We start from the raw sequence: 140,132 nt of genomic DNA on the forward strand, positions 1-140,132 counted from the left end.
ACAGTAGCACCATGGATGGAACAAAGCAGATCAGGAAACTACACCTTGAGAAATGCTACTCATGCAGCCTCCAGATATATGAAGAGAAAGCTTTCTGAGCGCTGTGCTGCTTAGAAGTGTGCTTTGGAATTCAGAAATGGAAATTGCCTCTTGGAAATTGTTCTTAGTATGGCTGTGGAAAGAGGCCTTTGAATATGCATTTTGTAAATTAAAAAAGCTGTTCTTTAAACAGTTTTCATGTACACAGTCTGCTTCTGTCTTGATACAGACACATGCCACATCATCCAAAGTACTGACTTAGCACTTGGGTTAAGAGAAGTAGAAATATTTTACAAGGTACTGAGAAAAAGTATGTGACCCCTGTTTAAACACTGACCTTGTGCTGAAAAGTCACATAGGAAACTGATTTCTGGGGCTTCACCTGCCTGTGTTAGTGCACTGTTCTGTGCACAGTCTGGGCTCAGTCCCGTACTACCATTCCACCTTGCAAACATCTGTTTTTCTGGAAAAACTAAAATTAGTGACAGAATGAGCTTTTTTTTTTAAAAAATAACCAGGTTATTATTTATTGTTAATACGTTTTTGTGGGACTGAAGATCTCAAGTCAAAGAGTTGAGAAAGGCTTCACAAGCAATAAAGAGACAATTCGCTGTTCCAGGGAACAGCTAAGTAGTCCAGCTGACTGGCATGAATCTGGCAGGATAACCATCTCAGGTGCATCTACAAAAAATAAGGTTATATGGCTTTCCAGTGTGGCTCCGTGGGCAGTCCAGTCATGTTCTGGATGGCACAGAGGTTCATGAGGGAAGTATTCAAAAACAGCAGCACTTTTGTGTCTCTGAAGGTGCTCTGTACCAAACAATACCAAAACTGCGAAGCAGCAATACTATCGGTGATACTAATCTTTCGTCCTGCCCCCATCAACTTATCCCGGCCCCGTGCCTTGCCCTAATTTTGTCCCTGTGCTCCTCCCCACTGGCAGAGCCATACTTGCTGCATGCTGTTTCTGCTTCAGCAGCTGTGACAGGTCACGTGCACCACAGAGACATCCCAGCTAGGTGGGAGAAGAGCACTACCTCTTCTTGGTGCTCTTCCATCAAGGCTCGGTTCAATAAGCCCGCTCTGAGGCTGCAGGATCACGTTCAGTTCAGTTTCCTTTCATGGGTGAGCTCGCCCCACCTAAGGAGTTGCCATCTTGGCTGTTTGCACACTCTCCTCCATGTCTACATAACAATAATAAACCAGGGCAATGAACTAAATATAACCCAGCAAGAACGGAGTAACACGTTGTGACTGAGGCAATCTGACAGCCCGTTGGTACCATTGCACTCCTCTGCTCCTTCTCCACACACCTGGCTGTCTACTTTACTCCAACCCTGGTCTTCAGCAGGCCCTGACTCCAGCCTACCTGTCTCACCAGCAGAAAAATTACGTGGGATAAAAGAAGGAAAAGTGTTTTGATGAGTGAGTTGCATTGACTCTGATAACCTGTATGGATGGCCCAGAGGAGGATGCAGGAGTTTGAAGCCAGAAGAAAGGAAAGGTTTGGGGCTCTTGACATCTTCAGAAATTATTCCTCTTACCAACAACATCTCACTTTTGCTCCAGGACACGCTCTGACTCACTCAGCTACTCATTTTTTGTCTAATTTTTTCCTCCCTTTTTTCATCATTTTTTCTTTTCAGCTACCGTGTTTTATTTTGTCTCATTTTTAGCTGCTAAACTCTTGAGGCAAAGATTATCATTATTCTGAGTTTTCAGAGCCATATAGAAAGAGGGACCGATCCTGCGCCAATTAGGGGAAAACTGCTGCACTGTTGTCACCCGTAGGTCTTCAGATTTTTTAGGAGCATTCCCCTGCAGAGACTCATAAAGTCAGTAGATGGTGCTATATACATATTTTTAGGAATGCTTTTCGGCCGAGCCTTACTCAACGAGTAACATTTCCTTTGTGTTTGAGTATGATATCCCTAGAAATCTAGAAGCCACGCAATTTAAGAAATATTTGGCTTTTATCAGGGAATCGCTGCAGAGATCTAAAGGCTTTTCACTCCATGGCATCATTTCATAGAGTACTACCTGTACTCCAAGAGTAATCATGGAGTGATTCAGTGAATGCAAGCTCTGATATTTCATTAGCTGATACATATTTTTAAAAAGTGTGAGGCAGTATTCTTCATGCACTTTTCTCTTTTGAGAAGTCCTTCAGCTTCCCTCTCTAAACCTAATTACTCTCAGTTTCCTTCAAACAACCTCACGTATTGTTCACGTGGAGCTCAGATACAATATCTTGCAGGCAAACTGTGGTCATCAGGACCAGCTTTCCTGTATCTCAGTGCCAGATTGATTCCTCCTTTCATTTCATCTTTGAGATGAAACTATTTTATTCCCTCACTTCATTTTAATTTTTTCTACTGCTGCTAAGTGAAACTGTATTAAGGAACCATATCATTAAAGCTATATTGCAAGGCTTTTTTTGTGGCAGAGCAGATAATTACATTCTAAAAAGATGAATCAATATTTACCTTTTATTTCTGTGGAAAACTAGAGCTTTTAAGCGTAATGTTTTCAGAAGATTAAGGCTGAAGGAGAAAAAGGCTTCAAAATCTTATTACAAAACCAGTCTAAAAAACTCAGTGAGCAATAAAGGCTTTTTACCTGTTACGGAGATAGATCACTTTACAGCAAAAAATGACTATCAAACCAATTATATTCCTTTAGAAGCACAAAGAGGATGTGAGCTGTAGGATTAGAAGAACAGAGAGGGAAAAAAATGTATAATATTCTAGCGAAGAAAGTGAAATACAGCTTAGTACAATACGTGCCTAGTAACTTCTAGCCACTCTGAAGAACAATAATTTCCATAAGAATAAAAAATATCTGTTTCTCAGTGTGGAACAGACTTCTGTGAATTCCAAAGCATGATGGGGCCATATGCAAATAATACAGATGTGTGGGTTTCTATTCAGACTGCAGGGACCCTGAAAAGGCTCGCTCTGCAGTTTTAAAATCCTGGCCTCCTTGTGCTGGATGGTGACTATACATATGCATATACATTGTAATGCAATTCAGCACACTTTTTCCCTAGGAAAGAATCAGATTTTTTTTCTTTTTGCCTTTTTAAAATTAATTTACATGGCATTATCGACGCATTCTGTCTTTGTTTGCCATGAATGACCGCCCATGTACAGCTACACGAATGCAGAAAGTCGAACTATCTAAAGCATCATTTTTCACCAGTGCCATGAACTAATGCCAAGAAGCTGTACAGGGAAGAATACTTTATCCCATGAACAGAGGTAAAAATCACTTATTGTGAGCTCTGAACATTTTGAAGGTTTTTTTCCTCTTTGAATTACATACTGTTATTACCCTAATTGCTATATTTCTATAACAGATTGTAGGCAATGAAGTATTGATCTACACAAATACTTCATTGCAAATGGGTGCACAAGGAAACTGCATCTCCCATAGCTCCTATAGGATTGTCTAGGAAAGAGCCTATAAAGAAGCTCTCTCCTTCCCTGGCACACCAGGATGCATAAAAACGTTTATAATCACAGACTGATGAGTGTTTCAGCTGCCTACTCTGGATTTAAAGCCATTGAAGTCATCTCTTTTCCTAAACTCCAGTCCCTTCTCCTTTATAAACCAGCTGAAATATGGAGCACTTCAGAAAATATTCTGGGAGAGTACGATTTTATCACTCTTCCCGATTCTTAATGCATCTTTCTTTAAGAGAAAGCCAGAATTTCTGGTGTGACCTTTGCTTCAGACTAAGGGGCTTACTTACACAAAGTACTGGCACAAAATTCTTCTAATTATTGTAACAGAATTTATTATCAGAACAGAAACACCTTTTTGTTGACATCCCAGCTGAAACTAGAGATCCTTTTGCTTCTCAGGTTTTTAATTTTAGAGCTGCCTGGTTTAATCCCTGGGTCGTGGAAGGCTATAGGAATGCTTTGGGATATCAGCCTCCCAGTAGAGTCTTAACTCTATCAGTCAGTAACTGCAATGGTGGGAGCATTATGGGAGGCTTCTCCGAAGCAGTTTTATTACTCTTTTCACGTCACATGTTGACGAGTCTGAGGTAAAAGTATCAGAAAGCCATTTACAGTAGTGCTTTCATCAGGGCTAGCATTGATGACTCCTGTCAGGGCTAGGCAATAGTAAAATAGATTCAGAAAAAAAACCCTCAGTATAAATAAGGCCTTGTTGGTGAAAGTGTGACCAAGAAGGATAAAAAGCAGATTCGCTAACACTGACCTCATACGCGTCATTCCTCAAAGGCCAGCTCTGCCCCAGCAGGGCAGCGCCAGGCAGGGCAGACAAAGAGGCTCTTGTCGTGGCGTCTCTCTGGTACAATAATGGGTATCAGGAAGGACCGCACAATGATGCTTATTTTGCCAGAACAGACTGAATGACACTTTCTGCCTAATTCGGTAGATACGTATTGTTAGGGACTATTAGTCATTATTCTTTGTCTTTTGCTCCCTGTTACCTTATTTCCTTTTCTCCTAATACTTTTTTTTTTGTTTGCTTTTCAATTATTTTTCCCTCTTTTTCAATATTTTCCTTCCTAATCTCTCATTTCCCATCTAACCTGTCTCTTCCTTTCTCTTTGTTAGACCACCCAGTTCCATGCCCTGATTTCCTCTGGTCTTGTCTGAAGGCAACTGTCTGTCCTCTCCAGCTCATTGCAAAATGACACCTCTCCCCTCACTCCCAAGCCTTCAATAGTCAGTAATCTCTGTAATCAGTCCCAGCTCATTCTATTTTTGTCTCTTCTTACTCACAGTCTTGCATTCAGTCTTCTATTCTCCTTCCTCACTGGCTTCTTGCTCACTTAAATTCCATTGTCGCCTCTTTCATGTCTCTCCTGAAAACCTTGGATGTCTCCTAGCACGTCCTACGAATGCCAGTAGTGTTAGAGCATCACTTGCAGCATGAGAGAACATGATGACCACTAACCTGGTCTGCTTGAGGCAACATTCACAAGCTTGCCGAACAGTAACCAGGTGTCCTTTGTTTTCCTACACATATCAGGTGAGCCTTACCTGAGCAGCATCCTAAAGACTTTCTGACCACAAGGGTCTTATTCAAAATAGTCAAAGATAAGCCAAGGAAAAACAAACCAACACATTATTTCTGATATATGTTTACCAAAGAAAAAGCCGAGTTTGACAGATGCCATCAATCAGCACTAAAACAACAATCAGCTGAAGCATTATTTAATGGCCAGGGACAGCTCTTCAAACATGATGATGTCTGACTCAAAACCAAAGCTGCTTCCATCTCTAGGTGAATGAGTTTTAACACTCACATTACAGCATAGCCGCATGGGAGCAGCCACCTTAAGACACATCCTGTGCTTCCTTAACAGTCTTAAATACCTGCTTGCCCAGTGGACAAGCCCCCCCAAAAATAAAATTCTATTCTGCATCTAAATGTGTTCCTTTCTATATAGTGTCTTCAGAGCCAGAGGCCTTAGGACTGACTTGAGAGGCAGTCAGAAAAAAAAATAAATCAGGCCAAACATATCACCCTTTGAGTTCTCTTTTCTTGACTTAACAGCTATGGAGATGCAGATGCTTGTTAATTTTAAATTTAAACTGTGTGGGATAGCCAGTTGCAATAGGAGGCATGGGTTAACACGCAACTGCACAGAGCTCTCACTGTTAGGCTTCGCTGTAGTTTTACTTCCAGCTATCTGCTTTTGAGTTAACAGCTCCTGAGACAGCTTGACTTGACTGATGGTGCTCACATTGCAAAACAGCCAAGATGTGCAGGGCGATTTTAATAGCTGCACTGAATAACTGATTCCACAGTGTGACCACTAGCGCTTGATCTGCAGTCCACGCTTCCAGACAGGCCACTTCTGTCTGGTTCATCACACCATCTCTCTGGATCTGAAAATGCTGATCTGAAACAACCATAGAGTGCAGTAAGCCCATCAAAAGCCATGCTGCTGCAGGAGGGGAAGTCTCGCCTCCCCCTGTGCCCCTACTCCCTCAGCACAGCCCCAGGGGCTGGCCCAATTTACCTGCTTTTCTTGCAGGATCAGTTTCCAGCCATCTCACTTGAGCCAGCATTATAGGAACATTATAGATGAATGTGAAGGGTGGCACCCAGCTTTTCAGCAGCACAGCAGTTTTAGATTGGCTTAAACCAATCAGGAAACCTCCTGGGGCATTACTAATTGATTATTTCAACCTGCACTTCAGTGAAGATGAGCCCACAGGTACATTACAATCAAGCACTCTGCTGTGAAAACCTGGTAGGCACATCAGGAAAAACTCATGTGGCTCCTGCTATGGCATTTTAGAGTAGTGTGGTGGTTTCACTGATGGACAGGACGTGCCATTGGGAAAACTCACTGAGCGTGACTCAGAGGTCTGCACAAAGTATGCCTGACTACAGATAACAAAAGCATTTGTCCATCAGCCTCTAGCCAGCGCAAGTTTATGATGTTGACCGGGCCAGGCTAGAATCTGGAATGAAGGCTAATGGAATCGCATTTGGATCTCCATTAGCACTTTATTGAGTTGCAATAGTCCTGTGGTTAAAGCAAAGATAATATGATACTATGAGAGGTTGTATCTTTGTAGGCAGAAATTAGAACTGTAATTCTGTATTTGGGAGCAAACAAGTCTTGTGTTGCAATGTGGGGAACTGAAGCATTCGGTATTTGAGACACTGACCTGTACTGCATGTGGTCAGAAAGAGAGATACTTGTAATATTCGTGAGCAGGACCAGGAACAACTGTTCAGAGAAGACCTGAGCACTGTTACAGGATCAGGTCTTCAGAGAAGAACCGAGCAGTATTACAGATGTTTTTTGTCCCAGCTGGTCAATGTATGGTGGAAGGAAGAAAGGAAAGTACTGGTGCTTTGACTTTGTTTTTTCTTTTTCCACACCTATGCCTTTTGACTTCGGGATTTTTGCATCTGAGTGGGTGGATCTGATGGTGAACAGATGAACCATCCTCGGTGAGAATTTTACATGTGGCCAAAGGGAATGCTGGGCCTCATGGGTGGCTCTGCAAATGGGAACTGAGTGATAGGAACTAGCCTAGGAAATGCTTCGAGTCCTCCTGCTGGGATCAAGCTCTGTCTTTCCCAAGGTACATAAGCAAATTCGGAACATTAGTTTGGGTTTGGGAAGGTCAGCTGTGTTATTGTAACTGTTGCATTCAGAGCTATCCACAATTATCACAGCAATCGTGACATGTAGGGCCAAATCCTGCTGAAACACAGAATAACATGGGCACCAAAAATTGTTCTATCAGGGCAGCGTTTGACTCCATGCAAGAGACAGGGGATTCAGTGTCCTATTCATGGCTGCTGAGTTCCCAGGCCATGCCTCTCCCTGTTAGCTCTCTGCCTCTGTGGTAGACACTATACAAGTTCACAAAGCAATACATACCAGGAGTCGAGCAGGGAGCTGTGCCTCAGGACTGGTGAGGCATCCTCATTCAGGCCAGGGGAAAAAGGGAATAAATTCAGACCCTCCTCTGGAATGGGTTCCTTGCACTTTGTGCACTAGAGTTGCTAAAGACAGCTTTGGCACTGAAAGTATAAGGATCTGCAGAATGGAGCTGCAAAAGAAACACAGACCCTTAATAATCTTTATTTTTGAGAATTATTTCAGGGAGATTACCCACATGAGCAAGACAGTCAGGAATGCACCTCCTTCCACTCAGCTCTTCTGCTAGTACAAATCAATGTTATTCCATTGAAGTCAATGGAGCTTTGCTGATTACATGAAGTCAAAATCATTATGTACAATTTACTGGCTCTAGTCATTTGATAATTATCTGCAGTGGGAAATCTTTTTACCTCTGCTTCTTTTATACAACAAGAAGGACCCATACAGTTTCAGATCATTATATTTTGCTCTAGTCCCACCTTCTCAAAAAAATTCCTTTTGTTATTTCTCACTTGAGGGGGCAGCTATGACTAAGTGGCTGAACAAAACCTTCAGATTTACCAAACCTGCAATGCAGCTCATTTCCCACCATTTAAGGCAATGCTGTTCTTGGAATTTGCACTTTGAAATCTCCCTACCCAGACAATCAGTGCTTTAGGACAAAGGTAGGCACCAGTGTAAAGCCCAATTGCAAATGCATCAAATAAAAGTTTTATGTTATTTTTTTTACTTTCACATCTTACAGAAAAAGAGTCTCTTTGCTATATTTCTTATTTTACAGCTCCATATAATCACCCAGCTGTACCACTGAAAATCAAGGAGTTCCAGTAATACGTCCTGGCAATGGATTCCCCCTCCAGTCTGGGCTGACCTTTCTTAGCTCTAGGCTTCATGTAATCCTGTCTCCCAGTCATACAGTCACAAAATCAGCTCTGAGCCACAACCAGCTAAAACTTTTGCTTAATCATGACTACTATATCTTAGAATGTACATTAATTTCTGCTCCATAAAACACGCCAGCGTGCTGTAGTAGTACAACACTGTATCAAATCCTGCAAGCACAACAGAATCGAGTTACATCCAGTTGGTAGCTCTGGGACAAGCTTATGGGAAAGGACAGCAAAAAGTGTCATATTGGTGATTCCTTAGGTGATGCTCTTCCCTCTGCAAGGATTCTGAACCAATGCCCTAAGGTACACAGGGCTCTGGCTTCTACATGAATCATAAAATGTTTTGGCTGCTTGAGATGTGATTGTGTGAGACGTGTAATCTTTGTGATGAGATAAAGCAAATAACAAGAGTGAATAAGGTTCAATCAGGTTCAGTGAGGCTCTTCGTTAAATATGAACATTTTCAGCTCAAGTCCCCTCCTAGTGTTCTAGTAATTCTTCTAATCCCCTCCTCTTCAAGTCACCTGCAGTTCACATCTGGTTCTGAATCTAAAACACATCGATGCTGAACTTTATTTTAAGGATGTGCAACGTCACAGCTTAATCTGAAGTGCTGCCAGCTATTGATTCCTATCAGGCAACAAGGCTATCATTGGGCTCCACAGTAAGACAGAATCATAGAATCACAGAATGGTTTGGGTTGGAAGGAACCTCAAGGATCATCTAGTTCCAACTCTCCTACTATGGGCAGGGACACCCTCCACTACACCAGGTTGCCCAAAGACTCATCCAGCCTGACCTTGAACACTTCCAGGGACGGGACATCTACAACTTCCCTGGGCAACCTGTTCCAGTGCCTCACCACCCTCTGAGTGAAAAATTTCTTCCTTAGATCTAATCTAAATCTCCCCTCTTTCAGTTTAAAGCCATTGCCCCTTGTCTAATCGCTACACACCCTTGTAAAAAGTCCCTCTCCAGCTTTCCTGCAGGCCCCCTTTAAGTACTGGAAGGCTGCAATAAGATCACCCCGGAGCCTTCTCTTCTCCAGGCTGAACAGCCCCAACTCTCTCAGCCTGTCTTCATAGCAGAGGTGCTCCAGGCCTCACATCATCTATGTGGCCCTCCTCTGGACCCGCTCCAGCAGCTCCATGTCCGTTCTGTGTTGGGAAGAGCTGAATGCTGTATTCCAGTTGGGGTCTCACGATAGCAGAGTAGAGGGGCAGAATAACATAAGATAACACATGACCCGTAGTGGAAAGTTGGCTAAATGATGCTTATATAATTTGTGAATGCCACCCACAATAAAGTTGATAGCTGTTTCATTGTTTTCATATTTCCCCTCTTTTGTACATTTCTGAGAGACTGTTTTATAATTATTAATAGAATATTAGAAAATAACTTAATTAGTTCCAATTCTTAGCATTTTTATCTTGAGTGAAGTACCAAATATTTGAGGCTTAATTTATTAGCAATAAAAGTGAGATACCAATCTCTTACTATTAATTTTAGACATATTCAAGAAAGGGAATAAGTGAACTAGGCAGCTGCCAAAGCATGTACATCTGAGCTGAATAATGATCAGGATTTTATGACACATTTGGAAGGGAAATGCAATAAAAGATAAAGACGGATATGGAAGTGGGATAAAAATACACACTTATAATTGATAAATTATTCTACACTCGTCTGATATATTTATTTGATAAAATTATTGCCTGTTCTTTACAGAGATAGACACCAGACTTAATCTTGCTGGAGTCCTGAATGCTTTTTGTGTAACATTAAGATGAAAATCTTAATATGAACTGTAAAGCGTATAAGAAACTGACTGAAGAGGAGTCTTCTGTCAGGAGAAAGGGGAATTAATACTGGAGTTTCCTAAATTCACTCTAGGAACAATCTTATTTAATCTTCTCATTAATGACCTTGGCACAAAAAAATAGGAAGTAAATGAGCTAATGAAATCTGCTGACAATATAAAACTGGAAGGTACTACTGATACAGAAGAGGACTGGAGGATCATGCAGGAAGACCTTCATGACCTTGAGGTCTGTAGTAACAGAAATAGGACAGAATTTCATTGTGAAAAATGCAAAGTGATGATCTTAGGGGCCAAAAGAAATTTCTATAAGCATAAGGAAAGAGCAGAGAAGGCGAAGGACGTATGTACCGTCAGTCACATGACATATACCAGACTTTAATGGAAGAAGGCATAAGATCCTGCAAGGCAGAGAAAGCAATGCACTAATATCTTCACAGCATATAGTGATAAGGCCTGGTCAAACATGTTTAGGAAAGATAGATTCAAACTGAACCAGGTACCAAGAGGTGCTGCTAGGACAATTAAGGGGATGAGGAACACTATCTTACTAGAAATCATAGAATCATAGAATGGTTTGGGTTGGAAGGGACCTTAAAGATCATCTAGTTCCAACTCCCCTGCCACAGGCAGGGACACCTTCCACTACACCAGGTTGCTTAAAGTCTCATCCAACCTGGCCTTGAGGTGTCACCTCAAATATCACAAATATCACCAAATATCTTAATGTGAAAAAAATAAAAGAAGAGCATATAACATCAACATAATAAAAGGGGAAAGGGAAGGCTATTCAAACTAGAGAACAATATAGGTATAAAATAAAATGTCCAAGAATATATTTAGGCTGGAATTAAAATAATTTCAAAACATCAATCAGGATTCTGGAACATTATCTCCATCATAGTACTAGAAAGAAAAAAATTAACTAATTTTAAGGTGAACTTGCTAAATCTGAGCAGGGGAAAGGGGTAGGAGGCTATATGGCATGATAGCTGGCAATAGCAGGTGCCATTGGGTGGCATCAGGTTCTCCATTTCCTGTCAGCCAGATTTGCATAGAAAAATGATGTGCAAACTTTCCCATTCACATCATGGAGTCCTGACCTGTACCACGTCTGCTTACTGCAGGACCGGAGCTCTGTGATGAGACTCGCAGACATTTCAGGTGTTGTGGAACATCAGATGGCCAGAATATGGGTGGGGAAAGTCTGTGTTCCTTTGGCTGTGGCAGCCCTATGCTTCAGCAGTGCACAAGACCAAATGATTCCCACGTGGGAAAAATTGAACAAAATAGCTTTGACCTGTTCAGTGAATCTACTGTGCAAGCCCTGGCAACATGGATAGTGCAGGAATTTATTTTTACGGAAGTTGCTTACAGGGACGCCTCTCTCACTTACCAGAATGTGAGTGTGTGGAAATATTTCTTGGCATCTCATCATGGGAGCTTAGGCTGAGAAAAACACATTCACCTCTGATCAAAGACAGTGATGGAGAAATGATTTCTGGAGGAAGTAAGTTAAACACAGAGTGATGTTATGCCATAAAAATAAAGAATTCTTCTGACAACTGAATCTGATTCCTCAAAAAACCCACCAGGCTTATTAAAGAGAAGTACTAAACAGACGAATAACATGAGTAAAGCATGTGTTAGATGTGGAGATATTCATGTTATAATCTCTAAGAGCTGAACCTACAAAGAGCAAAGTGAGTGGATGTGATGATACATCATAACCATGATGATACAGACATCACCATGTGTGAGTTCTAGATGTCTGCTCCCTAATCATTAACTAGTGACTTCTTCATACAAAACATTTGTACAGATCTGGAGGCAGAAACCAGGCAAACAAGACCCTAAGCAGTACCCAGTGTCCTTCAAGATGTAAAGTTCTGCTGCATTCAGCGTGAGGGTGACTGTGTGGTAAAGCACTTGAGAGAGTGACATTTGTACCTTGGCAGTATCACAGGATGAGTCGTGGCCATCAGGTCAGGCTGACACACGGGGATACCAGTGAAACCCCTAACCCGCAGTCCAAACAGAGACAGGAGTCCACAGACCTGGTTGGGGCACTAACGTGAATTAGAACCATAACTAGTTGAGAGAGAGGTGAATACAGGCTTCTTCCATAATGGGTGTATTTTCTAATGGTTTTTCTTATGGTTTGTATAAAAAATGGAGGAGACTCACTCATTTTCTAATTAGTATGGCGGTAAGACTGGGCTGTGCAAAGTTTGTGCTGAATCCAGTGCTGCCTGTGAATGCTAGTCACATTTAAAGTACCATTGCTACACTGGGCACCCAGGGAAGCTTGGACAGGGGAGCCCAGCTTCTGCCTTACAAATGGGCCTTCTGTGTCAGTGCTACCTTCTGAACTTAAATTCACAAAAACGAGGTGCACTTCTGTGCAAATACAGAACACAAGGAGACAGCACATGGCTGTTGATCCGAAAAGATCATAATGGATATAAATGGCCATGTGATAAAACAATAGCATTTATCATTGAATTTTGTACATTTAAACTGAAAGAGGGCAGATTTCTATTAGATCTAAGGAAGAAATTCTTCACTCAGAGGGTGGTGAGGCACTGGAACAGGTTGCCCAGAGAAGTTGTGGATGCCCCATCCCTGCAAGTGTTCAAGGCCTGGTTGGATAAGGCTTTGAGCAACCTGATCTAGTGGAAAGTGTCTCTGCCCATGGAAAGGAGGTTGGATGGATGATCTCTAAGGTTCCTTCCAACCCAAACCATTCTATGAATCTATGATTTAAAAAGTGAGCACTGTTAGGTTAAATTAATAATGCATATTTAAAGCAGCCTTTTGATTAAAAGAATCATGGCTGAATTTCTTGTACGTATTGAGACCCATCACATTTCAGTCTGGACTATATTATCTTTGTTGTCTCAAGCTGCAAATCTGTGATGCATGCTCTGAAATCCATGTAATGCTGGTAAAACATTTGTCTTCATCTACTGCACACCTAGAGCATTCCCCTGCTGCCATCAACATCACACCATACTGTTCTAATGATTTCAGACACTAAAGAATTTGTATTAAGCATTTCTAACTTCCACTGGTCTTAATGGAGCTACACTTGATTATGCCTGGATTACATCAACCCTGACAAAAAAACCCAGACAACTTCATATATACTTAGCACATGCGTGCACCAGTTGAATTCCAAATACACATCAGGTGAGCTATTTTGCCTATTACTCTTGGTTTCTAACTAGTCTGTAATAAACTCATAATTTACTTTTCCACTCAAAACACCACAAGATACAATTCACCTGGAATACTAACAGAAAGCTAACATTGAGGAAACGCAGTTTGTCTCACTAACTAAACGAACAAAGCAAAACCCAATCTCTGTAGAAGTGCTGGTCCTTGGATATTCGAAGCTCTGCGACATGCTGTACGGAGAACATGCTTGCCTACACCCTTAGGAATACTATGGCATGGCAGGACTCCCAGTCTCTGAAAAGCTTGTAGTCAGGACTTCAGAATGTGAGGAATTCAGTTAATTCATATCACGGATCTTCATGGGTGGAGGGTGGCCAGAACACTGTTAAAAGGAGTGAAGCGAGGAAGCAAGAGCTGGAGTCAGGCACGCACACGTCTGATGTAGCGTAACTCCAGGTTTCACCTTAAGTTAAACATCAAAATGCCTTTACATGTCTTGTGCAGCACTATCAGCAGCTGAGATTTGATGGAATGAATTTCACCACTGCTGTAGACATGTACAGGAGTCAGAGTACTGAAGAATATGCAGTTTAAAGTATGTACATGACAAGAAACTGAGATGCAAGTGATTATCAGGCTTTCCAGATTTTTGCCTGAGATTTGCCAGCAGAGACATGTACATCTGTGTCAGAATCATTCACTGCCTACCAGAGACACAAATATCCGATGCTTCTGATCTATGTTAAATATACTGTTAAGTGTACATATCTGCTGTGTAATATACAGGCAGAGAATGTCCAATTCTTCCTGGAAGAGCTGGACTTACTGTACCAAGATGTATGTAATGCAATAGCCCGGCATCGCCTGGCAATGCCCAGAGCACCGCGCAGGAGGACAGTGGCTGCCACGAACACAAAGTTGTGCTCCTCCACAGATGTCCTGCATACCAGACACTGAACCACCAAGACAATTCTCAGAAACGTCTGAAACATTTCAGGCATTGTGCCTTCCTAAAAAAGCAAAAAAACAACCTTTCCAAAGTAAGTGAGAAGTGTAGATTCCTAAATTCGCTGCCTGGTCAGGCAAGTATAAGCACCACTGGAAAAGGGGGAGCATTTAGCCCAGCTTTTGCAGGAATCCCTCTCTCATCCCACACGTGTCATTGGATCGCCCTCACTATGCTGTCGAACAGCACCCTCAGATGGCCCTACTTCATATATCTCTTCGTGAGACTTTTTTTCTGTTCTTTTTAAGATCAGGAAAAGGAAATAAATCTGCACTGCAATGCTGTCAGTTCCTAGTGCTTGTGACAGCAGAGAAAAGCCCAAGGAGATGAATAAGCATAATACAAAGTTTCGGAAAAAGAAGCAGATGAAAACTCTTAGAAGATATTATATTAATAGAACTTCTGATTATACAAAAGGCTACTTCATGATTTATTGAACCTTTTAAATTTTTTGAACAAGTAAGGTTGTAATATGGCCTTTAATCCTTGTAGCAGTTTTCTATACATTTTATAATACTGAGATTTTTTTGAGTTGACTATGAAGTAGTGCATTTGACTATGAACCAATGAGCCTTGCAATTAACTTTCAGGTTTTTATGTTTACTTCACACTACTTCTACAGCTTCAGTTTTCAACATACTATAAGTTTATGCATCCATAGCATCTTCCCACACGGTAAGTACTTACCACTTTCGTGGAAGTTAACAGCTGAAAAAGATGCTTTAATGATCGCAAAAAAGGATAGTTCAGGTTCTGGCACTGAGGAAAGCATAAAATAACCTAATAGGGCAATTCCCCATCTAAATGATGGAGTCTGGATTTCACAGTTAAATCCCGTGGACAGAATGGAACTGTTCAAACATCTCAAGAGACTATTTCAAACTGTTTGCCACTTCAGTAAACTGTAGCCAAGTTTACTCTTTGAACAACTTCTTTATAAGGTTAAAATTTTTAACAAGAGAAACCAGTAAATGGATCAAAAGTGGTTAGGGTTTTTTTCTTGTTTGCTCTATGTTTATGATAAGGACTAAAGCACACTGCTAATATGAGGGAACAAGACCACAGGAGAATCGGAGCTAGCAGGGAGCAAAAAGGGTGGTGATGAGAGGAGGTAAAACTGAGGTAACTGAGATAAATGGGAGGATCAGAGGGAGCAGGTGAGCAATTTCTGTGTGGAGGCCACAGTGGGGGAAAATGCTTTGGAGGAGAAGGGACACAGAAAGCAAGTCAAAGGAAGAGGAAAGGCTCAATTTTGTCATTTTCCTCTGTAAAGAAACAAAGGCAGAGCAGGACACTTATACCTGTTCAAAGGGAACAATATATTACTGTCTATGAAAATGACAAATTCTGATCTGAGAATATTTTTTATTCCTTTTGCATATAGCATGACTTGTAACTTCACTACCATGAAATGCATTTAGTATCAGTGATAACAAATACTATGTCACCACAACACCCTTTCACACTGTGCCCAACAGATGGAAAAGTGATTCCAACATTATAGTGATTCCCAAAAATAGATTAAGTGAACGGGTTGCTTCTATAATCTTCACTTTAATTTTCAGCCCCTCAAAGATGTTGAAAAACTACATTTTCCACTAGTTACAAAACATCTTTTAAAAAACATAACATATGTGAAAACATCGAAACATTCATCACAGGTATAAATAGTCTATTCTATATTTATCTGGAGACATCCAAGTTTATAACAATGGAAAATGATCTCAGACTAATATCATAAAGTAGCTAGAATATTCATCTCTCTCAAATGCTGGTGCAAGGTTGATGAGATGGTCTATGATTATTTCAGGATTAAGCACTGCAATAATAATCTCATTCCCACTGAGTGCTCCTAAATACTCTCAGCAGATCCATTCGTCCCTTTTCCTTAACTGTGATCCCATCCTTGTGGAAAGAAATAGCTACATAAAACTGGGTCAAGCAAACAGTTTACTCTTTCCTACAGTAACTGTATATTTTACATACATAATACTGCCTTCCTTTGATAACAATTTAATCCAGTCCATATTAGACTGAAACACGATGTACTGTAGGGAAAGTGAGAACACCAGAACCAAGTAACTAACAAAACAGAACGAATGTAACTTCATGGGCAACTTACAGCACAAAAAACTTGTTAGCAGAGAAAAAGATAAGCTATAAAAAGTTACTATTTTTTTCCCCCCAAATATGCCCATTGGTAATTGAAAGTTTTCATCTCATAGTTCAAAAAACGTGTGCGTGTTCATATTAAGAGTGTAAAATGTGACTTACAAAATTCCTATATTCTTGTCTGTTAACCACTGAATGTGATCCAAACACTATTTTAAGAAGAAAACAAGAGGATATGTATTTGCACACAACGTAAGAAATAACTCTTCTCATCTTCCCACAGTTTGCTATTACAATGAAAAGTCTGGTTCTTAACAGCATTTCTTAAAAAAAAAAAAAAAAAGAAAAGGTAAAAGCAGGAAATTCCAGGTTCCTTAAATATCTAGACAAAGGATATTTAAAGCACAAACATGAAAATATGTTATTCTGTTTCCTGGATATTAATTAGTAAACCTTTGGAAAAATCTTATCCTCACTATTTTCCAGAGAAAACAGCTGTGAGATTGAAGCAAGATTCTGAATTGCTATTGGTGTTGAATACATTTTTATGTATCATGACTTTGTGCAAAGGATAACTGCAGATAAACACAGAGCCAGGAGCTTCTTGAATATGATGTGCACGAAGCTATTTCTGGAAATATCTCGACTTTGTATTTCACTATTAGAACAATAGCAGTCCTGGTGTTCCTGACGATGTTTTGAGCTACCAGTCACTCTGACTTCTGAAGTGGGGTAGCGCAGCAATGTGCAATTACTGAAAGAGAAATTCTAGAGCAGGCATAGCCTCGTGATGTTAACGGAGATATTGCAGGGATAGAGAGCTACAGTGCCAGATACTCAGACTCACCACAGCTATCTTCTGGAGATCGTGTTTTGTACCTGCTAGAACAGCCACAATAGCTGAAAACAATTACATGCACACACCTGCATGTAGTTCTGGTGCTTTATTTTGGCCTTATGCTATGAGAAGCATTCTTTTCTCCCTTCAGGGAATCAGGAAAAATAAAATTCATAGCTGAGATGGTTGACTGTATTACCATAAGAAAAAGCTATAATTGCAGTCTGTCCCTTCTATTCAGAATGAAAAAGGAGGTGAAACGCTTTAGACATTGATGCCACAGTAACCTCACATATCCCAGAATAGGAAATTTATCCAGCTTTGCAAGAAAGCAAAGCAAACTGCTCTATATGAGTGCTCCAACGCTGCTTCAAAACTATCATGGAGATCTATGGCAGATGTTTGGTCAGGAGCGCACTGGAAGACCACTTGACTTTTAAGAGTCATCATCCTCTTTGCAAAACTGAGATCAGGCTATAGAAATAAAATTGATTTAAATTACTACTGATTTCAACCATGATGACTTTTAAATGTTGTTTATGCTGTGTTGTGAGCATTATATTGGCAATGCTGAACTCCAGGCGGTTAAAATTGTAATGGAGTTGAAGTTACTGAATTAAAATAATAATGAGACCGAAACAACTAATAGAATTATCAAAAGGTTATATATCTAAATATAGCTTGTCCTGAAGATACTTTCAACCATTGCACCTGTCAAAGTAAATCTGTAAAACTGGCTAGAATCATAGCCAGGTGTTGTTGTCAGAATAGGTAAAAAAATTTTTATTTTAAAAGCAATTACTGTGACCCTGACAGCTGTTTCACTCAGCCTTACCAGTGAACAAGGCATTCAGCCAGCTCGTGAAGTATTTATCTGAGAAAAAAAATTAAGAATTTATTTTCTGTTTCCACAAATTTTCTGGGTTGGGTTGTTGCACACAAACCTGAACGGGCTGACGTTCTCATCAGAATAACCCAACAGGCAGAGATGGCATGCAGGGCCAAACATGTTCAGTGGCCACGTAGGCTAATGCCATGCATTTGTTTCCTACGGGCATTCTACAAGATGCCTTTCTACTTTAGTCACGCAGAATAAATATTGTTTAGGAATTCTGGTTACTTGGAAAGAGAGTTCTGGGAACTGATTTTGAAGTGTGGATGCAGAGAAATAATGCAGCACTACAAAGGGTAGAAGAATAAAACCAACGCAGAAGAATAAAAACCTTCAGGTGACAGATTCTGCCTCAGTATAGCCAGCAAAGAGCTAAAATTATGCTACTGCTTCTTAAAAGAATTTATGCAGGCAATGAATTCTGTGGACCAGGAAGTGTTTAATTTCTAAGTCATGCTTAAATAACAGGGCTAAAATATGACCATAAATTATATTTGTCACTTGCAATCACCTAATTGAGGACTACACCAGAACATCCTCACTCCCAATGTAATAGCTTAATTATTGTATTTGGTATAATAAAAACATATACATTTTTAAAGAGTTGTTCAACTGCAGCTTAGGTGCACCACCTACATGGTTTGGTATCGCTAACCAAAAGCCTCATTATGGCATGGCTTCACATTTATAGGAGCAAAACAAGTTTCACCGATACAGAGCTCTATGTTCACATTTCATTGTTTAAAAGCATGGAGACAGTGGAGACTCTGGAATCAGTATGTTCAGGCAGAGTAAAAGATAACATAAGGTCAGTCTTTACAGTTGCAAGCTCATGCTGAAATTAAAAGGAAACAAATCCTGTGCTGTAAGCCTTTCCACCCCCTCAGATCTACAGGTCTCCATGAAAAACTCCTTCTTCTAAACCTTCCTCTGCTTCTCTGCACCTTGTTTGCTACATGCACGTTCAATTTTCTGTTGAAACAGCTAAAATGGAAGAAAAGCTTAGCTCTCACATTAGCCTTAATAGAAGGTCACAGATGAAAGCAGTGCTGCCACTAAGAGGAAGCAGACACAAATAAGGCTCTCTAAACCGGTTCTCAAAATCACATCTCTTTTTTTTCAAGCCCATGTATACCCTTGCAGCTGTGCTCACCAGAGGCTAACTGATGCTTTTAACTTTCGGCATAATAGAAAAGCTTTTGAGGAGCATAATATTACAGCGTTTAGTTTTTCTAAATCAAATCCCTACAATCACAAACAAGAGAGGGGAAAAATAGATACTAAAAGGTACAAGTGGAGATTGTCCGTAAAGCTTTACAGAAGATGGTGGGCAGATGGTAGGGATTTGCAGTGACACAGCTGTTTTTAAAAATAAAGAGGTGGAAGAGGAGAAGGCATGATTACAGCTACACACACATTCCGAAGCCTGTTCACACTAGAATGAAAATTAAGCTAACAGCGAGAAATTGAAGTTGGTATATTCTTTTTATCATCTGAATTGACATTTAGAAACTTCTTAAAATAATCAGCAGCACATTCAAGTTTCTTTTCCAATCATTAGTTTTCTAAGTAACTACAAAGTAAAGCTGACAACAGAAATATTTAACTTACAATGAGATATTAAAGACAATGTCAAAATTACTTTCAGTGCCTCCAAATAGCACACATTTTTGCTGCAAGCCATACAATATAAAAATTCTATCTTATCATCAAATAAACAACATAATCTATGTTACTGGTTTGAATTTTCTATGAAAGGCTTTAATTTTTCACTTTGGTGGGTTTTTTCAAATATCTTTAGTAGATGGCAGGGATAAGCAGTAAGATGCATGGGAGTTATTGTGTATTAACAGCACGGGGGACGAGGCAGGGAAATGCCCAAATTAAATAGGATATCAAGCACTGGATGTGAATACAGAAAGAATAGAACATTTTTTAACTAAGCAGTAATTTGTATAAAAAAACTTCACAAAGAGACCTTTCACTCATTTTTAATGCGTATTGTCATATATGTCCCCTACAGCCACACAGAAAGCTTACGTTAGGTAAACACTAAAAAAATTGTTCATCTACAGCGTAAAAGCCTGTCTTCTCCAGAGAATCCAATGAAACCATTTCTTGACAGTTCTGTTTACAAAATTAACTCTCTTCCAGCTAAGCTATTACTAGGTTCGAGAAATTTTACATTAACAGGAGAGACACCACTGATACCAAAAGGATAATCTTTTGATCGTTCTTCATGGTGTTACCTTTCTCACACTGCATCCGCTCACTTTCTTCCAAGTTATTTACTTGTCGGTGTAAACATACTTTTTGCTACCTTTTTTTAAAAAAAAAAAAAACAACTAACCCAAAACCATCCAATTTTCTGAACATATGAGCTGGGACCCAACACGAGAGAAAAGTTATCCAGCACCAACCCACTAAAAACTTCTTTACACCCATCTCCAGAGGCACCAGTGCTGCCTTTTACCACAGCTGGGTATTGAACTGAATGGGCTGTAGGTGAAACCCATTACAAAAATGCACATATTCCACATGTTTACTCCACAATCTTAGGATCCTTTCACAGTGTCTGGGCTGCTCCCAGTCCAAAGACAACAGGAAAGCGATTAGCGTAGGTGCTGCCTAGCACACAAACATACTCAACATCTGAAGACATTTAAATTAATTTTATTTATACCAGGTTTTCAAAATCAGAAATATTTCAAAGAAATTCAATACTTATAGACAGGTGCTACATTGATGATCTTTCATCCACCATTAGTGCCGTGTTTTCACTCTACAGTCATTAATTCGTCACCACAAACTAAAGGGAACTTACATAAGTTTATAAAAAATAGGCAGACATGAAAATTTGGTTTATACTGGAATTGGCATAAGAGAGTAAAGCTTATTATCAAATTGTGGCAATTGCTGTATTCCGTCACTCGTTCTGAGGGAATGGCGCAGCAGAAGGAGACTCTTCCACTTAGAGAAACACTCTGGGTGTTTCAAATTGCTCAAAATCCATTTCATTATCTGACTAGGAGCAATTCTTACACTCCAGTCTGTATAAATTTAAGCTTTGCATTTCTCAAAAAACGCCACAAGCATAAACCTCACCTACTCACACTAGTCTTGGACCGATTTCCCTTTTCAGAGAAATCAAACCCGTATGTCTATACCTCTTCCAGGATTTACCAAATCAAACAAAACAACTGCTGGTTTTTAAGTCTTTTTTTAGAAGAAAAATGCCATTTCTGCACAAGCTACTCTCATGAAAATTTTATTTAACATTTCTTTATCGATAAAACAACTGAAGCCAAGATACTCAAAAGTCATGTCTACACGGAGATACACAGAAGATATTCAACTTGAGAGGATTTTCCTCCACTCCTCGATCACAATGAGGCCCTCACCATTTTGCATAATGACAGAAAACAACAGCTGACAAACCATTTTGGAACAGATGCCAGCTGTCTCTCGTTTGTTTTATAATTCAAACAGTAACAGTTCTGTAGCACTTTATTGAGTTGTGGGGTTTTTTTATTTTTTAAAAGCAAGCCATCTGAATTGGACCTCGCATCAGTCAGTCAGTCATTTCAAGAACAAACCGAAGGCAGGCTGATCCTTTTGGATCCAAAACTTGTTTTGGTAGGAATCTTAACATAAATACAGTTTGTGCTTCAATTTCATATCTACTTGGACTGAGTGAATACACACCTAAGCTAGTTTAAAAAATAAAAAAAAAAAAGCAACCTTTAATATTCAACTTAGAAGCCACAGACATCTTTTCAGACTGTTTGCAGCAGAGACAAACAATAAATTTAAACAGAGTACGGCTTAAAAAAGTTTACTGTCTAAAATGAAATTCAAATTTATTAAACATTTTCAGTTTTGGCTTTTTCTAAAGAAACAATTTATACCTTGTGAAAATCAGTTAAAAGATAATTTCATTACACTGTACTGAACTCAAGTCAAACATAAAGCACAAAGTAGATCTTTACATTAAACTGGGCTTCGCACACATGAATAATCAGAAATAAAGAGACTATTTTGAGGAATAAAAAGTGGTTTTTTTTTTTAATCTAGACAACATGCATACCGTCAGTTACGTCTCAACCTTAAAAGGTACCTGAAAGGAGCGTTTTGTAGAACAAAACCAAGACTCATTAATACGCTTAGTAAGCCAGTGGTCATCATGCCTTTTTAGTTAAATTCTAGTAAAGCTTAGTCTACATAGAACAGCTAACACAATGAGGTGTGCAAGTCATAGGGATAGCCAGAAGCCTGAAACAACCAGGACACAAAGTCTTAAAGTTCTACAGGACAAGAGAGCCTAAACACAGTACCGCTAGGTTATTTAAACTATGAAAAAAAAAAAAAAAGGGAAGAAAAAAAAAGATTATGGTGATTATCCGCTTGCTTGTTGAAAAAGGGCTATGGACTGAACATAAAGGGCCTGTATTTAAAAGCTCCACGGTTCTACTCTACCAACTTTTTAAAATAACGATGAAGAGCATTCCTTCTAGCAGCATGTACAGTTCAGCTGCGAGCAGCTGCCTAACAGCGCTCCTTTATGCATACCAGGAGAATCATGTCCAGTTTTGCCATTTGTGGATAACGATGACAAGATACAAAAGCATGTGTTTGCCATAAATAGCTCTGGCTAACGGAGGATTGCTCACACAGAGCAGATCAAATTCTCTATAAGGAGAGCATTACTTGGCCCCCAGCCAAACCATGTCCCCGGTGCAAGCCTCGGTAGTGGCAAATGCTTTCCAGTTCTATTTACATAGAAGCTAACAAGTAGAAGGGTTCACTTAGGCTACTTCTTGTACCAAATCCGTTTTAACTGCAACACTCAAGAAACAAAAGTTATTTACCAGATTCGTATTTGCATATCATGTAATGTCATTACACATCACCTTACCAAAAAAGACGGCGAGCTGTTAAGATTTTTGTGCAAGGTTTCACTCTGACATGTAGAACTTTAAGAACATTCAGGTACAAAACACACTGCGTGGTTAATTACTTTGTATTTTTACATTTCTGACACGAGTGTTTCATGGTACTAATGGTCTCTAGTAGTGCTAGCTTCTTTAACAGTAAACTAGGATGAGGTCCTTTATCGAATGACCAGAACAGAGCCACAAAGTATTGTAAAGCAGTGCCTAAATCATGATCAGGAATGAAAAACTTCCATTATTTAAGATGAGATTAACGACTGTTTACCTTTACAATACTTTCCACAGAAGTTATTTGAAATACGCTTAAATTAAACATACTTAAAAACTATATTTTCCAATGAAAACAAGGCAACGTTCTGTAATAAGCCACAAGTTTTATTGCAACGTGGCCAGTTTTTGATCTCAAAAAACAATGTTCCATTTAAGGCTCTTTTTAATACAGAAATTGCCACCATGACTGATGTTTTACAAAACTTTAGTGTATCAAGACTCACATGGTAAACAGATAACTTCTACTCCTGTTCAGTAGTGTACATTCAATGGAAAACAAAAGGCATCGTAACAGCTACTTCATTTATAAAGATATGCATGTAACAGGAATGAAACTGAGGTACTACAATAATTTGATGACACAGTTACAGCAACTTAATTGGCAATCCTTTTTTTGGGGGGGGGGGGGGGGTAGGGGGGCGGGTCAAACATATTACAAAAAAGTGCTTTAAATGCATAGTGTTGTGTGCTGCCATGTCACAAAAATAGGCTTGTCAAGGCAGGTGAGGTGTATGAATGCACAAGAGCCTCATGGAACTGCAATCAAGTGCAACTGTAAGTAATACTGTATAGAGTCTACCACCCGACCAGTGGACAATACTTTCAAGGCATTCAATTAGCTTACCCTTTGCTGTCTGCTAGACTATTCACATTAACTATCACATTCATTGTACATGTTGCAAGGAATGCCTGCAACGTCAGTTTTGGCTAAGAGTATGACGTGAAAGCATTCCTTGGATCCTACATAAAACTACCAGGATTAAACAGTCTAATGGCAATCACTGGTAGGCTGCTTAACAATGACATCTCCTTCAGGGGCATTAGGGAAGGGACTTATTTTTTGAGGAGGGAAGGGGACGGGGAGACTAATACTATTCCAATTGAACGAACGAGCTGCAAAAATGGAAGCTCCTTAGATCCAGATGGCACTTGTCTGTCTCTTTATAAGGGTTTTCCTTCAAGTGAAACTACCACGTTGCCTCCCAATTTCTCTCCAAGTGTTGAACGGTCCTTAATATCATCCAAACCATTTACTTGCCACTCATGTTTAATACCTGAAAGACAGACGGACAACAACGTACTTGTGAGAAACTCAACATCTAAACAGCATTGCAATTAATGAGTGAAACATTTTTAGGTCTGTACCTGTAAATTTCTTTTTAATGGCATCTTTAGAGCTTGCGTAGATCATCTTGCTTTTTAAAGGTGCACTTTCAGGAGCCCTTCAAAGGAAAGAAGAAAACCACAACAAAACAGTTATTCAGTCATCCAGTGTTAACTCCAGAATTTTCAATTTTAACAGCAAGCTTTGCTTTCACACACCAGAATATAAATACCAGGTCTTCTTTCTTAGATTCCTTTGTCTCATATGTGGCATCATACAAAGCGTATCGGCAATCATTCAACGGTAGCAACTTCACAAAGGCTGTATAGGGGTCCTCCACAGTATCTCCAATGTCACCAACCAATATCTGCTTTGACTCCTCTACAATTATTTGTTTTTTGTCATCACTTAAGCAGAAGAGAACGGCTTTCTTTCTTTTTTTAATCTCTTCTGGAGTTGAAGATTTCCTTACTTTCATGTCATTAAAAACCTTTATGACTTCATCATTCACTGTTACTCCAGAAGCCTGTAAAATGAGATCAAAGGAATAATTTAAGCAGCAAAAATTAACACTCACTAGAAAAGACGAGAGCCCACATTGCTAGATAAAGAAGTCTGCCTGCCCCTGTAAGAATAAAAATACTATACTCAACCTGAACACACCATCAATTTAGCAATCCTTGCAGGACTGAAGATATAAAGAAGGTGTAAATTCTGTACTCTCTTGTTGCAGATCTCAGCATCTTCAGCTGTGATTCTGGATAGCAGTTTTATACAATTAGGCGCACAATTGTACTACTCAAGCAGTTTTCCACTACCTTATCGTGGATTTGGCTTATTTGGGGGAGGAGGAGAACACGGACAATGGGGGAACTGAAGATAGGAGAGGAGTATAGTTTTTGGTTGGGATGGGGGGTGGTATTTTTCTTTGTTCGTTTTTGGTGGGTTTTTTTAGCAGAACAAACACTGCAGCAGCAGCTCACATCCAGCACTGTCATGACTCTCATTTTGTTGGGTGATGTAAGGCTCCACAAACAGCAGAAATGTTTTCTGCATTGTGTCAGCTTCAACACCGCGCTTCAAAAACTCCTGAATTTTACTTTGCACTGCTGCACGAGTATTATTTGATTGCTCTTCCTTCGCACAAAAATACCAGTTACACCCTGTACAGCTCCCCACACGGCTCGCAAGCCATTCAAAACCCGAGCCTAAACCTGCAAGGCGACAGAACACTGACAGGGCAAACGGGGAGCTCACAGCAAAAAGAAAACCATTTAGCAAAGCCCGTTGCGAGCGAGCGAGCTAAACGCATCCGCAGCGCCCTTGCTCTCGGTCCAACAATTACACATCCGAAGAGGCGGGCGCTGCCCGAGCGGGCTGTCTGGGGAAGGCAGGTGCACGGCTCGCTGGGAGCCGCCGGCTTTGTCCCCGAGGGAGCCCGCCTGCCCCCTTTCCCTGCTTTGTTCGCGGGGACGGCGTTCGCCTCGGGGGAACGGCCGCCCCGCCGTCCCGCGTCCTCCGGCCCTGCTCTCGGCCCCCCGCGCTACGGCCACAGCGGCACTGGCGCTTCCAGACGATCGCTCCCGGCCGCCCCGCTCCCCCGCCGGCCGGGGAGACCCCTCGGGCTCGGGCGGGCCGCCGCAGCGGCTCTGTCCCGGAAGGGCGCCGGGAGCCCCTCTCTCGCCCCTCTCCCGCCCCGCACTCGCACAGCCCGGCACTCGCACGCCCGGGCGATGCCGCAGGGAGCGCTGCGCCGCGCCGTGCCGTGCCGCCCGGCCCCGACCGCCGGCCTCCGGCCCCGCCGCGGCCCAGCCCGCCCCACCGCCCGCTCCTGCCCCGCGGCCGCTCCCACCGCCCCTGCCCCCCGCACCCGGCTAAAATTAGACTAAAATGGCCGCCAGAGGCCGCGGGGCCGGGCCGGGCCGCGCCGGGCCTGCTCGGCTCAGCCCCGCGCCCCGCCGGGCCGCGCTGCCCCTGCCCCCGCCCCCGCGCGCCTCCTCTGCCGCCCTCCCCGCTCGGCCGCGCCGCGCTGCCCTTACCATGGCGCCGGGTCCCGGGGCGGCGGCTGCCTGCGGTGCGGGGCTGCTGCACGCAGGAGAGCGCTGCGCTGGGGGCGAGGCGGGCGGGGACTCGGGCCGGGCGGGGGATGAGCCGCGGCGGCCGGGGAGGGCCGGTCACATGGGCCGCGCCGCCACCACGTGCCGCCGGGCCGGGCCGCGCCGCGCCGGGCCGCCCCCCGCGGGGCAGGGCAGGGCCGGGCCGGGCCGGGCTCGGCTCGGCTCGGGCTCGGCTCGGCTCGGCTCGGCGGGGCGCCCGCCCGCTCGGCTCTGCGAGGCGGTGCTGGTGCTCCGCGGGTGCGGCTGGCAGCGGCCGCCTCGGCCTCGCAGCCTCCGGCGTCCTTCTGTGGCCGGCCCTAGGCCCACACCAGCGGGTCGCTGGCTGCGGGGGAGGCGGTGCAGCTCTGCAGCCCGGCGTGGGGCACAAGCAGCCGGTAACCGCGGCAGGTCGGGGCGCGATAGCGGCACCGCAGATTCTGGAGCCAGCCGCGAGTGCCCGGAGTGCGGCTGCTGCCCGCCCTGTCCCGCACCGCCCCTCCTGCCCGGCGCTGCTCCCCTGCCGAGGTGCTCTCTGCTGCTTTAAAGTCACGATTTTGGTGTTTCCCTCCCCTCCGCTCACACTCCATGGTCTGTCCGCCCGCACACGGCTGACGGGCCGGCGCAGGGGGCATTCTGTGGGTGCGCTGCGCCGCGGCTCCCGTCCCTCCTTGAACTGGAGCTGTGCTGCCCGCGGGCTCTGCAGGGAAGGGCCCGGAGGTCCTGGAGCAGAGATGGCACCGTCTGTACTCGGGCGATGTAAGCTGGAAGGAGCAGCGTTAAAAGACAGGAGGATGACTTACAGGAAAACAAAGAAGGATAACCCTTCCCAGCTCCATGTGGAGCTGGACGAGGCTTCAAGCAGAGGACACCAAACACGGAGCATTTCTCTCTAGCTCATCCAAGTTGACAAGAGGATTGCCACTACAGTGGTCCCCGAACTGGTGTATCTGAAAACCAGGAGACCCTGAACATGCAGGATCTCAAACGGCTGTATGCGAGAGCACCCAGCCTGTGTTGTGGCCTGTCAGCTGTCTGCCCAAAAGATCCGAGTTGCTAATGGTACGTTGGTGGAAACCAGCAAACTAGTGTTTGTCAGCACGCATGTGCGTATATACACTTACAGACGTATACATTCATACTACATTGTAGAGGAATGTGGGATTTTTTTCCCCTTTCTCCATTACTATACACCGCCATGTTGACCAGATGAGCCACTATGATTCCAATCTCCTTTTTGAGTTACATCCTGCCCTCTCTGTATGCAGAATTCAAGACTGAATGGCATTCATTAATATTCAAAATTTGGCTTATCAGCCTTGAAATCACTAACCTGGAGCTATATTACCCTCAGTTCATTACAGCCACACATTCAGGACTCCCCACTTCCACTGAGCTGAAAATGGCTGATGGCCACTCGTTTACTCTTACTGCCTTTTCAGTGCCAGCAATGTGGGACCCAGGAAGGAATACCTCTATTGCATATCTGCATTTAAAGAGTCAGCCATTAACCAATTCTGTTTTCAAATACAATATATGCTGCTTTTTGATCAAACGAGTAACTAGTTAGGACAGGTGAAAATTGTTATGGGAATTAATAGCACAAATACTAAACCTAATAACTCAAGGCATGTTTTTCTGGTTGGCTTAAACCAGCGTAAGTCCACGAGAATGTCTTGACAGCCCCATTTCTGGGCATCTGCTGCTTTGCACAGCTTCACGGACTGGGGTGGATTTAAGTGGTTTCAGATCCTCATTGTCAGGATGATTTCAAGCAGCTCAAAACAGCCTTCACGACACTGCAGCATGTCATGGCATGCTGTGTGTGACACGTACCCTTCTCAGTGTCCCAAACGAAGGTCTGCACCCTTGCAGCCGTACACAATGTCAGGAGGCCACTGTGGCAAATAGCAGCATGGGGGTTCCTTTACTGTTGTAGGCAGAGGTAGCCGTGCACGTGCGCAGTACATCCAGCAGTGCCGGTGACCACAGTCACTGCCATGGGCTCAGCAGGCTTCTAACGCTCCTACGCTACCATGAGACTGCTGTGTGTGAGTGCCCTAATCTCGTGCCCTTGCAGAGCACCCTCAGCCGCCCATGCAGGGGCACATCCCAGCCTCGTAAAACGAAAGGTGGAGAAAGAGTTACCAGCTCCAGAGTTGCATGGCTGGGTAGATGCTCCAGGGATGACAACTACAAAACTGTGCATGACTCACCCTCCGTCTTTACTACCATGGAAACTGAATAATGAATCAGAAGCGTTTGTTGTTTTCTTCACCTTTCAAGGTGCGTACCTGAGGCACCCTGGCATGCAGGGCTGCTGCTGCACATCACTGGCCCCTACCTGGCATTCGTCAGGGTATAGAGGAAGCAAGGGCTGAAGGAGGAGTATTTTATGACTTTATCGATATCTCGGAGAAAGAAATGAATTTGCCAGAATGAGAGAACATTTCTCAGGGGTGACACACAGGTCACAGGTAAACAGGAAGAGGCTTCTCATTTTCAAGAAACTGAGCTATAGACTCCTGGTGACTGCAGCGGTCAGAGAAGGAACTTGTGATAGAGCCCAGTGGTGACCTTGGAGGCCACAGAAGTGGCCAGTATCCAGCCAAGAGCAACAGTGGCCAAGCAAATCGTATTGCTGGAGCACACTCAGACAAAGCTGGTTCCCCACCTTGGCATCTCGCTGCACTCAGGAAGCATCGAGTTTCACTACCCTTGTGCCACAAGATCTGCATCCCACCAGGCACCACCGAAATAGCCTTATGATTCAGAGAGCCCAGCAGCAGCAGCACTAAAAGCTTTGTGAATGATACCCTATGCGGAGCGCATGCCTCTAAGGAAGCCCTCCAAGCCCTCGCCTCACCCTCCATGGATGGAAGAAATGACTCACCGTGAAGCAGAAGGCACTGTTCGTTTGGATTCAACTCCTGGATGCTCATTAGTGCAAAGTGATTATAATGGACTAAGTTGCCTTACGCATTGAAGCTCTCTGAAATTGTAGTCCTTTCCTTTTGTGCACTGTCCCTCCTCTTTGCTTCTCTGTCAACATCGATAAACTCAACGTTACCGCTTCAGCCTCATTTCCTGTGGAAGCAAGGCCTCTGCTTGGCCTCCTCGGGCATCCCCTCTCTCACTTGGGCTAGTCCTTGTTCCAGTGACTTTTTAACTTGTTAGCTTATTTGAGTTAAATCTGGCAGAAGGATAGAGGTCACAAAAGTAATTAAGATCCTTAATTAAGTAATTAAGTTTCATAAAATAATTCATTTGAGATAGAAGAAAGTGGGGCTGTATGTCTACCAGTTCAACTCAGGAACTTGTTGGTTTTGGCTAGGAGACATCAGATCTCTTGTGATGTAGCCAGGTTACCTTCAGGAAGAGAACTACAAGGGGAAAGCAGAGGAACTTGCGTAGGTGTATACTGAAATAACAGAAAGTCTTAATACTGTTAAAAATATTGATCAGTCGAGAGAGAGAAATCCATAGGAATCCATGTTTGATAAAATCTGTTGCTCAGGGCACATCCTTTCCCGCTTTGCTCTCCTGTTTACCTCTGGAAAATGTCCAGTTTCCCTCCAACAATTCTATATTTTCAGTGGGAGTGCAAAGAATGTAGGATAAAATCTAACTTCTCGTAGCATAAGAGAGTATTAGAGAAAACCCCAGTGAAAGGCAAAGACTGAGTTTTTGTCTTTCCTTACACTGTGGATACATTAATTCTAAAAAATGATACGGTAAATATGTGTGACTGTAAGTGGTGGATCCTAGCACAACTTTGCTGCAAGTTAGCAAGACTTGCCATGTCTCCCATGTGCGCCGATGCCGAGAGCCCGCAGTGAGGGGCAGGGTGCGTGGGCTGGTGCGGAGCATGGGTCCCCAGCAAGCCCCGCTGTTGGGTCGGACCACGAGGCTGGATTTCCCCCTAAGGGAAAGCTCCAGCTCCACGTTCCTTGGCAGGGTCACTTCTGCTGGTTTGAGCAGCCTCTTCCACTAGTGTGGTCCCCAAATCCCTCTTGGGCTCTGAGCTATTAGTCAGCTTCTCAATGGCTTGGGCAGGGGTGAGGAGGAGCGAGGCGCCGGTCGCCGCTCCCTGAGGACTCGGGCCATGCCTGCTGGCCTCTGCCCACCACCGAGACGGGAGCAAGCTGGGCCCATTGCGTCACCCTCACCGAGTGCCCCGGCCTCCCGTGCCAAGACATTCCTCCAGCTGAGTCACGATCGATCCAGGCTGCCGCTCCGCTCCCGCCACGCTCAGCGTGGTCCCGAGGGTGCTGCCGCCTGCCAGCTGCCACCCGGCGTGGGAGGGCTGCCTGCCTTCCCCACTGCCTTCCCCGGCCACCACCCGGGGCTCCAGGAGTCCGACGCTCTCGCTGCAGCAAGGAGATACGGCTGTAAGAGCCGGGGTAGGATTTCCTTGGGCTTCGATGCCGGCTTGAGCGCTGTGATACTTCGATGGGTTTAAGCAGCCCCTTTCCCTGCCAAGTGGAGCTGCTTTTCTGACCGTGCAGCGATGTGGCTGAAGAAAAGCCTTTTATTTATTTTTTTTTTTTGCCTTGAAAAACTCTTCAACAGTCTGCCTTCCCTGGCTGAGTTCTCAGGGCCGTACGCCAGGAGAGCAGGCAGAGGGAGGCAGGAGGAAGCAGCAGCAGCAGCAGCAGCAATAGCCCGGCACGGCCAGCGCGGATGCTCGAGGAGCAGCAGCCACATGCTTTTCGGGGCAGGGTGGAATTCCCCCCTCTCCTCCCGTGACTCTCAGCGCCGTGGTGCTGGTAAGTCACACGTGCCAGTGAATCATAACGCCGGGCAGCCACAGGCCTGTCAGTGGTCAATGGACAATAAAAGGGAGATTTAATTAAAATGTTATGTCTTGTAATGACATCATTTTAGGGATGGTATTTAAACATTACAAAAAAGGAAATAAAAACTCCTCCTATGAGAGAAGCGTGGAAACTAATGGCAGAAAAATGGCTAAATGGAGCTGAAAAATTCCCCTGAAGTCTAAAATATGGAGAAACTTTGGTCAGTCTTATGAGTAAAAACAGAAGATAAAAATTACTTTTAAGTAATTCGCAGATATTCAACATTCACAAATGCCTGCACATTTATAGCACTAGAAAAAGTAACTACTATTTACCCTGCCAGCTCTCATAAATTCCTGTATGCCCTGCAAAATGCATTTTCCCCAGGAACAGTTTCTTCCCAAGTCTCTCTTCTTGCTGCCATTTGTTCACAGCTGAGATAAATTTACAGCATAACCTCAGGTATGGAAGGATTTATAAGATGACCCACTGACTGTATCAATTATTCAATTTATTCACTTTTTTCCCCAACTTTCACTTCCACGGTAAATACAGTTGTTTGGTTTTTTCCACCTCTACTTGTAGCATTTTTATTCCAAGGTCTCAAAGCTCTTTATTAAAATTATTAATGAAGTATCGCTGCCTGATGAGTATTATTTATCCTGTTTGATGGGTTGCCTTGGATCACCCAGGAAGGCTGTGGCAAGCCGAGGGGCAGGGCAGGGAGGCTTGTATGTCCCCAGACCATCCCTCCTCCTGAGGCAGGAAATGTAGGTCAGGCAGAAAAATTATTTTCTTGAAACCTCTGTTTCAAGCAAACAGCAAAGTCAGACTTTCCTTCTCAGTAAGCATCCTCTGACAACAGTAGGTCTGAGGAGTTTGATGTTGGCTGTTATCTCCAACCACCGATGTGTCAGAGACACACATATATCTGTACATACAGTGAAGCAGAACCCCGGTTATATAGGAGACAGGGATGTGGTATGCTAAATCCTCTCTAAAGACAGGAAATGTAAAAAGCAGCATCGTTTTCTGGGAGGCACGGTGGTTGCTGTGGATCACAGAATAGTGCTTCTTACAGTGAAATGGCAAGAAGGGAGTGAAAGTGACCTTTAGAAAACCAGGCGTATATAGCTGACTTACACGCTGGGTAAGTGGATTAGGGGAAAAGCTGCCTGAGCACTTTGGAAGAACAGGCTGTAACACTAAACAAGATATAGACTTTAATTATTCTAATAAATATAAAAGTCTATAAATTCTAACAAAATAAATGTCCAGAAATGTTCTTCAAGCAACCAAAAAACAATGGCATAATTTGCTAGTTGTATCAGTCTCCTGGAAAAAACTTCCATTCCCTTTGTCTGCTTGTTTCATGTATGTAACTTTTTCCTATAAAACGAGCCAATGGCACAGTCCCCTAAAAAGTGTAAATCTCGCACTCCAAAAGCACGCCAGCTGTGAAAGCAGTAGGAGGAAAAACCAAAATGTTTTCTGGTACTGCCAGCTTGTTTTCAGCTGAAGAACACAGCTTTTAGTTTGAAATATGTTACTCTTGCTCTCTGTGTCTGCAGCAGAGGAGCTGCTGCACCGAGGAGAGTAACACACGGGAAGTCACACCTGGGAGCTCCTATTTAAGGGCCTTTCCCCAGCCCACGGCATCCTCTCGTGGCTGCGGACAAATCCAACAGCCTCATACTCCTTCCTGGCACTATTCAAGGACACGCATACGAGTAACGCAGAGGAGATGCCATTGATGGTTTTGCTGGTTTCTGTCAGGAATTTCTAGCGGAGCTATAAAACTGGGATGCCTGAGGTTAGTGGGGATATTAATCAACGCAATGGTCCCCGGAGGTGCTTCTTTAGCAGCAGTTTCACACCCCGCTAACCTCTTCGAGTTTATGGCAAAAGATCCCTGCTTTGCCACCAGAAGGAAGCTGTCAGTTATTAACAGTGGGTGTTCAGCACTGTCGTACACCTCGCTCGAGCCGTGTCTTCTACTGCTGCACAGTCCTTTTGCTATGTACGTGCCTCAGCAGCATTCGGTAATTTTGGCTCTTTCTCCCATGTTTTACAAACTGAGTGACAGTCCTTATGCTGGCAGTCTCCAAGTTTCTCCCTCCAAGCTTAGGAAGTCAAATCCTCTTACACTAGGATTTCAATAGACTTGCCACAGCACAGAAGCAGAATTTTTTGTTTCTTTTTAAAATCAGAATGGAGATAAAAACATGGTCTGTTTTCTTACTCTGTGCTCTGGCTCAACAGTTGGTTCTTCGCTTGCTCGCAGTATGTATAATTTAGTACATAAATATAATGAAACTTACACAAAGAAGGAGTGAGGACAACAGTAGCGTCACCAAAATTTCCTAAGAGTAGTTTCGTCTTGTTTGGTTTTCTGAAAACTTATTCAGTCACAGAACAGTGACTCTTCTCAGCGGAGGAGCAGAATGGCTGGACAGGGTAATGTCTTGAACAGCTTCAGCCTGGTCACAGGAGGACAACTGCCAAAAGTTAGGATGCGGTCAGACATCTCAGCAGATGACACAATTTAAACTGGTGCACCTCCAGGAAAAGGTGGCGATAATTTCAGACAGCTCTTTGCCTTCTGGATAGATGCATGCAGACCTTCAAGATGCAGGGGCTGGTTGGCACGTAAGGAATAGAATGATTGAACTTTGTTATGCTCTTCTTTATGGAAGAACCCCCCCAAAGTAGGCCTCCTGAGACCACTGGGGTTCCTGGTGGGACAAGGAATCCTTGTTTTCCTGTGGCTGGACAAGTGCGGAGCAGCACCGTACACAGATTGCACACACATTTCAGGCACTAATCCCAAGTCTTGCAGCCTTGGTCTGATTCTGCTACTAACCTTCGTTGCTCCGTGCTTCCCCTCTTACTGGGGTTATGTCATCGTGTTGGAATAAGGTCCTTGGAAAATGGACTGTTTCTAATTACGATTAACACTTCTATGGCATTGTAGGTCTGATTTAAGGAGACATCTTTGCAATACAAAAGCAATCTCCAGGAAAGGATTAAATCCTCTCCAGGAGATGGAGGGAGCCATGACAAAAGTGCCAAGACAGGAGAGATTAATTCATATGGTCTGTTTAGACTGGAAGTTGTGAAGGCCAGACAGAGAACAGACACTTTTGGTTTTGGAGTTTTAATACTATTAAAATTGCTCCAGACAGACCTAGGACTCAGTTTGCAGCATTGCATCTGAATGGAAAGAAATTATGTTTGATGAAGGTTCAACCCAAGGATTGGTTCTAAGAAACCTCTTAGAAGCAAAGATGAACAACTATGCAACTATGGAAACAAAATATGCACAGATTAAACCCACTCCAGCATTTGACACTGTCCCACACGACATCCTTGTCTCTAAACTGGAGAGACATGGATTTGATGGATGGACCACTCAGTAGATAAGGAATTGGCTTGATGGTCACACTCAAAGAGTTATGGTCAATGGCTTGATGCCCAGTGGAGGCCAGTGACGAGTGGTGTTCCTCAGGGGTCAGTACTGGGGCCAGTGCTATTTAACATCTTTGTTGGTGACATGGACAGTGGGATCAAGTGCACCCTCAGCAAGTTTGCTGATGACACCAAGCTGTGTGGTGTTGTGGACATGCTGGAGGGAAGGGATGCCATCCAGAGGGACCTTGACAGGCTGGAGAGATGGGCCTGTGAGAACCTCATGAAGTTCAATAAAGCCAAGTGCAAGGTCCTGCACATGGGTTGGGGCAATCCCAAGCACAAGTACAGGCTGGGCAGAGAATGGATTGAGAGCCCTGAGGAGGACTTGGGGGTGTTGATTGATGAGAAGCTCAATATGAGCCGGCAATGTGCACTTGCAACCCAGAAAGCCAACCGTATCCTGGGCTGCATCAAAAGAAGTGTGGCCAGCAGATCAAGAGAGTTGATTCTGCCCCTCTACTCTGCTCTCGTGAGACTCCACCTGCAGTACTGTGTTCAGCTCTGGGGCCCCCAATATAAGAAGGACATGGAGCTGTTGGAGCAGGTCCAAAGCAGGGCCACAAAGATGATCATGGAGCACTTGTCCTGTGAAGACAGGCTGAGAGAGTTCGGACTGTTCAGCCTGGAGAAGAGAAGGCTCCGAGGAAACCTTCTAGCAGCCTTCCAGTCCCTAGAAGGGGGCCTACAAGAAAGCTGGAGAGGGACTTTTTACAAGGGCATGTAGTGATAGGACAAGGGGCAATGGATTTAAACTGCAAGAACGTAGATTTCTATTAGATCTAAGGAAGAAATTTTTCACTCAGAGGATGGTGAGGCACTGGAACAGGATGCCCAGAGAAGCTGTGGCTGCCCCATCCCTGGAAGTGTTCAAGGCCAGGTTGGATGAGGCTTTGAGCAACCTGATCTAGTGGAAGGTGCCCCTGCCCGTGGCAGGGGGGTTGGAACTAGATGATCTTTAAGGTTCCTTCCATCCCAAACCATTCTATGAATCTATGATTGCAAAGCCCTCTCACAAATTATGTTGCTTAAAAAGTTGATCTTGCCTTTTAAAACCATTCAGTTTTTCTTTCTCAGATAGCAATCTAAAAATAAAACATTAGTTAAGCCTAACATGCTAAATACACGAGCTGAGATCACTTTCCGGTGGTTGAGGATGGGCTTTAGGATGACTGGGGCACAGGAATATTTATAACTGTTGCTGGATCGCAGGACCCGTTGGTCAGTGTGAAAGTGTCCTCCCGTGACAGCAGCGCTCTTGAGCGGTGCCAGGACTGCAGAGCCCAGCATGTGACCCTGACGGTGGGATCTGCACAGGAATGCTCGCGAAAGGCAGCTATGAAGCCCTGATCCCACAGGCAAATCCCCATCCTGCCCCGAACCAAATGCGGAACTGCCATCCAAAACCCAAACGTTTCAGCATCCTGGCTCACATTTCTGCCATTTCAAACACGTGATTCACAGCGGCCGAGCCACAGCACAGCCCGGCTCTTCAAAGCCCTTTCCTCTCCAAGCTCATTTGAGCTGTAAGGTGCTTGGAGATGAAAAATAGGAAAGCACATAGATTATTATATACGTTCTTATAGGACTGTTGATCTAGGAAATAGTTATATAAAGCCTAAATAGATCGGTAAGCTAAGAATAGCACGTGGGCAAAACTCAAGTGGAACTGTGCGCTACCCTCCCAGAGCAGGATGATCTTCTACGAGACAACCTTGTTACAAGGGAAATTATGACACCAGCTCACCGTTTTCAGTTCCTCCACACGGCACCATTAAACCAGGGTGCGTGTGGCACCCGAGTAATGCTGCGCTGCGACACAATGCCATACCAGCGCGGCGGCACTCCGTTACTAGGACAGAGACCCCTTTCTTTCCTGGTTCATTGAAACAAACCAAAGGAAGGCACAGCGGATGACTGCAGAGAAGAATAGGTGAAAGCTGATCTTCCGTGGGCAGCAGCCAGCGCTATGGAGAGCGCACTGTCACCTAACATCCTTGTAGGAAACTTGGCCCGGTCAAACATTTCTCTCATCAAAAGCGAGTGACCTGAACAGCTGGACACACACCATGAGCCCGGCGCAGGCGGAGCGCTGGCCCTTCCTGGGCAGAGGGTGAGGGACTCTCGCTCGGGGCCGAACACCTCCGGCCATACCCACAGCCTCTTGCAAGGCAACAGCTGGTACACTCCTGCATTTGGAGGCCCAGAAAACATTTTTTTTTTCCCCTTCTTCTTGCATACGTTAAAAATTCTAAAGATGGAGTGGCACCTAAAAGAAAGTAATTTAAAACTAGTTTCAGTGATTTCCCAGAACAGAAGCACTACAAACCCAGGAAATGGATACATTACGGAAGAGAAACAAACCCAAAGTTGGCCTCAGTGCACTTTTTGGAAAACATAGGCAGCCTGTGGCCTTCTCCCACTGACAACATTTCAGGTGTAGTTCATATCGATGTTTTTAGCATTTTAACGCACTCCAAATATTAAAAAGCATTGGTCCGGAAAAGTATCTGTTTGCCAGAATGCAGCTGCAGGTGCGTGGCCGAGGGTGGAGTGTTTCACCACCAGCAGATCAGCTTTGTCTGATTACTTAAAAATAAAACTGAGTTTAAACACAGATCCAGCCGCACCTTGCCACTGAAGCTCAGGCTAGTGGGGAGCGGGGGGAGGCAGGAGGAAGCCGGGCTTTGCTCCCAGCACCACCCATAGTCCGAGTAAATCACAGTTTTACCAGTGCTTTCCTAGGTACTGGAGATGAACCCTATAAAGAAGTGCAACACTCACGAATGATAACCATTATTTAAATAGTCAGTGGCTTACAGCAATTAAAAGTAGAAAACTTTGCACAAGTATACACACGTACATCCTCAAACACACAGAAACAGTTTAGGGATGGTGCTATCCCAGCATCCCTATTAGGAAGCAGATGGGAAACAAGGTGATGGCTTTACTTATCTGTCTTCATAATTCTTTTCTTTTGCAGCACAAGTCATTTTCCCTTTTGCATCAGCCTTAATCCAAACATCCTCAAACCTGAGTGTGCCTAAATGAGAAACTTTCTTATCAGTAGTAACTGGAGATTCTCCAAGAGGCATTGTTATACAGGCCTGATGCAGGACATACATACAATCAAGCACTTCAAGGCAAAGTTTTAATAGAGCGCTGTTTAAAGAAGCACCAAATTAAGGGAAGTAGGTTGCTGATGAGGGATGGGAGGAAGAAGACATTGCTTGGTTCAATGGCAGCAGGCTGAGAAATCTCAGAATATCCCCTTACAGCAAGCTGGGTAAAGCACAAGGAGCACCTCTGCAGAACGAGACCGGGAAGTCACCACTGTGAAGATCAAGGTGGCAGTCTGGCAGTGCAGGGGAGAGATCTCTGAAGTTACAGCAGGTGAGCCACATGCCCTACAGACAACTTCCTGCAGCTATCTGGACACTTGTAATTTTTTTTTAAAGTGAGAAGACTCTTGCAGGGTAGAAAGAGTCCTTGGTAGCCTCAAGAAAGGTTAGCTGGAATTGTTGCAACCGGTTCTGACAGTGATGCCCTAAGCAACATGATCGGTGTTAGATATTATTTATTTGAATACAAACAGATAAAGCTTGGAAGATATGAGATTGTTGCAGGGTGAGGCTTAATTCAGTGGTTACATCAATGATTCTAAAATCATAAACCACACATGTAATCTCCTAAATCCTAAAGTACTGGATTACCAGTCCAGCAGCAACGTGATATTGGGCAGGACTCTGACATGGTCTGGTGTCCTCAGGGATCTGCTCCCTGTACACGTCCATAGCAGAATCTCCACTTCTGGACTGTGATAGTTGCAGAGATGGCTGGTGGTGAGGCAGCTGGTCCAGCAGCCTCTGCCTCCCTATGATTATACATGGAAGTTCAGGCTGGTTTTCAGCTGCTGCTTGGTGGTTTCTAATGCCCATATTTGCTAAGATTATGCTAAGGTCATGTTCCTTTACTGTTAATACTAACATTTATGTGCTCTCTCCTGCAATGCTTAAAACTTCATTGTCCACAGAAGAGCCATGCAACACTGGGTGCAGAGGTGGTAGCCCCAGCCCAAATCCTTCACAAAGGAGTGCTGGCTCACAGCTGTCACACAGTCTGCCAGACCAAGGCGACTCAAGCTTTCCAGCATTCATTAAAGGTTTCCAGAAGTTAAAGCTTCCAGCAGGGGAATCCAACACTGTATATGCCAGTCAACGCAATCACCTGCCTCCTCATCCAGGTGAAGGGACATGACACAACTTCGTTACACTCACGCCATGGTCGGCCAACATCAGCTTGACTGCAACTATCACGCAAGGCTACATCCAGCTTTTGAACAGGCCTTCTCCTTCTGACCTGGTCCTGCTTGGATAGCAAGGGCAGCTTCCAATAACAGCAACCACTGTAGGGATTTGTCTTTTGCATCTTCAGCAGCCTGTGGTGGCCGGGAGGTGAGCAAGTTGTCTTGGAAGAAATGCTGAGATTTCCTGGAAGAGAGTCCTTTGGGTTGGAGCCCAACTCCTCCAAAGGAACTGGCCTCATGGTTATGAGAGCTATGTACAAAAAGCATCAGAAGAAATTGCCTAGGGTATTTAGTGAGTAATTCCTAGCCCTGACATGAATTAAAGGGGCAGAATTTGCGCAGCAGGAAAAACAGCTGGTAAAGCAGTAATCTCTGGACATGTGCCAGGGCTAAGATATACTGGAGATACCAAGAAGGGAAAGATACTCACTGTTGGATCTTGTCAAAATGCTGCTTGGAGGACAGATGCTAGACTTGGAGTTGAAGAAAGATTCCTGAAGAGTCTGGTACAGCCCCATTAGTCAGGGCCTCTGAATCTGAGACGGAGCCATTGACCCTACCAGTTTCTCCACCTTTGTGAAACTTTGGCATGGAGCCCTCCGCAGATACAGCACATCCCTCACCCTGGTGGTAACAGCACATGGGATGGGTGATCATCTAAGACACAGGTTGGTTTGGAGGAAAGGTGGACAAGGAGCACGAATATCTTGGCCCTTGAGACAAGAGGGGAGATATGAAGCAATTCCTCTTTTTTCAAATGGGTAAGTGTGGGGGAAATAAACAGCCATAAGAAAACATCTTGACCTAACTCTGGAAAAGCAGAGCTGAAGTTTGAAAAAGCTGCAACAAAAGTACCAACTCAGGCAGCCTGCTGCCAGAATAGAGGGCTTGGTTCATGCCCCGTGAGCACCGCGAAAGCCAAGGACAGTCAGATCTGCGTTGCGTGTGCAGCATATATGAGTATTTTAAGCACAGCTGCTCAAAGGAGAAGTGGGCACTTTCCCACAATTCACCTTCAGCATGTATAAGTAAGGCCTCAAGTCTTGCAAACTTACTGACAAATTGGTAACTTGGCTCATAGCACAAGCACACAAATACCACTGTCACAAGCGGAGATTTGGGTTAAACTGTTCCCACCTGCTCTACCGAAACTCAAAATTCTAGTTATGTTACTGAAGGGAAGTTATTGAAGGAAACAACCTTGGAGAAAGAGCGACAGGAATGAACAGCTGGCAGTAGGTTGGGGACAGTAATAATTTAAATTGCATCTGCCACAGACAGACTCATTCAGCTCACTGTGGGCCTGCCTCCTCCCTGCCTCCTCCAAATAAACATTCACATTTAAGTCAATGGGGACTATTCATGTGAACAAGAACTTGCACAACTGTTTGTGCAACCTGCTAGTCAGGATGTTCACGTCCTCTTGGGACTAGACAGATGCAGGGATATCATGTACAACCTACACCCTGCAAAGAAGTCTTCTGCTCCTCATATCCCTTACGGGATTCAGTGTACTTTGTGGTGGCAACAAGAAATTTGTCTTTGATCTGGACAGGAGAGAGATGTCGGCTCTGAACAAGGAAAAGCTTGCACAGAAACTCTGAAGTATTAACAGACATTTCTAAACAATATCCCCCCACTTCTCTTTTTCTTTTTTTTTTTTTTTTTTTTTTAAGGAAAAAACCCCCAGAAATCCAACACTTCAAACTGATCAGTCTCCTGTCTATCACCTTCCCCAGGCTCAAGGGAACGCCCGTTCTTGCCACCTCTAAGGCAAGGTAAGCACTACAGCAGCAAAGCAAACCCCAACTACACAGCAAGTAATTGGTTGGGTCTGTGGCACACAGGGGTCTTAATGCTATGACGTCAGCTAGCACAAACGCAGGGAGAAAAGTTGCTGCAGCAGCTAGCCTCCCGTTTCAGCTTTTCCTACCCTCTTCACTCCTACCTCCAAATTTCCACTCCATGCTGTTTCCTCGGAGTACGGCATACCCCCAGGTGCACAAAATGGTTTTAAAGCTATTGACTCAAACTGAGTTTAATAAATTTAAATTAAACTAAAAGTAAAACTATCGAGGATAGTAAGGATAGTTTAAAGAAGCTGCTGGTCAGATAAATGAAGCTATGAGGTTTGACACTGTTAGGATAAAGATCCTAATTTAACAACCGTACAACTTATACACATACTTCTTACATTACTCCTTACACACTGATGAACATTTGCATCACTTAGAGACCAGGTATCACCCTGGCTGCAGCTGCCAAAAATGCTGGTTGGGGTACTTGCATTGAAACCAAATTCTGCTGTGCTCTCTCCAGCAACCTGTCCCAGTAAATTAACAGGAAAGATGGTGTAGCAGTTAACTCAAAAGGAAATGCCAGAAGCTCAAAATACTTTGAAAAATGTGTCATTTTATTTGTACGCTTCCAAAGCTGTACGTAGAAACTTATAGTACAGTCCTGTAAATTTACTCATTGCTAGAAGAACTGCCAAGGACAGGGGAAGGTATTTATTGATTGATCATCAAGTTAGAGGGGAATAAACAAACAAAAAAACTCACCAGCAAAAAATTAAAAAAAGTTATGGAACTCTCTTTTTTTTTGTTTTTAATCCCCCCAAGTACAAATTTTATAAATACAAAACAAATTCACAAATTACTTTGAATGCTAAATAAATATCTACTTAATAAACTCAGACTGAATACCTCCAGCCAGCACTGGTACAGTACTTAAAAGATATGCAGTTGTACTCATTCATGTGTAGTGTTGAGAAGATACACTCAAACAAGTTTCAAACATACACACAGTTTCTTCAACTGTGCTACAGCAGAAGATTTTATCTGAGTTGATAAAGCCCTCAATACCACAGCTCCTACAAAAATCTAGAGGATGAAACAAGGTCATTTGGTGCAGGTAAAAACCATGTACTTCTGGAAGATATTTGGACACATGAATGTATTAAAAATGTACAAAACCTCTGTAAACCAGTACTGTATCCAGTACATCTATCAAAATTATTAGACACTGAATAAAACTGTAGCAAAGGTAATCTTTCCTACGTTCTCCTGAGTGCTTAATATTACATTGAGAATATAGTGCAGGCCACACTTCAAGGTGGTTAAACAGTTGTTATTGCTTTAGACAGATATGACGACTGCGTGGTTTAACATTTCATTTTAATGAACATAACAGATTCCCTCAAAAAAATCCTTTGGAAGGCAGAGGTTAGATTCGTGACTTCTTTGCCACAGGAGTGGCGTGGTCCACATTACCAGATGTGATTGGAAGTCCAAGCTTTTGAGCCTGAATGTGGAAGAAAGCTTGAAGTCTAGTTCCAGCTTTTGCTTCACTCGTGTTACGAGGGTTGTATTCAAAGCAGTTCGAAAACATCAGCTCAATGTCTTCAATGAATTCCGCTAGTAAATGAAAAGTGAGTAAATTAATTTAGCATGTCTCAAGCCATCAAAGAGCTACTGTATGATAAGGCAGTATGACACCATGGGATTAGTACAGTGATCCTACACAGAGTTGCAACAAAAAAAGTGTCTTTACATATGTATCAAGTTTCCATCATTGTATTAGTGAAGTGCCATGCACACATTCTTAAATTTCTCTGATTATCAATAAAAGAAATACAAATCAAGCTGTAACAACTGTACCTTTTTTAAATATTTCATCAGCATCACTCACTGACATAAAAGGCTTGAGAAATTACCAGCAGTTTCTCAGCTGCTCATTTCTTAGCTATCTGTACATCACATATTTTGGTAGTAAAAGAATTGTGTTCAATAGATCTTATTTTAAAAATACTAGTAAATGCTCTTTTAAACAAAACAAAACCCAACCCACCACACGACCTCAAACGAAACAATTTCAGCTTTCTAATCCTCTGACACAGCTCTATTTCAGGATGACTTAAAGAGAGAGAAAAGGGTTCATTATATCTTTCAATAAATAATACTTACATGCTAACTTATATTCACATTTATTCACTTTTTCACGGATTATATTTAAGGCAATAGGTTTTTTGATGATATCATAGTAGTCTGGTACCTTTAAAAAAAAAAAGAATGATTCATAGACAAACAAATAGAAGCTTAAAATTCTACCTATGTAAAAAATGAAGCAAATCAAGCATTAGCAAAAAATATTTTGGTTTTGTTTTTAAATAAACAGAGGAGTCCCAATCAACCATCTCCATTTCCTGAACTGATATTAGTTTTCAGGTATTGCTTTTCCAATTTTTTATGTCATTGAAGTAGCAGACCACAACAAACATTACCCAGCAATTCAATGAATAAATTTAATCCTAAATACCCTGCGAACAACTAAGAAAATTGCATGAGCAGACAAGCATTACAGTGTTCCAGCTATTCCCATCTGTCAAAGGCAAAAATTATTTCCAAGACTTTAAAACTTTTCATTTTCCTGTAACATATTACAATATTAAAAGCTCCTTAATCACAAATAATGACCATTTTTACTCCACTACTATTCACCGTCTTGCAAGAGAAATTAAATCCTGAGATTCCATTTAGTTGTGTTGAAGAGAAGGTAGTGAACCTTTGTGTAGTGAGCAGGACACAGTATGCACATACCAGAGATAAACAGCCGCTCAGAACAGTGTTTATGTGATAAAAGTGAAGGGAGGAAAAGGATTGCCTAACCCTTAAAGGCACTGATCATTTGGATCACAGATTTTGAATTCCAGCAAAGCACCAAGCTTAGGGTGACTGTCTCACTCAGAAAACAGGGCAGGGGGATGAAAGGGAAAAAGATACCTGATCCAAATTTGACTTTTTTATTTTTTATTTCCCCTCTTTCTTCCCCCCGTCCCCCCTCCCCCCCAAGAACAGATACCCATATGCACCATCATGTATGATGTAAAACCAATTTCTTGGTTATGATCTGTAACTTTACTATATCAAGTGCAACTTGCAAACAAACCTAGAGATATAGAATTAGATTGACACGTTTTTCATTCCCTTCCCTTTAGGAGTGCTGTTTACATAAGTACTAAAAAGAAAGGTAATTTTCTAGCTTGCTATGCACTGATCATTCAACATATTCTTCACATTGTCTTAAAGGCAGCAAAAAGTTTAACCTAAAATTTCTCTCGTGATGAAGAAAATTTGGGTCACTCAAGTATGGATTTTTCTCTCCAAACTATACAGAGACTATCCCTTAGTGACTGATTCAGGCAAACCGGAACGCACTGAGTTCTAGCATCAAAATTAAGTTGAATTCTCCATCCGTCCTTAAGAAGTTTCCTTGCATTCACCAGATTCTTGCACTTTCTAGTGTAATTCCTGTAGGCAGACACTAGTCTCTGTTTCATTCAAAATTCCTCTCCTCCTCCTCTGTGCTTAACATCTTTCATTCACATTTGTACACCATTCTTTTTGTCCAGATACATTAATCCTTCCAGCTATCTATGACTCTGAGTTCAGAGTTTCAAGTCCTCATTTAACAGCTATCACTGTTAATTTTAATAGAGCACTTAAACACCGAGCTCTAGATCCTGCAAGAAAGTCTGTGCAGAGTTGCTCCAGAGGGCTCAGAGAGGACAGGCACTTTCTTAGGGGTAGGATAGTTCCAGCAGCGCCTTACAACTGACAAGCTAGTGCAGCCTGCAGAAAAGCAGACGAGCTTTGGGAACTTTTATTGTAATGCAAACCTCTAAAGCAGCGCTTACTTTGGGTACCTACTTTACCAGCAAGTATTTTAAAATTTAAATAGCAGGGAAATTAAATGAAGAACTAAGCTAAGAAATCATCTTTTTACTGCATTATAGTTAACATCGGAGTGAAGTTGTTCCTACGTTGTTATTTTATTGCAGGTCTGTTCTTAAAATACCTTTGCACAAATTGAAGATTAATTCAACTAATAAATAACCATAAGCTTACCTTTAGCAGTCCTGCGCTCTATTTGTTTGTTTTCCAAATCAAAGCATTTCACATTTTCAAATGCCTGATGGCAAGCATATTTAAAATCTTCCCAATAACATGTCAATTGGAAAAGTTGTTTCTGGCACTGAATATTTGTGCTGAAATATTAGAGTTCTCCTCACTCTATCCCCCTATGGGCAATGCTATAAAATCCCAGCAAACAGGATTCTCAACCATTATAATTCCCCCTACAGTTCTATCAGTTACCTGGATTTTGGAAACCAGTTTCATGAAAGGCCAGCTGTCATCATGTCGTACCAGTTCCACTACAAGTTGTTCAAAAGCTGAGAGTTCATGGACTCCTCCTTGACGTCCTGAACTTCTCCTGTTCAATGAGGTCTGAGGAGATGATTCTGGAAAAAGAACAACACCCCACCACATAAAAATAAAAACCTGACAAGTAAGATTTTAAAAAAAAAGCGAACACCATTATTCTTGGGTAAAACTAGTTTCACAGCACAACTCATGTAGGTTGGCTTCTGGTATTAACTATACTACAGCCTTGTTATTAACCACTAAATGTCTCTCTTGCCATACAAAATGCTAAGTACCAGGACTTAGCTGGGTTCCTCCTTCATCACATTAATTTTGGAAAGGAATTTTTCCACTGATTTCAATTTTAAAACAATTTGTTAAACACTTAAAGAAAAGCCCTATTAGGGAAAAACAGAATAAGCTGCCTGTTCATAACTTTTACTTCCACAAAACCTCTATTCAGAGTGGTTTTATCTGCTTTCAAGAATAGTCAGCAGGGTGGTTAGAGGATAAGCCCAGAAACTCCCAATGAGGAAGGACAGAAATGGTGCAGAATACAAGGCTGCCACACTGGAGTGCAAGCTCTTTTACCCTCTTCAGTCTCACACTGGGTCCTTTTTGTTTTTAAAAGCTTATTGTAGCTTTCCAAGTATTTCCCTACCATCAAATACTTGGTATTAACTTAACAAGCAAGGACACTGTTAGGCCTATATCAGACAGACGACATTTTTCTTCTGTTATCAATTTCTTGACGTACATATATATTCTCAATTTCTCTACCTTGCCTACATCTGTGTTCTTCACCGTTTACCTCTTTAATAAAATAAACGATAAAAGCTGTAAGTAAACATTTGAATTTGCATGGGTTAAGGCATAAATATCACTTTCACATTTTCTATCCGCTTATTAGCAATTCATCCATATTGTGTGCAAAGATGAAATTTCAAATACAGATATGATAAATCTCCCTGGCAAATTAAGTATTTCTTCTTTAGATGATTGAAAATTTTTTTAACGTTCACTTCTGCCACAGCAAAAATAAGGGAACTCTCTCGTTGGAAGTGGTAAAAATGCCTTCGACCACTACTTCTAATCTCCCTGTTCTACCACACAAATATTTTAGCAAGGAACAGAGCGCGGTTTTCGTTCTGGACAAATACATTTCTCTAACCTGTGGATTGTCGTTTCCTGCCTCTTCTCTTGGGTTCAGTAACAGGAAGAGAAAGCTTTGAAGCAGAAACTGGATACTTCCTAAGCCGTTCATTTGAGTCTGCAGTATCAACAATTCGAAATCCAAGAGAATTGGAAGGGCTGTTTTCCAGTGTGCTATCAGCACTCTTTCTTCCTCTTCGTCTTCTTCGAGGACCGAGTAATTCCACGAATACATCTGCTTGTAATGAATTTTGGCTCTGACGAGTGGTCCGGCTATTAAGTCTTAAAGACGGCTTTGTCACTGATGAAGGGGCTGATTTTACCTTTCTTAGGCCCCTTCTGGTAACTTTAGATGAAGGTTCAGTTTGCTTAGGTGTATTTTGCTGACTCCGAGACGCAGATCTGGGCTGACGCTGGCTGTTCCGACTTGAGAACGGATTGTTGAGTTTGGCTGCTCTCATTTTTAATGGAAACTTGACCTGGGGTCTTCCTTGCTTTGATGGGCTACAAAAAGTGAACAATTATGTTTATTTATCCCAAAACTCCATTCCATTCTTTTCCCTCAGTTTTCTAATTCAGCTTTTAAAAAAACCAAACCATTCAAGGTTGGGCTGGTAAGCAGCTGTCTCTCAAGCCGATGCAGTGATCCAATTGCTGTTATCTTAAACACTTCTCTGAAGTCTCTTAAGTACTACGTGGAGCCCATACGTTAAAGAAATGCTCAGAATTCTAATCACTCTTGCAGCTTGTGCAATACGAATGCATTAACTGGAACATCAGCTATCAATTTCTTTAAATCACTTATTTCTCACAACAACTGTAAATACTAGGATTTTTGGACAATATTATCAGCTACATAAATAAACTGCAGTTCTAAAACACTAAGTATAGAAGTTCTGCTCTAGTCAGGGTTTATAACTAATACTCAAAACTCTCTTTCCATTACAGGAGAGAAGGAAGATGCCAGAGAGAAACTTACTTCTCAAGGAGATCATAGAATCATAGAATCATAGAATGGTTAGGGCTGGAAGGGACCTTCAACGGTCATCTAAGTCCAACCCCCCTGCAAGGAACAGGGATATCTCCAACTAGATCAGGTTGCTCAGGGCCTCATCCAACCTGGCCTTGAACGTCTCCAGGGATGGAGCATCCACCACCTCTCTGGGCAACCTGTTCCAGTGTTCTACAACCCTCATGGTAAAAAATTTTTTCCTAATATCCAACCTGAATCTACCTCCCTCTATTTTAAAACCATTACCCCTTGTCCTATCACAACTGGCCCTCCTGAATAGCCTCTCCCCATCTTTCCTGTAGGCCCCCTTGAGGTACTGGAAGACCGCTATAAGGTCACCCCGGAGCCTCCTCTTCTCCAGGCTGAACAGCCCCAACTCTTTCAGCCTGTTCTCTCCAAATATTGAAACCCAACTGTCAGAGCAGCAAATAATCTTGCTTCAGTCAGTTCAAAAGACAGTACCAAAAAGAAGAAAAATACTCTGAGATCAGGAAAGTTTTCAACTTTTACACTCCTGACATGTGTATGAAATCCATCACTATTGAAATTGTCACACTGGATTAGATAGTTGTTCAGGGTTTTTGTTGGTTAGTTGGTTTTGATGGGGGGTTTCTTGGTGGGGTTTTTTGTTTATTTGTTTTTGTGGGGTTGTTTGGGTTTTTTTTGAACAGTTACTGCAGAAGTCCTTATGTCCTCCCAATGTGTAACATAGCCTCCTATAGATGACCTTGTCTTCCCTAATGTTCCAATACTTACTGTATGCATCTAGTCCCCCAAAAGTCAAAACTGGATAAAAACTGCTCCAGGTTTTCTCCAAGAAATCTTTACTGTTTGAAACTCTTTTCACTTTATATTCAAACAGTGGCTGTACAGAACTGCAACTCTGATGGCCATCTCTCACCCATACAACCAGGGCTGAAATTTTCATCCTGAAAAGTGAGTCCAAGTCCAGTGGATCTAACTTGCTAATATTAAATCCATCTGTAAGAGCCGAACTCCTAACAAGCTGCTGCTTTTATTAATAAACGTCTTTTTCAGACTGGATTTTCAAGATATGTGCTTATGTGAATAGTTACTACCTTAATAATCAAGATGATATTTCAGTAGAAAACCACTTTAATGGATGTCTATTTACCTTATCTCTTCTTCCTCTTGAGATTCATCCTCCTCATCTGGCTCTTCTTCATAATGCTCTTCTTCACTTTGTCCCATATCATCATAGTTTGCCTCTTTTTCCCCCTCTCCTAGTCGTTCAGCAGTCTCTTCATCACTTTCCACAGAAGGTCTCTGTCTGGAGGAGAGACGTCTAGAGCGCTGTTTTGGTCGGCACTCTGGACAAAACCAGTCTCCTTCAGGAATGACCTAGAAACAAAAGAAAAAAACGCAAGCATTAGTAACATGCAATTAAGTCGTAAGAACTACTGAAGTTTTGTGTGAAAAGGAAGCACTTATTTTTCTTAGATACCTTCAGCTTGGGTCTGATACAGTAAGTATGATAGCCTCGATCGCAGCCATCGCACAGCACCATGCTCTCTGCATCACCTTTCTTTCGACACACTTTACAGCGAGCATTGAGGATGGACTTTGACCAGATGACACTTCGATCCAGTGTAGACAGATGAAGGAAGACTTGGGACAAGCTAGTGGAAGAAAGAAGTGACTCCCTCCAGCGATCCAAAACTGTTTTATAGGATCGTCCACCATCGCTGGCATCTTCCATTAAAGAAGGGCGTTAAAAAAAAGAAAAAGAAAAGAAAAAGCAAAATGATCAAAATTCTGTTTCAAATATCCAAGTTAGACTTCTAGACATTCTAGACTATGAGGTAAGGCTCTGACTTTCAAATAGATAGCAGCAGTAAACTTGGATAATATCAAAACTTTTGTCTTATCTCTTCAATACTTGAGTATTTTCTCCTTAGTTTCCAAGCTGTTGAAGCCATAGGATTTTACTCTTCAATACCAATTCAGCTTAGAACTTGCACATATGCAGGACAAGAGTAAGACATAAAAGTCTTACTCAGGTGTCAACCTGAAAACCTAACAGTTTGATTCAATTTATAAAGTATAAATGAAGATTACTTAAGATTAAAATAAATAAATAAATCACACTCCCAATTTACTTTCCCTGGTAGGTACATTCTGAAATCCCAAAATATTTATCTTTGAAGGAAGTGCCTGGTATTAAACAGAGACTGCACTGGCAAAAGACAGCTTAAAGGGCTCCTCTCACCTGCACTTGTCCCTGTCCCGGTATAGTCTAGCAGACAACCTTTCAGCTCCCTCCCCACACCTCCATGCCTTTATTCCTGCCCTGCGCTCTGCCTTCACAAGAACCTGCACGTCTATGTGGTTAACCAGATTTGGTGACTGGTCTGGTTGAAATATAAAGGTGTCCTTGATATCTTATAAGCAATGTAGCAAGCACATGTGAATCTGTAGTACACACTTAGTGGCAAAACAAGTAAGACCTGGGATCCTAATTAAGGTAGAAATAAAGGTGAGGGAGGCAGGGGTGAGAAATTATATTGTATTTTCAGACAGGTTTGGTTTGCAATCCAGGCCACTGAAGCAGCCAAAACACACGGAGAACAGTGAGGGGGGCAGTACCAAACAGGAACGACTAGCTGGAATTATGGAAGCAAATGCGCTGTTTGAGGAACTAGAGAAAACGAGAAGGTACAAATGACACTCCGCACTGCTGCTGAGCAGAAACAGAATTTCTTTATGAATGTTGAAAGCTATTTCTTGCGTTTTAAAGCAAGAAAGTTTAAGGAGAAGAAGACACAACATAGCAGTACTTTTGATTATAGAAATGCCCAAGATTTCCCTTCTGAAAGTCCAGTTATTGCTGTATGATCTCTAGCTGATTAATGATGCACTCCAGTGTAAAATGCCACCTTGCCTGCTGCACTAGTCACAGTTGGCACAGGAACAGCCTACGATCCACCTGTCTGCCAAATGTCTCTCTAATAACAAATAAAATGAGAGGAACAAATAAATATCTAATAACAAATATCTAATAACAAATAAAATATCTAATAACAAATAAAATATCTAATAACAAATAAATATCTAATAACAAATAAATATCTAATAACAAATAAATATCTAATAACAAATAAATATCTAATAACAAATAAAATGAGAGGAACAAAAAGGACACTAATTGCTCTCCTGGCAAGGCTTTTCTGCCTTCTCATCAACTGGCTACCAGGATTTGCCTAATCTTGCATACATTTGCATTAGCAGCAAGCAGCACAAGGGAAGCGATGGGAGAAGGCAACACAGCTTCATAAATAAAATATAGCCGCTCCCGAACTGCTAATACAAACTGGATTTCCTAAAATTTTGTATTTCTTCATCCTTAGGTCCTTTTCACAGCACTGCTGTATATTTCTCATTGTAGTTCTTTTAAATTCAGTAAGAAGAAAATTAAAACCGCTTGTCAGGACACCAGACTCTAACGTGACACCCACTTCAGTTCTGCTGCAGATTTCTACTATAACTCTGGCAAACACATTTTATCTTAAGTGTATACATAGTTTGGCGAGCATTTCTTTTGCCGACAATGGCAGCTGGAGCATTATTACTTTTTTTGGCAGTTATTTCTAGACTGGATTGGTTCACTGATAATGTTCATCACACAACACATCACACATTTGCACTGCAAAACTGCAGTTGCAATATAGAGATAAAAATTACTGCCCACGACCTGCTTCAGCAGGTCCTGCTGAAAGAAACACGCTAAACGACACCTGCTGTTTCAGATCCCAATTTGTAAAATAAGAACAACACTTTTTTCTTCCATCCATCATCTTTCTCATCTATATTGTTAATTTGGAAGGAGAAACAGCCTCTTCCTTTGTGTCTGAGCAGCTCTACATTGCGCAGTGGGATACTCCTCTGTCGGCTAAGCCCTCCAAGCCTTGCTACAATGCAAATGAAGTTGTTTGACAGATCTATGCACTCATCTATCAATAGCTAATTGAGTTCAGGGAAGGGTTTTCTATTTTAGTATTTCTAGAAAGGATATGCGGTTGCACAATGCTGCAAAGTTTTTTTTTAAAAAAAACACAACAGGAGCATTAAAAGGAAGGGGGAAGGGGGGGGAAAGGATTATGTGAACATGCAGATTTCTGTCCCAAAGTGATAAAAAGAAAATACAGATCTTTATCTCTGGTTGCAGAAAACTTAATAAAAAGAGAAAGATACTTTTTGTTTGTAAAAATCTTTGAGCTGTATTTGTTTTACTAGCTATGTTTAAACCTTCGTTTTCAATACCACAATCCTTTCAATGTAAGGAACTGGCTATAAAATTACTAAACTTCAAAAAAAACAACCAACAAAAAAACATCAAAACCTGGTAAATATTCAATACTTTCTAATTCTTAGCAATATAAGTAACATTTAAAATTTAACATCTCTCTGACTAGTCTTGTCTTCCACTCTCTTCCTCTTTTTATCCCCTCAGTGGTTTCTTTTATCATCTTCTGCATTACCTAACATTAAATTCATAAAGTTATTTCAAATACCTTTTTGAAGCGTGGTGGACTATTTCTTAATTAATTTTTATAATCCATACTTGCGTAGTCTAAAAGTGTAACTAGAACAGTGGTTCCCAACATGTGCACATGGAAAAAGGTAGGCAAGGAAGGGTAAGAGAATAATGTGCATGGAGGAACTGCACATCTCAGAATTTACTTTGACTCCCTCTACTAACGGAAGGCTTAAACTGGAAGCTCAGACCTACCCTCCCTTACCTTTCTGTCCATCTCCAGTACAAATGGCTATAGAAGCAGCTTACTGACCGCAGGTTTCTCTCTCAGCAAACTTGTCTGGTTTATGCTACCGCAAACCTCCTAACATCTCAAAAATATAGCCAGTTTATGGGCACAATCCTCAAGGACCAAGAGAACTGGCTCATCTGTCCATGTGAAATGACATACTTGAGATATTTTTCTTCAGGAGCGTTCCTGAGTATTAAAATGATGAAATTACTCTCCCAGGGAGTAAAAGCCATAGTAAACCTTATCGGCTCCCAATGCAAGGTCCCTTCTTTGACTACCTTCTCTGAGGGTAAGCAAAAATTCTTCATCAGAAAAGACGACCACTTCTACCTTTGCTGCCTCTGCTCATGAAATTCCACAAGGAATTCGGCACAAATTCAGCACTGGTGAGGCCGCACCTGGAATATTGTGTCCAGTTTTGGGCCCCTCGCTTTAAGAGAGATATTGAGCTCCTGGAGCGAGTCCAAAGAAGGGCGACTAAACTGGTGAAGGGGCTGAAAAATAAAACTTATGAGAAGTGGCTGAGGGAGTTGGGGCTGTTTAGCCTGGAGAAGAGGAGGCTGAGGGGGGACCTGATTACGGCCTATAAATACTTGAGAAAAGATGGTGGGGAGGTAGGGGAAGGGCTCTTTACATTAGTGATGGGTGATAGAACAAGAGGAAATGGACATAAGCTTAGTCAGGGGAGATTCAGGTTGGATGTTAGGAAGTATTTCTTCTCTGAAAGGGTTGTCAGCCACTGGAATAGGCTGCCCAGGGAGGTGGTTGAGTCCCCATCCCTGGATGTGTTTAAGAATAGGGTGGATGATCTACTTGAGGATATGGTTTAATGGGGATTAGAGATGGTTGGACTCGATGATCTCTAAGGTCTTTTCCAACCTAGAAATCTATGAAATCTATGAAGTAATGAAATCAGGAGAACAAAGCATGCATATATATACTAATCCTATCCCAGTTCACTGCTGGAAGATGACTGATGCTATTATGATGAGGATAATTACAAATAGAAAAGGAAACAACTTTGGGAGCAGGGGGAACAAAAAGAATCAGAATCTAGAAAGAAAGGAATGGAATGAAGACAAGCAAAAAGGAGTGAAAAAGCTGTATTTTTTTTTTTTTTGTCCTGCAAGAAGTACATGGCACAAATTAAAAAGGAGGTAAAGGGTTCCCAATATCAGTTACAAAGGTGCTCCCATGAATTAGAATCCAACTTTTCGTATGGAAATCTGAAGGATGCTTAATGACTCGAGTCCTGCACTAGTGCAGAAGGCAGTTGGTTGTTTTTTTTTTCCGATGGCTGCCTCACTGGACTCCAGGGCAACCAAATCACTTCATCATTTTATACCTCAATTGTCACATATATGTAACTGGAATGACAAGACCTACGTCTCCGCTGCAAAGTATTTTGAAATGTAAGGAAAAGTAATTTATACTCAAAAAGAAGCGAAATCCACAACAAAAATTGCTTGTATTTTTTCCCTCTCAAAAATACTTTATCTGCAAAGTAGCACTTCAGAGTTTCCATCAAACAGCTATTAAAAAAAAAAAAGAGAGGGCTTTTTTACATCATAACTCAGCATTTTTGCAGCAAAAACGTGCTGCAAGCTGCACCCACACCCCCACACCCCCACACCCCCTCCCGCCTTTTGCCATTGTCCCGAAACACTACCTTGGGCTGGACGGAAGGAAGGAAAAACATTTTTTTATAGCTTATGTGCAATGAAATGCATTCTAAACCACAATTCCTAATTAAGAAATGCATCCAATTCAAGTCATGTCACATTTAATCACCAGACAACAGAAGATCAGCACCCATCTAGCAGCTCTGCAAGGCAGAGGGTGCTGTTCCTGGGGTTTCTAGATCTCCTTTTGCATGACTATCTTCCGTGTCAGCCTTTGCTTGCCCTTCTACTTGAACATTTGGTATGCACCTCAACTCTAAACTTATCAGAATCACCAGCGAGGCTCTTGGCAGCCCGATAGAGCCTCAGAACAAAAACAGAGCAGAGAGGAGCAGCTGGTCCTTTTATTGCTGTGCTGGGTCCCTTTGTCTGCTCCGCACTCTGGAGGCCACCGGCATAAACCCGCCAGTGACTGCAGTGAATTTCACTGCGCTGTCTTTAGTACTACAAGCTGCAAATAGAGTGAAAAACTCAAATTTGGTACGTATGGCTCCGTTCCCTAATAGCAACGGAGCACAGTGAAAGGGGGGCAGACAGAGAAAAGCAACTCTGCAGCCAAGGCAGTGACTGAGATAATGACAAAGACAAAGCACCTTTGGTTTGGTTTAAAGCAGAAACACTAGGGTAGTCTTTTACCAAAACAGTTCCCCTGTACTGCTACCAAAACTAGAACTCCTAACACTTGCTTGACTTCCGATGTTTTCACTTCAGTGGCAATTAAATCAGCCTGAAAAGTTGCAGTTGTCAGGTTTAACATTAGAAAGAGATATGCGGGCATTTTGTCTAGGGGACAGTTCCATTAAATAATTGGAACAATTATTAAAAAAAACCTCCTGTTAGAAAACAATGAGTGTACAGATACAATGATCTATACAAGAACAGGCAAACAAAACCAAAAACACCCACAAACCAAAACCCAGTGGTTACAAACTAGAAGCTAATTTCTATCGTCAGAGTACTGCTGGCCACTTTCTAGAGGGGTCAATGAAAGAGGGCATCACAGTTCTGAGCACAAGGCAGTCCCCAAGCAAGAAGCTATGTCCATTTTTTTTTTAAAAAAAAAAAGCCACTAACACCTCCTTGTCAAGCTAAGTAAACAACTTGTCTTTGCTTGTTATACATATGCAAGTTGAAACCAAGAAACAGAACTTGCTGCAGTAGCATGCAAAGACATTGTTTCCAACTGAGGAGCTTAAGTTGAATATAAGATTCTGTAAATTTTACACTCTTGTTTTTTTTAAACGTATCTGAACCACTGAAGAGTTATATCCAGAAAGGGTTGCATTTGGAACCACTGCTTGACCTCTGAAGTGCCTAAGTTCACCAAATGCCTCTCTAACACACAGGTTTCCTTGACACTTTGCAGTTGCACCTTCTGGTCACGTGCAGAAGTTCCCAAGTCAGAGCACCTTTCATATAACTAACTGCCTAGCAGCCACAAAATTCAGTAGTGAATAGGTGCGCGTTTTAAGCTCCCTTTACTACAGAGCCACTCAAAGCCACTGCTCCTCCAAGAGCTGTCTAGTGACAAAACTCAAGTCTTGCCTTCATTCAGACTCATCTCCTGCTAAAAGCGGCCCATTACGCAACTGAAAACACGAGACGCTTGGCACCAAAGGTAAAGCAAGGAAGAGGGAACCTGACACTGTCGATTAATGGTTAGGGCAGTAAGCCACAGCAGGAGACTGGGGATCCTTCCTGCTCCCTCAGCTATGTAGGTTACTCTATATATTACAGTCCTCTTAGAGCGGTACCATTTTTCAGAGCAGAAGAGATGCACCAGCTCAGTACGGTAAATGAACATGAGAGATTTAAGACACGCAAATCACATAAGATTGCTTTCCTTATACACCTTCTTTGTCCATGGTATAAAGTATCTAAAGGAAGACAGGACGCCCGAGTTAAAAATCGAACAAGAAACCTCACCATCATTCAAAAGGTCGAGCAAAAACATGAACCATCATTAGACAATGGCAGAGCTTGGACCACTGAAAAAAAGACACAGGAGATTGCTAAAAAACTTTCTCTCCAAAACTTCAGGAACACTTTTTTTCTTTTAGTGTTTTTCCTCCTAACTCCGAATGCCTGGATCTATGGCCATAGCCTACTAATAGTCAAGTTTTTCCCCTAAAGGACACACTATAGTAAACTTACAGCTGTCAGCAAGATGCTGTTGCCACAATACTCTCAGAGTCTGGAAATGGAAGCACATACAGCACAATGTATTTACAACCTGAACATGCAGAGTAAATACAACAAACGCTAGACGTACTGCCAATTAACTGTCCCACGCACATGTTGTAAATCTAGTTATATAGCAGGAAATAAGCCATATCATGCCTGGCTTGGAAAGGGCAGACATGCTTGAGTTGACCAAACACTTAGCCAAGTAAAGCTTTTAAACAGCTGCCGTTTAAACTACTCCTGCACTCACCCCTTTCATCTCAATCATTTGCTGCGTTTCCCTCTTCTAGAGGTCACCACACTGATAACGAAAGCCTGTGGAAGGGAACCTATGCCTGCGTGTCAGAGCCTCTGGCACAAATCTAGCTCACACTCATCTTCAGTGGCAACAGATATCCAGACACCAGACTCCACGCAGGAGCAGCCCAGATGCAGAAACAGTTTTAGGTCAACGGTGCCACGGGGCACTAACGTCTACTGTCAATACACCAAAACGTGCATTTTCATCTTAAACCACTGCAGCAAAATCTGCCAGAGCCTAAGGATTTTGTATGCAGTCATTATCAGAGGAGAGCGTCAATTTAAGAGGACATGTAGGGGTTCGTGGAGAAGCCCTGGTACGTGCTGCTCTGGCAAACCACGCTGTGCTCCCGCGGGTGAGAAGTAAAGCAGTCCAGCCAAGCGGAGTACAGCTCGTCCTCGGCACAGCATCCAGAAGGGAAGGCTGGTTGAGACAGCTGCCTCAGGAAGGACAAACCACCATTACATGCTTCTCCAAGACAGAACCCCAGTTTTGAATTGCAAAAGGATCCTAAGGAATCCAGACCTGAGAGATCACTGGAACACAAAGTTACTTCATGCACTTTGCATCCCCTCTCTCTCCCCACCAAGAGCACAGTCAGAGGAATTCCAAGGGAGGGATATGTGTTAAAGTCAAGCTATAATTGTGCTTTGGTTTGAATTTGTCTTGCAACCTTTTATTTGCAAGTTTTACAGCATAAACACAAAACTTGAGGATCTGAAAGGTTGCTATGTAAGTCTTTACTACGTTTTACTGTAAATATTCTGTTATTGCTGAGCAAGGTGATCCAGATAAACCAGGCCTATATTGCTTTCACAGAAACAGTATAAAAAGGAGTACATATTTTTACAATCTAAAAAACACACAGAAGAAACTCAGGGTATAGTTACATGATACATTGGCCTCAATGGTAATGCTGAATTACAGAGCATTCCCTCAGAAAGCTAAGGGTACAATTTCTACCTAAGGGTATGATTTGCGTCCCAATGCATCAGTATAATTGTAGGGCCATATAAACAAGATTACTGAAATGATCCAAGTTAAATAGACATGTATTTAAGAGTTAAATAAATCGTTACTTAATTAATACATGTAATTCAGCACATGCAGAATAGTTAGAAAAAATATTAATATTTCCTCATGATCCGTGGCCTTGTAAACCACCAATCTAACGTTTAATAATTTTACAATGGTATATAGCAATAGATTAGTTATTTGTTCTTTTACCAAACACATCCATCTAAAGCATCCAGCCTTACAAAAGCAGCAAGTGGGTTGGTTTTTTTTGTGTTTTTTTTTTTTCTTTTTTACAAAATATTACACAAAATTAGAGACATACAGTTTCAATTCTGAAAGCTTACCAAGAGGTGCTTTGAGAAACCTGCGCTCAATTCCTTGTTCTATCTGAAGCAGTGCAGATGCCAAGTAGTGGACCACATTATTAACTGGCTGAGGAGTACTTGTACTTGTTGACGCAGCACTTGGAGCTTCAGTTTTTAATCCCACAAGTCTAGAAATAGAAATGTATTATATTACCTTTTTTTTAAAAAACATACTTTGAATTTAACACCATAGATATTGGTACAGGTCTTTATCCACAGTAGATTTTAATTTTTGCTTCATTTATATGCATGGACTACGGACATGAACAGATACTGCACAGGCATGACTAGTTATCCCAGTTCTTGAGTTTGCTTAATTAATCTAGTTAATACAGATACCTTCATTACCTAAAGATGATTTATCTAACTTTCAAGAAACGTGGATTACAAATTTTCATACAACTATTCAGATTTCCAGAAGATTTCAAGCAACATCCATCAACTAGTTTATGACATATTTCTGTGGAGAGTATAGTCCCAATAATTCTTCAGTGAAAATGTGTAGCCTTTTAGTGTACTTCCATCTGCAGAATTGCAACTACATATATCCTCACAATTAATGACATTTTTTGAAGAGAAAATAAATGAAATAAAACCAGAAAGTAATTTTGGAACGTTAAATCACAAATTATTAACTTATATGTTTTAATCCTTGGAGGATTTTTCTAAAACACTAACTCTTCATGTAAGGGAAAAAAAAAAGATAGTTTTCTAATAATACAGCCTTTGACCAAAAACCAAGTAACCATTTCAAAGTGTAGTTAATCTTCCTGAACCACAAACACAAGTATAGCATAGGAGAGCTACTCACACTAATGAAAATAAAATTCAATTTCTACTTGTTTTGTTTTGTTTTTTTTTAAATAACTCATTAAGAGTGTCTGGATTCTGCTTTATTCTGGTGAATAAGTAATGCTTTTGGTTGTCCCTGTTCTTTTTTTGCACTTAAAAGCTGTTCATTATATTTTGCAGTCACACACATTTTGAGAGCCTGAAAGCAAACAGAAAAAAGCTGCACAGTTATTTACATTTCACTAGTCAAACTCCAAGGTCTTAATGAGATGTCACTCGCTCTGAGGTGGATGAAAAGCCCAGCATCAAAAGCAGTCTGTCACATGATTTCAGAATCTCATAGTCTCTGTTTTAATATGCAAGACTTTTTTTAGAGCAGACTTTATTCAGAAACTTTGACAGAGTCAGTATCAAATGGGTAAAAAAAAAAAAAAAAGAAGCAACAAGCTTCTGCAGTTGAACTGAGAGTTGGCAATAGAAGCAAGTGCCCAAGGTAACTGGAGACAGGCAAATTTTAGCTCCTTAATTAAAACTGTGGAATATTTCTATGCTGTGGTTTTCAGGAAGCAAATGTCTGTAAATTGTGTCATTACTATAAAGAAGGATGACCCTATCCATTTTGCATGCAACTAGAGAACTCTGATCCAAGGGGCAGCCTTACATAAAAATACTAATTCAACAAACTGAAATAAAAAGGGAAAAAACTTAAAGAACTTTAGAATTCAAATTCCTATACACAACACAGCAGGTGACAGTCCACTTGGAAATACATTTCCTAAAATAAAAGCCTAATTGCAGAAAACCTCACAGAATACAAACTGGTAATGCAGTAATCACCTCCAATGAACCTTTTTTCCTTCAATATTTCAACATTCACATCCCGTCAAGCATATAATTTTGTATGTATTAAGGTAGATCTTTATTTCTGAAAAAATGTAACTCCTGAGAATTAAATATTTAGAAATCCTCAGTTTCCATAGTTTCTACAGTTTGATTTACAACAATCACCAGTATAGAGTCCTTCACTTGTCTCAAAAGCTTGTTTAAAAAATAAACAAAAACCAACAAAACACTTTTATAGTCACAACACTGTATGATTTGAAGTTTCCTCTCTTTTACTATGTTGCAGCTTGCTCTACAGAAGCAGCATCATTCATAAAGTTTAAGATTATATCTCTGTTTTGCTGTAGCGCTAAAGGTTAATCCAGACCATGGCCTGTTGCGTTCATAGCTCTAACTGTGACTCATGAAGAGGTACACTGGCCACTTCAACCAGTAATTTGTTACTATTACCATTTTCCGTTTCAAACACTCCTACTCTTTCCCCAAAGCGTTGGGGTTTGGGTTTTTTGTTTGTTTCGGGTTGTTTGGGGGTTTTTTGTTTGTTTGTTTGTTTGTTTTTTCCCCTCCTTCTGGAAAACGAAACAGAAATTGCCAAATTAACTTTTCTCTGCATTTTAAATGATTTTAAAATGAATTCACATATTCCTTATTTGATAATTAATGTTCACTTTTGAGCAGTGTAATACACGAATGGTACAAGTTGTAAAAACTGGTGTCTTAGTCCTATATGGTAATAGAACAGTATCATTTAGAAAATAGAAACCAATGCAAAAATCTCACGTTTTATAACTCAAATCTTAAAAAATACCATTCCAAAGAATTTGAGAGTAAAAACAATTTGAAAGTTAAAAGTAGAGCACTGCTCTAAAACTAAAGAGCCATTACGTAAACCATAGCTCTTACCTGTCTTTCACAATAAACTTATCCTGATCATCCGTTTCCATTTCTTCAGACTCTTCATTCACAGTTTTAATTATACCATTTTCTTTGTTTTCATCATTCAGAAACTCATACCGCCCATGTTCTAAGGCTGCTCTCCAAGCCTGTCTGTCTGTAACCTGAAGCAAACACACAAACTTAGAGTTTCTAAAGAATCAAAAGCCACTTTTAGTGCCAATTACCGTCTACACTTAATTATGCTTTCAGTAAAACATAGCATGCAAGAGCTCTCATTTAAGCTACAGACTCGACGGCACCACTATGCTTCTAGGTACTCTACAACTCCCAAATACCTTAATAGCTCCCAATGTTCCTTGGTAGATCCTGTCTTCAATGTCCAAAAGAAAGTCTCTAAGTCTCAGTTCAAGCTGCTTCTCTGCAGATATGTAAGATCCATCGTGGGCACTCACCATCCTTCCCCGTCCTGAAGGAGGTCTGATGTCACTTTGAGGTTTGTCTGCAAAAATATCAAGTAACTTCAAGTTAGTGGACTTTATTCCTGAAAGTAGCTGCTGGTGGAGGGAACAAAAGTAGTGCAGGGCAGAACAAACTAAACACACAGGTTCAGAACTCCCTTCCTGTAGTGACAGCTGGCAACACCAACATCTCCATGTCAACTAAGGCATTTGATCCAGCCAAGCAGACTACACTTTTAAGGGAAGACCTATAGATTAACATTTGCTCATCCCAACACACAGGATGAGAAATTCTTGTCAATTTAAAAGTCATTCATTTGTCTTAAAATGCTTTCTGAAGTAGTACGTAATCAACAACAACTCTCTGCTATAAGTGTAAGGAGGAAAAAAAAACACCAATAAAAATAATTAAGTCACATCTCTAGTATTTCTCATATTTGATGGCCCTTACTTTACAGAACTCCTCAGCTTTCTTTCCTGCATGGATCTTTATCAAGACAATCTTTAGAACAAGCATGTGAAACTGACGATCGCAAAAACTAACAGAACAAGATACAATCCCTTTTAAAAACCCAACTTTAAACCAAAATAAACAGATAAAAATAATAAGATGACACAGGTACAGACTAGGCTGACTGTGTCCTCTAATTAAAGGCAGGGAAAAAAGGAAGAAGACAGCAAGAAAATTTATGAAAAATAAGGGAAAAGCTGATGATGGGCTGTCAAGCAAAAACCGCTTTAAAAGAGAACTGAAAAATCATGCAAAAGCTCAAAAGCCACAGGAAAGAGCTGAAAGTATGTCCAGATCCTAAACTAGTGCTTGCAAATTTGCATAAGTGGCAAATGTTTCAGTTCACAGGATTTACCTTAAATCCTGTGAGTGCAGTGAGGAGGCGGTACATACAAGGACATAGAGGTATTTCATCAAAAATTACCATAAAGCTATTGTTAAGGAAGCAGACGATGAATTTCTAAGATCCTCTCAAGTGCAGAAACAATTCTCTGTAACTGGAAGTAACTATGCAAATATTCTCAAAATGTGTACAAGCATATTCTGATGTCTGGATGTGGGAAATACCATTTTTGGTTTAAAAGAAAAAGAATAAATCAAGTGTTTTTTCTTGAGCAGAACTGAAACAGCAGCAATTGGCTTGCAAATAATTGATGAGGAAAAGGTAACGGGTACTGGAATAACATCAAGTAACAGCACATATCAATTTTATTTCCATGCTTTTTTGAGTGGGAATTGGAAAAAGAAGAAGGGTCATCTAGAGCATAAGAGAACCATGGAGTAGTTCTCACTTGTCCTACAAGTCATTTGAGTGAAGGCAATAGGGCAGCAGCTGGAGTTCACAGCAGTAAAACTCTCTCCAAAATACAGCTACACTTATCGCTACTGATCACACACACGGAGACATTGATATTGGACCACTGCATTTGAATTTATTAAAGTGAAGTTCAAAGCTGCCTTTTTTTTTTTAAAAAAAAAAAGTCGATGTTATTCTATAATTCTAACAGAGAAAGAAAAGAAAAACCTATGATTGTAGAAATCAAGTTGCTCCAGGGCAGAAAGCAACACACAAAATACAGATAAAGGTGTGTATGCAGAATTTTATCAGTGATTGGAGCGAATGCCTTGCCAATACATGCCAAAATACTTGGTGCCCTGGTTTTAGCTGGGACAGTGTTAGCTCTTCTTTTTAGCAGCTAGAAGAGCTCCGTGTTTTGGTTTTACTCAGAGGCTCGCTTCTGAGAAGAATGCTGATAGCAAGTTGATGTTTGTGGTTGGACGTGAAACTCCAAGGACTTTTCAGTGTGCCAGAGTGCAGAGGCACAGCAGAATAAGGGGGACACGATTCCCCTTGTGATTTATGGTGGAACTTAAGATTGAGGGCCAAACTGGCCAATTGGTATTCCATATCATGCAGCGTCATGCCCAGTATAAAAGTGAGGGTCAGCCGGAGAGAAGGGCTTTCGTGCTTTGGCTCTTTCGCCGCTTTTGCTCTTTTGCGCTTGCTGTGCTTTCACTCTATTGCTTTTTTTTTTTTCTTCTCTCTCTCCCAGTACTCCCACTCTCAGAGTACTCTCTCTCTCTCTCTCTGCCCCTCTCTATTTTGGGGCCTCCCGTTTGTCTGGGATTTGCAGTTTCGGGACGAGACAGGCTTCGCATACGAGGGGGTGGTGAGCATCTACACTGTGTATTAAATCATCTGTATTAAATTGTTCTTATCTCAACCCGCAGGTATCCCATTTATCCTTTAATTCTCTCCCTCATCCTTGGGGCTGGGGGAGGGTGAGTCAACGACTTGGGCGGGGGGGAGGGGGCGGTTTAGTTGCTGGAGCAGCCTAACCCACAACACTTGGCTAGGAGAAAAGGGAAAAAACTCTAAATCCTAGGTCTAAGATGGTTTTAAGTATACTCATACACTTTGAAACCCATAAAACCAATATTGCTCTGCAGATGTCTCCTCCTCCTGTAACAAACATCTGCCAAAAGAAAAAAAAGGGGAAAAAAAAAAAAAGAAAAAGAGAAAATAGTACCACAGAATCCACTGCACTGATGTTAAGTCACAAAACAACCAACACAGCTACACTATTGTTTTCCTCCCAACGGTTTTAGTATGACCCTGCAATATGCTATTATTCCCTTGTTCACAATAAGCCAGGAAAGGCTTTTGAATAATTTCATGCATTATAGTGTTATGAAAGAACATGTCCTACTCAACAAATTGAGGTAACAGTAATTGCTTCCCTTTGTGATGTTTCTGTTTCCAGTGTCCTGTCTTTGTGTCTCCTTTCATCATACTGGAAATGAGGACATCAGATGATCAATACTACGATTTACCTTTAGCAGATATTAATCTTTCTTCCCCAGTTAATCTTTTTCCAAAGCTCAAATTACTTCCTAAAGATGTTTTAAAGTTAATCCCGTTTTACTAAGCAGTGAGATAACAGAAAAATAATTGGGTTTTTTTAGCATAAAATACCAGAAAAACACCACAAAGATCCATCAGGACAATAAAAAAACAAAGAAAAAAAGAAAGGAAAAAACCAAACTTGTTTTCCATAGAGTGAAACAATACTTTAGAATAATCCTTATTTCTTAGGAATTATAGTTCAATGAGAATTAGAGGCTTCTAGAATATTATATAGAAAACACAGCAGTGGAAGGACATTAAGATCAGGAACCTTTCAATTACCTGGAATATGGAATTTTTCCACAGGAAAACTGCTTAGTTGCTCATATATTCGACTTTTCTCTTGTAAAAGAGTTTCTTTTAAGGCACTCTCCCTATGTCCTCGGGAATTGAGAGCCTCTAGGAGTTGGTCCAGTTGTTCCCGAGAATTGTAAAAGCACCAACGGTTTGGTTTATATACTGGCCTTGGCACCTCTACAACAACACTGGTGTGTGAATCTTGGTCAATATTGGAGGTAGATTCAGAGGATTTCAAAGACTCTCCAGTTTTACTGAATACCTGAGGTTGACTTGTGCAAGACTGTACACTATTCTGAAAGGAAGAGGTTCGAGGCAACAACATGTCTTCTGTGAGACCAGAGTAGTCCTCTTCTATAAACAATCCAGGAACAGAGGGGAAAATCCAGTAGCGTCGGTACAGACGGTCACGACCTAACGGGGTGATATTTGTGCAGGCTGTTGCATTCTGAATCTTTTCTAATAGTTCCTTCTCTTTCTTTTGTTGCTCCTGTTTTAAAGCTTCTTCGTCTTCAGCAGTAAGAGGTTCACTCTTTTCACAAGTGGTCTCTTGTCTTGTAAATTCTTTATATCCATTTTGCCCTCTCCTTCCTAAAAGATAAAAAGGAACAAGAATGATAACAACATGCTTATAAATTCTTTCTTTAACCAAAAACTCAAGTGAAGTGTTGACCTTACACTGACAAGGACCATCAGTTCAGTCAAGAAACAATACTGGTTTTATTAAAGAAAAATTTGAGTGGTTAGCTCCCTTCCCCTCGATAAAGAAGAAGCCATCTTTAGCATACTTTCACTTTGCAGAAACTCGATCAAGTCTCATTTACTAACATTGTCATTTTTAACACCATAAAAAAAACCCTCCCAAATTTTAAGAATTTAAAAATATGTTATAAAAGTATCTTACCATGATAAAGTAAAATTCTAGCAATTTCCCTATTGAATGCGAACTGTGTTTTGGACTTAATTTATCATACTTAAAATGATCAACTTAAACCCCTCAAAGACCTCAAGCAAAACCAGAATCCTTATATAAGAGCTTTTACTGCAAACTCAGTTACATTACTTTATCCAATTTTAAAAAATTTAAATATATATACTACCATTTTTTTCCCCCTCAACTAGTGCCAGCTGAAAATACTCCAGTTCACATCTTAGTTTAACAAAGAATCAGGTCCTGGTAGTTATCCAGAAAACTGTATCTTGTAATTAACACATGCAATGGTGAAATATGCCATCAGCACTCAATTTCTACCGATTTCCAGTGTGACCTTCTGTTTCTCTAATTGCAGGAATGAAATAATACTTGTTTGCCCTCCATGCACAGTGTCTCAAACATGAGCATTTGAGAAACTCGAAATTCTGTTTAAGACTTCACTGTTTTGCCATTAGAAAGCTGTAGTAAACATGCAAACTTGTATTACCGAACAACTCAGAATTTCTCTCCCAGTTACTGTTAGGAACTGCAGAAGTTTGCAACCTTAAGCCCACAGTGGTCCAGGACTTTCAATGGCACAGACACTAGCATGAAGCCTTCACGGGAGAAAGATACAGATGAGCTAACAGCCCAAAGCCATCAACAATTGATCCTCCTGTGGTAATATCTTTGTTTCGTTACAAATAGCAGGCTGTGCCATTTACTGCACCACAGTTCCTATTTGCACATTGCTGAGGAAATTAAATCCAGGGATAAGTCTGGTTGCATTCTTGTATAGAAGGCATGCTGCTTCATTAACAAAGGAAAACTAAACCCAAACACTCAATATAACAGGTTCTTTTAAAATACTCTTTGTTTCTGCAGCTTCCTAATAAAAAGAACCAAAACCACGCCATCTCCCATTAGATGAGACTCCTACAACTCTGAGTGCACTACCCGTAACTGTAGTAGTTTGTCAGGCAACAGCTTGGTTTGTTGTTTTGGGGGGGTTTGGTTGGTTGGTTTTAGGTTCTTTTAGACAAAACTGGAATCCAGACAGCAATTACGGAAGACAAGAAGAAACAGAAGCATAAAGAACATACAGCTGACCACTAGAACTACATCAGGCCACCTCAATGCACTTAATAGCCTGTTATGATCATGTTTTGGTGTTTGGTTTTTTTTTTTTTCTTTTCCTTTCAAAATCTACAGGAAGGATTGATACACTGAAGTTTACTATAAAACCCAGGAACTTCCTGTGTGCATATATGTATACAAATGAACAAATACATTATAGCATTACCTCTTCCTCGTTTTTTGTTTGGTCCCAGCTCTTCTTCATCCTCTGTCACTGTGTCCATGTCTTGCTCTTTACGTTCAATTTCTTTGCTCTCTGTACTAGTATCAAGGTCTTCCCGCTCCTCCTCTCTGATACAATAGAATAAACAAGAGATGACCAACTGACCAACCATGTATTAAAAGCTGAATGGAATGGAAGAAAAAAAAAAAACCCACCACACAATAGAACATGGCAGCTTCAACACAAACAGTACTTTCCTCTCAGAAGTACTTAAGCTGTCAAAGACCTATAACGCTTTTCAAAAATAAACTTTAAGTCATGGAATATGTTAAAATCCAGAAGAAACCCACTGAACTGTAAATGGAAAGTTCCATACTAAAGACTAAAATCCATTCTTTGGTATTCACCCTTTCATTTGAAAAGCATTACTAGTTTTGGTGACATCTTAGTGTAGTTCTACTGACCTGTATATTTTTTTTCACGACTGAAAAAATGTTTCCTTATTAACATGCACCCAGTTTCATAAAACGCTTGTTACACATTTTTCCCTCTTCTAGCAAATATAATTAAAACCCTACAGAACTACATGCAACCATTACAGGATAACATTTATTTCATTATTTTTTCTCAATTATAGTTTCAAAACTATAGCACAAATCTGTCTTTGGCTCATGCTCACCTTTTGCAAGCAGACTTATTTAACTAACTCCCTCAAACAGGTAAAGATATAGTGTTGTATGTATACTTTGCTTTTTTTTCTGGAATCATATACAGCTGCATGTGCATGAATCTTACGACCTGAAACCATACAATTTTAATAACAGATCAAAAAACTTGGGTTTATGGAAATCACCTGAGATGGCATTTTTTAAAAAAAATGCTGTGCTATTAAATGATTCAAACTGTTATGTGAGATCAGTATTACTCAGATTACAGTATTAGCTCAGATCAGACCAACTTCCTCAAATTAGAAAGTGAACTAGAATGATCTATTATGCACATTTTGATAGATATGAAATCAACTCAAGACAAAAAGTAATGCAAAAAACCCTCGAATTAGATTTTGTAAGTTTCTCTTGTCAGTAGGTAAAACTGTCGAGCTTTCAACAAAAGTATAGTAAAAGCTGATTTTAAAAATGATATCACTTTCATAAAGCAATTCTAGAATATTAAGGGCTATGTACTTAAAGTAAAATATACCTTTGTATACTAAGGTATATTTTATATACCTATAATATATACTTAAATATTGTATAATTAAGTCAATGAAAACTACATAAGTAAGGTCTGGCCACATAACTGAAAAGCGCTATATAACACATCGTGTTACTGTGATATATATCATACCCAACAGATACAGGATTTCTTTGCTCCTCTTCCTTCAGCTTTTCTTGTTTCTCTTTCATTTTTAACTCTTGTTCTTTTAACCTTTCTTCTCTCCTCTTGCGTATCCTAATAGCAAAAAGAATATAGAAAACCGGTTGCAATTTATCTACTATCTGATCTGGCCACATCTTTTTTCTTTTTTACTACAGCATCATCTAAAAGTAACAGTAACATGGGAAAGCACAATAAAAGTTTCACTCTTGTCTAGAGTCTCAAGAAATCAGCATAAAACACAAACACTTCTATTGTTTTTCATACTAATTCCTCAATTGCAAAAATTTAGCTTTCTGTATCCTAGTGTTACCTTGCTGCTGCTGCTTCTCGTTCTTTACGATGCTGCTCTGCCTTTAATTCTCTAAACTCCTGTTTTGCCTGTCGTAACACATCAACAGAGTCCTCAATGAAATCTCGAGTGGAGACGAGAGTCAGAAGTTTCCCACAGAGGGCATGAAGAATCTTCATCTTTTCTCCTAGTAAAATTCAGACAAATGTTTATATTTCATTATACAACAGATAAATAAGCCTTACTCTTACACGCTCCAGACTGAAGACTACTTATTCTTGAGTGAGAACCAGAGTCAAACATTTACAGTGCACCAGCTGTACTTGCAAAAAGGCATTTCCTCAAACACCTGCTTTGCTCAGAGATGTGAGTCTTTGTTTTTAATTTATTAATTTTTAGCACCAAAAGGAGAACTAAATAGAATATTATCTTCAAAACAGAGATAAAAGAACAGCAGATAGTAATTTTTTTTCCATTTCCAAATAATAAACAAAAGATCCAAACTAGAACAGCAATAAAAGCACGGGTTGAATCAAACTCTAGATGCTTCTCCCACAGACATTCCCTTCTTCAACTAAACCCAACATTTCTTAATGGAATTTAAAAACCCAGATACTCAAAAGTAATGAGACTGCCTAACTCTGCAATTTCTCATCTGGTGGGACCTTCTTGCAGAGGCCAGAGCACAGTGGGTTGGTATTGGTCTAGATGACCTCCAGAGGTCCCTTCCAACCCAAATTATTCTGTGATACATTAAGTTTTGACCATTACTGATCTGAAGCAGCTACAAAAGCAATCACTTGATAATTGATCTAATCATCTCTAGCATTTATTGTCTTTAATTACCTGGCAACAAATCATACACTGAGGTACTTGAAAGTTTCTTCAAGAGACCAGGATTACTTAATCTCAGCTCCATGCAAGCATCATCAGTAGCATCAAACCCTCCTCGTTTCTGGTAACGGTATTTTGCATTGGCTGATGTTACATCAGCACCTGATGCTAGAATGTGAAGTCTGAGAATCTCAGAAAGAGTGCAGCTATCGAGATCCAAGTTTTTCAAATTGCAGCCTACAGTTGAGAAGAATGAACAGTTATTTTATATAGACATTTACACGTATATAAATATTAAAAATGTGCTTTAAAATACAGATCAAAATAAGAACAGTAACAAAACAAGAAGTGAAACCCACACATACCCTGATGTAACTGGGGCCATGCAGCTGCCAAAGTTGCAACTGCAGACAGTGCAGATTTTGTGGGGTCTGCATCTTCATCCAAAGCCTCTGTTAAATCTTTAAGGAAATAAACACTTTATTCTAGTGCAAATTAAAACTTGTACTGTGGAGGGGAGGAAAGCAAGCCGTTTTTTTAAAAGTTGCAGACAAAGCAAAAAGAGGGCCGATATTTACGGAAGCATCAAACATAGTCAAAACTCAATTCAACATCCAAATTAAAACTTACATATCTTTAAAGGCAACTAAAAATCAGACTAAAAGCTAAGGACATGCACCACATGCTATACGCTGTTCTCCTTATACATAAGCTGTTAAAGCAACCACAATGTCTAAAACATGCACAATGGCAACATAAAAAGCAGCAAAAACAAATCCGTAAACACACTTGAAACCAAAACCAAGTAACAATGCAACACCTGTATTTCATTCCCTCAAATCAACCGTTATTTCCTACCACCATTTTGTTTTTAGGAAAGACCATCCAAACCAATCAGACATTTTGATACTGGTTATCACCATTCACTGTACTTTTAATCTGTAACTCAGATATAGCCTTAGTGTTCTGCAAAAATACAATTAGTAAGGCATTGCAAAGAAACCGTATTTCACCAAAACAAGCACCTGCACTTAAGAAGCATCACACATTAGCAAACTAACCAGGAAAGCAGGGCAGTGAAAGGCAGAAACAGCAAAATTCCTGTTTCTTAGACAAAAGTTTCCTTAGCACTTACAAGCATTTCTCCAGAGGGCTGGCAGAATTTTTTCAGTGTCGTATGCTGTTTCAACAATTTCACTTTATTCCAGTCCAAATCATTAAGGAGTTATAAAGTCACTGAGTCAATAAAGAGCCACAAATCCAAACTAAGACACATAAAAAGCAAATCCACAGAGTCTTGTATGATGACTGATGCTGTTTGAAAACGGTCAGCCAGACATTGCAAAATTAACCTCTGCACCTCTCCTTCTCACTGTATCTGTGTAACATGGTTTGAGAAAGCATTGGACACACCGCAACCCCACAGCCATGGTGTTTTCTGTTGCAGAAACACTGCTTGTACAGAATTTAAGTGAGAAAACATGCTGACTACTACTAATTTGGTTAGCCAGAATTACAAAGGTGAGAACATGTAATTCTTTCATGGGGAAAAAAAGATTTACAGGAAAACGAGAGTGACAAGCAATGAAATTTCAAAGGCAAGTGAAATATAATAGATAAGTGCCCTGCCCACAGTTCTGCAAAATCAGAAGAGAAACGGCAGTTTTTTTCAATTATCAGCCCCATATAGTCAAATTAAAACATGAAAATTACATTTTTTTCTGATCGGTCCTACGAATAATAAAGAGTCAACTATTCTATAATTACCTGCTAATGGAATCCTTGCTTATATTGCCCAAACAATGCTCTCATAGTTGAGAGATACAGTTTAATTGCTAAATTCAACAGTAATTAAAATACAGTCTAAATTTGTTGACACCATATCAAATCTCTAACTTTATTCAATTAACAAGGGCAGTCCGTATTGCTTAAGATAGTGCTTATGTCTTATATAAAGACGTTTTATGAATTGGACATAAATCTTATGCATGAGAATACATATAGTCTTCAAGGGAGAAATTAAAGGAATCTTCCTGTACCTCACACATCTGTCTTATGAGGGAACCACAGGATTCACTTGAGCTCAAAGGGGGGAGTGCTCTTATGTTCCTATCTACCTCTAATGACATAAAGACTAGCAGGAAGAAGAGTCCAAGGGTCAGCAAATTTGGCAGTCCATAAGCAAAGGACATACTGGACCACAAGCAGTGTGGCAACAGCTGCCTTCCCTTTCCACCAAGCACTGCGGGAGAGGCAAGAACTGGGAGAAACCTTAGACTTCACATTCAAAACACAGAAGGTAACTGCAACAGTAATATCTTACAATATTTTCAAGGCTCCCAGTTTGATGCTGCTTTATCTCCTCAATTACACCAACACACTGTCTTAAGAGACTATCACTAGATAGTTATCGAGAAGCCCTTTGCAAAGCACTCCACGTACCATCGGTGAGATCTTACAGGTACAACACTCTACAGAATGAGGCTTAGAGCATTCACAGACCATGGGCCAACTCACTAAGATGCCTGAACATAAACCAGAAAGAGTCTACTAAGGATGAAGACACACATCTAATGTCCCTGACCTCATAAATTTGGAACAAAGTTTGTACTTCCTTCTGATTAGTGGTTAGCATATACTACGTGTCCCAGAAAACATGGGCAGCTTTAGCCTTAGAGTGAAGGCCAAAGGCAGAGTGACTGTGAGATGATTTACTAGGAAACTACCAAAACATGGCACTATCTGGGAGATGCTGCTGCATACTTCTAAGTCTTGAAGGACAATGAATATTGAATTCTCTGTTACAGCTGTGCTGGGAAGTTTTAATTTTTAATTTAGTTAGGTCCAGAATTTTTTTTCTAGCTACAGATAAAGACCTTTGGGAAGCTTTAGGAAAAGGTCTCTCTTCCTGACCCTCAGGAGAAACATGTATCAGTGCTGAAGGAGAAGGAGGAAGGCAAAGACAAGTTTCCCTCACCTCCAAAACAGAAGCAGTGATGTTAAAAGCTTATTATGCTTTGCAGATATAATCATAGTAACAATGAGCTTGCTTTTTCTCTATTCCCCCCACACCTCACTCTCTGTGCCCAGTTTAAAGCTTTAATTTCAGATAAAAGAGAAAAAACAAGTCAATTTACATACAATACCCATGCATAATAAGACTAGGTTAAACAAAGGAATGCCATAAATCATGCAGTTTAAAGTTAATTCCAGTGGAATTTCAGTTTTTCAGCAGTAAAATTAAGGATCTGACCTTTGGTCTCAGCATCAGCTATTTGATCTTTGGCCACTTCCTCTTCCTCTTCGGCCATTGCCTGAAAGATGGCAGTCAGGAAGAAAAACAGCAATTCACATAGTGGGCCTTCAGTGTCATTTCCTACAAGAGCTTCCTCTAAAACTTCTGTGAATAAAGTTTAAGAAGCGTCACTTTTGCCGCAAAGTTGGAAAACACTTATGTACTGAAGAATGAAAACATTTTTTTCTTCCTTCAGGTATGATAATCAAGTTACTGTTCCATAATTTACTGCAAATATTCCTAAGGTGATGCTGTCAGAAAGAGTGCTGACAAAACAACATTATTTTCTTAATATATAACTGCAAGAATAAAGTACAAGCAGAAATTTTAATAAGTAGATTAACAGCTTCTATATTGACCTCCGCTTTGATTTTATAAACACTGCAGAAGTTGACTGTGAAGAAAAAACTGGATTGATATGCACATGTAAGCACCGACATATTAAAGCTGCACAGAACGTTTTGTAGCACTGGTACATGGATACACTTAAGAAGTTTGGTTGTTGGGTAGGAGAAGGAATACCACAAAATTGGAGCATCTTGCCACATAAATGACAACTTGCCTAAAGTCACTCCTTCAGGAAATTCATCTTGAAGATCAAAAAGTTCCCCAAAAGCATATAAAAACTCCAAAACCATCAGAGCATCACCAAAGATCTCAGGAGGAAGTCTCGTCTTCACTGGCATTGGAACAGGAAGTTCCTGCAATCCAAATGAGACAACTTAATATTGTATTTGGTTTCCACTGAGTACATAAGTGACTAAACCCAAACAGTCTATGATTATAAAGGAGTCTGTTAATTTTTTTTACATTTTACTGAAAATAGTTCTGCAAGACACATAACCAATTATCATGGTAACATCTGTGGTAGTAGTAACTTTAAAAACCAATAAGCATCCAAGGTAAATATTTTGAGATAAAAGTTTATTCACATTCATGAAGTTGAATGGCTCTGTATCTTCATTTAAATAAACTCAAATTCACTACAAGTTAAGAACACTGGCTCTGAAGATTGTTCCTTTAAACCTGTATTACTTCAAAAGAGTTTTGAATTTAAGGTTGCTGGAACTGTCCAGACAAGTAAAAATAAACATGTTCTTAAAAAGTTACTCATCATTGCTTGCAAAGACAAGCAAACAAAAACCCAACACATTCACATAAACACACACCCATCTAATACCAGGATATGCAAGATCATGTCTAACAATTGAGTGTTGTGATATTTGAGTCTTTGCATTGGTAAGGGAGTTATGATAACTCAAGACATTTTAAAGGGAGCTGATGTAACCATGTAAGGAGACCATTTGACACAGACACCACCTCCAAATCACAGAGGACAGTGTCTAACACTGCGTTTGACTTTCAAGTTAATATTTTGGTGTAACTCTTCAAGATTTGTCTTCACTTAATGTTTCTTAGCAGAGTCAAACAATTTCCAGAAGAATGACTCCTTTCCACAAAGGTGGTAGTTCACAAAACTTAATGAGAAGAATGCCGAATACCATACTTTCGGAAGAACGCAGTAAGGTATTTCATACGTTTCCCAAGAAGGGAATGTTTTGAAAAGCAGTCTATGGGTGGATCTTTCTTCTTGCTTCCTCACCTAAACTCATCTTTATTCAAATTCTTGTAAATTATCACTGTAGTGATGATACTACTTCCCCATCCCTCCTTTTTTCTTTTTCAATTGAAACAGCAGCACTGTTTTGCACAGCTTCCTCTTGTTTCAGCAAATCTTTTCTCTTTCTTCAGTTTCTTCTCCCTTGCTATATGCAGCTAAGAGTTTTCACTCTCATCCTTAGGGACCTATACAGCTCTCCTTGCAAATATATTCAATGCTCATATTTCTCCCAACCAATGCTATCACTTCAACCCATTTAGCACTCTCCTCTATTCCCACTTGTCCTCTTTGCGCTTCTGTTATGTTTCCCTGTGTATCTCAAATAAACCCCCGTCCTTGTGTTTCTTTTTTGCCTCCTTTGGAAAGTCAGGCAATACCTGACCATCAATACCTTCCACTCAGTAAGATTAGCACTTTAAAAATACATCTGTTGCACATCAAGACTTAGAACAGCCTGAAAAGTTCTTCTGGAGGGTGAAAATGCAGATGATCCTATTAGCATCACCACTGGGAAATATTACATGACTGCAGGTGATTCGCAACCCCTACCAGTCAGATCAGATCTAGATCTGCCTCTGCATTAGAGAAATCTAGCTTGAAGACCCTGTTAAGTACGAGCTTGAGCTATTCCAAATTCAATCATACCTTAAGATCATCACACTCCATATCTTCTCTAGGCTTACTCCACTGTTTCAGGTATTCCACATATTTTCTTTTTTCTTCACGCAGCTTCTCTCTTTCCTGAAATAAAAAAAGTCACAGTTGTATATAAAATATGATCAGATTGCCCTATTATAGTTTGTAGAACTACACCACTTACTATTCCAATCACACTGAAAAATAAAACAAAACCATATTTAATTAGACTGAAATAATCCAGTAATTTTTTTTTTGTATAAGCAGATAGTGGCAAAAATATTTAGAATTAAACCATGATGATACTTTGTTGGATTAGACTCAGAGTTTTGTTGGTTGTTTTTTGTCGTTTGCGTTTTTTTTTTATTTTGGTTTGGGTTTTTTTTAAACAGAAGCGGCTGAGGAAAACATATCTCAAAATAAGAGTATTTATGAGAGTTACCACAAAAAAGAGCATCAAAATAGATAGTGGATGTGGCTGTGGAAAAATTTGGTGGAATAAATAATTTGTTCATATTCAAAGTGACAAAAAGTTATTTAGCAATTTCCATCCAAAAAGAAACCACAAAGAAACGCAAAATCATTTAATATACTGTGAATCTGATGTAGTACAGTGTCTTTAACACTTAAGTAGAAGACAACCATCACATGAAATTCTGTCATGCATTATTGGCAAAAAAAATCCTCATCAAATTACTTCAGAAGTAAGTTCAAAGTGAACATTTTGTGAACTAAAATTATGATATAGAGAAGGTTATTCAGAAATACAAATCCATAATCGTATCAGATAACTGCCTATTCTTTTAAAGTGTAGCTCTATGAACTGAAAACAGTTAATGGAAAATAACTTGAAGCACATAGCATCTAAGGAATTGTTCCTATATGAAACACATATACTGCAAATGCATTACTTTTTCCTTTTCCATTTTGAGTCTCTCTTTCTCTTCTTTCTTCTTCATCCTTTCTTCTTCCACAATCTTCTTTAATTCTTCTCTCTTTTTTTCCTTATCTTCTTTCTCCTTTTTCTTAGCTTCTATAGCATTTGCCTTCTCTTGTTTTAATTTAGCTTTTTCAAAAGCTATAGAGGAAAAAAATAAACAAACCAAAGTTATTTCTTTCATAAAATGTTAATTTTATTTAACTGTGCTAAATAGATTGATCTATTTATAATTACCATATGAAAAAGATATTGTTATGAAGACTGAATTGTTTCTATGCCAACCAGAAATTCAATCGCTTGAAAGTTCTTTAGAGAATCAGAATTTTAAGATTAAGTATTACACGTTTCAGAGGGTTGTCATCACTGCAATAAAGACAAATTTCTCTGTTTTTATGAGTATACAGAGGTTTATTACTGGTTTATTTTTTTCTATCAAGTGACATATAAAGATGAGAACTGATTCCAACTGCATGTAATTACAACAACACATTTAGTAATGACTGCTTAATAAAAGCATGTCAGAACTAGGTGTGGCACGTAACCATGAAATATTTGTGACGGTAAAAACCTTTAAATAAGTGATCTTTAAATATTTATTACTGAATTACTGAAAAGTCAATATGTTTGAAACCTATTTAGTATTTCAGTGTTTTCTGTGCAAGTTTTACTTCTGTAACACAGTTTAAACAGAACTTTAATTGGTAATAAATGTTACTGCCTGAGGAGATCCAGATTTCTTTGTAGTTGTCTGCAGAAGAACAGCGGGATACAAATTTCCACTTTCTGAGGACAGACAATGTCTGTCAACTCACACACAGGCTAATAAATAAAAGGAGGTCAGGTGGTTTATAATTTTAATTGAATAAATAAGAAAGCTAGAATCACAAGTGAAGAAAATGGAAAAAGGATCCTTACTTCTATCACCAAGTGGATGGCACTCAAAAAAAGATCTGGATTTACATTTTCCTGTAAAACTATGAAAATGGACTAGATTGCTTTTAGGCATAGCTACTACACATAACAGCAACGGGTCTCACCCAGTCAACAAAATCACCTGATTCCCCCGTAGCCTTCTACATACCCAGAAGGTTTATTTTCCAAGGTACTTGGTATTTTGCTACTTTTTCACATCATCAGTAAAGTACTATAGCAGCTCTTTATAAGAGACTTTATGAATGTCAGTAATTGTCACTCCAATTAAACATTATTTACAGGTAATATGTTTAGATTAATATTCAATTACATTAATATAGTACATTTGAAAGTGAACTTTTAGGCTTATTGTATGGGTAGGATTCTACTTTTCAAACAAACAGTATAATGTGTTGCTGGTTGCAATATTAAAGAACTGCATCTTTAAAAAGTAAATAAATAAAAATTTAGAATCATGGGCCAACACTGGGCCAAAATTGAACACACACAATAACTGTGACACCACAGGTTGGTTTTTTTAATTATTATTACTTATTTGATGCATTCATCATCATTTTTTGTCCCCAACAAAGAACAGAAAGCATTTACAAAGTCTGAAAATCAACATGCTATGACAGCTTTCTAGTGAAGTGCAATAAAATAGAAAGAATACATTTTGGATCTCCATGTTATATAGTTTATTTCAAGGCTGATTGCTCTTTCATTGTTTGAAACTTTGTTTCAAGGGCATTGAGTTTTGGTATGCAACAGGACAACACAAAGATCAAATTAAGCCCAAACGTGTCTTAACGAGCCTTCTAGAAGCTGTAGTTAACACCACACAAGAAAGGAAGCAGTTTTGATATTGATCAGTGGTTACTTTGTTCTGCGCTGTCATTTCCAGCACATAAACAGATGTTGTGCAAAAAATTGGGTACACAAGTTAGCGGAGCCCATCAAACCCTAGTGTTCCCTTCTGCTAGGAAGATAGGCTTCCTAGCTGTCTGAGCAGCCCGAGACAACTTTGCAGCTATTTAAGCCAATGTTGGACAAGATAATTTCCAGGCATCCCTGCCATCCTAAAACATTCCATGATAATGGAAACAAGAGGTAAAAATCAGAAGTCCACGGAAATATTTCCACAGATTAATGCTTTTCCTTAGGAAGTACACCAGTGTTTAAAATCCAGAAGAACATCTCCTTGTCTGAGCTTTGTATCCTCACGAAGACGCACCAGTCCCACCAGTTAAGCCCATTAAAAAGCCCCTTACTTCATCTGAAATCAAGTTTAAATGGATCAGGAACAGGTCAAAACTATGCCGAAATAATTCAATCAGTCAAAAAACCAAATTCTTACACGATTTGTGCTCTTTTAACAAGAAAAAATCATAAACATTCTGTAAGTAATCTTGCAGAACATTTAGACACACATGAAATATCTACGCACAGACATCTTCAGAAAGACTCAAGATTTTCTTAAGGATTATTACAGGTTTAGAAAGCATAGCAGTTCTTTTAAATTTTGGGGTAGTTTTTCCCTTTCCAGATTTCCCTCATACAACAGATTGATTTGTGTTAAGTTGGCAAGATCATGGAGCAGATTCTCCTGGCAACTATGCTAAGGCACATAGAAAACAAGGAGGTGATTGGTGACAGCCAACATGGCTTCACTAAGGGCAAATCCTGCCTGACTAATTTGGTGGCCTTCTATGATGAGGTTACAGCACTGATGGATAGGGGAAGAGCAACTGACATCGTCTACCTGGACTTATCCAAAGCATTTGATACTGTCCCGCACAACATCCTTGTCTCTAAACCGGAAAGACATGGTTTTGATGGATGGACCACTCGGTGGATAAGGAACTGGCTGGATGGTCACACTCAAAGAGTTGTGGCCAACGGTTCAATGTCCAGTGGAGGCCAGTGACAAGTGGTGTTCCTCAGGGGTCAGTACTGGGACCAGTGCTATTTAACATCTTTGTTGGTAACATGGACAGTGGGATCGAGTGCACCCTCAGCAAGTTTGCAGATGACACCAAGTTGTGTGGTGTTGTGGACACACTGGAGGGAAGGGATGTTATCCAGAGGGACCTTGACAGGCTGGAGAGGTGGGCCTGTGAGAACCTCATGAAGTTCAACAAGGCCAAGTGCAAGGTCCTGCATGTGATTCGGGGCAATCCCAAGCACAAGTAAAGGCTGAGTGGAGAATGGATTGAGACGAGCCCTGAGGAAAAGGACTTGGGAGTGCTGGTGGATGAGAAAACATGAGCCGGCAATGTGCGCTGGCAGCCCAGAAAGCCAACCCTATCCTGGGCTGTATCAAAAGGAGCAAGGCCAGCAGGTCGAGCGAAGTGATTCTGCCCCTCTACTCTGCTATCGTGAGACCCCACCTGGAATACTGCATTCAACTCTGGAGTCCCCAACACAAGAAAGACATGGAGCTGCTGGAGTGAGTCCAGAGGAGGACCACAAAGATGATCCGAGGCCTGGAGCACTTCTGCTATGAAGACAGGCTGAGAGAGTTGGGGCTGTTCAGCCTGGAGAAGAGAAGGCTCCGGGGTGATCTTCTAGCAGCTTTCCAGTACTTAAATGGGGCCTACAGGAAAGCTGGAGAGGGACTTTTTACAAGGGCGTGTAGAGACAGGACAAGGGGCAATGGCTTTAAACTGAAAGAGGGGAGATTTAGATTAGATATAAGGAAGAAATTTTTCACTCAGAGGGTGGTGAGGCACTGGAACAGGTTGTCCAGAGAAGTTGTAGATGTCCCATCCCTGGAAGCATTCAAGGCCAGGTTGGATGAGGCTTTGGGCAACCTGGTGTAGTGGAGGGTTTCCCTGCCCATGCAGGGGGGTTGGAACTAGATGATCTTTGAGGTCCCTTCCAACTCTAACCATTCTATGATTCTATGAAATGTTCATATTTTCATATACCTTCAGCTAGTAAAATTTATATATGACTCCAGATTCCAAACTTCTGCAAAAAATCATTTTGCTCTTTATTTACCTGAGATAAAAATCAACATAGCTGGACCGCCAGCTTCCTACACTTTCATAGTTTACTAATATAATAAAAAAATAAATAAATAAATTCAGGAAACAACCATTCTAACCACTGAAAGGAGCACTTTGTAATACTGCTGCAGCAGTGCACTCATTACATTTTCCCTTTGAAAGGTAAATCTCAAAAATACTCTAATTATGGCTGTCTCAGACCTGCAAAAACTGGTTCTACTAGTCACAGGACTAAACCTCAACTTACCCATGGCATGCATATCTTCTTTATGCTTCTGGAACCTTGTCTTTTCCCTTGCTACTTTCCTTTTGTTTCCTTGGATACTCTGTTTAGCAGGAATCTCATCCTCCTGACAGAGAATTCAAAGGGGAAGTAGAGAAAAGACCATAATGTCTACAGTGAAATGACCAGCAACAGATATTCCCAGTTTTTCAACAGTTCTCTAAAACAAGAATAAAACCAGACTGTAACAGTTTCCCACAAACATACTGAGTACTCAGAGATCCTGTCTAATAGTTGGGGGAACTGCAAAGAGAAAACTCAAAACTTTTTCTTCTAGCTTTCTTTTTAAATAAAATAGTTTAGAGCACTAAGCTTCACTGTGTTTAAATACAGGCAAGTGACATAACTGTATCTGAGGACAAGTGACATAACTGCATCTAAACATAGAAAATAAATCTTTTTAGCAAATTATTTATTAATCATTCCCAGAAGGGACAAGTACTCTATGTGCCTTCACAACTCACTGAAAAGCTAGTTTCTTGGTGGGATCACAGAAATGAGAAAGATAAAAATAAGTAGATAACGTATCGAGTACGGTCCCTTTTACGAGCTGAACTATAAAGCAATCTACTTTAATAGCAATTATGTAATATATCTCAATTCATCCTCAAATTAAAAAAGCACAATGTCAACCTTGCATTCCAACTGTTGTGAAAGTTCAGAGAAAACAGAAGAATTTGAAGACTATGCTGATGTGCCTTCATCTAGAATTAAAAACGTTATTACTTACAAGACTAGTAGATGCCCTCTTTGGAGGTCTCCCTCGTCGCCTGCTTGCAGGACTGAAGATAAATGTGGGTGGGTCATCAGGAAACAAGTAGGAGAAATTTTGTTCTGCTAGATTGTATTTTGCAATTGATGTTGCCTTAATAAGAAAGATGAAAACAGATATTCGTTGTGCAATTCTTACTTTTTCATAAATACAAGATAATGAATCATTAATTCACAAAAAAAGAAAATAAAAGTAACTAAATTCACAACTAGTTTGCTTAGGATAAGAAATAAAACTCTGAAATAGTATAACTGTAGAGTTAATCCACCAAGTAGATAATAATATAAGCAGTACACATTTGAAAATAAAAATTTACCAAATGAGGTCAAACTCATTTGTTTAGATGCCTTTTAGCAAACATAGCTGGACAGAGTCTTCCTAGCAAGTTACTGAAACATGTTGAGAATGACTTTTGACAGAGAAAGCTGGAAAATCAGTTTACTGAAGAATCTAATTCTCTATCATACTTCAACATTTCTGGAGGAGAAAATTTATGACTTCTCTTATTCCAAATGGTCAAAGTTTCTTTTCAAGTCAGCTTTTTCAACCTGGTGACTTCAGGAAGTCTGCCCTTATCAAGCAATACAGATGAGGACACGAAGGAGACACTCCAAGTACAACATGATCAGTTAACTGCTGAAACACAAGGCGATCAGCAAGGGAACAAGGAGACACTCCACAAAAAGCCCAAACAAAGAGAAGATGACAAAAGCACGCACAGACAGAATACAAAAATTTTCCTGAGGCACCAGAAAGTGTCACTAATAGATCACTAGACCCAGCACACTATCACATCAAGGACAACATGATCACTAACAAGCCCAAGGAAGGGGGTGGTTTACCCATTTCAAGCTCTATTTTCTTCTATTTTTATTTCCTTAAAAGAGTCAGACTTTAAAGTTACAAACTTATTTAGAAATGAGTTGCCGTTGTTATTTTCCACAAGTTTCACAGGTAAGACCCTCATAGATTGTCTCATCTCTCAGATCTTTCCTGTGCAGAAGGAGCAGTTACACAGCTGCATGAGGGTTCCACTTAAACATACACACAAAATACAAGACGCAATAAACAAACACGCTACTTTCTACAAACAAGATGAAGATAAGGAGGATTTCAGGGTCAGGGCTGCAATATTCAGAGAAAGAGTCCAGGATCTCCTGCAGCACAGCAAGCAAGGCAAGGGAAATCGCTGCCTATTTGGTTACGCGTGGGAAAAGCTGCTCAATTCCTTGAGCACAAGGAAACAGAAATTCTCAAAGTCATCCTGCACAGACTAAGATGTGAACTTTAGTCTGAACTTACCACTGAACTTATCTGAAGTATCACCATATACCTCTACATAAGATAACAAAAATATGCATCTTCAACAACTAAGGCCACATCAAAAGCCCATTCCAGCCACCTGAACTCATCAGTGCTTCTGTCTCACTGCAGAACTGGAGACTGAATTTGATCAAATATTCAATCAAATAAAATATTTTCAAGCTAAAAGCACTACAACAGCATATTAGCTTATTGTACCAAAAGAGAAACAGTTATTTTTATTTGACTTTGAAATATCAGCTGCACACACCTTGAAGAATGAAAATAACTCGTGTGTTAGACTAAGCAAAAACATATTGTTTTGATACATAGCATTTTTCTAGCTAAAAGCTCCCATTTCTATTTCGCAGACTTTTCTAAAGTGGTAGCTAAAGAAGAAATTAGAGAATTAAATTCTGCTTCATGTACAGAAAAAACTACTGTCTTGTTTACAAGCAAAAGTTAACAAAAACCTGTTTTACAGAAAAAGTTGCTGTATTCAACCTTTTCTATGGAAAAGTCAAATACTAACACAATGTATTAGACTTACAAAAAGCTAAACTTGATGTAGTTTAAAAAAGAAGCTTTATACAGCTAGAAGAGAAGAGCAAAAAGACCAAGTAGGGTCAATACTCTATCTCACAAATTATTCCCTCTTATTTACCTTAGTTATAATGACTCCGTCATGTGGTTCACAGTGTTGTTTCAGAAAAAGTTTAAGTCTATCACGAGAAAAGAGATGTTTCCTCCGGCTGTATTAGGAAAGAAAGGTAGCATTATCAACCAACATCTTCAATTATTGTTCAAGTACAGCTGAAAATACATGTAAGAACACATGTAACAGATCATATGATTGACCTTTTTCTCATTTTCTTAACAATAAATTACACCCGTACTATTGTAACGAACAGCCATTCTTTGCAACCCCAATTCTATTAAAAATTTCCTTATGAACAAAACAAAACTCAAGTAAAACTCAAACAGTTGTTTCACGCATCTGTAATTTTTGTTTTGAAGATCCTGGTACGTCCTCCTCTATATACAGACAAACTCCAGAGCCTGTTCATCCCTGCTGGATCCTCCAAACCTTCCTTTCTATCACAGTAGCTTTTAAAATCCCCAAATAAAACTAAAGTCTAATTGTTTCAGAAGAGGGTGAAAACAAACAAGCAAACAAGGACAGCGGGAAAGCAGCATGCACATCTCTCAAACGGGGAGGTAAGGCACAGAAGTTTCAAGCCAACAAGCGAGAGGGGTGAATCCACACCCAGCTCGATCAAGCTGCGGCGCTCCTCGCTACATGACAGCGTGCACTCCAAATGCTTCCTCGCATCCCAGGGAATCTGCACTACTTCATGGGAACAAGAAAAGCCAACTACACAGGAGTAATTAACAAAAAACCTAATCTTGATTCATGATGGAACTAAATGACTTTGAAATCAGTGAAGGTTTTTTTTTTCCCCCCAAAGTATCCAGTTTATGAAGTTTTGATGCACAACCTACTCTAAAAAAAAACGTTTTAACTAATTTTGAGACAAAAATCACGTTATTTGAGAAGCAAAAACTCTTTGCAGCTTTCTATTTTAAAGCAGTAAAGCAGTCTGATTGTCAATGTCTGCTCCAACATTTCAAACCAGTAACACTACCACACAGACAGCGAACTCACAATGCCAAAAGTTCATCAATATTATAGAATAGGGTTCTCAAACTTTTTTTCACCTACTCCTCCCATTGGGCACAGCAGTAAGCAGAGGTATCAGAAGCCACAGCAGGTCTCACCTGCATGCCAGCAAAAGCACAGAGACTTGTAAGGAGTCAGTATCTGTATTAATATTAGCAAAGCCTGGAACCCTCGCTACAGAAAGCCTGTAAAACATGGTAGTACCAGTGCCTCTGGTAACATAATATTGTAACATATAAAACGACATTTTAACATAACATCCAAAACATCTTACAGTGACTTACACAACTCACACAGCTGTAAAGTACAATTGTAAATTTCATATACTAATTTTTACCTTAGTTGAGATGCTTTAACGGTAACAGTTTCATATAAGTCTTTTTTAATAGGCTGGACTTTGTATTTGAACAAAGAAGGATCAATTATGGCTTTCTTCTCCCTAAAAAGAAATGAAAAAAGTTAACTACAATCACTAAACATCACTCTTATATTGTACATGTTTAATATATTCATATGGATACACAATGGACCTCTTGAAAATACCCAGCCATATTTAATACAGGCTGTAACTTTCACTGGTACCAAAGAGGACCTATTAACTTCTGCCAGCTTTTCTTCCACTGGATTTAGATCTACATCAAAGCCAGTTCCTGCAAGGAACAGGAAAAGGGATTGAGGATGTTCGTTTTCTTAGCAGGGAGATGAGAAGGGAAGGAAGAACTAAGTCCTCTTTGTAATGATACATCCCTATCTCTCAGAAAATCATCTCAAAACTCTCAGTACTCGTGATAGCAACAGGAAGGCAGGAAAAAGGAGAAGAAGATGAGGAAGTAGTCCAAAAGACAGAGTTAATTAAAAGGAATAAAAATAGTAGCCATAGAGCTACAGATCACATCTCAAAATGATTTAAAAAAAAAAATCAGGTAGAATATTTTTCTGAAGTACTAATTTACAAAAATCACCTTCACCAACAACATTCTGAAAGTAACAGGAATCACAAGGTAATGCATCTACATTTTAAAATAAATGCTTATTGAGTTATATGTTTTTCTCCCCAAAGTGTACTTCCCTTTCACAGCTCTCAGCTATAGAGAACTACTTTTTTTTCCCCCCACAGAAAATATTTCTTCATTTTTAACATGACAGTCTGTTTTCTTACACCTCTTCCTAGGAGAAGAACCATCCAGGTCTGGTGTGCTACTAAACCAAAATTCACTCCTTTAAAAGACTAAAAGGTTTTTGCTAGAGACAATGTACTTTAAATAGCGTGGCATTTATGGACAGACTTCATGAACAGAGTTAAACGACTGAGATTTTCTTTAATAACATTGCATTTTGCTATTAAATAACAGAACTAACTTCTCCTAAGATGATAATATGTAATCAATAGTCATATTGCTTTATCAGGAAGAATTCAACTGTCATCTTATTTCATCACTAAGGGAAGGTGAAAAAGTTATGCGGATGAACTAGGAGATTTATAGCTACGCATTTCATCATTGTCAGTCCTTCTGGCATTTATGAAATGCTTGAAGGTAGAGTCTGTGGCAAAACAAAATAAATCAATATAACACTTATTTTTCTTTACCCCATGAAGAATACACATAAGATGTAGTGAACTGTACTTTGCAAGGTTGTTGAATATGAAATTTGCTCCAATTCTTATTTTTTCCCCTCACTAACTCTGTGAAATAGAAGTTCGAAGAAATGCAACATTCAGATGCCTAACGATAAATACATTAATTCATATAAACGAAGTGTAAAAGAAACGGTACTTTTCTACAGTTAGTGTCATTTTAGAAGAAAATTATTTGTAATTCCTAGAGAAAAATAATTTACAATGATTAAATGATCAACATAGTTAAAAACAAATGAAGGGACAGAAAAGAAGATTTAGACTTGGAAATAGCAACAGGTCTACTGGATAAGCACTATGATATACACTCTTTGCTTTGCATGATGCTCTATCCAAGTTAAAGTCTCAAGTTGAGTCACTCAGACCAACTCCAATTTAAGAAAAACAATTTTGAAGAGCCCACTCAGCTAGTCATATTAGCAAAACAGAAATGAACTGTATAAACAAAGTAATTCAGTATACCCACTGGCATCTGGAATATTGTGTCCAGTTTTGGGCCCCTCGCTTTAAGAGAGATATTGAGCTCCTGGAGCGAGTCCAAAGAAGGGCGACTAAACTGGTGAAGGGGCTGGAAAATAAAACTTATGAGAAGTGGCTGAGGGAGTTGGGGCTGTTTAGCCTGGAGAAGAGGAGGCTGAGGGGAGACCTGATTACAGCCTACAAATACTTGAGAAAAGATGGTGGGGAGGTGGGGGAAAGGCTCTTTACATTAGTGATGGGTGATAGGACAAGAGGAAATGGGTATAAGCTTAGTCAGGGGAGATTCAGGTTGGATGTTAGGAAGTATTTCTTCTCTGAAAGGGTTGTCAGTCACTGGAATAGGCTGCCCAGGGAGGTGGTTGAGTCCCCATCCCTGGATGTGTTTAAGAAAAGGGTAGATGAACTACTTAGGGATATGTTTTAATGGGAGATTAGGGACGGTTGGACTCGATGATCTCTAAGGTCTTTTCCAACCTAGAAAAATCTATGAAATCTATGAAATCTCTGCCTATAATTTTAAGTTCATTAAAAGAAGCTTCGTATTTTGGTCATACAGTGACTTGGTCTTCCATGATCATCCTCACTCTCAAGATAGGAAAGCTAAAGTCATGAAGGCTGACACTAGGAATTTCTGGATAGTATAAAATACAAACTTGTTCCCTCATACACCCCTGCGTTTCCAGTGCTTCAGTCTAACGAGCTGAAGAAGGACCCAAAAGATAATGTTCAGATACAAAATAAAAGGCATCAGAGTCTCAATGTTACACCAAAAGTGTATTAACTTACTTACACATTTTGAATAGATTCTCAGCTCTCATACTGTCTGTAATCAAAACCACGGCCCAAAGAACAATCAAATGGTTAACTCTTGTATCGTTAACCTTTACTTTTTGGCTTGAGTAAATCCTTCTCTCACCTTCAGTGGATCATATATAATAGCCACAACCTAATTTCCAAACACACTAAGTTTTTTCTGCTTGGTTTCCGAGTTGCCAATTATTATTCTAATAAATCAACATATTCATAGAATCATAGAATCATAGAATCATAGAATCATAGAATCATAGAATCATAGAATCATAGAATCATAGAATCATAGAATCATAGAATCATAGAATCATAGAATCATAGAATCATAGAATCATAGAATCATAGAATCATAGAATCGTTAGGGCTGGAAGGGACCTTCAAAGGCCATCTAGTCCAACCCCCCTGCAAGGAACAGGGATATCTCCAACTAGATCAGGTTGCTCAGGGCCTCATCCAACCGGGCCTTGAACGTGTCCAGGGATGGAGCATCCACCACCTCTCTGGGCAACCTGTTCCAGTGTTCTACAACTCTCATGGTAAAATATTCCTGAAATCCTCCTCCATAAATCCTAATTTAACGTCAAAATTTTGCTTAGTGCAGAAGAGAAGAAAAAGGTCATTCAGTATATGTAGAAAGCTTTAAAAGTTAAATAGATTATCTAGTCGCTTTGGCATAAAAGTTACGATACTATATTTTTTATTTTACTTTGTAATGCATTATATAAAACACATAAGAGTTAGCAAAGGTTCGACCCATTTCACAGCAGAGATTCTCTACAGCAAGTCTTCACAGGACAGTTCGGACAGACCACCAGATCCAGGGCAAAGAATAACAGGATCTCTAACTTAGGTGATTACAGGAATTGCCTCGCCCATGTTATACTAGTTTCTACTGTGCTTGGGTAAACGTGCCTAGCACCTGGCAGAGTCTTGCATATTTTGAACAAGGTTACTCTGAACCTCGCTGGCAGCCCAGAAAGCCAACCGTGTCCTGGGCTGTATCAAAAGGAACAAGGCCAGCAGGTCGAGCGAAGTGATTCTGCCCCTCTATTCTGCTATCATGAGACGACTCCACCTGGAATACTGCGTTCAACTCTGGAGTCCCCAACACAAGAAAGACATGGAGCTGCTGGAGTGAGTCCAGAGGAGGACCACAAAGATGATCCGAGGCCTGGAGCACTTCTGCTATGAAGACAGGCTGAGACAGTTGGGGCTGTTCAGCCTGGAGAAGAGAAGGCTCCGGGGTGATCTTCTAGCAGCTTTCCAGTACTTAAAGGGGGCCTACAGGAAAGCTGGAGAGGGACTTTTTACAAGGGCGTGTAGAGACAGGACAAGGGGCAATGGATTTAAACTGAAAGAGGGGAGATTTAGGTTGGATATAAGGAAGAAATTTTTCACTCAGAGGGTGGTGAGGCACTGGAACAGGTTGCCCAGAGAAGTTGTGGATGTCCCATCCCTGGAAGTGTCCAAGGCCAGGTTGTATGAGGCTTTGGGCAACCTGATGTAGTGGAGGGTTTCCCTGCCCATGGCAGGGGGGTTGGAACTAGATGATCTTTGAGGTCCCTTCCAACCCTAACCATTCAATGATAATCTCATCAGCCCTTCAATTACTTTGGCACAGTGACGACATGACCTGGACAAGCTTCTGCTTACAGACTTGCTATACAATATTCAGGCAGCATGGTCTTAAGGCAGCTTTACCAAGAAACTTCTGAGACCTTGTCCTTCTTGTCTGAGTCTTTCTGGAGCTATCTGTACCTTGCAGTATTACCAGAACAAGAAAAATTACGCAGAAAAATATTGAGGGTTAGAGGATTAGAAACGCATCTAAAACGAATTATGCCCTCCTTTTCCAAAAAGAGGTAGTGGCTTTTATTCTTCTCTTTGATTAAGTTTTGGAATGGGAAAAGCTCCCACAAAAGACCACTTGCTAAATAACACAATCATTTATGGTCTCCTTATGCTCCAGTGCAAGGCTTACACAGACGTAACCCGTCAGTGTATCAATCCTGATAGAAAAGCTGGCCTCTGCACACCTTTGAAGGTTCCAGCTGCCAAGCTGCTCTATACTGACCCATCACAAGTGCCCGTTTGGAACTGCAAATATTTTCTGGACTACGACTATAGTTTCAACATGGAAATACAGCAACATGAAGACTGGGAACAGCATGCTGGTTATACCGCTCTAGGGACAAGACAACAGCACTTTGCAACAAAATCCTGGCTTTGAACCTTCTGGTAAAGATTTTAAGCTGCCTTTGATCCAGTACTTTGGTCCTTCCTTACAATACAAAGTGGACTAAAACCTACCATCATTATTACTAGGTTCAGGGGATGGAGAGATGAGAGAAGAAGAAAAGAAAGAGGAAAGATAAGAATTAAAGAGGAGGAAAGATTTGTTCTACTGAAGACATTGTAGAGCTTTAATGACAAGCTATGAATGCATTTTTTCACATATCCTGTTCATAATTTCTTCTCCAAATACAGAAAGAAAACTAGGTTGAAGATGGCAAAAAAAAAATCTGAATTACAAGGTTCCACTTGCGTTGTTCCCAAAAATTTCCTGTTACCTTTGCTTGCATCCCAAAATTTGCAGAAACAATTAACTCTTCCCCGAACTAAAGATGATACCTTCACTTCAAATCAAATAAACACCCAAATTTACTGCCATAAACCAGCCAGCAAGCCAAGAAGAAACTTTTTCTTCTAGTATTTCTGATGTGGTTGTTAGTTCACATTATAGCCCTGGCAGGAGGAATGCCATGAATTAAGTCGCAGCTAGTATTGTATGTATTCGGCAGTACAAGCCCCTCAATCTCCAGTCTGCTGCTGTTAAAGGAAATGCAAGAGTTCATACTTTAAACTGCTCAACTTAGGGGTAAGGTTGAACACTGCTATTCTGTGATGGCCACTATCCTATGGTACCAGAGGGTCCCAGGGCATAGCATCAATGGTTTAAGATCTACGGTGGTTGCTACCTTTTGCTTCACAACCTGGCCTTGCAAGGCTGTCTGTTTTTCTGAGGGAGCGCAGGAGTGAGAGTGTCCTGGCTTCCTTCTCCCCGTACAACCTCAGTTTTTACTGCAGAACACAATAAAAAAGGTCAGCAGGAACATTTGTACAGGACGCGTGGTTATTTCTGCCCCACACAGACAGGAGTAGGGTCAGAGAAAGGTTGGGATCTCTAATGACATCTATTTTCAGTTGAGATTCTCTAGCCTTACAGATTCTTTAGGAAAAATATTTGCAGATGGCCCATCAATCTGTGCTGTGCTCCCCTCCCCCTCTCTCACAAACACACCGAGCATCTGCTGTACCATTGTTTAACGGCACTACAGCTTTGCACGAAGGCCGGGTCTCAAAACAGGGAGATTTGTGTGCAGACGAAGGCAGAACTGTGGTTCTGCACCCATCAACTTGACACTGGTCCCAAGGCGAATAACATCTGTACTCTCCACATCCAAGTTTCTCTATAAACAGCAAAACATAGTCCCTGAAGGTTTAGGGCTGCCAAACAATGTCATTCAGTTCAGCGGGATTTCTTATTGTTATCAGTAAGGGTATAAAGAACCTTAGATGCCAATATACAAAAATTGACAACAATGCTCTACTTTCAGATAGGTTTTACAGGTACAGCAAATAATGCTTTCCAAGTTTGCATATACCCATAGTATACCCAGAAACTAATTAGAGCGTTATTACTCTTGCATTTGTTATGAAAAGACTCATTTAAAACTTCTAGTAAGCATTTTAAAGCCCTAAGAGGTTTGCAATTTAAGCTTGTAACATAAATGTTAGTTAGGTAAAGCACAGAACAGTGCTTCAAAAATTTGTACAGTCTCACAAGACTTCTCTTTTGAGGAGAAAGAAATTATTTTCCCTCCCTTCTCTGCATTGTCAAAAGAAGTAATCAGCTGGGGAGAACTACAGACTGATTGGGAGTGTAAGACTGCGTCCTACTACCAGCTCTGCAGGCATGGAAGTGACAGCAATATAAAGGGATCAATCCCACAGTCAGCTCTGTGCACGCTTGCATTATTACAAGAATAACCTCCTTTCAAATGCCATATGCCTTGCGGAACACAGAAAATGCATTTATTTTCTAAAAGATGTAGGACTTCTCCACGAACAACCTGGACATTTCCTTCAAGAGACAGAAGGGAATTAAAAAAATTATTTATCTCGTGTTATTTTCTTAGCCAAGTGAGGAGCTCCACCCTAACTATTCAAGGCATGTCAGGACATGGAAGTCCTCATGCAGCAGTCAATAACTTCTGCATTCACATGACATCTCAAAGTCAATGACAGTTCATGTGAAGCCTCGATGTTGCTAGATACAAGACCAAGGCCCACTTCAAACTCTCTTCTTTCATCAACATTGTGCTTGTGAAGCACGGAAAACTTTTTTCTCACTAAACTGCCAGGATAAGCTCAATTACTGGTCAGTAAGGAGATACTCCAAATTAAACACCACCATTACAGCCAAGCAGCTCTCTTATTCAATATTAAGACACTTCAGCCTATAGGCAGTTTCTTAAGACAAAATACACACAGTATTACTGCACCTAAAATCATAACCAAATCCACAAAATACAATGGTATATATATTTACATTGACACACGCCCAATGAAGCAAGCTTTGTACATTTTTATGTTTTGGACACAAACACATTAAGTCTCTGCAAAGACTTTTCAGGGAGTTCCAGTAAGAGCACGTCCTCTTATTGTAGGGCAATCTCAACTCTGAGTCCCCATGATGGAACTGAAATATACGTCATGCTAAGTACTGCCAGACTGTAAAAATCAAGAACATGACTGCGTTTTCCGAGCTATTAGCAACACAGAGAGGACAAATGATAGGCACACATGGCTCTTCCACCATCTCTCAACAGAAACACTGTCATTCCAAACAGATTAACAGTGATTATTCTGTAGGTACTCCATTTGTCATAATGCACAGGTCTCTGGTGATTATACGTAGCGTAACTGGCACCTGTGAATATTCAGCTTGTCATCCTTAGCTGGCTGAACACTCACGATCCATACAGATCAAGTAATTTGTTTTGGTCAGACCCCACCATGTCTGCTTCAGTCTCATTTCCACCCAGCCCAAATGCTTTATACTGTGAAAGTATCATTTACCCATTTTGTGCAGAGCTATTGTGCGTTTCTGAGTCGTCACTGTCGCTGATGACAATTGTGTCTCCATCAGTGCTGCTGGCGTGGCCATTGGCCATTCCATTGTGCTGGGCTGGAGCTATGACTTCCAAAACCTTACACTGCAACCTGAAATAAAACACAGACATTTATTCCCATCAAAGTCTTTCACTAATGCAAGGAGCCTAAAGTTGTAGCTGTTATTTTAAGAATAAACATATAACTGAACATTGTATTGTGTACTAAATAAAAAAATATCTAAGAGCCTTGCACTGAAATACTAGGTAAAACATTAATTTCATTATTTCCATCTAATAAATAAACAGTTCTTCCACTTACACAGCTATTAGCTTCACTACTCAGGACAATGAATCAAGTCACTGGTAGAATTATTCATGGTTGTGAATTTTTTTTTTTTCAGTTCTCATTTAAGTAAACTAAAAGTTAACTTGATGTACTACTTTAAAACTAGACACCAAACCTTTTACATTTATTTTGATAGCAGTCTAAGAAAAGCAAAAGATTTTCAGATCCCAAAGTATTTTTACTTGTAAGAGATCATCTTCTACTGCTGTTGATGACCTAAATAAACAAGGCTGAAATGATCATTATGCATCTAATCTTAATAATGGCCCATTTATCTGCTGACACATATTAAGGCTCCATCTGGCATGCACACAATTGACAAAACAAGTCTATCCCTTTGCCATCCTGAATGCTAGTTATAAAAGGCAGAATTAACTACATATTAAAAGTGTAATTAATAGACACTTCATGCTGGGTAACTGTATTGTAGCTGGTTCTTAACCACTAACTTTCACCCCTTTCTGGAATTCCATGGTTGATATTTTTTACTTTAATCTCCTAAAGCCTTATCTGCTTCAGAAACATTAACTATTGCAGTCAATGGATGCTGTCACATACTACTACTAAAAGCTCAAAGGGTGGGGGGAAAAAGAACACATAATTCTCTTCTCTGGGCACCAAACACTGTCACTTGAAATTAATAAAAATGGAGAATTTGTGAAGCACAGGGCTTGGATTAGCATGGCATCACGCCTAAGTTAAAAACAAACAAGTAAACCCCAACAAATCTATGACAGACAAATTCTAAGTGTCCTTCTATCTTAACTGAATACTGGCAAAAAGGAAACAATGTAAAAATATTTCTTAAGCACCTCTTTCTGCAAGCAGACAGTTCTGTCCAAAATCTGCACCCATTGAGGGGGAAACAAGAAGGGGGGAGGGGGAGAAAAGTGGAAAACATCAAAATATCCTAGGTCGCACTGTGACTTCAGCTAGGACCAGTAACACAGTGCACTGTAGCTGTCCTCCCCAAGCCTCTCTCCAACAAGAGCTCCACGATACTCCAATGGCATGTTATTGAAAAAAAATATAAAAATAATTTTAAAAAAACCCAACCTCTGAACATCTTTACATGTTCCTAGAGACAACAATGCTTCATTATCCAGGGGGACATCAGAGCTGCCTGAAGGCAGAGGCAGCCCGAGTCCGCCGGACGCGCTGACGGCAGGCACGCTGCCATTCCAACGCAGCCGGTCCCCTTTCCAAAGCTGGCTGGTCTAGGGCTGGAAGACACGTTTTCCTGGTGAATGGAGCCTCGGCTAATTAACTGTGAAAATCTAAATAGACTCCGTGTAAAGAACCAGAAGCACCCAAATATGTAATGGAGACAGAGCCAGTGGCTGCCCACAGGGTAAGTCCAAGTCCAAGGAGGCTTATTAAGGCCTGGCCCAGCACCAGACTCCGGCTGAGTCCAAAGCGAAAAGTCTGTCATTAGAGCATCTTGGTTTTCCGATATTCGGAACATCACAGCCTCCCCTTCATACTAAATACTACGGAGCTGACTGCATAGCAGAATGTGTACTATGAGGCTGTTTTTTTTAAATCCGACAAAGATCAGCTGATTTAAAAAAAAAAAGACTTCTTAGTAGAATTATTTTTGTTTCATATTATAAAATATATTTCGTGCAGAGCTCAGTTCTATTTAAAAAACAATTTAAAATTCATTTCTAATGGAAAAAATAATCAAAAGCATCAACACTTAAGGCTGACACTTTTTCCAATTTGTTTACTATTTGAAGACCACTAGAGGGGGTGCATATACACTAAATTTGCAATCACAGTAAAACAGTCACATGAAAGCTAAATCCCAACGACCTACGCTACCCGATGCCATGAAAGCACAAAGAGGCTAACACACACACACGAAAACAATCCTCCTGGACAAAAAGACTTGAATTTAGTCACCGAGTATTTTACCAAGACTTAATTTACGTGCTTATCCATCAGACAGCCCTGTAATTTACAGGGTATCACATCTCCTTCTTTAAGGATATAAATTACATATTCTATACACTTGATTCAGTAAGTAGCAAAATCCCCAATACAGCTGCCCTTTTGGTTTGGTTTTTGGTGGTTTTTTTCCGTTTTTATTATTAAACAGGGAGAATGACTAATGGAATAAGCTATCACAGAAAGCAAGTCATTCTCCATCCTCTATACCTTCATTCAAATCATTACCAGAAATCTTTGGGGAAGGAATCAAGTGAAAAACACATTACCTGGACCAAGAGAAAAAAAAAAAAGCTTAATCCAATGAAATGTAATGGTTACCGATAGACAGGAGATTAAAGGAAGTGATGCAACCGTTCCTTCTGGCATTAAAGAAGTAACAATCTACGAATTTAAGACTTTTTTTAGGCCTGCTACAGTCAAGTCATGGCTAGAAGCTGCCAATTCCCTGGCCTAAGGGAGGCAAAGACATTCTGCTTCTAGTGCAAACGAAGGTCTGCTCTTCTCAATAACCTAATCGTCCCCTGAGTTCACTTATTACAACTCTTATATCATAAACCACATAAAACAGCAGAGTTGACAGCTGAAGCAAGACCCTGAAATGAAGCATACTACTTGAAATACTTTCTAAAAAGGATACCTTCAGATCTTTGCAGAGCTTATGTCAAAGTCAAACCATGCTCAGTATTTCCCATAAAATAAGAATTAGGGGCATCTCAATCTAAAGACAGCATTAACAAGCCTGGAGGAGGCCTACAGGAAAGCTGGAGAGGGACTTTTTACAAGGGTATATGGCAATAAGACAAGGGGCAATGTCTTTAAACTAAAAAAGGGTAGATTTAGATTAGATATAAGGAAGAAATTTTTTACATTGAGGGTGGTGAGGCACTGGAACAGGTTTCCCAGAGGTATTGTGGCTGCCCCATCCCTGGAGGTGTTCAAGGCCAGGTCGGATGAGGCTTTGAGCAACCTGATCTAGGGGAAGGCGTCTCTGCCTATGGCAGGGGGGTTGGATGGATGATCTCTAAGGTCCCTTCCAACCCTAACCATTCTATGAAATAAATACATACTCTAATATCTGCCTTAGGTCAGCACACATTTTCTTCAAATAACAATAAATATTGTGAAAAAGCTTACAGCCACTCTAAGTGAATCCCAGAGGTATTTAGAAATGTATCAGATAAATTGAGAGCTATCATGAACTTTTATACAACAGCCAAAAGCTATAACAGTAAACCTGCAAAGGAATTATCCTATACTCAAAACAGTTTTGCATATCGCTTTCCACACTACAGGCTGCTACTAACAACAGTGTACAGGTCCTCTGACCTGTCCCAAGGATGGCCTTTATGGTCACAGCTTTATTTTTTTTTGCTACACTCAGAAACCAAGCCCTTTGAGGTATCTTACGTTATGGGAAAGGCTCTGAGAAGGCCTACATGACTAAATCTGTGGGGGTTTTTTAAGAAAGAGAAGAACAACACAGAAGCCCAAAAATGTTAAACACAAATGCAGAGGAGATATCACCAATGTAATTTTTTAAAAATACCAGTGCACATCTCCTTCTGTCTTAAATGAAAAAAACCTGAGATCTTCCATTGATTTCCATGAATTTTGGGTAAGGCTGGTCAGCTGCACAGGTGAAAGAATATAACTGACTCCAGCAATCAAAGGGCAAGAGACACTGACTGGAGACGGTGGCATAGGACACAGTTTCTCCATAAGCCCAACTCCATCACTCTCTCTGTCTCTAGAGGAACGATTTTGGGCCCTGCTTTGAAGAGCAGCTTAACACAACTAGCAGAAAACTTTAAGGTCGAACTGAACCTTGTCAATCCCAGAAGAAAGGTAAGGAAGTGGCAGGCTGAAGGTGTACAAAAGCAAATTGCACCTGCAGCCTCAGGCTGCTGCTCCACAAGATGCAGAGGTGACTTAACAGCTCAACACTGCCAAAGGGGAAAATCTTCCCTTGCCATTCCTCCTTCCAGCCATATACTCAGTGCAGTGCTTGCTTTTTGTAGCTCTGGCACTCAGTATCATTTATTATTTGCCATTAAATTAAATTTGACTACCTGACAAAAAAAAACAAAACAACAAACAACCCAAACAAAAACCAACCAACAACAAAACCCAAAACTAATGCAATGTGAAGAGCTGGGTAAGTTTGTGTCGTATCAGCTGCTTCAAGCGGCTCACTAAAGGATGTGATGGGAACTACAGCACGTGGAAGAGGCAAATATTGGCCACAGACAAAAGCAGAGAAGGAAGGAAAAGCAGCAAGCCCTCCCTCATTTAGAGGCACTGAGACACTAATTTCTGAGTGATTCCAGCAGTTTATCCTTCCTAACTGAAAAGTGACATCTAGGCAAGCGAACACTTGGACACTACTAAAGTCTGTTCCATGTAGTAACAAGACTTCACAAGAGTCAACAAGGTAGTTGGGCAAGACATGGTACATGCTTCAAACTCATCAGTAGTCCAAGATGAGAGTGATTCAGGAAAAACCAGAACAAAGGGTAAGTATAACTTACTTGCCAAATTTCTCTTTCATTCAGCTCAGCAACTCAAAGGCACGTACACAGCTATCGCAAGCTACAGGACAAGCAGGTATCTCCATCTAACTCTGCTGAAGCAGCAGCAGAACACAACTTGAAGAAGAGAAAGAGAAGCTGCGCTCCACTATGTGATGGGTGGAAAACAGCCATCACAGGATGTCAAGCAGAAACCTGGACCCTGCAATTATCGGCACTTTCACTTACTCAGAGAAGGTCTTCCCAAATGCCGAGTAGGTCTTTACATCCAACCAAGGCTGGAGTTACAAGCTGTGAGAGGAGAGACCAATTCTCACTGCCCATCAACTGAGCATTCTGCACAACAGCTTTTGATCTGGCTGATGCTAACTACTGCGATAGAAATAATAGTCTGGCACTCTGCTGTATCCTCATTTCAAGCCAAAAACCAAGAACCCTTGAAGGCCCAGGTGAGTTATAAACGTGCCTCTGTACACTCTACAGTAAGCGGACAAAAACCATCCCTTGGACGCAAAAGATTGTTTCACATGGGGTGATGGGGGAATATTGCAATACTTTGAGGGCAAATTTTAACATAAAGAAAACAATGATCAGTGAGTCAGAAGCAAAAAGAAATTCACTTTTTAAAACAGACACACGAAGGAAAGTTAAGTTTTTCAAATGTTAAAATTAAAAAAAGCACACCTTTTCTCACAGTATGTTGAACACATAAAACCCCAAAAGTAATACAAGAAGCTACAGCAGCAAGTACCAAAAGGCTATAGCCTTACTCTGTTTTGTCAGCTTTTAGTAAGTTTTTAAGAAGTAAATGTCACGTAAGTGCAATAACTCATATCCTTGTCCTAGCAGTTCTCATACACTTGAAAATAATTAGACAGAGAAAAGTGAGACAAGATCTGAAGGAGCAAGTGACATCTTTTACTAAGCTAACTGGTAGAGTTTAATGCAGACACAAAACAAAAGCACACAAGGAGACAGATTTTATGCACATAATGGCTTCCTGAAGTACAGTAAGAGCTGCTGTTTTCAAGTTGTAGCATCTTCATTTGTCTGTCAAGTTATAGGTAAGATTATACGCTTCAAAGAAACTAGTTAAGAAGCATGTATTTGCTTAGGATGAGAAAATCCTACATGCACCGTAGCTACATCAGCTGTCTCCTGTAGAATTAGGACAGCACTAACAATAACATCAGTATATGCATGATTTTGATTGCTCAGCCTTCAGTTCATAGTACTGTACTGGTTAAAAAAAAAAAAGAAATAACCAAAAATCATAAAACAAACAAACTAAAACCCATACCTTTAAATTTATAGTTATAAAAGTAGAGAGTGTGCACAGAAATGAGAGCTAACAGAGATTGGCAGTGCCCAAAAATGGTTGTAGCAGCTGTTCAACAATCTGTAAGAAAGGAGTTGCAGGTTCTCTCCCAGATATCATCATCTCATAGCTTCCATGAGTCAAATACAACTATATTTATTAGTCAACAAACACATTTATATCCCAAAGAACTCAAGGGCAGTGGAAATTGAGTTCCTTGTTTTTTCCAGGCCAGGAGTTGACTGATCCTTAAATGGCAGCGCTGGAAGAATGCAAACTGTACTTGCTCTATGAATAGGTAACCTGCTCTCCAGTACTGTCAGCTATGCTGTTTCACAAGCACCACATTAACTTTGCTACTGGAATTCAAATTCACCTGTCAAAATAAAGTAGGAAACTTTCTTTGTATGCAGAAACTTATGCTTAAACCACTACAAAAAAAAACACTACAACTTTCTGATTCTGTAGATATTAGCTCCGGTGCCTCTGCATCCAGTCTCCTTTGAAGCCTACATGTCAAAGGGGAAAATTTGTTGGTGGATTAGAAAATAATTTAAATTCACTGTAACTCATTAGGGTCTAAACATGGAAGACACTTTGCCTTTTATTACCTACTGGCCTTCTATTAACTTACCCTAGTGCTCAGAAGACAGCTCTCTCTCTATATAAGCAAGTAATACCTTGTGCGAGTTGAATGAAAAAGTTGGAAAATTAGCTATTACCTTCTCTCTTACAGGATTATCTTCTACCATCCTAACTCTGTATCAGCTAGACATAGTCATGACCAGCAACACACTTCCTGTGCCCCAGTTAAGACTTACAGAGATGAAAACAGTATGCAAATCTTTTAATTGGCCTAATGCAGTGGTTAATCCACTATGAACAGTCCTAAAGCACTGGGACACCAGCCAAACAATTGATGAGTTAAAAAAAGAAGTTTCACTTACAGACAAGGTTGCTCTATGATTATCTGAGTTTCCTACAGCTTGGCAATGGTCAACATGAGATCAGTCAAAGCTGAGAAAGGATGTTAACCTACACCTAATGTGTGGTCAGATGCAGCAAGCTTCCTAACAGAGAACTTCATCTACTACATTCTTTAAGAGAACATAGTGTTTTAAAAATGAACTTACTTACAGAAGTAAATGGTGTCACTTGCTCACAGACATTAGGCAAGCATTCTTTTGCAGTGGTGTCATCTAGTGGTTGCATTCAATGAAAAAAGAAGATATTCGTGTTTTCTATCTGTCACATTCTGTATGATTTCTTCTTATACATTACCTTTAAGCAACCAATTTTAGTCTGCAGGTGTTTGACTTTTTAATTAATTTCCACACTAATTGTTGGACAACAACTGGCTGTCCCCCACCCTCCGTGGGGAAGGAAAGGCATTGTCACATAAGCTATTTTTAAGGGTGGGGGAGGGGGAGCTGAAGAGCTAGTACAGTTGTCCAACCTAAAACCTCAGATCTCTTCACTGCTCAAGTCTGACTGCAAGCTTATAGATCAATTAACTAATTATCGCACTGCTCACTTGTATACCCATATAAGGACAGATATTATTTCTTGTGATAGCACCCAGACTCAATACTGATGATAAATCACAACTGGTTGTTTATACACGCTTTAAATCGAATTTTTCCTCCAACAAATTAAAATTATTACAAAAAAAACACACACTGCTGACCTCAAGCAGAAAAGAACAGGTCCCACGGCTGAGTGCATTCGGCAGTAGTAAGTTTTACTTTATGCATCTGAGGCAATAACTCACTGAGGTTATTTCAGGTACACCTTCCACACCACATCGTTCCAGCTTTCAGGTAACTGATTTCAAGTGCCAAGATGTTGAAAAATGAACTTTGCAAGTTTTAAGTACCAATAATACAACACGGTACCAAGACAGCAACAAACAGACAAGTTACTGCAAGAGATGCTGCTCCTTGTGGAAAACCAAAACACCAACTAGTACGGTATGGGCCTTAAACTTTCAGTTCTGAAGCACAAATATGGGAAGCAATTTCAGTGATGTGGTCAGTTTTCCCTCTGCTTCAATAAAGTGGGAGCTAAAACATTAGCCGCTTATTTTACATCTTAACTGACCATGGTTGACATGAAATATTGCTCTAATTTTCACTCCCCCTCCCCCAACAAAATCTCAAATAATTTCCATGCCTTTTTAAATAAATTACTTACCATAAACAGCAATGTGACATTCTAACAGCACTTGTAGCATCAGCTGTTTTCAATTTCTTGGCAATTCAGACAAACTTGATTTGAGATTAAGTTTTCTGCCTATATCATATGATGTTTCTGACTGATGTCTCAAATAATAATCATGCCTTTTATGAAGGCAGGACTATGAAAATGTTGCTACACAACTCCTAGAGTTCTTTAACCGGGAATCCAAGCACTTAATGTTTTAAAGCATAGCACAGCTGACACTTTGGAGAAAAGTCAGACCCAGGTTGGCCAGAAAAGCTGGACACATAACAAACAAAAAAATCTGGCTGTTTTTAATCAATACATCATCTGAAAGAGTTAAAGAGCAAGCAGAATTATCTCCTTGTTGCTTCTACTAGATTACCAAGTTGCATGCATTATTTTCAGAGACTGCCTGAACACACCACATCATAGGACCGGGGGGGGGGGGTTCTCTTCAATTTTGTTCTGGTTGATAAGGGCTGTTAAGACACCAGACATACCAAAACAACAGGAAGACAGAGTATCTCCCCAACTCTCCAAGTTCCTCCTACCAGACCTCAGCAACAAGGCAGAAGCAGCTGAGTTCAAAACTGAGCAGCAAAACAAAAGGCTAGAAACAAGAAGAGCTTGATAAGGACATAAGACCAGAAAAGGCAACAGGACATCAGATTCTGCAACAACCAGAACACATGCGTAGATATAAGAACCACGGGTCTCGAAAAAAAAAAAAAAAAAAAAAATCTTCTTCTGCCTAGCCTCTGCACAAAGCATTTGCCCTCTCACTCTTTTTAGATCACCTGTCCATTGCTTACAGTACTATGGACTACTTCATATGCTCAAGATAAAAACATCTACAGTAAGCCAAAATGCTAACCCTTCTAGTGTTCAGATTGCCTCCCACCTACTTTGTTCAAAATCTACAAAGCTGCATCAAAGCAATCTGGCCTACAAGAATATTATGTGTGCAAAGTTAGTAGTTATAAGATATCAATACTTAAACAGCTTGAGCAAGCACTGGTTACACATGCGTTATGTTGTAGGCTTCGCATTAAACAATGCGCGGAGCTCAGATAACAAATGATGCTGCTGACGTTACATGTGCAAAAAACTTCATATATAAACGCAGTGGAATAGTTCATCACACCATGACACAAACAGGTTTTCACGATCTGCCAAATTCTGCTGGTCTCATAGGATGCTATTTCACTATAGATGGACTGTGACCATTTTTGCTAGAAAAGATCACAAAAACGTAGCTGCACATAACAAACATGCAAATCCCTCTGTTGAACAGCTGTGTTATTTACAAGTAACATGAGTTGGTATACTTAATCCCCAATGTAGTAGTCCAAAATATAGGTCAAAGTCAGCTGTTAATTGGGCAGAAGAATAACTATGCCTCACCTCGTCCCACTTTGTATTCTTTAATTATGTATCTCGAAGCACAAAAATCCCTCTGCATTACCGTGTTATTTGCACTGTTTCCTGCACTTCAGTGTTAAAGGTCTGAACTAGCTCTCTGCTATACATTTGTCTAGAACATCAGTGGCATACAATCAGCTAAAGAGAATTTCTCATGCTTCATTTTAACAGCCGCAAATTTATACTTATGTAGTTTAAAACAAACAATCTCTAGCATGTCCGTTTTTGATGGAAATAGATTTTATCTGAATCTTCGGTATTGTGAATGATATCTAGCCTACCCCAAAGGCTTAAGAAATCTAGCTTATATCCTATTAATACATTGATCTGTGTAAGTGAAACAAACAAAATTGTTAGATATTTATTCTCAACACAATTTTGAACAGCCAAGACGACTGAATTAAAGGCTGGTAAAAAACGATAAATCTATCTTCATGAAGTAGAATCGTATCACATCATCATCTCAACAGAACTTAGCTTACCATGGCTTTGCAGACTGGGACTTCACTGATTGAAACAAATAGAGCAGGGAAGACATGGAAAGTTTTTCTATTAAGCACCAACCTTATGTACATACCCATACAAATTTCTTTACAATTTATCTCCTGCAGCACATCAACAAATTTTTGTCCTACATAAGGAATTAAAAATCTGTCTTAAATAACATCTGGATCAGCCACTAATAAACCCCATACAGAAAAACTATCTTCTCTGACAACCATTTTGAACCAGCCCACTTCTATCACCAACTATACACCAGATTATGTCAAGACCTCGGGCTACCCACAGAAACCAATAGGTTGTGCCCAGTCTACTCTGCAGTGCAAGCTAGCACCTTCCTTCCAGGAGAAAAAACAAAAGACAAACTAAAAAACCCAAACAAAAAACAACAACAACAACAAAAAAAACCCAAAAACCCAAAACAACTCCACAAACAAACAGCAACAGCTGAACTCAAAGGTTTTAGCACTCATTCTGCAGGTATTTCCAAGTTAAGCATATTTAAATCTTTTCCATTTTAAACCTCAGTTAGGAGAAACTGCAAACTAATTTAGACAAAACACGCACCTCTTCTAGTCCTCTCCCAGAAGTCAGTTTAAGAAAGACTCAAGCTAGGTACGTGTTGTAGAAAAACTTATTTATACTATAGAGCATATGCACTAGTGATACGAGAAAGCATCTGAAGCTTTCCATATTTTTAATCAGTTTAAGATAACAATAAAAACATTTGCAAAATATACATTATTATAAAAGAGTCAAGCATAGCACTGAGTGGGAAAAAAACACACTAAATCCCAGACAATCACTTATTACAAACACTTTACAACTAATTCCCAACTTTTCTGAGAATCCACTTGCAATTTTCATCACTACCTAAAAAACCAAAAATGCAACTTTCATCAATTTTTTAAGCTTTCTATAGTTTGGCCATTCTGAGTACACAAAACACCCCGTGATGAATTGCATTCTGCACGATTTCATCAAAACTTTTACATGATTTTTAATTCATTCTAATTAAATATCATTCTACAAACAAACCACCTTTCTCACAAAAATACACCAAGGGACTGACATTCCTTTGCAAATCCACTACTCCAACTGAAACACTGCTGTGTCAAGACCTGACAGAGCTCTACTGCCTCCACAGCTGCTTCTAAGCTAAGGAAAGAGATCCCAAGCCCAGCAATACAACTCTACTCTTAATTAAAGCAAGTAGGACCAGTAACAGTATCACTGCCTTAAGCATCGCATCTCACTTCTGGTGTGCTTGATGGAGTTCGTTATCCTGATCTTTGGTAGCAATTTCCAGAAACATCCACACCAAACAACGAGAAATACACACTTAGTTTTAAATATACTTACCTTGCACCATTATTTCTAACTACTTCCACTGTTTCACCAACAAAATACCGGTCCTTGACATAAGCAAAGATTTCGTCACAGATCTCATGAAGTCGGGAGCGATGGGTAAGGGTGGCCAAGTAGAGAACTGGAATGATGAGTGCCTCTGGAAAACTTTGAAGATTATGTCTGGCTTTCTTCTCCGATTCCAGTGCTTCCTGATATGTGAGTCCTGGTTTACCTGTGACAGCACAGCTCCACACAAGGCTGTTGCACAGAATGGTGCGTTCAAAAAAATCACTGAAAAGAAAGGCAGGGGGGAGAGAGAGTAAGAAAACAGTTAAGTTCTGACTAACGTTTTCAATTTGCTCACTATTAATAGAGCAGCAAATTTCTTTTACAAGCCTGAAATGCAAAGGCAGCTCTACTCCTCTACAGGCTGTAGATACTCAAGGGTTATTTACCAATTTTTAGCCACGGCATGATAAATTGCTATTGTAAAACTAAGGTCTCGTGTCACCACAGACTACAGTAACAGAGCATCAAGACCTAGAAGTGCTGCAAATAAATATTCACATAAAAGAAACCTTATGCATAAGAACAATCACATCAAACGTAACAGGTATCGTATCCTCCTCACATCCCCCACATTTCCACAAATATTTGCAAGAGGAGAGCCTAAAACTGTACAAACATAAAACAACCATAAGATCACAGAAACATGTTGAAACTTGAATAAGTTTCAGGTTTTGAGTGTCCTAGCTCAAAAACGAAAAGATGAGAGGGGTAAAATTTAATGTCAAGTAGTTCTCTAAATAGTTTTTATTCCTTCATTATTTGCATTACTCTTAGAAAAAGCATTTAACTATTTTTTCCTACAGATTCTTCTCCTCCCTTGTTCCACTGGCAAATATTGATTCTCCTCCTTCCCTGTATTTCCAATTAATGCTAATATTATGTTGTTGTTATTGCTTGCTTACTAGTTATTATATTGGAATCAAGAAAGAAGAGCTTTCATTAGTCAGTATCTGTCAATTTTTGACAGGTATCAGAAAAATAGCAGCTTGTTAGAACACTTTCTAGATGAAGTAGATTACCCAGCTACAAAACCATGTTAAAACGTATCATATGCTATGGATCAGTGACTGGACAGCAGAGCAATCTTTCAATATGCCCCAGTTCAGACAATGATTTTTATTTGCCTGCCTTTAAAAATCTTAACAGACTAGTATTTATACGTATGCACAGCACAGCATGACAAAATGAGTTTTGCTTTGCCTTGTATCAGTTGATACGACAGACATACAGTACTTTCAGAACACTGCATGCTACATGAGACACCTGCACTGAGGTTTCACTCCTTTAAAAAAAAAAAAATTACACTGTGCAGTGTTCCTATTTTTAAAAGGATAGAACTGCTCAAGTCACTTCTAGTAATGGGGTTAGAGAATTGGACAGCTCTTGCAGGCTCCCTGCAAACTCAAGCTGGCAAACGTGAATCCGTTAGACTGATGCAGATGATGATGTTCACTGCAGATGGACAGATGAACCAGAACATTTTGTAAATGAAAATGGAAACTCCAGATTGAGAACAATGGAGAGTCCTGGCTCAGATAATCCTTTCTGTATGAACGTAAGATTCCTCTGAGTGAAAGAAAAAATGCTTTAAGAAGAACATCAGCTGCAAGAAGGAGAGAAGAAGAAGAGATATATTGTACGAATAATATTTAATAGCTACAACATTTCAGATTTTTATATCACCTGCATCAAATAAATATATTTGAGAGTACATGGGTCTAGCACTCATAAGTAATTAGGAATAATTTGGGTTTACTTTAAACAAGAAAAGAAGAAGAACAAGGGAGAAATAATGAGAAATTACTCTTTAATATATGAAGAACGGATGGCTGTCAATCATTCTTTGTGCGTAGGACAGAATAGCTTTTTTTTTATGTCAACCATGGTCAATCAGTATCTTTAAGATATAAAATAGTTACTTAAACATTTTAAAGAACAGGTTAGACAAAAAAAAAAATATGGGTTGTTTTTTTTTTTAAGGTGATGGAATACATAAAACATGATCTCTTCAGGTCTCTTCCTGCCCTACATTTCAATACTTCTGTATTAGATTCACAATAATTTTTAGTAGTCTTACTGACTTCAGCAGATAAAGAAACATTGACTCTAACCTTCGTGCAGCTGTGTCTCTCTACATATATTTTTGTGTCTCAATTACCAAAGAGGCTCTTGGTAATTATCTTTAGTCAGAAAAGAGAAAATCATCCTAAGCATCACTAAAAAACGTACCAGAACATACTTTTTAAAAAGAGAGAGAGCACACACACAGAGGGAGAGACTAAGGTTGATGCTGACAGTGTCCCTTTAAGAGCTGCTGTTATTCTTTGTGAAGGGACACCGGGCAGTCATTCTATTTAAAGCAACAGCATTGAACTTACAGGGGAAAAAAAAAAAAAAAAAACACAACACCGAAACACCAAAAAAAAACACAAACCAAAACAAACAAACAAACCACCCCAATAAACTTCTTTCTACAAATTTTTAATCCATGACTATTACAAGTGTAAAATTCTAAGATTACTTTAACTGAAACATATTTGAGGAAAACATGTGCCATTTGCATACAAGAGTAGTTTGTGTATCTAGTTTCATTCTCCCTCATTTCCTCTTTTGTTTTTGTGTGGATTTTTCCCCCGTAAACTTACAGGGAAGAATAAAATTGTGCAAAAAAAATTACATTCTATTTTGAAAGCATGATTTGTCTTTAGGTAGTCATTACACACAGCACATCAAAACCATCTGTGGCTCAGCCTGTTAACACAGTTTTATTGCAATGTTGTAACGATCTCAGTTTAACTTGGTTTGAGAGAAAGCAGAAAAAGTCCCAACTGTATAGCAGTGGATTTTAGTTGTAGTACTCTTTCTGTCCCTGTCTCTCCCGGGTGCACGCCAGTTATCGCACAAAGATTCACAAAGAGCAGACACAAGAGCTACCAAAGCAAGAGAAGAGCAGCAGCAGCCATACCCTTTCTCTTCACCGAAATAACACACTACATCATATTCTGCGTTCAACTTGAATTCATAAAAGCAAGTGCATCTGCTGCTACGTCACACCTGAAGCCTTATCTACATCTTCATCCAGGGTATTACAGCCTTTGGGGCTTCCTCACTGGTGCAAGATCTCTGCAACTCTTGACAACATGGAGAAGGAAGTTCATACAAAAGATGTCCATGAAGCTCACTTCTCACTCTGCCTGCGAGAAGACAAACGGGACCACAGCACCCTGCTGAAGATGTCCACATCAGCTCAACTACTTGAGGAGCAGGGACTAAAAACCGAGTTGTCTTTGTAGTAGTAATTAATGCTGACTTCTCAGCTATGTGTCTTTTATCATTTACGTTACATAGTTAGTTTTCCACGCAAGGTAAGGTAAACAGAAAAATTACTAGCAAATCATTGAGAAGTAGCTTAATACTGCTGCTTGGTAGGTGTTTGATAGGAGGCAGTTCATTAACAGAGGCCAGAAATAAATTACTTGCCAACTGTGTGCTGACTGCACTTGCAATGGATATAAAAATCCAGCCAAGAAATGACAGATGCCTTTTGCCTGAACTAACCAAGTACTCCCATTGAGTCCAAGACCCACTGTATTTTCAGTGCATTTCAAGAACATGTTTGTTTCAAATCATTTACTTCCATTCATTTTCTTGGCATATATTAAAAACAAGTTGGGGGGTGCTCTTTTTTTAAAACAGAAGAATTACGTATCTGAGAAGGCAAAATACAAGAAAGTCGTGTTAAGTAAGTGAAATTTAAGAGAGAGGAAAAAAAAAAATCTATGCAATGGCTAATTTGTAATTGTTATTTTTAATCCTGAAGACCCTATAAGCCTCTAATATATAATCTATTTAGTCTATGGTAGAAGAGTAATCATGGAGGACCAAATCTGTCATTCTGGATCACAAAAGCGTTCTTGTACTCTGCTTTGTCTCCAGAAGAGGTCAATAATACATATTACAAAACAACGCACAAAAGAAACAAACAAACAATCAAGAGACATTTATTCCTCAGCATTTACAGGTTAATTATGCATTAAAGAATATATTTCAATTTATGAATTTCTCTTCAACAAAACAGAAAAATCCACCTAACTAAGGACACTTTTAAAAGCCTTTTTAAACAGATCTCTTGACTGTAACCCAGAATTCCACAGGCCAATCTATGAAGAAGTTCCAGTAAGTTTTGAAAAGGCAAAACTGTTCTTCCCCCCGCCGTGTTTTAGAATGAGGAACATTCTTACCACTGTATCTATACTACTCATCATTTTCTTTTTCAGTCTCTCTTCACGAGCAAGACCTCCCATACTTTAATAGAAGCTTTCACCACACATCTGTATCAGCTATTAACTTTCACAGACAAGGTGTCAAAGACTGGTGGTAAAGTCCCACTGGTTTAATGCGTTTCTCACACATGCCCTGCATCTCATGCACCCCCGTACTTGCTTTTCCAGATACTGCTATGGCCCCAGAGACTCTTCCGATTGGGTTTCTCTCTCTAACCAGGAGTGCAACCATGCATGAAGACCATCAGTTCCCCCAGTTCCTGTTACTCCTGATAAATACAATCACACACTGTCACCTCACTGCACCCCCTTTTAAAGGGTTACAAAATTACATGACAGTATTTCAGATTAAAAAGGAAATACATTCTTAACGGGAAAGTCACTTTACAAAATACTAGTCTTGCCAAATTCTCCTCGCATTAGCATAATGATTTCTTTATATAGACAAGAGTAATACTAATGTTTGATTTGTACTCACCTCTACTAAAGCTGCCATGGGCATGAAAGAAGCTTTTCAACACTAAGTTTGTGCTTTTTAAAAAAAAAACAAACAAAACCACAACCAAAAAACACCCAAACAATTGCAATAACAAAAAAAATAAACAAGAAAACAACTTAAGTCTTAACTGCTTATAGTAATTAAAAGCATTAATATAGCTGACGAAGGGAGAGAATACAGATAAGTATCTATACAGCCTGCTTGTTCTAGTCACTCTAATTTTTAAATTCTCCCCTCGGAAAAGTCAAGTTGCTATGGCAAAAGTAGATTCAGAGAAGTCCGATTTAGACAATGGTTTTCTGTCATGAAACAGCTAACACAATTTTTAAAAAGTAGGCCCTTCCTATCTCTATTAATCTAATTGCCCTTGCTTAGGCAAAGAAATGGAAAATGTTGTTTTCAGAAGACATTAGCTATTTGAAGCATCACTTCGCAACCAACAGCGACAACAATCAGCATCTTTAAAACTTGCTGAAAGATGACCCTACGTTCTCCAGTAGATTATGCCACAAATTAATTACGCCACAAACATTAATCTCAATTTACTTATCTGTGCCAGGACACCTTAGTAAATAAAAAATACTAAACTTTGCAATCCGAAACACCAATTTTACCCAATCTAACAAAAAAGCCAGAAGATAATTTAAAAAAAAAAAAACACAAACCACAACAAACCCCACCCCCCAAAAAAAAAACCCACAACCCCACCCCACATATACAAAAAAATAAGCATAGCAGTTTGTCAAATACCGTATTCTAACCCCTGACCTCTGCACTAACCATCCACTGATATTTCTAGGGATCGCCTGTGTGAACACAAGCCTAAATTTATCCCTTAATTCGTGAACTTTGGTTAAATATGGAATTCAGTCTTTCATAATTTTTCTTAGTGACATCTTTGCAATGTAAATATGCCTGTCAGAGTTCTTTAAATATTCACCGAATACTTTGAGAGGAGAAAGATGTTTTAAAAGGATACTTTTCATGCCGAAATTCGAGCAAAAGTACACGTATTTGAAACATATTTCAGTGCCGTGTCAACAGGTACATGAGAGTCATCTAATTATGTGATAATAATAATTGTAACCAGAAAAGCAGCTTTCAAAATATTGGAAGCTGGGGGAGGGGGACCTACAGAAACAGGAGGTTGTCAGCTCTTGCTCGTTAGGTCCTTATACGCTCTATAATGAAACACTCCTTACAGAACTTCCAACCAAATATTCAACACCCCCCTTGTCCCCCCCAGAGTATATCATCTAGGAAACAGTAAGGCATTACCCTCCGAAGTTACCTAATCCAACTTCTTTAAAATTTTATTAGGTGAAGTGTATTTGAGTAAGAAAAACAAGTCTAAACACGAAAAAGATTTAGGTGTGCTCTATTTTCACATGCTGTAAACGAAAAGTATTCCAGATTTAATCTCATTAGTCTGCACATCTTTAAAAAATAAATAAATAAAAAGAGTTTGGATGCGGGGGCCTTTTTATGGGCAGGGATGGTGCCGGATCAGACTGAGGGTTGAAAACACATACATTTATCAGCTTTTGAATGACGTCTCGCTAAATACTTTTTGTCTATTGTTCTTACAAGCGACAAAGTAAGCGGCAAGCAAGTTCGGTACTATCCGTGCAACGCGCCTTCAACGGTTTAACGACAATTTCACAATTTCCATTGGTCTTTTTACACACGGAGAAGGAAAAAAAAAAAAAAAAAAGAAAAAAAAAAAAGGAAGGGACAGAAAGAGGGAGAAAAACCTCACTAGAAAGAGCGATCCCGAGGGGACAGCTGCGCCCGCTCGGCTTCAGGTCGGGTTCAACCTCCGGCGGTGCGGCCCGGCCGGTAAGAGCGGGCTCCGGCTGCGGGACCCGCGCCCCGCCGGACAGGTGCGGCGACCCCCGCTCCCGGGCCGCGCTCCCTCCCCGGCCGGGCGGCAGGGCCCGCCAGCCATTTCCAACCGGGTTAGCCGGCGGTTCCCCGCGGAGGCGGGGCGAGCGCGGCCCTGGGCGGCGCGGCGGCTCCGACACCCCGGCCCGGCGGAGGACCGGCAACAACGGCTTAACGGCGGCGGGAGCCCGCCAGGGAGCCGGGGCCGGCCGAGCCCAGCGGGGCTCCGCTGGCGGCGCCCCCCACCCGGCCGCTACCGCAACAATAGGGCGGCCGGTACATGCCGGGCGGGCGGCCCCGGTGCCCCAAGGCGCCGGCTGAACCCAGGCCCGGCGCGGCCCCTTCCGCGGGGCGGCCTAGCGCCGTCCGCCGCCGACACGCGGCTGCCGGCGGGGGCGGAGGGGAGGGGGAGAGCCCTTGGCCCGGCAGACGCTCGTTACCGCCCGCCGCCTCCCACACGCGCAACTTTCACTTCCCCGGCGGGGGCAGAGGGACAGGGGCGAGGGCGACACCGCGGAAGGAGCGGGGATGGGGGGGACTTGAGGGGCGGTGAGAAAGGAGCCGGCTCCCCTCCTTCCCCGCGAGGGGAGGGGGCCGTGGGATACCCCCGCCGAGGAGGGGCAGGGATTCCCCCTGCCCCGGGCAAGAGATCCGCCCTCTCCCCCCACCCCCTCGGGAGGGCACGGGCTCGGCGCCAGCCGCTTCCCCCCCTCACCTCCCCCCCACCCCGGCAGGGCTCCCCGCGGCGCTGCCGGGGAATCCCCTCCCTTCCCCGCCCGCCCAGGTGTCAGCCGTTCGGGGATTAAACCGCTCCCTGCCCGCCGCCAACGGAGGGCGGCGGGGGGGGGCAGGACGGACACACGGACGGACGCGGACACAGACACAGGGGGTTGTCTCTTACTCGTAGTTCCTGAAGATCTCGTTAGTGACCTTGCAGTAGAAAACGCGCTCGTCCGGTCGAAGGTCGGCGGGGGGCTTCTCCCTCACGAAGGGCTTTCGGTGCAGCAGCGGCATCGCCCCGCTCCGCGTTCTTCCTGCCCCAGGACCCGCTAAGGGGCAGGAGCGGGGGAAAAAGAAAAAAAAAAAAAAAATACGCGGAGTTAGCGAATGCGGGCAGCGGCGCCCCCCGGCCCGGGGAGGAGGGAGCCGGTCCGGCGTATCCCTCCCCCCGGCGGGACCGGGGAAGCAGCGAGAGAAAGCGCCGGCGGCGACGGCGGTACGACGGCCTTTTGTGCTGCCTGACACGCCGTTGCCTGCCTGGAACTGCGCGCGGAACGAGCGGCGGATCCTTCCTCCCGCCTCCGCCTCCCTCTACCTCACAATGGGGCCATGACGCCGAGCGGCGGGCGGAGGCGGCGCCCCCCTCCCCAGCCGCGCAACGTGCTCGGCTCGGGGATACCCCTGCCGCCGCCGCGCTTTGTCTCCTCCGGCTCCCCTGCCCCCGGGTCACCCCCCTTCCCCCGCCTCTGACCCACGCACGCCGGGCCGGACACCAACTTCCACTCCTCCGCCGCCTCCGCCTCCTCCTCCCCGCAAACCAAACACCCAGGAGGGGCAGCGCCGACCACTTATCTCCCTCTTTCCCTTCCTGCCGGGACGCTGCCTATTACGGGTCCTCGCCCTTCCAGCCACCCCCCCGCCTCGCCCCGGCCCGAGCTCCGCCGCCGCGGGACAGCGCGACCGCGGCGAGGGGGGCTGCCTGCCCTCCGGCCTGCCGCAGCGGGGGACTCCGAGGGACTCCCTCCCCTCCTGCCCACCTGGTGCGGCCGCAGGCTGCCCTTAGCGTTCGGCCGGTGCGAAGCGCGGTCCCCCTCGCCGCGTTTCTCCCCTTTCCTCTGCCCCCCCCCGGCTCCTGGGAAGTTTTTGATCTACTTCTTCAAGCCCTCAATCAGGAAGAGCTGCGGGGAGGAGCCTTCCCCTGCTCTCCCCTACATCTTTATTGGCCGCGCGGTGCCTTCCAGCGTGTGTCACACAGGAAGACAGCGAGCTACATTATTAATTAATGGCTGAGAGGGCGCATCCTCCATTTTTGAATTATCAACCGGAGATCTCCGGTGCGAGGGAGGGTGGGCCCAGGCCGGCTGACCGCGGCTGGGAACAGGGATTTTTCCGTGCGGCGTTGCCGGCCGGGCTGGGCTGAGCTGCGGGCAGCAGGGCACGGCACGGTAGGGTACGATACGATACGATACGATACAGCACGGAGGGGCGGCCGAGCCTGCGGTGTGCGGCGCTGCCCGCCCCCACCTCCTGCCACCGGCGTTACCGGCGCATCCGAAACCGGCGCCGAGGAGCCGCCGGGCAGCTGGGAGACCACCGGCCCTTGGGAGACCGCCAGTCGCTCGGTCCCGGAGCCATCTCCTGTCCTCGGTACCTGCCCTGCGAGCGAGGGCAGGCGCGTCTCCTGCAGGGCTCTTCCCTTCGGCTGATCCACGGCGGTTTCGGCGTTGGACAGTGCAGGTCCGGAGACGTTTCTCTCTCAGTCACAGCCCAAAATCCAAGGGGTGTACTGCCAGCAGGGCGTCCAGGGGCATAAGGAAATGTTTTGCTGAAAGTGAGATTATATAGAAATAAGATGAGCGTAGGAGTTGTACGTGGGCGTCTTAACGTTGCCTCATTTTTTTCCGGTTCACCGAAAATGTCACTACATGGTTTTACTAGTGTATTCAGTTTTCACTGCTTTTTTTCTTTTTTACACTAATGCATTTACAGTGCCATTGGTAATTAAAACTGGGGTGTTAATTTAATTGTGTTCTTAAGAGTGCTAGCCAGCTTGAAGACGTAAAAACACAGAAAGTCCACATCCATTTCATCATCGCAAGGTCCAGCGCTTATATGAACAATCTATAGAATAAATGTAGAAACTCCATAAAACTACTGAAGTGAATATCTGAAGGCTGACATCTAAATATAATGCTGTTAAATGCAAATAAAAAAACTTAAAATGCTGTTCCTGCAAATAAAGGTCCCGATCAGTTTCCTGCACCTGTGCACAAGTTTGTTTTCTTTACCTCTGCAAGTAAAGGCACCGATCAGCACTGCTGTAGCCTGTGTGACTAAAACCTAACAGAATGTTTACATCCAATCCATCAATTACTTTGTCTAAAAAGTGATCAGGTTTTAATCAAAAGCACTGAGAAATGTTAATGCTCACCTCTTCTAGTCAAATTTACAAAATATGAAGCCTGAGCTACAAAACAAGTTAACTCCGGAGTCCTACCAGCTTATTTTCATTTGCCAGCTGGCTTCACTTTCAGTTTTTAGTTACTTTCTAGAAAGGGCACAAATGCAACTTGAGTTAATGCACTTGTATCAAACATCTGGTAATTTTTAGTTAGTTTTGCATCAAAACTGTACAGTATGCCATGGTTATGACATTTTATGTTGCCAGCTCTTATGATCACAGCAAGATTTTGCAACACTTAGCTTTGTTTTGAGCTCTGGCTCTTCAGCAGATGTGATTAAATTGGAACCTCAGGTCTCCTTAAAAATAATTACATTTCTAAATCTGAAGTTGGAGAGAAAAGCTTGAATATGTGAACTCAAAAGGCTTACAAATTAGAAGAGAAAGAAAAGTTTTGAGTTTCAAATTTTTGTACATGTCATTATTTTTAAGCCAGCATCATGATATTTGGGAACTCGGCTGATTTTTTTCATGCTCAGATTATCAGCACAGCATTACTTTAGCACTAGTTGGTACCCATGAAAAATGCATGAGCTGATAGAACTGTGACATCAAAAGCAAATTCCCTTTTCCTTTTTGCTCTCTCTTGCCCTCTTTCTATTTTCTTCTCACCTTTTCCTCCTCCTCTTGTTCTTCCCCCCTCATTATTCCCTCCGTGACTTTCCAGTGAACAGATCATCACTGAGTAATAGGGTTGCACTGTGTTTTCATGTTCTGAGGATACAGAGGAGCAGTTCATTTAGTTTTCACCCCTGAATCCAGCTCTGTAGTTTAAAATCCATGAATCCAGGCTCTGATACTGCTCCCAATATGGTGAGCAGGAACTAGAACAATTTTTTATGACATCAGCTAATGTCTACTAAGTGGGCATTGAGAATTCAATGGAAATTAATTCTGAGAAATCGGAAAATGGTTACTTTCCTTCCATATTAATATTTATTGTATTTTTACACTGTGTTTAATTTTTACAATAAATTGGGGTTTTTAACACATCACTGGAAGTATAGTTTTGATTCAAGATACAAGAATGGGATTATTGATGACATTCAGTGGGACTGTTGATGAGGATCTTGCTACAAAGTGGCAAAAAAGAAGCTGCTTTTTTTTCAAAAGATGACTTACACACTAACAACCCTACTAAACGGAGTTCCCTAGCCAGGGAGGTTGCAGTTCTCATTCATAGAACTTTAAAAATAATTGTATTTGGAACATAAAATCTTATAAAACCCTTGGTCTCTATGCTTTACAAGTAGAACAATTTCCTTGGGACAATGTTGGCCCAGGCTCGAGGCAGCCCCCGGCTGCTCCTTGAAAGCTCCCCACAATTTGCAATTTTTTTGTTTCTTTCACTTGCTCCCTGCTTTATCACAGATTTCTTTCCTTGTCCTATTCTATTTCTTCCTGCCTCTAAACCACCAAAAACTGTTCTAGACAAAGATACTCCAAAATATCTATTCAGATACTCCAAAATATCTATTCAGCTATATCCATTACTAAATAATTCCGCATGTGACTATCATTATTCTGGAACAAGTAGAGCAAGTTATTTTACTAGAGTGTTGCCACTTCAAATTCACACCTGACTTTATATTGGAATCACTAATATTTAGCCAAATCATATACTTGGAACCATGCAAGAGCAAAACATTTACTCAGTTTACCTGTATTATCATGCAGTTGGGAGAGTTTTTTCTGCAGAGTATGTTTAGCCACTTGCTCGCTTGCTTTTTTTGTTCTTTTAATTTTTCCTCCAAAGTTGCTGCCTTGTTGTCTCAGGGTTTGGCTGAAGTCAGAGAAAAAAAATAATTCGATTTCTTCATAAAGAAATTCCTTGGACTTTGAATGGCATGCTAAGGTCTCAACTCTAATTTTTCTAAAAAACATATGGTTGAAAAGATAAATGTGAAAAATGCACTTGTTCGTGTAAATGATAGATGGCTAGTGAGTTGTTCAGTCTAATGGCATAATATCAGTAATCTCTATCTTTTTCTTAGTTGACTAGAGCATGTGAAAAAGGAGAAGTATAACACATGTGAGCATTGACTCATTTTAATGCACTGAGTAGATTTTCTTTCCAAATGCTGTTTTGAAAATCCTTCACTTCAGTAACGCAAACAAACCGTAGATGACTTTATTAAAGCTTATGGCAGCCAGCAAAAGCACCTTGTATATCCAATTATGCATTTTATAACTTACTGATATAGCTTTTTTTCACCTTTTGCCCTTTTACCGCCACCTTGCTGAGCCACTTTACTCTTTTGATCGTATACCTTTGTTTAGACTTTTAAACTATGTGAGCAAAGACAATGTGCTGGTTTTATCAATCCACTCCAGCTGTGGGTAACAGTAACATTTGGTCTATTGTCTTTTACTGGCTGTAAAGCACTATGCTCAGTTTTTAATAACGCTCACTTATAAATAACATACTTCAGTCAAAAAAAAAAAAGGAAGAGATACGCAGATGATTTTTCACAACGCATTTCATTTTTCTTTCATTCTAGCTCAGTTGTATTTCAACACGCTTTTAAAGTAGTTCTGTAATCGCAAGGATAGGAGGTTCCTCATTCTGCAGCTGCTGGACGTATTTGACACTTGTTGCTTTCACATGACTCACAAATAAAGGTAAAGAATCAATCCCTGTGGTCAGTGAATTTTTGGTACAGTTGCATTTTTGGTAGTTTCTTAATAGTCTTAACCTGGGCATTCCGCAGTTGCAAATGCAGGCATCATCTTTGGGTCTGTCGCTATCATAGAGGGCAGTAAGTCGTGGCTGGAGTCTGCTTCGCCCGTTGCCAAGGTTCAATAACACCAAATACAGCAGGGTCCATCCCTCAACGAAGCCCTCAGGGAGCACTGAGATGTTGTATCATCAGACTTACACTACAGAAAGGCATTCCATCTTCTTCATTTTTTTTCTCAGTTTAATAGGATTTAGACATACAGTTCCCACAGCTTTTAATGGATATTGCGCGTTTAATTTCCATGCAACTCCAGAAATGAAAGGATATGTTCCTTTAATTTTACTTTACTCATATCCAATTTTTTCCCTCTCAGAAAAGGCTATTGAAGGTATTTAAACCGATAACCTTATACTAGTGGAGAGGAACTCTGACCTCATCTACTTTGCAGCAATGACAATGTATGATTGGCCTCTAACCTGATTACAAAATTATAAAATGATGTTGTGAAACCACTGTTCATTTCCTAACAGTGTCTCTGAAACCAGCTTAAATTCTGGGGGGATTGGTACTGCATTTTCTTTCTTACAGTTGTAGTGTACAGGATAAAGAGTATTGACACTACTGTAATTTTCTGACACTGAAATATGCAGAATTTATCACTGCTAACCAATATTTAGAATGAATGATGACTGCTGAATGATTTTGAATGAATGATGGGTGAATTTGCTATCTTTTGCTACATATGCACAATGTCACTACTCGAGTGATGTATGGCATTTTACAATAGATTTAAATATCCTGCGTCAGCCTGCTTGAAACCTGGATCTGAATCTATAAAATACTCTTTATGCAGTCAAATCTAAGACTGAGAACTCTTGAACTGAATAATACTAACCTACCATTTACTAAGTTTGTATTCATCTTATTTGAATTACTTAGATTGAACACCTCTCTGTCCAGTTGATGAGTAGAATCAACAATTTCAAGGATGTTACTTTATGATTTTGTCATATGACTATACAGTCCCAAGGGTTTTTTTTCAGTAATTCTGAGATTAGACAAACCTGATTGCATATTGAAAGAGACCCCATGCAGTGCAGTTTTTGTTGAGGAGCACATGAAGAGAAGTTGGCCCAGTAGCTGACCTGGGTTATTTAGTCAAAGATTATAGTGATTAGCCCCTCTGAAACATGTAATTCTGCTCAAATAGAGACCATGTTGGATTTTCAGTCATTCATTCGACAAATGCAATGACTCGTGACTGTGACTAGTATTCTTACCCATTTAATATGAGACTCCTTTGGCTCCCACCTTATCTTCTTCTGTCCTGCTACTCATCTCTCATAGAGGGCTTTAGGAAGGATGAGGCAAAGAGATTCACTATCCAGGCACTATTCCGATGGTAGATGCCAAATAAGAGCAGATTTGAAGATGCCAGTAGCTGGGACTCTGGATGTCTCCCCACTTGACAACACACGGGCGAGTTGTGGTGCGTGCAGGTGGAACAGTCCCACCATGATGCTCCTGCACGTGCCTAGACCCTGGCTACCACTTCAGCACAGGCAGACAAGGGCTGGAGTAAAACAGTAGCTTGTCCTGGGTACAAAATAAGCTGCACTTTTGATTTCATGCTTTTGCAGGACACTGCTTTTCCATAACTGGTTGTATTAACAGGGTGCTGGCAGAGTAAGCCAAGCCTGGTATGCTGAGTCCTAAAGCTGGAGGGAAGCCCGCCATACTAAGTCACAACCACAAAACACTATATTTAAGGGACATCCTCAGAAGGGAGAGCTCCTGAGGCACATCCTACATGCTCATTCTCCCTCCTCCCACAGATCCAGGGACAGGCATGTATTAGGTGGACACTGCTGTCCCACAATGCCCATGTTGGGGCCTCACACTCAAGAGAAAGTGAGATACTGATGGAATTTCTACATTTCTTGTAAGTCAGACACTTGTAAATGTGTTTGGCTTATATAAAGCATGCATGTAGAGCAGAACTAAAGGAAAAACAAAAGGTGATAAATCCAGTGTTTGCTTTGGTCTTGCTGGCTTTAGAAGACTTAGGACAACTGGAAAGTTAGTAGGATTGTTACCGTACAGTTGCTAAGCATTCACAGCAAGGAGGAAAACGTAAATATTTTAGTTACCGGTACCAATTTAGCACAACAATTGATTGAATGAAATTGTTAAAGATTCAGTAACTTGTGAAATAAGAACTGAAAATTATTTCAGTCGTAACTTCCAGTCATCCAAGAAGTTTCTAAACAAAAAGCAAAGGCAAGACTTTCCAATCTTAAGATCCCCTCCACACATGGAATTTATAGTACCTAAGACCTCATTCAGTACAACCCCACAGTGTGGAAATATAATGTTGTAAAAATGCTTATATCCACATAGTTTGTTGTTCTACAGGAACACTTCCTAGTGAGGCAGTTTATTGTTATGCATCTCTAAATGTACCCATGTTTAAGGTCGAATTGGTATAGATATCTCAGCCCAAAATACATTTTAAAAGTTTGCACTCTAGTTATCGTCATTACAGAATGTCAGAAAAATTTGTATGTAACTTGAGGTTTAAAGAGAGAGTAACACTTAAAACAGCACGCTGGTCATCCTGTTGCCCCCCAGAAATCAGAAAGTTACTTTTAGCTGCAAGCCTCCTTTAGGGCAAAACAAAATCTCACCCACAGTTCTGCCTAGTCCCTAATTGATGGAACAGGCTAGACCTCTCCTTTAAAAAAGGTTTCAGTTACACACTCAGTACCACTGACTCGTCTGAGGTCCAGTGACAGAAACACAGCTAATAATGAGAAAAAGGAGAAAGTATCCCTGCTAAAGTCAGTACCAAGAAGAAAGGTTTAAAAGGTCAAGTGAGGTTTAAAAATGATCCATGCCTTCCCATCACTGCCCTGAACTACCTTGGGTTTTGTTTTCTTATGTCTGTGAGTGGGTGTGTTGTGCCTCTGTGACAAAACTAAAGTTCAGCGAGAGAATTTCCTGCTTCGTAGATAGGTTTTTAACCGTGCAAGACATATGCATGACCTCAATTCTCCATTTCTTGCCTGTTGTGCAACTGAGAGTTTAGCAGCAAAAGGAGTTACAACCTCAGCATTATCTAATACTTGTGCATATTGCACGCGCACATGATTGGATAAAAATGTTTAACAGCTGACATAAGTTGAAATAAAACACATTCCCCCCCCCCGCCCCCCTTTCAATAATACTTCATTCACACAGTCTGAAGGAATCTCCTGGCAGGAAGACAATTTGTTGTAAAAATCGGGAAAGGGTAAGGTATGCCGGGAAACACGGCCTGAGTCTGTTGTGAGTTCCACAACAGCCTGTGACTACAGCCCATCTCTGCAGCCAACACGTATGAATTCTTAACGTTCACATAAGACTCGGTTACAAAAAGTTGTGGCTTTCCAAACGACTTTGCAGAAGCAAACAGAAGAGGTGCTCTTGGTCTGGCAAAGCTTGGTCCGACTGTTTTGATGAGTAAACACTGCCAGAGCAGCTTTATTCGCTGCTGTCAATTTGTATCTTAGCGTTAGGCCTACGCTGCCACCCCAGCGGGCACCACCGCCACGGGCTGGCCTGCCAGTGGGATTCGGACAGACTTTGGTGCTTTCTGTGGGATCCAGAAGAAAACCACTTTTGGGAACTATACACTTTCTGATGAGCACGGAAGAGGCCAGAACCACTGCTACACAAGCCGTTTTTTAACCACTGTGGCACCACCGCGGTGCCTGCGCAATAGCATGAGCTTCCATGTGCGGCTCCTGGCTTCCCTGAGGAAGGGCTGGACATCTGGCTGTTTCCACATCCCTCCTCGCTGCTTCACGCCTGCCTAAACCCTGAGCGGTTCAGCGTTGGTGCAAGACGGAGACATCCATCCACCAAGCCGCCTGGAGACCCTCAAGCCGCCAGCGCAGCGCGCACCCGGGCGGTGGGCGGCAGCGGGGAGGCCAGGCTGGCAGGACAGGCCGCTGCCTGAGGCTCTTCGCCCCCGGGCGCCGGCCCCGCCGGCGGCCCGGCTCGGGCCCTGCAGGCCGGGGTGGCGCCCGGAGCCGCGGCCCGGACGGGGCGCCCCCTGGCGGCGGCGGCGGCGGTGCGCGAGGGTCCCGGGCGGCGGGCGCCGCCGCTGCGGGGCGGCTGCGCGGGGAACGGGGCCCGCGGGACAAGGCCCGTCAGCCCCTCACGAGCTGCTCGTGAGGGGCGGCCCCGTGGCGGGAGGCGCCCGCGCCCGCCTGTAGATAAGGCGGCCGGTTAAAGCTTAACCTGCGCGGGCCGGGGCGTCGAGCGCCCGCGGGAGGAGGCCTTCCAGGGAAAGCCCTCACAGTCTGTCCCACCCTGCTTCCAGGGGGTGCGCGGGAGGCTGAGAGTCGCCACTCCGCAGGCAGGCTGCCTGGGGAGGAAGGCTCGAGGTTGTGGCGGGTCCGTCACCTCCAGCTCCTCGGCAGCCCGCCGTGAAGCAGGTCGCTCCCTGCCTGAAGGAGGCCCACAGCCCTCTCCGCCTCGTAGGCCTTTGCCGAAATAGTGTCGGAAGCGTCCTTTGGCTCCGAGCCATGCGAAAGCTTTGAAGAATGTGGATCCCGGGCACCAGGTTTGGCCAGCCCTTCAGTCAACAGTGGAGAAGCGGCACTCGGTTCAGCGCGGCGAGCTGCGCCGTTCCTCGCACACCAGCCGGACCCACCGCCTCCTGTGCTCGGCATTGGCGTGGGGTGTATATAAAACCTCTCAGAAATTAAGAGGTCCTTCTGCTGAGAGTCGTAAAATGTAATCGGTTCCAGTGGGGGGCTGAACAACAAAATGCTGCTGGGAATAATTTGGTCTTTGTTTCTTCAGTTAAAGCAGAATTAATCTATACAACCCGTCTTTCATATTTTCATGGTGTATAGACCTTGTGCACGTGACCGTCCTTTTTTGTAAAATTAAGTCTGTCCCTGTATTTTATAAACTACCAATTCATAAGGATTTATGGAAGGATAAAAGCCCCTGTAAATTGTTACAGTTTCGTAGTACTAGGGAATGCAGGAGGGAAGTTTCCTGACTCCTCTTTTTTTCAACATAGTTCACTCCTAAACGCTCCTCTTAGATGTACCGTGAGCTTTGCATGCAGACCAGACCGTGAACTAGTTTAACTAGAGTTATTTTGGCATTGGTTTAGCTGCTGTGGTGTGAACTGTCAGGTGGACACGGTGAGAAACAAGGTGTAAACGTTACATTAGCACGTTAACACAGGGGTGTAAAGGTGTTTAGTTTAGGCATAAAAATGCATCTAGATGTGCCAGTGCAAGCTTGGTGCATAGACTAGTTTTAGCATTATTTGGAATTAAGTTCCTTTTGTCTGGAGTTTCCCTGTGTAGGAACGCTGCCCGATTCTGTATCAGGTGACTGGTGTAAGTATACACTTGTCCCACCGAAGGGAGATTTGCCTTGAAGTATCTGAAATATGTGATATAATATGCTTTCTTCCTGTAGTATTAGTAAAGCTAGAAATCCAGCCCTGTCAGCTGACTTGCATGCTATTCTCTTGACACTTAAATGTAATTTATTAATTCCTTTCAGATAGTGACAGTCGTGTATTTCAAGACATAAGTATTTTCCCCATATGAGTATGTTCCAAAGCCTTTGTGAAGGGTTCCTGAGAGAAAAATCTCATTAGTGTGCTTGAACTTCTAAAGAAGTTAAAGGCAGACTGAGCAGTAAGATGAAAAAATATTCAGAAGGAGAAATGTTACTTACCCCCGTAAGTTCAATCATACTAAAATTACTCTTTAGTTAATTATGAAATCTTATCATTTTTTCCTAATAAAAATAATATGGATGAATATGATCTGCAATTTTTCTGAAGGAGTAAGTGATACACACACACACAAACCCCTTGTGGGCTGGATCTTTAAAGATTCAGTGATGTTCTGTACGTCAAAACACTTGAGCAGCTGTAAGATCAGAACCCAAAGGCCTACAAGCAAGGATGCAGCACCTGGAGGGTGATTAAGGTAAAGTGAAAAATGCTTACATGGGTCCTATTGCAGTTGCTATTTAAATAATCCTATCTGAACTTAACCATTGTACTAGAAAAAAAAAAAAAGAATCAAGTCTTGCAGGGTACTTGCGCTTATGCAACTTGAAAACAAATTCTATCTGTTGAGCCAGGTCCTTGGCATTACTCCAACAGTTCCAAACAGGTCTAGAGCCAGCCTAACTGCCCCAGCCGTAACTATTTTCACTTCTCCAGGAACAGCTCTGCAGGGCATAGAGCCACTGGGACAGCCTACGCTTCCCTACTTCTGAACTCTGACTCCCAGAACGTACGCAAAGAAACAAACGGCATGAGCAGCATGTACCTGCTCTGCAGTGCTTCTCTGCCTCAGGAAACGCTCCCCCTGGGGCTAGGAGCAGCTGATTAATTCTTTACACAACAAAACAAACCCCAAGATAGTTGAACAAATTGTTCTCTGTACCTTTCATTTTTTTCCCTTTTTTTAATTCTTCATCTTTGGAGATAGGATAGCATGAGCATTGAGAAACTATTGTTTTTAATGTCAACTGATAGGGTTTGTGCATGTTTGCTTTCCCTTGGTCTCCAGTGAATAATCCAAGGTATCATTTGAGTTCCTGCTGCTTGTTTTTATACAAACACTCTCTCAAGCTTCTGTCTGGTGAGGAAGTAATGAGAATTTGTGGAGTAATAAAAAAGAGTCAACATTTTACAATGTTGAAACTGTTAATAATCAACATCAAAAGGCTTTAATCTGATGACAGTCATATACTTGATTTATACAGCTGGCTGCCCTACAGGCTCTTCTTTCAGGCTAACTGAAGGGTGCTCTGACATACCTGTCTTTGTATGATGGTAACTCTGGAAACATTGAGGTAGCAGCTATCCAAAGCGATGGGTTGAATTTGAAGGCCTGAGCAAGAAGTGGTCCGGGCAGTACGTGTGATTTTCCAAGGTTAATGTGAACGAATCAAGAGCAAAGGCGCTGCCTCCAGGAGCAAAAAACCCAAACAACCCCAAAACAAAACAGAACAAAAACCCAACCCTCTATCTAGCAGTTGCCTAGAGCAAGGGGACGGAAATTTTGTTTTTGTGTTCCTGTTGCCTGGAGTCATGTAAAACCTTTGCCCTTTTACAACTAGCTACACATCCTGGGGCTGACTGGGTATTACCCTGTGTGAGAAGGAAGAAAGAAAGAGAGAGAAAGAGCCCTTTGGGGCATTGAATGGGCCTGAGGGCCAAGCACAGGATTTGGGAACAAGAAATTGCTTATTGTCTGTTTATTTACAAAGACTTTAGAAGAAGGGGTAGAGCTGTACTACCCCTTTGTCCTGATAGACGCACTAATTCAAGACTCCAATAATAACTTCTAAAGCCAAGAAAAAAATGTTATTTTTCCCTTTATGACAATCAGAAGTTTAGTGGGAGGAACGCTCAATGTGCATCTACAAGATAGGTGATGCCAGTTATGAGGGAAAGAAGACTTCACACCCTCAAACTAACCAGTTTGTTTGCCAATACAGTAAACAGCATAAACAGTGCAGAGTTAGGTTCACAGTAATTTGAAGTGTAGTAGGTAACACATAAGAAACCTTATCTAGAGACACCATAAACTTGCAGGGCTTGCTTAGCAACATGAAATGACAGCTCAGGTTCTCCAAACGCGGGCTAGTCTCTTTCCAGGTTTGACTGAGAAGAGAACAAAACAAGGACACCTGAGAAAGATGCTGATTTCAGCCGTTTTAAAGCTGCTTCACTGGCATAAGTGATTATCATGTCCTGTCCTCTGTTTCTGCAGGTGCATGAAACCCTGTTTCAAAGAAGGATTTTCATCAGGACCATATTTCGGAAGGTAAGGCAGTGATAGTGATGAAAACATGACAGCCAAAAAATTAAGAGGCAACACAGGTGCCTGTTTGAAAGTACTCTTCTCATCATTTCAGCACTCACTTTCTCCTAATTTGCTCCATCTCCTTGTCGTTTTGTGCGAACTTTGTCTCATGAAACGATAAGAAAAAGATTATGCACCGAATGATTCAGCTGACTCCCTGTTCTGACACTCTGCAAGGAAAGTGGTCTATAATATTACCTGTACAAGGTGAATTTCACCTTGCTTTTCACCACCCAGTTTCAAAAATATTCGATTTATAATATTTCTGTTAATGTTGCCCTTTTCAGCTTGTTGAGTTTTTTTTTTTTTAATATCTTTGAACATGTTACAGTTTCATAGAATTTCTAGTTCCAGAATAATTTAGATCATTAAGAAAAATAAACTGCTAGTATTACTCTAAGTGCATCCTTATCAATCAGAAACACAGCTCAGCGTTGGACTTTCATATCCAGTTTTACGCCGTAGTGTACAGCAAAAGTTATCTTGCTCTGATATTGTAAAATTTGTTGGGGGGAGAAAGAAGTCACAGTTCCTTGGGATATTTATAGTATTTAAGAATGCTTTAAGTAACTTGTAATGGCAGATGCCATCGGGTATGTTGTCATGAGTGGTTTTCTTATTCATAACAAGTAATACATATTATGGTATGTTTCAAGCTAGGCCCACATTACACTTTGTAGAAAAAATAAAGACCATGTCTCTATTACTGTATGAATTTCATTTGGATTTTGTTAATGCCACATTGTATTTTAATTTTTGGTTTGAATACAGCTCTTAAGTGGAGTTTTTAGCCATCAGTCTGGTAGTGTAACACACGATGGACTTCAGTGGATTATGTTTAAAGCTCCCACACAGGTATTGATGGCACACGCTGAATGGTGTGTTACCATGGGGTAGAAAATGACTTGTTGCAACAGGACTAACCTTTGAGTGGCTTGGGCAAGAGGCACACACAGTGAGATTCCAGCTCTTCCAAGTGCTGGCCCCTTTGTCCCTTTCCACAGGAGGCTACTTTCTCCCACCTCTACTATGCAGCAAGCTCCCCAGGAGCGCTTTTTCTTCCTCCAGGGTACATGGTTGTGAATTGCTGCCCCAGCAAACAGAGAGATGGCTACAGCACATCCTGGCTTGGGTTAGAGGAGCAAGAGGGACTTGGAGGACCACTGGGAACTTAGAAGGGCTGGGGTACCAGTTCTGGGATCTAAACAAGCTCCCGCTCCTCCAGAAGGATCCCAGATGTGGAGCTAACAGTCGGCAATGCACTGGAAAGACAGGGTAAAGAATTATTGACCTGTAAGTGATGGATCAATTCACAAAACAATAAGTCTTCCTAGAACAGGACCAGGCCAACATCTAACAAAAATTGCCAAATTTAACCAGATTTAATGTTTCATTCAGGCTTCTCCATGTTAGAAAGCCCCACTCCCTCGGAAATGACAGTGGCTCCTTCTGCTACATGCAGAAGTCTCTTAGCACTACTACAAGGAGTTTTTACTGTGTTTCAAACAACCCCTTTCTGTTCTGTATGCCCCAGTCCCACTTACTGTCTCTGGCCTTACCTTTGCTTTCAGCCCTGATCTCTTCCAACTGCTGCTCTTAATCATCCATCATAAACATCCCTTTTAACACGTATTCTCAGTTACCAGCGTGCTTTCTTCTAGAATGGCTCTGGTCATTGATTATTCTAAGTTATACTGTAATTGGCAAGTAACAAGTGATTTCACAGCTGTTTAAAAACTTCCAAGAAAATAAAGTTGGATCTTCAGGGGCATGTAGATAAAAATATTTACAGTCATTAATAAATAGGTTAAAAAGTAGGTCATTCTTCTCTCTATTTCTTCTCTTTTCTCTGCCATTTAATATCATGTGTGAGGATTTTCCTTTTTTTACATAGCTGCCTTAATCAGCACTTCTCTCCTTTCTCATAAAAAACAAAGAAACTGGTCTGGGAGCTTCTCTCATGTTCTCATTTGAGGCCTCTAATCCAAGCTCCATCTTCAGCACTGTTGGTATGATCCTCACTGGGAGATGTAGTTCTGCTGATTTCTGTTTTTCTTCCCTTGTTTTTGATTTTAATACTTTTACGTAGAACTAAGCAGATAAGTCCTTGTGTGGTGTGCCTCGACATGCTACTTGAGTCACTCTGGCTTTGTTGAAGGACTGAATTGACACCTTTCTTGGTTTACTGCTCTATTGGTAGCTGCTGAGTCCTGCCTACCACAATTGTTCCACAGCCTCATAACTCAACAGCCTGTCGCTTTTCCTGTCAACACTGCATTTCTCTAAAGAATGCTGTTGACCAAACAAATACCTGCAGAGAGGATGAGTCTGCTATTGCATGTGTAGCTTTTTTAAAAAGTCAATCATCTGCTGAGGTGATGAGAAGTTGGGGAATTCTGTGGTATAAATACACAGATGATTATGCTACATATATGACTTGCTCGTGGACAAAGCCAGCACTCAGGAGACTCAGCATGTAGAGAGAAATGTTTAGATGAGATGTTTAGTTCTGTCCTAATGAATTATGTACCAGACACAGAGACTGAGGATTCTGAGGATTATTTCTGAAAACTCAAGTGTTCAAGTCCTACACCATTCCTAAGTGGCCTAAGCAAAGCAGGGGCTGAAAGAAGAGAGGTCAGATTTTGGTGGCAAAGGAAGATTTTATATTACTGCTAGCCTACAGTTTTCAGTTATTGCCTTTAACTATTCTTGAATTGTATCATATTAGGCATAGCTTATTCAGGTGTTTCTCAAGGGCAATGAGTGTTTTTTATTTCAGCGAAGTGTAAGGGTTACCGAAAGAGTGACTCCCAGCAAGTAATAATTCAGTACAGAAATGTAGATTTCATTCAGGGGAAACTGTTTTTAAGATGTGTCATCACCGACAGAACAGACTTCGGTTGGTATAAGCTAGTTATTAATGGCTTTCTGATGTTAGGCACGGTATAGGTCTGAATGTGATTAAGTTAGCAGGAATTCTGCCACTCTTCAGCAACAGTGGCGTTGAGTCCTGAACTGAAAAATAGGACATCTCAGCAAGAGAGTAGCTATTCCGAATAATTCAACTAAAACATCAGAAAATTTCAGGGTAAATAGAAAGAGCAGACTTTAGCATGAGTGATTAAAAAGAATTACAGTTGTTAAGATCTAATTATTATGCAAAGATCGAGAAGCTTAACGAAATCCCTAATGTTGCAGTTTACCACTATTAGCCTTTTGAGTACCTTATTTTTAGGTGATGGCATGATTAACATCTAACTATGAAGGCAGCTCGAATTCCTTATAATACTGCTTTAGCTGTTAGTAATACTATCAGCCCTCGCAGAATCCCTAAACCTAGTTTTCAGCATATTAGTACAGGAATAAATTGCTTCTCAACTGTTACTTTGAAACATATTGATTTTTCAGCCTACACATGTTTTTACTTGTTTGTGATTTTATCTTATTCAAATTTCAGAACCACACAATTCACCACTAAGATAAAGAATGCAAAATTATCCACCCAGTTTGGCTTCACACAAACAAATGCAACTCCACACAAACAAAGGGACTTGTATCCAAGCCTTATTTGCCTGTGTTCTTAATATTCCAATACTCTGTGGAAGAAAGCAAGTTGGGTAACAGGCTGTTTTGACTTCATATCCAGTACACTTTCAGGTTTTCTCTAGTCTCCAAAGCCAAGAATCCAGTCTGAAGATGCCACAAAGCTTCAGCATGCTTAAGGCAAGACAGTGCCATGCTTTTTTTCAATCTTTGTTGACATACTTTGGAAGAAAATAAAAGTTTTGCCATAGATAAAAAGAAAAGCATGTCTGAGACGTTACCTAAGTCTTCTGTGCCTCTTGCATATATGATTTATGTGCAGAGGAAGGAACCTTGGGTTGGAGCTGGTTAGATTTGCTCTTTCTGTTGAAACAAGCTCTGAGCTTCAAGCGTTTCATTGGAAGCACTCTGCTTTGATGAAGTTTAAGCAATCAAAGATGAAGCCAAGCTCCCCAGAACGGGGCACTGCACCGGCTGGGTCTCCAGTCTCCGAGCCGCTGGCAAATGGTTTGTGGGAGATTCATCATCCAAATCATCGATCTTGATACTGGCTGACACAACTTCCTCAAAGAGCAATTTGTGACTTTTCCAGGAAAAGCTCAAGCCTCACAAGCATGGACGTAGGCATGTGACTGTTGCTCTTGCTATCATGTAGGAAATGGGGTCAGCTTTGCAGAGAGCAGCCTCTGGACTGCTCTGGGTTATTAAACTTGCAGCTTGAAAGCAAGCCTCCTATAGCCCCAGAAACCTCCTCCTGAGGGTTTGCAAGCCTGAACTGCAGCCCTGTGAAGGACTGCACTTCCTAGCTAAGTAAAGCTCTTTCTCATTCCTTTCAGTGCAGTTTTCATTTTGGAGCTACTTGTTTGTCCCCTCATTACCAGGGAGGACAGGACTGGACTTTTCAAGTAACTTTTGTTTGTCCCCAGCAGGACTTGACACTTGTGCACGTTATGCGCTGCTGTCCTGCCCTACGTGTGACAGAACCATTTGGCAAGATCTGCCACCACCTTTCTTTACAGACAGGGCCGCTCTTTCAGTCCTGACTGAATGGAAAGTATTTGCCAAGTTGTGTGTGTTTTATTTCAATTTCCTCTGCACAGATCTGGAGAGTGCCTGCCCATAAATACCTGCTTATATGGTGCTTGGGGAACCACTGTTTTCTCCAGGGACTAGATCATGTTTTCAAGTCATATCTTGCTGTGGAAACAGACAGCTAATGAAGGATCTGAATTTGAGTTCTCTACATCAACATCTCAGTCACTCATTCAACCAGGTGGCAGACTCTTATTACTAAATAAAGGCTGCAATCCAAAATGATGACTACAGTAAAAGCAGGATCCCAAACCCAAATGGTTCACAGTTTAATAGAGATAAGAAATCCTTTCCATATCAAAATAAGCAGTGCAGTCATACCTACCAAATATGATAAGGAAATTTTCAAGTCTTACTGTAAAAGGTTTCCAGTCAATTCTGAATGCCTTTCAGACTGGCCTATGAATTAAAAAATGTATATTAAAATAGAGACCAGAACACGTGACTGAATTCTGATTCAGTCTTTGCAATTGAATTCCAGACATCATAGAATGATTTTCAAGATGTTATGCAAAGCAATGGAATATGTATTTTAAAGCAAGCTTAATCTTGCTCAGATTTTGCACAAAATCGTTTGGAAATGCAGGCTATTGCAATTTTTGTTACACCTTAATCTGTTACAGTATTCAAAAAAGCGATTGGAAATGAAAGGCTCTGATCCTGCAAATATCACCATTAACTTTAGTAAAACTACCAGCATGCTATTAGACGCTGCTAAATATCAAGAATTAATAAAGAAAAGTTTTCTTAAAAGTCTTTGTTGAACCAGTACAAAATGATGTCAGCATTAACAATAAAACTCTTCCAATTTTTTCAGGATGCTATTGAAATTATAATGAATTTCTGAATATACAGATCAATCAAAACAACCAGACAAAAAAAATAAAAGAGGGTTTTGGGAAAGATCAGACCTTTTTGGCAATACACCACTCTGAAATGACTAGAACCACTGAAATGGATGTAAAAGTTTTGCCCTGGAACATCTCTCTGTGCTTTTGATTAGAACAAGAGACAAAGAGTATTCCCCAAAAATTCACCATGTGTTTGACACCTCTTAGTGAAGACTGAAAAAGGGCTTTAGAAATAATTTTCTTATCTTTTGCTTTGCTTGGTCCTTTTTCCTCTTTTGTGCGAAAGAGTAGTGGTAGCATTTCGTTCCTTATCCTCATTACTCCATGGAATTATTATTTGTGTCTGATCATCATTCAGCCCAGTTTGTACCTCGCTCATGACGCTGGCACAGTAAAAAGAGTGGTAGGAGCGTTCTGCCAGAAGGTGAGGGGAAAAAAAGCTATAGAAGCACCATCTAAGTGAAAATGTTTGGAAGTCAAGGGGAGGGCACATGTTTGACTTCACAAAAGAAAATGCTGGTTTCTGTTGCAATGTTGGTTACACAATCACATAAGGTTTTATTTTTAAAAGCAAGTAAAAAAATTACAGTGCATCGGCTCCTTGACTGGTGTAAATCAACATGGTTTTATTGACTTTGATGGAGCTATGTCGATTTATACCAGATGAGGATTTGGCCCACTGTATGGAGATATTTTTATTTCTCTTCTCACTCTATCAGTTAAGGAAAGGGTAATAATCAACAAGCTGGAAGCAATTATGTGTGTGTGAGGAGGGTTAGTTTCATAATAGCTAACTTGATATTATTTCCTGTAAAATGCATCAGGAGAATAGGGCCTGGAGCCTGCTGACCAGTTTGTTTCGTAAAGAAATATTTGTTCAAATCTGTTTATAATAATTTGTCAAACGATGGGCAGACTCGGCTCAAGCACTTGCCTTCCACTGACACCAGAGGCAGCAATTCTGGTGCTGACCAGGGCACCGAGTGGCAGCTGGAGAGGAAAGACCCAGGCAAAATTTGGCTTCCGCTTGCATCCGCGTAAATCTGGAGTAGTTCTATCAAAATCAGTAGAAATATTCTCTGTTTACAATGGTGTGCCTAAAAGCAAAATTTGGCAGAGTTTTCAACTGAGCATTTATAAGCTGTTTCTGGCAGTAAATAAGAATGGGGGAGGGGAAGATTATTCATTGCAGATGCTTTGTAAGATTAACAGAGGCTTTCTGGTGACAATGAAGTCTAGTAACATAGTCACTTTTGGAAAATGCTTTTTTAAATGTGATTTGAGGGAGCTTTCTGTCATCCTTTAATTCTTAGAGCATTTCATGGTGATAAAAAGTGCTAACCCAGACCTCAAGGAAATGATCCCGATTGTTCTCTTCACCCTGGCGAGGCAGATGAGTCCTGACCTGCGATACCAAGTGGGCTAAAGCAACTGACGGGAAGCTAAGATTTCTAAGAAATCACTTTGGATAAATGCATTTCATAACGTTCAGCTTTAATTATTGTTAGCAGCCACACATTGACAAGGGAGCTGAAGACAAACTAGTCACAACTAAAATAAACTGAAAGATTTATCGAGTTATTTTTAAGTCATAATGCAGATTACTCTAAAGTACCAACATTAGCACTACTAACACTAAAGTATTCCAACTAGCTCCTTCACTATAGCTCACTCATCTGTTATCTTTGCTCTCAGGGCTGATTTAAACATATTTTTGTAATGTTTTTAACTTACAAATATAATTAAAATTACTTCACACCCTGTTAGAGTGGATGCAGTTATAGCAGGCTAGCACTGTAGCTTGTACCCACATGGCTACCTCCTTCTGAACTGACCTACAGTTACATTAATCCCCAGAGCAGCAGGTGGGTGAACCCTTAAGCATTAGCAGACAACTCATAAAGACCGAGAATATGTGGTTCAGAAATTATTCTGGAAAGGTGCATAAATGCAGTTCCTGCCCTGACTACGGAGAGCTCCTCAGAGCTGCGCAGCCCTTCTTCCCTGCACCGGCCTGCTCCAGCCCTCCGTGCTGTCTTTCTCTGGGAAAGGTCAGGTAGCCTATTAATCACACCCTTGTCTTTCATTTGCGATATATATATGTCCACGGCTTCCTGGATCCTTTTGAAGCAAGGAACAATGAGCAACTTTCCAAGGAAAGAGTGGGCTTGCTTATTTTGGGATTCTTTTTCTAATAGCTCAAATACAACCTCCTTAAAACCAATATAGGATAAGGCACCGTTCAGGTAAAGTACGTGACAGTGTTCTGACATTGAATTTAAATCCACCTTCTGGTAGTGAATATAGAACTTTAGGTATAAGCCGGTAGTTTTTTTCTTCTGTATGTTGTTACAATGCATCTTTCACTGGTTTTGTTACTCAGCCTTTCAGCTAGTCACGGAAACTCATAGGATGTTTTTTTCCCAGGAAGTTTCAAATGTATATGCTGTTCTGCACAGGAAAAGACAACTGCAGGGTCATTATCATCTTTTCTACTGAGAACACAGAATTGAAAAACAAGTGCAGTATTGTAAGCAGCCCTACCTCTTGATTGATTGAATTTCTACAGTTATGTGGATTGTATAAAAGGATTATTCTATTTTTTATAAATACATGCACCCTTTTTACTATTTAATATATTGCAAAAAATATAAGTGCTTACAGACAGTATTCCTAGAATCAATATTGCAAAATCAATTCACGCTAAGAATAATTTAAAAAGGATGAGAAAGCTTTGAGCGTGACACATCAGAGAAATGAAGGTAGGCTCTTTTCATTATTTTTTCTGCTTAGGTTTTAGATCTTTACAGAAAAAAAAATGATTAAAAGATCATTTTCAAATCTGGTATGAGCTGTGAAGATGATGTCCCAGCTAATTTTGATGTGGACATAGATTATGACTGAAGTCAGGAATACACAGAAGATTAAATCCTAAACTGTAACCCTGTTTCATAGAAATGTACTAAGGAAACAAAATAGAATGACATACCTAAACCAAAGCATTTCTAAGTAAGGCATCTGAAAGATTTTTCCATGAGGTGTAGGCAGTTTAAGATGAGCTGTGACGGTATTTGAGATTGTTGCATTTTAGTATTTGCTCAACTTTCAGGGTAAGAGCGGTCTAAAGCCTGAAGATGAACGTCAGGGACAAGCTAAGCCGTAGCCAGGAAAAAGGTTAATGTTACAGTAACTACCAGTTCATACCTGTCAGCTAATCTTTAACTTGAGAAAACACTGGACGAGGTCATCATTAAACCAAGCGAAGCTTGAATGTATGAATGAATTTGAGTTTGGTGTCAAACTACATAGAAGATCGGGTATTACCCCAGTATCTGACCCTGTACATATATACTAATGGAGTTAGTGCTTGGCACAGCAGAACTTCAGGCTGCAAGCACAATATCATAGGCAATATCTGTGGATGTGGTGCTTCCCTGTTTGGTCTTGATCAGGGACCAAGATAATCCTGTCACCAGACAGAACTGAAGTCTGCTGAGAGATCTCGAAAGGCACCTCTCAGGGTGAAGACGGAATCGCAAGTTCCTTCCAAGTGCTCTAGCCTGATCTGAGAAGAAATATTAATCACGTTGTACTGTCTAAAATAGAGGTCAGCTATTCCGAGGTACATACTTAAGGTTCTGGAAGCCTCCTATGGTTTTCCGTGCGTTGTTTTGGTTTTTGTTGGGTTTGGGTTTTTTTTAACTACAGATGTAGTAGATTTGTTTTACCAATTGGAAATAAATCTTTGAAAGCAAGAGGCACCCACCTCTTTTTGATCATCATGTTCCCATAGAAATTGTGAAGACTGGAAAAAGTAGGGCTGGAAGAGATCTCTGAAGGTCATCTAATCCATGCTCCATTTTAAACCAGGTTGAAACAGCAAAGATCAAATTGCTGTAGTATCTTCACTCACGTTATCTGTTTCTAGTGTGCAGGCTGTGTCTTGTCTCTGCTACAAGGTTTTACAAAAAGAATTAGTGTGGGACTTACAGCTCCCCAGAGAAGCTATGAAAACAGTAGCAGAATGACTTCTAAAATGCTGTTGCTCAGCTTGGCCTCTGACTGAGTATCAGTTTAGTAGAACTGTTAATTAAAAAAACTTAATTTGATTACTCTGGTTAGTCCTGAAATTTAAGAAGCCAGTGTCAAGGCCCGCAGAGCCTGAGACCAGCTACAGTCTAATTACTAGGCTGGAATTTTTTAATTACTACAGATAAGAGTATTGGGGGAAAACTGTCGTGAATCAGAATTCGGAAACCACATCCTCCCTGTTTTCTAGCCATCCCACTCAGCCTCTGAGAGGGAGTGTTGAGAGTGTAGTAAGTGGAGGCAGATAACCACATCCCCAATCTGCTTGTCATCCTCAGACAGCAGAATTTCCGATGTGCCTTCTGCTTAACAACGAGAAGTGATGAAAACAAAGAGGATGTAAGTAACCTTGCTCGTTAACAGGTGCCTTCAAATAATTACTCCTAGTAATTACTCCTAGTTGGCCTTTTGCCTACTACAGCCAAAATTTCCACTGACTTTTTAGCAAATTTCTGCCATATCTCCACTTAGAACACTCAAGACATATCAGCTAAAGGCATGAAGACAATATGAACAATTTAACACATCTTAAATCCTACGTAGATCCTCTCGTTCAGGAGCAAAGGGTCTGCAGAGCTCTGATGGATCTCCCCTTCTGAACGTCACCTTGGCGAAAAAAGTTTAAGATGTCATAGTAATGAAAAGTTACTGTCTCTTTTGCCAGGTAGCAGAGCAGGATTCAGGCCTTTGTGAGGGACAGTCTCCTTCACAGCTTGGTGTCTTAGCACGAGCCCACCTGTGGCAGTGGCTGCAGCCGAAACGCTGGGCTGGGAAGGGTGAGGTGTGGTGCCCCCATCCTGCTCGGGGGGAAGAGCAGCAAGTCGGTTGTGTTAAGGCATTAAACTGCCTAGCTGGTTTTGGCAGAGGGTGCCTGTCCAAGTTTGCGGTTCGTTACGACCAGACCTGCTAAATAGCACCAAACTGAATGTAACGGACGCCTCCATCTCGGGACTGAAGGCACTTTAAGGGCTCTGACAGACGGGCTCTGTCGGCCTGACCCGCAGCGCTCTTTCACACGTTACCCGCCGTGTCGGCCGTAACGCTCCCGCAGAGCGGCCTGTCCCAGCAGCAGGGAGAATGCGCGCGGAGGCTGACAGGCCGGTGTCCCCTCAGAGCCCGGCCGGGCTGAGGGAGGCGGCCAGCAGCTGCTCTGATCGCCTGCGGGTGCAGGGGCAACGACCCCTGGGGCAGAGAGCAGGGCAGAGGGAGGTGGGCAACACGCAGCGACACTGCTCAACCCGGCAGAGCGCAGCCGCCATGCCTCACGCTCAGCTGATTGCCGAGACCTCCCGCAGCCGCCTCACGCCGGCAGCTTCTTCACACGCGTGGTAATTTGACCACGGTGAATGTTTTTGCTTAAAGCGCAAGAGAGTGCCGGAGAGCAGGATGGATTCAAAAGCCCTTCCACAGCTTTGATCCGGACTTTGTTGGGTTGCAGTGAAGCCCTTTTGCCCCGCCGGCGGCAGCCCCACGGAACTCGAACACAGCCGTCTCCTCCCGCTCACAGGCCCACCCCCCACGTCTGGGCACGCTTGCCAAGCTTTGTGCATCTCTGCGTCTGGCACCTATGCAAATTAAGCAATCTGTATCTAATTTATATGTGGTCATAAATACGGCTTCTGAAAAAACACTGGGTTCGGGCATGTTTAAAAGCGCCAGGCTGAGCCCAGGCTTCCCAAGGAGAGCTCCTTCGAGTGCCAGGGTCTGAGTGCAGCGGAGACGGGGAGGAGCCTTCTTGCCAGCCAGCCTGCAAAGAGCAAGTTTTTGTGGAAAACATAGGTAACAGGCGAGGAGCAATGAACATAGTAGCCAAAGGAGAGAACCTGAAAGCAGGTTGTTCCCCACAGAAGGAGGAGTGCTAGCTGCCACCCCATGCTGTGTCCATGTTGGGTGCTGCCAGTCTCTAAAGTCCTCCATTGGCAGAGCCTTCCTCCTGCCGACCAGCTCCTTGGCCCCTCTTCCCCCTAATCCACCTGTTTCTTTTCCTTGGATGCCCAGTGCCTTAAAACTTCCCTGGGAACAGGAAGCATCCAGGGTAGGAAGGGAAGGTTGTCCAGCAGCTGTGCATCACCCCAGCTCCCAATGACAGATAGAGAAACCACAGCTCACGCTGGCCTCCTTGCCTGGAGCAGTTTTCCCTAATTCTTTCAGAACAAGTCTTGCTGCTCCCAATTTCTCGTGCTTTTCCATCTCACCTTGCCCCTTTCCCACCTCACAGGGAGGCTGGCTGGGAACCAGCATCCAGGTGAACCAGTCTGGGCAGAAAGTGATCCCAGTCTGTTGACCTCCTACTCCAACAACCCTTACTGAGGTGAGGGGTAACGGGACAGCCCGCATGCATTTCTGAAAACATTGTAGGAAAAGTAAAGGTGGGAACACAATTGGGAGAGGTGGGACAGTTCTGCAAGGCAGGGGAGAGAAAACTGGCCAGGTCATGCAAGAAGCAAAGTGGGAAGCTCGCCCATGGGGAGAGGTCCTGACTTTGCAAACCTAGTGGCTGGAGCAGCAGAGGGTTGGGCTTTTCAGGGCTGCAGGCAATGGAAAGGGCTCAGCTATGGCGCAGCACTCAACAGGGCTCATCCCTAGGCTCAGGTCACCATCAAGGTTGTAGACTTTACTTCTTTTTTTCTGAGGCATCGGGCAGTATTTTGCTACTTTCCCCACCAGATGACCATTAGTGTTTGCTGCTCTGGGGATGCTGAGAAGTTCGCACTTTGTTTCTCCTGTGCTGTGATCACAGCAGTGAGGTGACACCATCTCCATGGGCTGGAAATACCTGCTCTGAAGCCTAGATAGCTCTGCCAGTTAATCTAGGCTGTGAGCATGGATGTTGTCCACATATACAGGATGCTTGTCCCCTCTCCCCGGGTCCTTCACCACCATTAAGGCCTGTGTGGGGAAGGGGGAATTAGTTTCTGACCAGCTGTGTGTCTTTTCCTCTCCCTTCATGCCCTTGCAGCTCCTTGCAGCAAGGACAAAAGAATAATCCCAAGTCTGAATACTGTAACACTGTAGTTACAAGACTGTAAAACCCCATAAATCCTGAAAGCCCAGTAGCTCTGGGTTGAATGGTCTGCTTCTAAGTCTCAGTAAAATACCTCTATCTAGCTAGTAAATAAAAACTCATCCTGTTATTTGTGGGAGCTAAACCATAAGTACAGTTACGATGAAATGTGGGTGCTGCAACTACTGTTATTTCAGAACACGAATATCAATTCAAACCAAGGAGTGGTAAGAGGAAACAATAGCAAAACACGTAAGAATATCCTTCTGTTACCAGAGTTTCAAGGTGGCATCAACTGTTCTGAATACAAAGTTTGGGCAAAGCAGTTGATCAGAAAAAAAAACACCAAACAAAACCAAACACAAAACCAAAAGACAAAACCAGGAAGGGCAGCTCACAGCAGCTAGAGAAAAAGGAATGCAGTGGTGGATTATATGTCATACAGGCCCTGTAAAAGAGATCAATTCGAAATGGGCTGGAAAATTTCACAGAAACCACCTTGTGATCTATGTAAGTAAAAATTAATCTAATTCTCACGCTGTGGTCAGTTGTACTGTTCCCGTGAACAAAGCCCTCGCAGAACTGAACAACAAAACAAGTAATTTTAAGGTTCCTCTTACCTGCAGGAAAGCCTGAGGAGGATGGAAAGGAAGAAAATAGTAGCCTTAAGAGACGCTTTCAGCCTTCTAGATCTTAGCTGGTAGTAGAGACCCCGGGATAACATAACCAGCTCATATTCAGCTATTCCACAACTTAAATTATAATTTATTTATTTTTAAAAATCAGAGCAAGCAAATAATACAGATATGGAAGAACTTCAAAGGTATCTTGAAGCCATTTTTGTACTTTCTCCCTCAGCCCACACCTTTGGCTGTAGCTCAGGATCTGAGTATCTGTGCATAAATAGGCTTAAAGATCCATCTTCAGAAGTCTCGGTGCCCTGAGTTAAAGGTGGAGAGTCAGATATTCAGCTGATAAGACCTGAAGGAAATTCACTGAAGTCTTGCATGCACGGACTTACACCAGCAGGCATCCAAAACCGCGTGCTCCCCTTTAGTTTTATCTAACGATTTCCGTGCTCAGTGCCATCTGATAGGTCACGGTGACCGTTGTAAAGGGAAGACTTTTAAATTGTGCAGGCTTTGTGCTGCACAGAGATGCTTCAGCTCACTCAGTTAACCTGATGGGAAGGGAGGAATGGCTTGTAGCAAGCTCTGTGCTGGTGCCAGACTTCTTCTGGCACCTGAGATAGCAGGTCTCCCATTCCCGCGCATGCTTCTGAGGCAGTGGTTCCAGGGAAGCAGCGCAGTCTGCCTTGCTGTGGAGCACACCAGATTCAGAGATGAAGCATGGAGCAGAACACAGGATAAAAACCTCTGCTAGGCGTGAGCTGAGGCTCATCTCCAAAGCTGGCACTTACCAGGAAGCAGTAAGCTAGAGCCTGGGGAGTTGGGGTTAGCAAACAGCCTTGCAGAGAGGCGAGACACAGCAGAGCTGGCAGCAGCCAGGGACAGGTCAAGAGGCAGGATCACGCCAGTGGGTAAGAAGAGCTGAGAAGGTAAGAGCCAGGACAGTGCAGCCGCAGCAGGAGGTGGCCCAAAAGCAGGAGCTGGGAGGAGAAGACGCTGTACTCGGAGCCTGCAGGAACATAAAAAGTAGCTACATCTGAAAGGTGGCTCCCCAGCTACATCCCACCACTGTGCGGGCACAAGTAACGCGGCAGAGGTGGCACTAAAAGCTGGTCTAACACCACCACAGCTAAATGTCAGCAGTAGCCTAAAGAGAGAACTTCACTCTGAAAAATGCATAGCTGTGAAATCCATAGACAAAACTGATGTCTGCTTCTATTAGTACCAAAACAGCAGTTTGACCTAAATAGCAATTTCTCTTTGGCGTTGAAAGACAAACAGGAATAAGGTCCAAAATATGAGTCATTAAAAAATAAAAAAAGCCCAACAACATGTAGTGTGCTCCACAATCAGTCCCTTCCTGAAAGAGGGCCAAAAGCTGTACATACTTTAGAGTCTTCTCTTCCACAGCAAATCTTAGTGCAGCTTCAGAATTTTTGGCTCACACCTTGACAACACTGAAATAGAGTCAGTCTACAAAGCACAGATTTTAACTAGGCAGTGGAGGACCTTACTATTCCAGCAAGTACATCGGAATTACAGACTCGCAGTATTGCAACACTGCATGTCGTACTCGCACGTGCAGTAGTTTTGATTATAAAAATCCTTGAATGCTTACTGTGACCCACTCATTGCCTGGCTCCGCTTTGGACTTTTTGCTGATGACCTTCTGGGTTATTGCCCCAGCAGGAACGGAGCTCTGACAGTGACCTACCAGTCGTCGGTCCAGTCTTTCTAACATGCCCAAGTGGGAAAGGATCAGGGAGAATGTCTGAGATGCTCCTGTGCAGACTTCTGAGAGAGACACCCCTAGTACGCATACACAGCATAGTAGTTCACGATTACTTGTGAACTTACTAGTTCAAGTAATTGTTTTCCCTAATTGTCACAGTTCCTAACTGAAATGTACTGACTATTCAAAATGCTTTCAAAATTACCAAGAAAATGAACCAGTTTATGCACATCCCACACCTTATGGAGGCCTGAAAGACAATATGCAGGCATCTGGTATCCCTAGTACTGCTCCTCAGCACCCAGCTCCAATTAGTCAGCAAGTGCTTTTGCAACATCGTGTTTAGTTTCATTTTAAGACACTAAGCCTCGCGTTCTGTTACCTTTGCATTTAACTTACTACTGAAACTGTTAATTTTTCCTTTGTTTGTTTCTTTGTTCAAGCAGTTGGAAGCAGGCAGCTCCACCCAAATTCTTCTTTTCATTACACCAGTGTCCTTGCAATGTTTATCTATCTGTCAGCTTGGTGCCTGTATTCTAGTGCCTTAAATGTTTTGCCAGGAAGCTGTCAGTGATGTTCCTTTCCCCTTCTCCCTCCCCAGTAAACTGTGTAATATTTATCTTCTTAATGGCATTTTAAAAAGAGAGACGATTTCTTTTAACATCCGTGTGCGTATTTTCATGCTCGCTATTGTAAGTCCCTGAATATATTAACCACAAGAAGTGCACTCACCAGTCCTGCAGCAGACCGTGTGCGTGCAATTACCTCATTTACACAATCACAATAACGACACGAAATTCAATGCCCCATCTGGAAGATAGGAAATCATACTTCCTTTCTTCTACCTTTGTCAATGTACATCGTAGACCCCTGAGGATAGGCAGAGTCTCATTCCATGAGTGGATATATATACACACGTATGCAATACACACGCTCACGCAACACTGCAGACAATGGGGGGCCAAATCTCTGCTGGAGCAGCCAGCAACTCTGGTAAAATATTCTGCTTTGAATTTTGGCATCAAATCTCTTGCTGACTCTCCCCATCCTTGCTATTTCCAGCCCAGGCTGACAGTTTTGGCTGCCTGCCTTCCACGCTTCGGCAAACCTGGGGACGGACAGCTGAGCAGAGAGGTGGGAGGAGAGAAGCAGAGCCTCCCCTCTCCCCCACTTGCCCTGCGGACTTTTGGTGGGGCTTGGAGCAGGTAATGGAAAAGTGAGCCCTCACAGCCTTTTTCACACAGAAAGAGGCAGATCAGGAAGAGCCCAGGAGGACTCTATGGCACCCTGAGATGACAAATGAAAACCGCTTTCCTCTTCTTTCGGTCCCATCAAGGGGAAGGAGAGGAATCTCCAAAGAAGAACGAATCTCTGAGATAGGATCTGCAGGTAAAGAAGAACCACAGCTGCAGGAGGGGCTGGGACATCACGCAGCAGAAAAAGGGAGGATGCAAAATGCTTAGTAGAAAAGACTTGCAACTAATAGGGAACTTCTGGGTTGCAGTTTTAATTTCTATTTGTTGGAATTCCTGAAAGAAAAGTTGGGAATGACTCCAGCATGTGTTAGTGTAGGGGACTCCTACATTACAAGCTACAAGGGACTCCGGAGGTGATCAGCTCCAAGCCTTCAGGCATACTGCTACCTCATTCCTGTCGGAAGACTCATCCCTAGGGCCACACAAACATCTCATTTTTTTTTAAATGATGCAAGCTGCACTGAGTTACAGGA

At 41.3% G+C, this 140,132-nt stretch overlaps 2 protein-coding genes across 3 annotated transcripts; both read right to left on the reverse strand.

The window, feature by feature from the left end:
• Nucleotides 1-24,267: 24,267 nt before the first annotated feature.
• Nucleotides 24,268-26,546, reverse strand: CFL2 (cofilin 2). The gene is made up of 4 exons (XM_086613439.1): nt 26,536-26,546; nt 24,715-25,022; nt 24,538-24,614; nt 24,268-24,446 (listed from the first exon to the last, which is right to left on the reverse strand). Exons 1-4 carry the CDS (start codon nt 26,536-26,538, stop codon nt 24,334-24,336), a joined length of 501 nt encoding a protein of 166 aa, XP_086469565.1. The 5' UTR covers nt 26,539-26,546; the 3' UTR covers nt 24,268-24,333.
• Nucleotides 26,547-41,578: 15,032 nt separating this feature from the next.
• On the reverse strand, nt 41,579-111,474 carry BAZ1A (bromodomain adjacent to zinc finger domain 1A). Of its 2 annotated transcripts, XM_086613248.1 has the most exons (27): nt 111,455-111,474; nt 110,599-110,746; nt 102,975-103,253; nt 91,308-91,451; nt 83,577-83,678; nt 82,223-82,310; nt 80,215-80,349; nt 79,449-79,551; nt 75,250-75,416; nt 74,348-74,443; nt 72,644-72,782; nt 72,040-72,186; nt 69,152-69,247; nt 68,799-69,023; nt 67,974-68,139; nt 67,631-67,735; nt 66,287-66,411; nt 64,056-64,661; nt 60,733-60,896; nt 60,404-60,558; nt 57,845-57,993; nt 48,995-49,242; nt 48,665-48,891; nt 46,537-47,021; nt 45,318-45,463; nt 43,128-43,215; nt 41,579-42,578 (listed from the first exon to the last, which is right to left on the reverse strand). In XM_086613248.1, the coding sequence occupies exons 2-27, from the start codon at nt 110,709-110,711 to the stop codon at nt 42,388-42,390; spliced, it is 4,689 nt and encodes a 1,562-aa protein (XP_086469374.1). In that variant the 5' UTR covers nt 110,712-110,746; nt 111,455-111,474; the 3' UTR covers nt 41,579-42,387. The 2 variants fall into 2 exon arrangements, with proteins under 2 accessions (XP_086469374.1, XP_086469375.1); XM_086613249.1 differs by lacking the exon at nt 69,152-69,247.
• Nucleotides 111,475-140,132: the final 28,658 nt, after the last annotated feature.

This window comes from Tauraco erythrolophus, chromosome 6, assembly GCF_009769465.1.
Source record: "Tauraco erythrolophus isolate bTauEry1 chromosome 6, bTauEry1.pri, whole genome shotgun sequence".
Taxonomy (NCBI): Eukaryota; Metazoa; Chordata; class Aves; order Musophagiformes; family Musophagidae; genus Tauraco; species Tauraco erythrolophus.

What these genes read in the sequence shown, in the direction of transcription:
- CFL2 (XM_086613439.1), bottom strand. An exon ending in GACCTGGTATTTATATTCTG is followed by an intron (nt 24,615 to 24,714) that starts GTGTGTGAAAGC and finishes TTTCCTTTGAAG; the next exon opens with GGCTCCTGAAAGTGCACCTT. An exon ending in CATTAAAAAGAAATTTACAG is followed by an intron (nt 24,447 to 24,537) that starts GTACAGACCTAA and finishes TCTGTCTTTCAG; the next exon opens with GTATTAAACATGAGTGGCAA.
- BAZ1A (XM_086613248.1), bottom strand. Translation starts at nt 110,711, where the DNA reads ATGCCGCTGCTGCACCGAAAGCCCTTCGTGAGGGAGAAGCCCCCCGCC. An exon ending in AGAAATCCTGTATCTGTTGG is followed by an intron (nt 66,412 to 67,630) that starts GTATGATATATA and finishes CTATTGTATCAG; the next exon opens with AGAGGAGGAGCGGGAAGACC. An exon ending in AAGTTTATTGTGAAAGACAG is followed by an intron (nt 57,994 to 60,403) that starts GTAAGAGCTATG and finishes TTCTATTTCTAG; the next exon opens with ACTTGTGGGATTAAAAACTG.